Here is a 138,347-nt window from a genome sequence, read left to right as displayed (position 1 = left end):
CCGACTCGACGCCGCGATGAACAGGCCAACTGGAGACTGCGCTCTATGTCTTTTTTCCCCTCCCGTTCATCAAGCCATCGGAGTTCACTCGGAATTGTTGTCGGTCCCTCCTTTTGTGCACCTGATAAATTAGACGAACCGGAGCGTAGAAATTGCTTCTAGAGAAGGACAGGAAAAAAGCGATGAAGGGTGGTAGCCTGTCTGTGCTGTTTCTCTTCGCGGCGCTCGAACGACTCCAACCGAGCTCGGCGGGAAATCAGTATTTGATGGCTCCCATTGAGGATCTTTCCAGACAGAACTCTGGTCTAAATCTCGTCTGGGCACTCGACTCCGACTTGCTTCTTTGTCGAACGTTCGCCTCTCGTCCAATCTACCGTGGTCTGCTCCTCTGGAAAACATACGCGGAGCAACTCGCTCCTAGAGTTCGTTGCTCAACGACATCGTTTCCGTGAGAGCGATAGCCCGACTTGGGTTGGAGCAGGGACTGCGCGGACTTCGGCGAAGCAGCGGGTCCTCGACCCGGGTGCCGGTCTGTCGGTGCGTGACTCGATTCGATAAGATGTTTCGTTTTCACTCCGGACACTGAGTTTGCATCTGAAACCGCTCCTAACAAATCGCTTTCTATGTGTGCCCGGTCATTTGTGTGGTGTAGGCAGGCAAGGGCCCCGTAGCGAGCGAGCGCGCGAGTCTCGCAGCCGAATCACCAGAGCAGGACATAAACAAGCCTGGAGCGAGCTTATCGCATCTCCGGAGAATTCGCTTCGAGCACAGGCAGCTATTGCATTGCCGTTGTCGTCGTGGGCACGGCGATGCTCCAGCTAACGCTCTTGGTCGCCTGCCATGGAATGAACTTTTGCCTCGCTCCTATAGATAAGGGGGAATTTTTCAATCTTCCCCCATGGGACCGCAAGGATATTGACACCTCTTTATGGGATCATTCATCCACGATAATATCGCCACTATCGGCGTCACGGGTGACCGACGTACCGAGGCGGAAACCGTTCCACCGAAACGGTCACTTGTAGCGCGGAGAATGGAATCCGCTCCGAGCCCCATCCGGAAAATGAACTCCGTCTCGATCCGCGCACCCAGCAATAATAATAATGATTGGCATTTGATCAGTCGACGCTGGGCTATTTATCAGTCGTTCCGTTGTCGTGACGGAGTTGCGCGACCTCTGAGATGGGCTCGAGTCTCCAACCTATTGACGGCGAGGTCTACGGCCAATATGACGTCGATCGATCGAACAAGAAGTGCCCAGGAGCCAGGGCATACGAGAGCGGAAATATGAAGCAGGGAAAGTAAGAGGAAGAAGGAGCTGCTTTAGTATGCAATCACAAGGGATAATGGCCTCTGCGAACGATCATAGTTTGCGGCTTCCTCTTTTCGTTTATGAATACGCTTGCTGGCGTTGCCGGAACTCGGTTTTCGTGTCTTTCCAAGCAGAGGACCCTCAGGCCAAGTTGAGAACCGTGAACGAGAGGATTGCTTTGAGATCGCGTGACCTTTAGTCCGTGCCGTCGTCGACTCCGGCGTCCGCCATCGTAAGTACCCGTCGAGTGTTCACTCTTGCGGCTGGCGACTCGGTTCAAGTTCTCATGTCTCGACTCCTCATGGCACTGAGCTCGCTGGACAGATGACCGTTCCGCTTGTTTTCGATCCGACCGAGGATTCGCACGGGACCGTCTCCCCCTCCAAGTTCATTATTAGCCCTGGAATTGATTGCAAGACATTAAGACGAGCGATAAATAGCTTCATGCTCGACGGGCTAGCGCGTCGAGTTCGGGTACTGCACGAATAATTATTTTCCATGGAGCGAAGTTTCGCCTGTAGGGCTTCTCGAAAAATGCCCCCGGAATGAAGGTCCCTGACGGCTCCGTCTACTTCAATGAATTTCTTTATTGAGTAGGCTCCGAAACAGCTGCAAATAATCACACAATTCAGATGAGACAGGATTCGGTACATAAGACAGCGCCACCACGCACATCGATTACACCTTCGGCAGGCTCAGGCAAATCGCGCGGATCCTGTTCCGGAAAAGGACTTGTCCCTCACTCGTGCACACATCGCGAGCCAGCCCAAGAGACGAACGCCCGCCGGGACAGCAGCTGCGGGGTTCGATGGGTGAATGTGTTGGCCGGGTGGAGAGCTATTTCGGGACGATGAATTCGCCCAGGCGGAAACCCTGGACGATTGTCACATGCGTTTCAGTCGTCGGGCCGCATTCCGGTCTTGTGCTACTCTTTTGTTGCGGGCCTACAAGCAGAGCCTCGTCGACGTCGTCCTTGCCGCCACCGCCGCCATCCACGCGGCCCGCATCGACTTCTACATAAAGACATTCATACATGGTACATGAGTTGATGTTCTTGCCAGGAAATCAGCTGTCACTGGCAGCGTTCAAAGCGATTCTAGAACTCGGATCACGATAACGAACGATATACCTCAAAGAATAAAGGCCAGCTCGGAGCGATTCGAAGTTCGTCGCGGTTCCCACCAGGTGAGAGCTCTCGTCCCGGACGCTCACCCTCGCGTCGGTGCTTGACGCTCGTTGACGTTCGGATCTCTGTCCAATGGAAAGTTCACTTCGAGAGAAGGCAGCGTCGATTTGTCGAGCGAGACTCAAATTTCATGTATTGTATCGACGACCCGGGGAAATGTCGGACCGCCGAGGAATAAAGCGGATTCCGGAAAGCAAGGGGGACCCTCGAGCAGAGAAAAGAGGATTGCAGCTCCCCGAAAATCTGTGCGGGGAGCTTTTCCCTGGATTCCTGTCTCTTACCGGCCCGAAATTACATCTGTCGTCTGCTTCAACGACATCGGCCCGCGGAAGACGGGGAGACTCACTCTTCATTGTCGAGAAGCTCGACGAGTTGATCTCTATTTTTAAGCTTAGACGATCGACCAGCCGACCGCCTGCTCAGCTGATGCGGCACTGAGTAACGTTGCAGTTGTCGTAGCCGCTCCCGGGTGCTCCTAATGGAGCTCTAATGTCGTGGAAAGGCGAGACTGGCTCACTGGAACACCTGCATCGCTCACCAACTGTTGTTGCGTCGAACGCATCCCGCGCCCAGAGTCCCGGGCCAAGTGGCCCTGGAGCAGAGGGACTCGATAATAGGCACGAGCCTCTCGCCAACCAATTAAAATTCAAAAAGTCCGCAAACATTTAGCCTTGAGCGCGGGCAACTCCCGCCAACTATTCCCAAAAATCTCTGACTACTGGGAGCTCTGGTTCAAGCTCCGGGACTGTTTCAAAATTCTATTGATCAGCTTTGCGGCGATAGGACAAAGTCGAGCGTCGTCCGTCGAGCGTATGATGAAGCAGTGCGATGTTTCCATGAGGATTTGCGATAAAGTTTACCTGTTCAGGCTAACAGCTCGCATCGATCCTCACTCGAAAAGTCTGCGAGCTTCCGAGTCTAGCCTTTTAACCGGCCTCTTCGACTAATTGAGACTTTCTCCAAAAGGAAGAAGTCACTTACAGCCGGCCGTCGTAGGCTAACTCGCAGCATGTCCATTCGCGAGAGCTCTTAGACGGAGTGACAAGTTCCTCGTCGGGGTCTCACTCAGACGGCTTGGGAGCGCGGGCAGCTCAGCGTCGCTATCGGTGTGTACGCTACGCAATCGATCCGTTGATCTATAACTAATATTAAGGAGTGCTATAATCCGAAAACCGATTTTCTCGATGCGGCGGAATTCCCCGCTGATGTCGACATACCCGGGTCGCAATTTTCTGTGCGATACCCACCATGAGTCGGCGACAACTCGCGCGTGGAGCGGCTCCCGCGAAGCATTGTACATACACAGCTCGGCCCTCTCGCAAATGGACGGACCTCTGTCTAAGCTCCCGGCCGCGCGCGGCTGGCGTGTAGGCCGATAAAGTGCGCCCGGATTTTCAGGCTCGGTGGTAGCTGTCGACTGTGCTGCTGCTACACGGAGTCGAAGCATGATCGCTTCCTTCCAAAGTCGTGCATTGTCTGGCTGGCAGGCGAACGATGCCGCCAGCAGACCGGCTTTATCGCCCGAAGTCTCATTTACCTTCGATTGACGATGCCGGCGACAACACGCTTCGCATACTGAGTTTCTCCCGGAGTTTACGTCCGGAGCTGAGACCGACGGAAAGCTTCGATTCCTTCCGGATGAACGAGACGTCGTCGCTGTCTCGACGTCCCGGATGAAGACAACCCAGTGAATGTTCAAATGGGCGCCGCCACCCGGGGAATTGCGACATGGTCGCGACAATCAGACAAAACGATCTAGGAAGCCGGTCTTCGGTCTTGAGGACGGAGGTTATTTTTCTCCGAGCCAACTCGACCGCCACAACTTCTGTCCGATATACCAGCGAGCTGACCATTGACTGATGCTCTGGAACAGCGCGGAGACTGGCGTCGGGAGTCGAAGCGATTGGGAAGGAGTCGATGTTTCTGAGCGACCCCCTGTTCGGAAATAGAATCATTAGTTCAGTGGATCCTCGCAGTCGGCCAGAGCAAACGTTGCGAATCCGAACGCCTTCACGCTTGGAATTCCCATTCTCCCCGAAGAGGAGGCGCTTTGAACACAATGTCTGCGTCTCTATCCAATACGGGCAATGGGTCCAAGCCCGGATCGCCGCACCGGTCAGCGTCGCGGCCGAGCACTCCCCTCGGGAGACGTAGTCGTGATGTCCCGAAAGAGAAACTTAAATAGAAACCATTCTCATCAGGTTCCATATTTTCCCTCCGATCACTATTATTGTCTATGGCTGGCTCGGCGAACTCATTCCCTCACGATACGCTTGATCGACGGAAGCACAGATTATTATCATTCATCGGATCCTCCCACCGTGTGGTCGTATGAAGTCTCTCCAGTGGCTCCTCCACTGATCGGGATGTCTTCCCTCCAGACACCGATTGCCGGCCGAAGGCATGAGACCGGAGCGTAAATTCCCGACTGAAGGTCGGCTCTGTTGCGTCAACTTTATCCTTCGCAGACGACGCGGAATCCAAAAGCCGAGGCGATGCAATTCTCTTCCGTGCTGTGCGGCGGTGTAGGCTTCGTGTCGTGCTCACAGCGTATGCGGCAGCTGTCGCAGCTGTCGTTGGTGTCTGTGGCGAAACTCGAGCAGATCGGCAGAACGCGATGTTTCTACCGTTGGTGAGAGGATTTGTGATTTTTTTTCCCATGGTTCCTCTCTCTGGCTTCGTTCGACGGGTCTGCTGCCCTGAATTCTCCTCGTGACTCCTTTTCGCTCCGGAACTTTAATGAATTCCGACACAAAGTTCCGAGTCAACAAAGTGACATCGTTTGATTACACGTTCCGCGTCAGCATGGATGGTCGAGCCCGCCCGAACACATTCAGACCACGGTCGGAGCCGAGGTGGTCAGCTGGGCTGTCAGAGTTTATAAAGCAGACGCTGTTTGAAGAGAGCGTTTCGAGTGCGAATCAAGTCAGGACCTTCCGAGCATTCATTATGAATACCGGTTCGCTGTTGTTTTGATACTCGCCGCTTCCTCTTCCGTTGCATACGACCTTGAGCAATTCCGCTGTTCCGGAGGCGAGCTATTGCGCTCAGGATAAATAATCACCGAGTCAGACCCTCTTCCATGTCGTGACTTCCGATCGTGGGATCCCTCCTGGGATCGTCACTGATAGTGCTGGGGCGTTTAGGCTCACGGACTCCTGGATTTCACTCAGTCAGTTCCTTTCTTCCAGGTCTTGCGACGTCCTTCGTTCTGCCGCCTGAGTTCATCATGTCCTTCAATCCCAAATCATCTGGTCCATCCTCCAAATTCCGCCTCAGCCAGCGGCTCGAATATGAACAGTGCTCAACGCGGGCCGCAGAGCTCAACGGCACAGGAAGATTCCCGGTTAATGGTGAGGAAATTTCATGGTATAACTATGAATCATTTCTGGATTGCTATGCGATCACTCGAACAAGCCAACAGAGGCTAACCAGGGTTTCCTTGGGGGTGCGGTCGATATCCGTCGGGACCTTTGACGGGTTCCAGCTCCCTGATTACGAGCACGGGGCCCAAGACAGGGACGAAATCGAGACATTGAAGTCCGGCGGAAAGAATATTCCTCGCATTGTGACGATCTGATTCAACCGAGCGACAACTCGCGTTATCGGCCTGGGGAACTCCATTCCGGAGGTGTCGATGGAGCGACGTCCTTTGTCGGGGCCACGGGGGCTCGAAAAGGCGTTCGACTGGAGCTGCAGGGAAACGCTAACTCGTGTCTAGCCATTGCTGAGCACAATTGTTTCTCTCGCAGGTAAACTCGAAAACATCGTCTGTGTCTAGTTCGGCACTGGACGCGGTGGCGAGACGGGCGTCGCCGGCGGAGGACGATGAGGACGCCATCAACGTCAAAATTCTTGTCAACGACATCACTCCGGCGAGTTCTCAGGTGAGCTGTCGTACGCACAGATCGTTTCTCGATTATGGAGAGGAATGACCGACCTAGCAAAGGCAAGAGCCAGAGGATTCCTATGCTAGGTGCTAGCGTGGCGCTCCCCGAGAGAGTGTTCTCCGATACTTCGGAGGAACCGTTGACGGATCGACATCCGTTTCCGGACCGAGAGCAGAACTCCTCAGTTTCCAAACAACTTCCTTCGACTGTGCTCGGCAAACCTCGAGCGGAGTTCTGTCGAGCTCTCGACACGGTCGCCACCTCTGCTTCACCGCTAAGGACCTTTGTTGCGGCAGATCTCTCCACGGGTTTCAGGAGGAATTTCCATCCGAACCCGCTCCGGCTACCGCTGTGCGCGGAGAGCGTACGGCTCTCCGAGCGAATTCGTTCTCATAAACATCGCCTCCTCACGTGGAAGTGAAAAGTACGACGACGACGAGGACGACTACGACCAACTTTTCGATCGGAAAATGGATTCCAGCTTCCGATGGGATCTCTAGCCTCGTCTGTGCCTCCCTCCGAGGAGGATCTAAGGGGATACGTCCAGAAATCGTCAAGGACCAGAGGAACTGTCCTCCAGATCTCGCGGGGAGGGGAGGTAGGAAACCGAACTCCCGCCGGCGCAGAATAAATGCGTCCCGCTGGAAGCCCCTTCCTCCGATCGAGTTGAAGTCGAGATCCCCACGCATTTAGATGAGGTGCTCGCTCGTTCATCCGGGAAATGTTGCTCCGAGTAGTTGTGTCATTGTAAAAACGCCGTCGGTTCGACTGCCTCGCTGGCAGGAGCAAAGCAGGCGAGCCGCTCAGAGACGAGCTCTCAAGTAGGCTAGCTGGCGCTTGTCGGCTTGCACGGGTCACCTCGGCTGAGCTCTCACGGGAGTTCTTTACGTTCGTTCTGATAGGAAACACTCGCTGCTTCGCCAGACTGGTGGAAAGTAGCGGCTCTTGGGATCCGGACGATTACGTCGCCATCGTCTGGTCCGTCCGTTCCAGATCGCGGTTTCGTTCGCGCACCGGATGTCTCCAGGAATTCTCTTCTTTTCGAATGTAGCCTCTCAATGTGATCCTTCTTGCGTTGCAGGAGTTCCTCCAAGCGTCAAACCCATCATCACGAAGGTCCTCGGCCAGCGACGTTCGGCACAGCCCTTCCGGAAATTCAATCGGAGGCAACACAGCCCAGCGTCTTGCGAAAAAACATCTCCAACAGAGTCCGGAAAGTCAGCGTCGGCAGAGTTGGAGTGACTTAACGAAGGCCGGAGTCGCCGCCAGTTCAGCTGCGACTGGCGGCAGCAGCAGCATATCCAGCAGCGGCAGCCCGAAGGGTAAAAGGTCGCACCGGTCACCCATAAAACTGCAACGAAGGTGAGCACCGAGCGAAGAAAAAAAATCAGCTGTTTATCTCACCCGAGCCCGGCGGAGAAGAAATCTGGCAGAAAGGCTCGAGAGGGGAGCGCAATCGGCTGGGCCGCGATGCGACGTCGGCAACTCGCACTGTCTCGAGACTCGCATTCCTCCGCTCGGTATTCCGAACGTAAACAAAGGGACGTGCGTATTTAGGAATCCAAAGGGGGGAATTCTAGACATCGATGCCGATTTCGTTTCGCATCTGAGGTCGTCGTGTGGTCGTGTGGGCAATTGACCGGATATCATTACGACGATTGCCCGATGCTTTTTCCCAATGAAACTCCGACAGCTTATTGAACGAAGCAAAGGATAGCAGAATGTTGCTATCAAACGTACCGGCCTCCTTGACCGTGAGTCAGCTGAATTCATATGTCGTCCCCCGCCCCCACTGAAAGAGGGGGGAACCTACCGTCCGTGAACAGTTCCCCAATAGGAGAAAGTTTCGCGAGAAAAACGATCGATGAGGTTTCAAATAAGACGAGAATCTCTGTTTATTTGATGTGAGAGGAGACAAACTTTTGGCCTTCCACCGACGGCGTCGTTCCCCGGAACGGGGAAATTCCTCTCGATTCCTCCGAATGACGAGCCGATGACGAGGTTTCGGTTGTTCCGAGCTCGAGCGGTTCCGAGAGACGGCATCCTCCTGTTTGAGTTGCCTTTTCCGGACAGGGATTGGCCACCGCAAAGCGCGCTGACTTGGAAAAGAACGACGAGTCGAACTACTCGCGCAAGAAATTCCTGTTGTCAGCTGGATTCGAGCTCGGCAGCACTACCGTCGATGAGGATGGCGCGTCCTGCCTTTGTTCTTGCTCCAGGGGATAGACTCCTATTTCAGCTCGTTTCCGACGATTTTCCAGCTCTCGAATCAATTTGAATCGCTCCGCGGCCAGGTTAACGAAGGGGAGTGGCTTTCGGCGCATCGTCGTCATTGTCGTCGCCGTCGTCACGAAGACAAAGCGAAACAGCGAATATGGAACCGACCGGGAGAAGGGCTCTCGAGACAATCCTCTCGAGGATCCTCCTCGTTGTCATTCATTGTATTTACCTCCCGATCTCTGGATCAGGATCTCAGATTTCATTCCTCTGACCCCGTTTCTTCTCTTTGGAGGTCAGCCGCTCTCTTTCGTTCTATGTTCGGATCCTCGGAAGCGATCTCGTTCTTCCGCCGCGCCGGTCAGCGAGGGCTCTCGCTCTGCGCTCCGGCAGAACGAATTTCCGTGGTAGTGGGGTATATTCCATTAAGGGTCAGAGCCGTAGCTCCCGTTCGCCTCACGGGCTCCGCAGCGATGGCGGCGGCGGCGGCTGCCATGGCCTCGAGCATTTGGCTTGTTGAAGACGATGGCGCTCATCGCCGTCCTGCGCAACGTCATGAACCGAATATCTCCCGACGTCAAGCGGTCGAGAACCCCGTGCATTTTGCCTCCGTCGCCGTATCTTTGGGAAGAAGCCTATTCCCTCTATCTCGCGAGCTCCACTCGATCTTCCAGGCGTAGAGCTCGCTGTTCGTTCGGGGTCTCCTCAGAGCTCGTTCATTCGGTTTTCGGAAGGGAAATTAGCCCAGTTTCTGACTTTTGAAGTAGTTCCTTCGCGCACGCTTCTCGACACTGTATTGCGGGAAGCTACGGAGCGCGAGGCGATTCGGTTCGGATGGAGAAAAACGTCGGCGAAGAGCAAATCGAGCAGAGTGTTCTCGAACTTTCTTAGGGCGACGACGACGTCGACTTCCACGATGCTCCGAATGGACTACGAGCCACGGGACGCAGTAGTTCTCGACTCGACAAAAGTCGAAACATTCGAACGTGCGGCCGTTTCACGGCTCAGTCAGCAGGAAGACGAGATACTTACTATTATGATTGTGTTGTAGATGTTGGGGAAGACTCGGGGAGGTCGGTCGCTTCTATAGAGCAGCAGCCGCGGGAGTAGTAGTAGTCGTCGTATTTTAGACCACGCTAGGGCGGCTCCGTTTCGACGCGCAAGCAATAGCTCTACATTGTTCGTTTCAGTGTGAGTCTGAACAGTTTAGAGACAGCAGGCGAAAGCGGAGGACCTGAAATCGCCGAGAAGTCAGATGTTCACACCTCGGGTACCGAGCAGCAGGGGATCAACGCCAAACAGCAGTCTCCGGGAGGCAATGCGGCGAAACCCCCGAGTGGGGCGAGTCAACAGGTTCCGCAACCGAGAGGCGTCCCGACACAATTACCACTTTCTGGTGAACACAATTACTCTATGCAACCCCCTCCTTCCCCTAGAACGCATCGGTCGGCGAGCAGTGGCGAGGTAAGAGGAAAAGTTTTACTGAATGCCTTATCGGAGCAGAGCTTGAAGTTGATATTCACGAGTCACGTTCGCGAATTATATTATCGGATTCGAAATGAAGAAAACCTCCTGAGCTGTCCGATGATATTGCGGTGTAGCCTGAACTCTTACTGGAATTCGAAATCATGAAGCATGAATTTGATGCCGCATCCAGTATTGGGTAATCCCGGGTTCCGATCTAGCTCGCTCGAACATTTAAGCGGAGAATGGTCACACGGGCGAGACCGGAAGTCTGAACTAGCCTCCAGAAGCAAAGGTGTAAGGAGTGTGTGAGGAGTTGGGAACTCAACTCTCTCCATCCGTTCCAGGCCATGTTGCTCCTCAATCGCCGCGAGGATTTGCAATCAGGGGCCACTTCGATTCTGGGCGGGGCAGCAGCGCCCTTGGCCCCGAAGATGGTGAAACCCCTTCCACCGGGAGTGCAAAGCAAGAAAGATCATTCATTGCAAAAAAGTATCTCCACGCCATCCATTGTTGTTGCGCAAGAAACTCTCATCCAGCACTCCCAATCGGACAGGTAACTACATATCAGCAAACTTTCCTTGCCAACCCATTTTGCCTCGATTCGAGTTGGCAAAAGTGTAAGACTCGAGGCTTAGAGCTCTCATTATGATTGTTGAAAGAGATGTTCCCGTAGAGATCAGCCGCCTTTCTACCCGCCGCATGTAGATAGCTACAGTCTGTGATGGTAGAAATTATTATGTGCTCGAAAGTCGGCTGATACCTCGGGTGGGAGTAGCATGGTTTCAGTCAACGTGTTCTGTTCATGCCCCGCGGCCTTGTTCGGCTCACTCTGAGCCAACTCTATGCTTCGAAGTCTTAGCGAAACTGGTCAAATCGTTTTGGGAGGAGTCCATGTCCAAATTAATTTGTGTTATCGTCATGTCATTAGTTGTCGGTAGTCTAAACATGCTTGTGGATGTTTGCATAAATTGTGAGTTCTAACAGCCGCGTGGAGGAACACCCGCTCCTCGTTCACCAGCTGAGCGTCGGGAATCAAATCCACCTGAGGGTCGGGGCGCCGCATAAGAACCTCCTGCTGCACAGCCAGAGGTCTAAAGTCCATCTCCTCGAGGAGGAGGACGAGTTTGACGATTCATCCCCCGTTCACGACTATGTGGCTTCGGTGTACCGTTCGCAGTAAGTAGAGAAATTTTGCCGTTTAACTTAGGTTTATTCAGAAAGACTCGATTTGCATAATCGGCTAGTCACCAACTGAAGCAGTTCCGCCGCGCCGTTCCACCACGACCGACGAGGCCGCTTGTTGCGAATAGACTCGCTTCTCGATGATCGACGACGCATCGCTCGTATACGACGAATTCGATCCGAGGTAGTGACGTAGAGGCTGCGAGATCCGATGCGATCGAGCCCCGGGAATCCTCTCTGTGAGGCTCCCGACTCCAGAGCTCAAATACGAGCGGAGCAACTCCTCTTTGGTAGGAGCGTTCATCTTCCGAATTTCTTTTCCTCGGAGCTCGATATGTGTCCCTTACCCGCGGGTCCGCTGGTGCTCATTGATTTCTGTCGTTGATTTTCCAACATGAAGCTCACGAGAGCAGCTCCATTCATAAGAGAACACGGACGCTGTCTGGCGGTCGGGGCCGTTCGGGTTCGAGTTCACCTCCTCTTCGTGCGAAATGACTTGTCGGCGTTATGATGAGTGTTTACGCCTGGATGATTTGCAAGTTGGGAAGGGCTTCAAGTGGTTCCCAGAGACTCATTCGAATTCGCACGTCACCGGCTCCCAGCCGCTCTATCCCTATCTACATGCGCACCGGCTTCCTTTGCTTCTTTTTTATCGCGACGAGAGCGTAATGAGGTCATCAAGGACCTCGGTGAAATTCGCCGTGCACGTGAAACACCACGACCGATGAGCGGCGACTCGGGCCCAGAGGTCCCTGCTGCACAAACGAAATCGAACCTCCCACAGAGCTCGGTGGCTTCGGGAGACTTCCTGATGACGCAACCGCCTCTTCGCTTCGGGTCCCGACCCGGGAAGTGGGTCTCATCGCAGGAAATGCAGTTCTGCTTCTCGGTGCGGTCGAGACTCTCCCGTGTGGACCCGCAATGATTTACGTTGTCCTCCGGGAGTTGTCAGCGACGTCGAAGCGGAAGAACGAGTGAGCGATTCTCTAGGACTCTAGGCTGCTTCCAGCTTTCCCTACTTCGCTAATGAGGGTTTTCCATGTTTGGAAATCGAGCCGGAACCGTTTGCATTACGGATGTAGAGACCCTCTCGGTGGATGAGGCTCCGAGGAGCTGCCGACAACAATCAGAGCTTATTCACGTTTCCCACTTTTTCCCGCATTTCTGGATAGACGATCGGAGCTTTGCCGCAGCCGCTGCTGGTGGAGAATCCGCGGAACGGTAGACGTCTAGCAACTTATTCAGCGTTGCTTTCCGACGGAACGGAATTTCACCGAGACGAATTCCGTTTGTGAGTGAGTCGTCCAGATGTTATGGCGCTGACAAAACATTGGAACAGCCGGAAACTCGCAGAAAATCCACACTCTGATTCTCCTCACCAGACGGAATCGGAAGTTTCCCAAAATGCTATCCCTGGCTGAGCCTGCTATTTCCGCATCGTACTGCATCTCTGCTGCGAGCTTATCGAATCGGATATCCCTCGTGGAATTCGAGTGTCGAGAGATAGCACAACGTAGCAGGTTCCGTAACGGGATCTCTCATATGGCTCTGCAGCCGACTCGGAACAACTCCTCGATCGGGTTTTCATTGGAAGCGACAGTCTCGGCGGGTCGAGTCCGTGACCCCTCCAATTTTGATTTGTATGGGTATTGTCTGCAAGAGTTTCGTTCGCTCTACCCGATGCGATTTCTTGACATTCGAAGACCAGGACGAGTGAATCCATCGATCAGGGTTAGCGGCGGACACCTAATTGCCGAGGACGATCCTTTTCGTACCCGCGATAAATCCAATTGAGGGAGATATTTCTCGAGGCTCTTATTACAGGGAGTGCTCACGCGAACTCGAAAGCAACCCGCGAAAGTAAGCAGTCGAGCGAGCTAGCGAGCAAGCCGACCGGAAGGCGCACGATCGGCTGGAAGAGTTTCTTATCAGTGATTGAGTGGATTTTCCTGGAGGAGCCGGTTTTCTCTTCTTTTTTCCGGTCCAGAGTAGACTCACTCGGATCTGCTGAGACTCTTCCCGCCATGACCATCTTGTCCCAGGCGAAGCGGATACTCGAAGGAGCATGCATCCAAGCGCGAGAGGAGCCTTCAGAGTTCCATCGCTGTCTCTCGTGTGTCGTTTTCTGCGAGGAGTCAGATCATACGGGGCTATCCGCTGATATATGAAACACTCGAATACATCGGGACACCCGTACAAATGCTGCTCTATACTAGTCCGGTCGAGGATTCGTGAGGCCGACGCCAGCTGTGGAAAGAGGTCTCCCTGCATTCTATACCGGACACCGCAGTGCGCGTATTCGGTGCTGTCTGCGGAGGCGGTTCTGTATTGAAATTGCAGAAATTCCATTTCATCCCAGCAGCCAAGTGTCGTGCCTTGTCTCTCACCGCGGAATTCGACCGCTCGATCATTTCAAATGCAAGAATGTAGAAGTCTCGTTTCCACGACGGAGCCTTCTGAACGACGGAGGATAAAGTTAGCGGAGCGCTCCTTGGATTCGCGGTTTTATTATTTGCGTTCACTCATTCGGGAGGACTTCATTCTGGGAGCGGCTTTCTCATCTGGATGTCCGCACCTCGGATTAAATACAGCTCGACAATCTCGGCCTGCGCTTTTTCCGCTCAACCGTCGTCTTTCCCGGCACTGCCCCCGGCTATTGTCTTCTCGCGGAGGGCTTGCCCTACCGGCTCCGCCTTCCGCTGATGAACTTCGACGCTCAGCTGTCGATTAATGAATACGAAGGCATATTTTATCCTTTCCATCGAGTCGAGGTCTTCAGATTTTACCCGTATTAATTCCCACGGATGCCGATGGAATTAACGGACGGAGATTGATGATCGATGCCTGAACTTTGAAGCTCTGCCGATGAGAGGATAGCTCCTCGCCCTCCCTCCTCCCAAATGCACATTCCCACGCAACACGCAACGCTGCGGTTTGATTCTCGTCATCGATACCCTAACCCCTGTCTCGGGTATTTGATCGTATCGTCTTCCAGAGAGAAAGTTCTCGAAATCAGAGGGTTCTACAGCAGACCTCGAGAAGCGTCTCCTATAGCTGGAGAGAAGCAGCCATGATAAGAACGGGATCGGAGCAGATTCCGCTTGGAGCGACGTTGTCAGTTGTATCGGATCTTGAAATACTCGGGCCGCTCCGTTTTTTTGGCTAGACGATCTGGCATTGATCGCAATCCTTTCTCCTGCAGACTCTCGGGGCCTCGATTCAGAGCCCTCGCAGTCGTAGTCGTCGTAAAGTCTAACTCGGAGCTTACCTTCCAGCAAAACATAAAACCGCTGGGGTCAAGTGTTGCACGATTTCTTCGAGGCTAGACGTTGCATAGAGGAGATGATTATTAGACGTCGTCTTTTTGCACGCCGCGCCGTCCGTAGATCTGTTCGGAGCCTGGTCGCTAATCGTTTTGCATGTTAGCACAGGCGTCTGGCGAATTCGCTATTCCTCCGGTGGTCAAGTGGTCAGATTTTTGTCTAGGTCTAGTCGTCTCGTCGTCGCTCGAGTTGATCTAGGAATGGGTTTTCCGTTTTTGTCAGCCGCCTTCGTCGTCGGGAAAACTTCTACGACTGATTGCCTTCTCCTCGATACAGGAGTGCCACTGGTCGCCCGGTGGCTGCGTCCGGTCTCCTCAACAGCAACGCAACCTCTGCTTCCGCTGCCGACTCAGACGATGAGAAGTTTATTGGCAAACGAACCAAGAAACGAGGGAGTCTTTTCTTCAGGAGGAAAAAGGTGAGCTGGAGTCGCGGGTAACAACTTCTCCGGAGAGTACAGGAGGGAAAATCGCATCGCCATTTGTCGAAGGGCGAAAACAACACGAAAGGCGGGAGACGCACCGATGGAGTTGGTGATATCGGTCGAGTCCACCGCGGTGATACCATCATCGAGTTGCTGCACTACATCGTACACGTTCGTTCATTCGTACGGAAAGGCTAGCCCCTACGGAACAGGATCCTCAATTTTCCTGTCATTTCCTCTTTCCTCTCACTGTCTCTTTCCCTATCTCGAGCACAAACCGCCACCACATGGGCTCGAATCTCTGGGCGACGATGAATCTCCCGGGGGAGGGGGATGAACATGACCGTCATGGAATATACTGTCTATTGAAACTGAGTGAATCATTGATTGCTCGACCTGTCTGCTCCGTGTAACGTTCGAGCGACCGGATCATCATTATCGATATATTTCTGCGATTTGGTTTGTCGGCGCGGTGATAAGCAATGTTTCAGGCTAAGGACTCGAAAACGGGATCACCGACGCCGTCCGGGGGAACGCCATCGCCCCCACCCGCGAGGGCATTGGGTCATCAATTCGTGGCGGTTCCGTTCAACAGCGCTTCCGTTCAATGTCACGTGTGCTCCAAGTCTCTTACCAGCAAGGCTGTCTTGCGTTGTGAGCTTTGCCTTGTCGCGGTACATGAACACTCGTGCCGGGACCAGATCGCCGACTGCACCAAGTTCAAATCGTTGCTCCCTAAGGTTGGTGGCACGCCCCTTGCCACCTGCACTTCTCTCCCCCGCTCTCTCGATGTGGCTCATATCGTCCTGATTCCTCATGCTCATTCTCTCTCTCGCTCACTCACTTATTCGTTCGTTCGTTCGTTCGTTTGCTCTTTTCCCCTCTCCCTACCATCAAGAGCTATGCTGTAACCGTCATACAGAGTAACACGTCCGCAGCAACACTGTCGGCACTCGAGAGCGTCAACCCTAAACTGCGCTGTCATTCCCCCAACCACCACCGCTGCCGCTGTTGCTGTTACTACAGCTGTTCACGCAAAGGAACGAATCACCATAACGTTAATGCACGAAGTACACATGCCGATGAAACTGCTGCGACTCGAATCCTCAGTCGCCCGCTCCGCGCCATCCACGGCCATTATCTTCCTCTCTGCCATTTCCATGGTCACCACGGCCAGCCTCCCCACAGGCATTACCTCTTCTTCAATTAGTTCCACATAATCACATGTTCAACATGCTCTAGTAAATTCTCGGGGAACCCTCATCCGAATCGTTGATTCGGTCGACTCGATTACGTGGGCATACAACGAAACAGACAACCGTGCCCGGAGTCGACGTTGCTGCCGTCGTCTTCGATTCGAGAGACCGGCCGGGATATTCAGGCGGCAGACTTGCGACGGCGAACGGACTGTAGACCGAACCACACGCGAGCACCAGCAGGCGAAGCACGGCAGATCTCCGTTGTGACTACCGCTGCTGAATGGCGACGTTCTAAGCTCTCCATTCCACGGTCTCCGCCGAGCAAAACAGGCCGAGATATGCCGTCAGTCCGTCAACCAGTCAGTCGGTGTGCCTGCCTGCCAGCAAGCAAGCCCGCCCGCTCGCCAAGCAACCTGTCAGCCGTTCCCTCTCTAATCGTCGACGGCGGACGCAACGAGGCTCTTGCAGAATTTGAATAGCTCCGACATTGAAGCAAGCGACCGGGCGACTGACCGACCGACCGAACGATCACCAATACTAGACACGCACGAGTCCGCGTCGTCCGCTGTCAGGCCGTTTCCCAAATGTTGTACCCTGCCTAAAAATAACAATTGCTTGCTGTTGACTACCTGACAATTCTCGCAATTCTGGCGGAGTGTAAAACCAGTGCTGAACGTGTGAACTAGTGGATGTGAAACTTGTGGACATGGTGGTCTTTGGTGACTACAAGCCTCGAACATCGAGCTCGCTGGATCGTCGTTCAACGAAGCGACACTTCAGCAGTCCCTCCTGGGATCGCAATTTGACTCTCTCATCCTCCTTGCAGAGTATGCTGATCAATAAGTCTGCAAGTCAGCTAACCGGAAAAGATAGATCCACCGCTAATCTTGCATCAGGTGAGCAACATTCATAAGGAATTATTTTCACGGTCGAGGTCAAACGTGTAGTTCGCTCCCCATTATTGTTCCGAATTCGAGCGGAAGCTGCGTCGATGCTCATGCGGGTCCGTTGCGGAGTGAAGAGCGTCTGGACACGCAAAACAGCGGTGAGATTAATCCGACCACAGGCCGTAGTTGCGGACCGTGAGCGATCCGTTTTTCTCCTGCGCGCATCGTTCCCCAGTGCTCTATCCCCGGCTCGCTGTATTTTCTTCGACCTCATAAATTAGATCTGCGCCTGGAAACCATCAAAAACAATACCCTCGTCATAATTTCATGCGGATGTCATTTATTTTTCTTGTCGCCCTACTACTGCGGGTTGTATTTCACCATCAGAGGTAGATCTGTGGCAGCAAGGAAGCAGAGGTCCGGTGGGTTTCTCCAAATTTCGATCGATGTTGGGCGCCACAGCTTGTTCGCATGCGCGGATGCGAGCTCGCATCCAGCTGTCTCCGAAATGTTTTCTTCAGCCATGGCTCGATAGCCGAAGTCAGATACGTGCTAACATGCTCACTCTGGCAGACTCGCTCTCGCACGCTGCGTGAAGAGCTGAGTGAGTTACTGACTGAGTCGATACTACGGCGTTTGTGGAATTCCCGCATTCAGCGCAGCCTACTGTGGGCTAGCAAATGGGCAGAAGCACGGGTGGTAAAGCTGGCAGACAGCAAATGGTAGGTGAAACCTCCCAAGGTTGGTACCACCGACGACACGGCAGCTTCTTACAAATATTGCTGCTCGCGGTGTGACTTATGGCGATGGAATGTCCGCGCCCGTCGCCACGATTGTTGGACAGCTGTTTCTCGAGCATCTGGCACTCGACTCCCTCCCAATACCTTCGGAGAGCAAGGCAAACACAAATCACGTGCGAATTCGGTATGACTGCCATCGGATTCGGATATGGACCCCCTCTGTAGAGCACCTTCCGGGCTGGCGGGACGGAATTCCATGGCCCCTCCTCATGAGCGTTCACCGGGGAGTCCCCTTGAATTAGAACGGGCGCGAGATCATGCTCGATGATCTCATTCGAAAAACAGCTCGCTTTCCTCGAGCAGTGCGAAATCATCGAAATCAAATGGTATCTTTGCGTGGGCATCCGAGAGATCTATGGTACCGGTTCTTTGAGCTCGCGATTCCCATCGACGGGATCTAAAGTCGTCGGAGCCACTATCTCCTTGCTGTGATCAGCGTTTTTTTTGTGAGACGTTCCTTGAGCTCAGAGCCCCCTATGATTGGCAAGGCCTTCGCTTTGAGCAACACTCACTAAGAAGCTTCCGCCAGAATTAATGCCGTATACGTAATTTGCATCTCTTGCATTTTAGCTTTGAAGTCCAGCGCGTCAAGTCTCAGCAGCAAAGACCGAAAACAGGGCACCAGCTCTCGAAGCAACTTGCAAAATGCACCTCTGCAGGTACGAACCTCGTCCCTTTCTATTCGACGTTCAGCTCGGCCTGGAACCTCCACTGCATCACCATGAGGCTCTTACGGAGTATTCGCCGGAATTCAATTAGTGTCGATCGCGATCAAACTTTGGAGGAGGTCGGGATCGACACACTTTGAATAGATCATTCCAGTCCCCTCGAGAGAGAATCTAACGGAGATGCCGTAGGCTGGCTTGGCGCCCCAGTGTTCCTCCGGTGTTAGTCGAGAAGGATTCCTGGTTTATAACTCCGTTCCTCTGCTTCTGATTCCGTAAGCCCATAATCACTCTTCATTTTTACAGAACGACACCACAGGCGGTTCCAGCAAGGAGTCGTCGCCAAGGTAAGAAATGTCACCGCTATGATGAAGATACGGGGGGAATGAAATTCCTTCGACGGGGGGATTCGAACCGTGAAGCTCATTGTTGAGAGCACTGGTGTGGGGTGAGAGGAACGGTGCGGATGAAACTCGCTTCCCTGGGAGAATTATTTGGCACCTCTCGCCAATCCCAAATATTGATTTTCCCCCGCCATTCGGCTCGACTGAGGGAGCGCTTGAATCTGACTGTGTCTGAGCAGCAGGCAAGACAACGAAGAAACTGAATACGCTGCGGTCATGCCTGTCAAGGGAAATCCACCTCTCGTCCGCTGAGAAGTCTTTGAAGAGCTTCGAGAAGGGACACAAAGGTTTTGCTATATAGGGGAATAAGTTGAGCTGGCTCGGCGACTGCCCGGCTGAGTGGGGGTTTCGTCGACTGACAGACCTCTTCGTAGATCGCTTCGGTCTGCTGCCGTCTCGCGGGCTACTTGGAGGTCGATGATGATGGAAAAAAAGAGAGAGCCGGGCTCATAGAATGAGATGGGGCTGGACGAAGTGAAATTTAATATGACCCGTCTTGTCGTCCGGCTCTCATTTGTCGGTCGGCTGGTTGGTGGGTAGGCAGGTTGGTCACTCGTTTGTTCACTCGGTCGACGAAGGACCGCTGGCCGCCCCTTTTTTCATTCCTCGCAGCGACCGCGAGCACTCGCTGCGGGCTCCGCCATGTGTGATGAGTATTCGGAGCAAAGACAAAGCGATGAGCTCTCAGCAACCGATCGGTACTGAACGAAGCGGGATCGTCACCCTTGAAGTCGCGAGCCAGCTCCGGGGAAAGAGCGGTTTCGAGTCATGCCGCGAAAAAAAACGATATTCTATCCTCGACGAAAGGCACGGCGGCAGCGGCCTTTCGGGGGTAGGCCGTCCAGAGGAATGCACGCCCTCTTGGCTGCTCGGCAGCCAAACTAAGTCGTGGCGAGATAAGCCTGTCATCGCCAACTTTTAGCCGTAGTCGTAGTTGCGGAGTGCGTTTACTTGAACGAGTCATGACGCTAGATTAACACTTAGAATTCCTTGAGTTGGGTTTGAAAAACGCTCAGATTACATAAATACGTATTTGGAAGACGGTCATGGCCATGTAACCGAAGAAATAGCGGGAGGAGCCTCCGTCTGTATCTGCTGCAGACGCTTGACTCGATGTTGCTGTTATCGACGTCGTCATAGGTGTTTCTGTTGTCGAAGATGATTGATTATGGTGATTGATGATTGTCATTCTCAACTGATTGGGTCGGTTTTAGTTCGACTCGAAAGCCCCACGTCCCCAGTGGGGGTTACTCTCAGTGGAGACGGGTGGCCACAAAACTTGGGGTCAAGTAAGTAGAGCCGATCGGAGCCGATTCGAAACGTCGTTCTATACTTCTTCGTTTTGAGTCTACGGACGATCGATGAATGATGCATTCGAGACCGGTATCTCTGTCCTGTCTGATTTTCCCCCGACGATCCACATGTCCAAAGCCCGCCCCAGTGTCCCACCAAACCTTCGGACCTGCCGCTCAACCGATCACGCGCACATTTTTCCGAATATTACTTGCCTCCTTCCTAATCCTTCTTTGCCGTGGAATCCACGTCACCTGGCGACCCGGAAAGCCTCGGGCCGGAAAAATTCCATCAAGATCAGCACGAGTTCGCAGCCTCACGGTTATTCGTCTGAAAGGAACAGCCAGAGAAATTATCGCGACCGAACATATTCGCTCGATGAATACTCCCGCTCGGCCGGTGATTCCTCGATTGAATTCTCCGGCACAGCGAGACGGCTGCGATTTCGCGAGGAATCCCCATCTTCAACTGTCATATGATTCACGTGATTGGCGCCTCACGCTGGCAATTTCAATGTTCAGCTGTCTATTCGACAAAAAAAATCGAATGATTTGAGGCCGGGCCCCCCGGAGGATTCCCGCCTGAGGATGGAGAGAAAGGCGGTCGGGCTCGTCCGTCCCCGTGTGCGATGAGCCCCGCTGGATCAGCTGAGCAGCGACCGAAAATTCCCTGATCACCACTAATCATCTTCACCAAACGACCTCCACCCAGAGCAAGCTCCTCGCCACCTGTTGTGCCCCTCGAACCGAGTCTCTCCTGTCATCATCGAGCCTTTACCCGATACCGATTGAACACCCGAAAGTTTTCTGCCACCTTGTTATCTTCATGAATGACATTTCATGCAGCTGTGTCTGTACCGTCGCACCGAACCCTTTACGTGCCATTTTTCAGAACCTTTTGAAAGGTTCGCCGAAACGACACCTCGTTTTGCGATCAATCAGCGGACCATTTGCTTTTTTGTTCATTCGAAACAGCTTCCCTCGTCTCCGGCGACGCCTGTCCCGAAAATATTTTTTCCCGGGCGACGACGTCCCGAGACGTTCTTGTTGTCCGCCGAGAGTGAGAGAGATTTTTGCGGCCTGTTCGCGGCGATTTTACGTCGCCTGTCCCGATACCCGACCGGAAACCGTCATCGATGTCATCACCATGGTCTTATAGCGAGTAGCGGCATGAACGATATCACCGTTATGCATGGAAAAGGGACTAAAAGCAAACATAGGATTAGCCTCGATAGACGAAATACCGTAGCGAATGGATTAGGCTTGGATTAGGTTTTCCAAGAGAATGAACGTTTGGATGATTCAGTTAGTTGGGAATTGTGGTTTGCCCTTGAACCCCCGATGCGGGGTCGAGGTCTGGAGCACAATGCTTGCCGACGGCGATCGCGGTCAAAATGAATTATCATCGATCGGATGATAAGGAGCTATCGGAATAATCTCCGAGCCGAAACCTCACGATCTAACATGATGATGATTGAACTGTTCCCAGTTCTGCAGCCAAGGGCACCACGGATGAACTTGACTCGCCGTATGGACTGCACTGTGAGATGAGCGACTACTACGCTCAGAACCTCAACATGCAAGATGTCAATTCGGCCTCGATGGAATCTTTGGATAGCGGAGCGTCCGTCGAAGAACTCGCCGAGATCGACGATCCATATCTGCGACTTCTCGACGACGAGCCACAGCAATGGAGTGCGACTGTTGATAAAAAGGTAACAATTAGTGTAGTACACATGTTAGAAAAGTCTAGCCACCGATTTTTAGCCGATTCGCGCGAAAGTGTCCTCGGATCGTAGGACCCCAGAGCCATTTGTGCGTTCCGTGTCCCAAGTATATTTCAGTTCGATACGCGGTTCTTTCGAGACGCATTCGCAAAGCATACAATCCAGTTCATTGTATCGATTCCCCGCACGGTTTCGTACGGTGCTATCCCTGCATTCTGTTTCTTCTCATCGGAATCGGCAATCACCCCGGAATACAAAAAACCTAGGAGGTCTGTGAGAAGCACGTGGGGCTCTGTACCTCGTTCATCAAAGAGGACTCCTCAGAGACGTATTAAGCACAGACGTCGGAGAGTTTACGACACAAACAATTACGTCAACGAGTTCCACGGATCTGGCTCCGTGTAGACCTTGATCGGGGCGGCCGAGCAAAATATCAGTTGAGATACTGGAAATCCAAGCGAAAAATGTATTCGCATTGCCTCGAGCAATCGCTTCTCCTTTTCCTCCGGCGATGCTCGCATCACTCAGGAACTCCGGAAATACTCCGATCCACTTCGTCGGCATTCCTCCCTGATCTCTGACGTCGGGTATATGTAGCTCTCCGAAGACGCGTAAATATTCGATTGCGATTATCCGCAATCCCTCGGGCGCGACGCGCTCGCCAAGACGTCTCGCTTCTCTTCTCAGTCGATCAAACAAGACGGTCATTTTTTTCAGGTCATCAAAAAACTCAAAGAGCGTGATGTTAAGCGTCAGGAGGCAATTTACGGTAAGCATTCGTAGGGTCCTTCTACCAGGAAATCTCGCAGGTGGGCGTCACCGCGAGGCGCGCTCTCTGGAGTACACGGCCGTTTCTCAACGACGAGAGCACGAGTTGCAGAAGTTTCGCTCAGGTTCAACTCGTGAAAATTAACATGCAACGACTCCCCCTAGAACTCATCTTAACGGAGAAGCATCATTATCTCACGCTCAGGATAATGGAGAAGGTGAGTTTGCGGAGGCAGCACGCGAAGTATTCGCGTGACTCTCCGCCCTACGCTACGCGGAACAGACACGGTTGGCGTCGATCCGGTTCTTCAATCGTACCCACCTCTGCTTTCAGCTGTACTACGACGGAATGCTATCGGAGCTGCAGTTGGCTCCTGAAGTGGTCAATAAAATGTTCCCCCGCCTGGGGGAGCTCCTCGCATTCCATGGTGATTTCTTGAAGTCACTGCGAACCAGACAAAGCCAAGCCAATCCGGACAACCAGACCATTGACAGTGTCGCCGACGTTCTCATTCACATGGTAATGCTCTACGAGGCTTAGGCCATCCTCGCACTAATTGAAGCTATTTCCTCGGCACCTTCGCCCCCGTCATCGCCCACGCGATCAATAGCTCGGATTCCTTCACGATCGATTGCGTCCACTCGAGTGAAGGCCGATATTAGCCTTGCCCTGTGGCATTAAAAATCATGTATCGTAGTACAAGCGATTACCCTTCCTGGGAAGGGCTCTGACTCGATGGGAAATCGCGTCAGGTGCTCGTATTGCGCCGAAAAACTGCTCAGCCAGTCAACGACATGAATCGGATCCGGAACGTGGCTTATTGTTTTTGTCGGACAGTTCCAGGCAGAGAATGCGACAAAGATGCTCAACGCATACGGCGACTTTTGTTCGAAACACAAAGACGCCGTTGCGGTCTACAAGGAAATCCTCAAAGCCGACAAGAAATTCACCATCTACGTCGCTGTAAGCTCTTTACGAATTTCCCGTCTAATTTGTCACCTATCACCGAAGCACACGATGAGGTCGAGAGTCGGAGATTCCAATGAATTGCCTAAAATGGCCACATCTTTCAGAAACGAAGCCGTCTCGCCTTGTGCAAGGGACGAGGCATTCCAGAATGCATTCTCCTGGTAACGCAACGACTCACCAAATATCCTTTGCTCATTGACGCTCTCATAAAAAGTTCCAAAGATCATCCGGAAGAGATCGAACGACTGAAGACCGCTCAAATACTCATAAAGGTACGCGCTTCGCTGCTTCGTGCGAGAAGTTCTCACATTCTCGCTAGACTGCGACAAGCTTGTTAGAAGACAAACGGACAGGGGAATATCAGCGTATTAATAAGTGCTAGCCCAGCACTCGGGGAGAGGAGCATTCGCTACAATATGCATCAGCAGTGAATGATGGAACAGGATAGCTACGTTCGGTGCTGAAACACCTGCAGGCGACTGCTAGGGATCTCCGTGGGACTATACCGCTGTCCGGACGAAGATCAGGGTTTCCAGGGACGACTGAGGAGTTTGCATCGCTAGATGCTCCTGTGCGCCTATCTCGTTTCCGAGAAGCCTCGCCTCCCCAGCGAGCTGTTTGTACGACTTTGATATCGCAACACGGGGAGACACGACGATGAAGCTCCTACGCCTTTCTGGCTCTTGCAGGACGTCATCAACGGAGTTAACGCCCAGGTCGCTGAAGCTGAACGTGACGCACGACTTCTCGAAATTTATCATAAGATCGATGCGAAGTCTAGCGCGTACTTGAAAGACCACAAATTCAAGAAATCCGATCTGCTGTCAAGTAATAGGAAGCTCAGATACGAGGGGACGATTTCTCTGAGGAATGCCCGCGGGAAACAAATAGGTTGGTTTGTGGTTGACGTCGGCCTTCCAAAAGAAGAAAATCCGCCTGATAATCTAATCTGTGGATTATGTTGAATAACGAACTTTCATGCGGAATTATTTTCCCATAGATGTGACTGCAGTAATGTTGTCAGATGTCATATTCTTCTTGCAAGAGAACAACCAAAAATATATTTTCGCTGCTTTTGATAACAAGGTAAGTCACCTGGTCAACGAAGTCTATCCGAATGATCTCTCGTCACGTCCGTTATCCCGGCCCGGGGGCGGATTTTCGTATTCAGGTCCGAAGTTCGAGCCCCTCAATAAATCACATCGACGGTGCTCTTTGCCGACACTTCTCTCCCTTCCTCGGCTCTCGGAGAAGTGCGCCATTGAATCAAGTGTCCGTACCATTACTTTTGCAGCCAAGTGTTATATCTCTGCATAAGCTCTTGGTTCGCGAAAGAGCGGGCCAGGACGCCAGGGCTCTATATCTCATCTCATCGAATGCAGAGGTTCCCGAAATGTTCGAGTTCATCTGCGGGAGCCCTAAGGAAAAAGGCGTATGGCTCGAGGCTATCCGCAAAGCCATCGAGACGTGTCCAGCAGAGACCGATGATTCCCAAGAGAAAGGTACGTTCGACGAGCAACCTAGGAACAGACTAAGAGACGGGAAGAGATTCCGGGGGCGCCCGGATATCGCATCAGCGATCGCAAGCGACGGTTGCACAGCCGCGGTTTCTGTTTCCATGCGCGAGGGATAGGAACACTCAGCCACCGGAATTTCAGGATATTTTTCAGACCAGGAGTCCCCATCGAGTCCGCTACCACTTGCACACACACCGTAAGTTGGACGCCAGCTTGGATTGATTCATCATCAATCCCCTGTTCGGTAGATCTTCCTGCCTGATCTTGAGTGGCGTCGTCTTTCGGCCGTGGACAAAGACACTCCATACTTCTCGCTGTCTCTTTTTGCTGATTGAGCAGCGCTCGGAAGAGCTCTTTTTTTCGGGTAGAAAAGCCCCGGATTTTTCGAAGTTCCTCGGTCTTGCCCTACACGTGGCCCGTAGCTTGTGCGTGGGGCAAAAGGGCTGCCGTGCCAACATACGGTGTGTGTGGCAAAAATCTACGCGAGAGCGCTTTGAATGTTGATCACCGGCACTTTACCTCGAGCTTAACCCGCCATGATTTAATGGACGAATTGAATCCTCGAGATCCTGGAGAGACAAAACTCGAGTTGGAAAACTACGTCGCTAAAAACTCAATCACTGAGCCTCTGTCTCAACGGCAATGCCCCTTTTGCCCGAGCGGCACAACCGTATGTCATTGCCGCACCTGACCCGGACTCACGAGAGCACAAAAGCGTCTGTTGCACTCATTCACACAGCTGCTTGCGTGGGACCTGTCCGAACAGTGGAGGAAGAAGAGTAACACCTCAGATTCCAGCGTCACACAATCACGAGAATGCACGACCGATATCGAATCACTTGAATTTTGCCGTTTCCAGACTAGAGGCAATAATTTCACTCCCTCGAGGAATCGAAGCAACGTGGCGTTCGTTACACTATGTTAGATTCAAGCTGGTTGGACTTCCCCCTTTCAAGAGATATGACCGAGTCGGACTGAATGATCTCTCCATTACAGATGCCGAAGAAGTGGCTCGCAGCGATCGACTGCGTCGCTTGCAGATTTCCCTTCATGATGGGGACCGACAGATCGCCCAGATATGCCAAGAGAAGCTGGCTATCCTCTCCGAGATGTTGGAAACGATCGGAGTGGATCAGGAGACCATTGATAAGGTTCGGTCGCCGATTTCGATTACTACTCGGAATGACTCGAAACTCTATCGAATTTGCCAGCGCCGCCTGCATATCGTACTGCGAATCGCGACTCTGAAGATCGCGCTTGAACACGGAAACCACAGCCGATCAGAAACAAGTGTTTTCTTTTTATTTTGCAGCTTAACCCCCGAGACTTCAAGTACACCGACCTTCTTCAAAAGTTGTCGCCGGAGGAGACTAATCAGATGTTGCTCACGGCAGCTAGTCAAGTACATCAAATATTCGCGCAAATTCCAATACCACAACTGTTCTCCACTGCTAATGCGGCCGAGGGGAACAGTCGCAAGGACAGCACCGATGGAGCGCACCAGAGCCTAGGCCGGAGTGTTAGCAGTGCAGGTGAACATCAGAGCATACAATGTGCCGATTTTAGCGTAGGATCTACCAACACTGCGGCTGTTGCTGCTGTACTACCAAAACGAGCGGAGACTTTTGGAGGCTTTGACGCAACTGCAATGAAAGGTAAGGATCCTAGTCTGAGCTTGCTTGACCGAGGTAGCGCAACTCGACGAAGAAATTTCGCTGTAGGATAGAGCTTCCCTTTTTAGGCTCGTAGTGATAGATTCTCGCCGTGGTGGTTGCGATTTCTGAATCAAGTCGCCGTCAAGGGAGACTTTTTTTTTGACGTAGAGATGCAATTTTTCGGTTTCACCCAGCGTGCTCTGAGAAAAGATTTTTGAAACATTTTAAACACCAGGTGGTGCTCCGTCAGGACTGCCTCCATATCTGACTGGTAAGAAGAAGACGACGTCGACGACGAGATGATTTTGTGTGGGCTTGCTCGAGTGTGGGTTTGCTTTTGTAGTGAGCTTTAAGCTACTCAGTGTTTGGCAACAGTGATCACACCTGTTACTTCACGAGTGGAGAGAGAGCGACCTCGTTTCCGGTTTTTGTCTTTTGCGCCCTTTTCTTTTTGTCATCACGTGTGCTTCTCCGTTGCAATGAAGATGCAGTCGCTTTCAAGGCAGAAGTTGCCTCCGCGGCGTTGCCATAACTGTGAATGATGATCGACTCCATGTACGGGGGCAGGTGTCCTCGCGTAGAAACCGACTCAGACTTTACAATTGCACGGCAATTTGAAAGTTGTAAATTCTGGATTTCCGCTTTAGACGTTCCGTCAATGTTTATCCGTAGCAAAGTAGGGAGGTGGAAGCTTGCCATCTTCCCGAGTAGTGAGGGCGTTCCGGAGTATAGAGGATAGTGTCTGCGAAAATCACTCGAGGCAAATCGTGCGTTCCAACATTGAGGAAAGGCACTGCTTTAGCGTTGGAGGTGGGAGTATTTGCAGGAGTGGTTCGCAGAGAGGTGGATCCTCCGTATACGAGAATGAAAATGCGGAAGTTCCACCTGAAGCAATCGTCGCGTTAGTGTTCCCGGTCGAACATTCAGAAGTACTCTTAGAGATTGACTTTGGCCTCACCACCACTAGTGAATGTCATGTAGGGATAACCGCCGGTAGGCCTGGAATCCTTTGCCAAATATGGCGCTAACGTATACTTTCTATCCATGCGCAGCGATAAAGAAAAAGCTCTTCCTAATCGGCGCCGAAAGTGCAGCAGCAAAAGAACGGACCAAAAAGGATACTTCGAGGGAATTCCCAGAATGTCACTTGCAGGTCAAGGTCAGTATCAAGCTCCCCACAGGGGACTCTCTGCGATTCTCCCTCGGCGAGAGCGTCAGAGACGTGATTGAGGAGGGACAGACCCTCCTCAATGGACGTTCTAAGGATCTATCACTGCTTCAGAATTCTAGAATCTTGAAATCAGGATTTAGATTACCTCGCTAGGTCTCCTCGAGGATACTTCTGGAAAATAAAAATTCTAATCTGGGAAATTTCTCCCTTGCTGCGCCTACGCCGGATGTTCAGGGCCTGGAGACGCGTCGATTGAGCGCTCCACTACCCTTTAATTCTGAAAGTCTTCTCCCCACTGTAAGCTGTACTCTGTAGCTGTCTGACCTTAACCTTGCATCCCGTGGCTAACTGTTTTCGTTTCCGAGTAATGATTTCGTTCTGAACTCGCTCCCATCCTCAGTTTTGGCTTCAATCAGGGAAACTTTCCTTTCACTTCGCGCCAACGATTCCTCGTTCCACACGTCATTTGATTTGCCGAGACGAGCACTCCCAATGGCCTCCGCGTGGCACCACCGTCGAAGTTTCATTCTCCCGCGAATTCACGTTTTTCCCCTACTCGTGGGTCGAAGTAGTGAGTTCTCCCGTCTAACTCCCCTCAATCCTCAGGACAAGTCACTCCAGCGACGCAGCGTAACCGGCCTGGACAACCCAGGCTTATCCGATTCGACCCAGGATGCTCCTCCCGCCCCGTTGCCGCTACATCAACTCGAGGGACTCTCGCCGACGCCCTTGTTCTTCACGAACGATCCACGAGAAAAACTAGAGATCATCTCCGATCTAACTCATAATCTTTCGATTGTAATGGTGAGGCAGAATTACGAGAGCCGAAAATCGGGGCTGGGCGATAAGAACAAGGCTGGGTCTAACAATCGGGTTCGACGTATTTCTCCCGCAGTGCCTCTACTGTCAGAGCGCCTCTTCGATGGAAAGTTTACGCTTGCAAACCACGGAGATGAGTGAGCAGTTGCAGTGCCGCAACCCTCGGAAACAGTCTTACCGACCGGACCTTCAGCTCGAAGAGCTACGGAATCTCCAAGAACAGCTCACCCAGGAACGAACCGAATGGCACAAGCAGTGCCAAGCAGAACGTCAGCAACTCGCGCGTCAGAGGGAAGAAATCGAAAAGCTTCAGGTGAGCCCTTGACGTCTCGAGCCAGCGACGCTCGCCCGAAAGCAGGTGTGGAAGCTTCTAACAGGTGTCTTCGTTGAGAATCGAAGAAATGTTCCCAGGCTAACCGTGCCGTGTGCCGTTTGTTTCCTTCCCTATATTCGCTCGACGTCGTACAGGAAAGGATTATGGAACAACAAGCCGAGCTACAGGCTCAAACTCAGAACCCCAAGAACCAAGCTCACTGTCAGGTGACAGGGTCAGTCTTCATCTGTCTGTCTGTCGTCTTTCTATCGTTCTTCCCCCTCTATCTCGACCCTTGGCTTTTCCATAACCCAGTCTCGATTGTTGCCTTCCTTCTCCTTCTCCTCCTCGAAGTTTCGAACTCTATTCCGAACTTCCCCGATCCTGAGTATCTACATAGACGACGTGAATAATACTCATACAATAATGACTACCTACTTATCATTATTTTTGTTGCTCCCGATGTCGTGACGTAATCCCCCTCTTCCTTCCCCGCCCACCAGGAACTTAAACGAGTTACTGCCCCTATGACCTTTTTCCTTAATTTAATTGCGATGCTACAATTTACTAAAATTGAATGGACGACCGAGCTCGAGGCAACGAAAGTGTGACCTTGAAGAGGTCTACCTTGCCACGGGTGGGAGGAGGGGTGGGGGATATCTTCTCTCCATCAATGCAGCTATCCAGTCGAAAATCTTCGTCTACAAGAATGGACTGCCTGCGAAGGGAGTTTTCTGCAAGTCTCGACCGGACCGGCTGCTTGTTGACTGTGACGAATCCTTGCGAGCTTCGACATAGGAGCATGGCTTCCAGTTCTTCTTTGTTTTGTTCTTCCCTCATTACGATGCTCGCATCGCCGTGCTCTTGGGTAATGATGCGTATACTTGACTTTCTAGGAGCAAATAAGACGAGATCAAGAAGATATAGAACAACAGAGGGACTGGTTATTCAGGAGATTGGAGAAATTAGATAAAACCAGAGAGATCGGTCAGCTGCCTATCTCATCATCAACCGTGTCGCAACAGGGATCTCCTCTGCATTCCACACAGCATTCGCAACAAACGATCCTACAGACTACACATGTTTCATCTCCTCCGAGCGTTGAGAATTCACCAAGGTAGGCTCTCCGGCAAGTCCAGCGATGTCGATTGGAATACAATCTAATCGAGTCGCTCCCCTGACAAATCGGGCGGATTGTTGGCTAGGGCACTAATCCTTCCCCTGCTCTTTCCTCCTCCTCCCTTCAAATGGTTCATCCCTTATCTGATACTATGAGTGGGAAATTGTCCCGACTAGCTCTTCACAAGAGACTGAATTCACTAACCGGTTTGTTGCTGGTTGTTCTCTTCGTTCAGGGGCTCTCTTCAGGGACGCGCAGTGTCTTCTGTAGACCTGATGGCTCCCGCGATGCTGTCAGTCATGCCTTTCGACATGCGCTCTTCTCAATCCACGACTTCATTATTGCCCTTCCATCTCAGCAGCCTGGGTGGACCACAATCTGGGTCGGTGTCTCCGAGCGCTTCGTCCGTTGCATCGACGGGGAGTTCGAGGATCCGCCGCGGATCACCTCCCGCACCGCAGCTGAAAGAGAAAGAAAGTCATTCATCGAATTCGCTTCCGGCCGCCCTTACGGGTCTGTCGCATTTCTTACCTGGACATCATCATCACCACCATCATCATCATCATTCGAAACAGCCGCCGCAGCAGCAACAGCAACAACAGTTGAAAGACCTCCAGTTGCCTCAGCTGCAGCCTCAGAATTCTCCCCCGAAACAGGTACTTCCGCTGCATTTGGCGAAGAGGGGTCCTCCGCAGCGCTCCCACAGTGCGTCTTCCCAGGCCGCTCCGTCGCCCGTCCACGTAAGGGCAGGCTCCAGTCCCGCAAAGGTTCACTATGCGCAACCTCCGATTTCTGCACACAACCATCTGCAACAGCAGCATCTCCATCAACAACAGACAGCAATACAAGGCACAGCAGGGTCCTGTACGGTGCCTGATTCCTGCTCACCAAGTTCAATGCTCATGCGGGCCAACACGGTCGACGATTCCACAGCTATGAATGCACGTCGTGATCTTGAAGAAGAAAAAGAAATCTTCTGTTGATCGGATACTTCTCGATTCTCACACCGGTAGCAGCGGCAGCAGCGGCTGAATCGACGATTGTTCATCACAACGACAGCGAAATCAGCGAAAAACACAGAAGCTGCAGCAACGACTAGTGGTCCGTGTGTTGTTATCAAATACTTCGATTTCCAAATCCTTTACTGTATATTTCACTGTGATATAGCCGCTCTTACCAGCCACCGTATAGAAAGGAAAGACACCGTTCATGTCACATGAACATCGAGAGACACACCTATACACATTCAAGCGAGGCCATCATCTTCCACACACTGATCTGTCTGGATCGGGACGAGGAGCGAACATATTTATAGTACACGTAATTTTGAATGAATTCCCTAGCGTAGACACGGAGAGAAACAACGACGATGGAGACTATGATAGTTATTGTAGAAGTCTGACGGGAATGACGATGATGTAGCCCGATCGCCAAGGTTGTTCTTCACTGATTCATCCCCCTTTTCTTTGGCACCCCCGACAGCCGGCCATATATAGTGCATATAGAGCCGCGATACTTTATTTCTGCTATGTTTTCTAATGTTCGGGAGGAAATGCGAGCAGGGAGAAGCATCGAGAAGTCCCTTCGAGACTCCGCGTCATCGACACGGTTGCACCAAAAAAAGAAAGAGTGAGCAAAACTCTCCTTCGCGAGCTCCTTTCTTCCAGGGGCGCGTACCGCCGGGAAGCCTTCCGTTCAGGGAGTTCCGATAGCGGAATGAGCTCGGGAGGGTTTTAGGAGAGCTTCTCCCCTCGTGATCTGACTCTACCAATCTGGGTTGAGCACATGGAGCAAGGGAGTATAACTCGGAATATATTTCATTAAAAGTCCCAGCAGAGCTCTTAGGGCTCGTTCAGAGATTCGGACTTCCCTTAAACCCTCTCCTGATCTTCTTGATTCGATCTCCGGTTCCCAGCTCCCATTTATAAGCAATCTGAACGAAGAGTATCATTGTTCCTATGCCTTGTGCTTCTCTTCTCGGTGTTCCTTCTTGGTGACTCGAATTTGAAAACGTTCTCAAGACCGCTGTGGTAATCCTCGGATATTGGTCCGATCAGGGAAACAGGAATGTGCCATATAAAAACTTCAATGAGTCTGTTCAATGTTTTTTTTCCCTTATCGCCAACCCGATTCGTCCTCGGTCGCCCGATGACGATTGATCAACTTCTTGGTACCAATGATCATTTCCCCCGCGACTCGCGACGCTTGCCACGAAAAAACGGAGGTCAACTGGATGGATGATTTTCGTCACTGGTCAAGTTATGTCTTTTAGTTCATCACTTACTTATCGATGATCCACACATGATTCATACTATTCTATCTCAATAAGCAAGCAAAGGCACCTGACTAAGTGAACAAATAGATATCCGATCGAACTTAGGCACTCGACTCTGGCTATTCGGCAGAGCTTCGAGGTTCGCCGTTCGATTGTCGCCGAAGACGTGACGTCGCGGTTCACTGACACCGCGAGTTTATTCCCAATTTCTTCCCTTTCCCCGTTTGGTTGCTTCAGATGAGTATTGGACACGTGATCTCGTTGATCCGCAGATCAGTGCTACAGTGCTCGTATCTCACTCACAAGTCGAGACGGGATCGACAGGAAGACTAGACGATTGAATGATCATCATGCGCGAGCGAACGAGCGAATGTCTATGTTGCTTCGACTTCATGTTGCCACATATTTCGAGGGAAGCATGCTCTTTGTCAAGCGATGGCCTGAGCTCCTTGATCGTTTCCTCAATTCTATATTTGTTCGAATCGTTCATTGATTGATGATATTTTTTTTTCCCTGAGGAGTCCAACACAAAATCACTCATTTCCAAGTCACCCCCAGCATCCCCTGGTCGAACAGCTTATCTATGAAACAATGTTATTTGTTGCCACACATGGTGGGGTCTTGTAAACAGTGTTGAATGGGCATGCTACGACGAATCGACGGGAAATAGAGAGCGGTCTCCCAACGCAACTCAATCAATCGGATTGCGATAGGCAAAACTCAGACGACGGATACGACAATAGGACACGTTGCGCGTGAGGAAGGTGGATCAGTCCGTGAGAAACCGTAAGGAAAAAGAATAGGAACGCGAGGGAGAAAACTCGTTCAGCGATCGTTGGGAGTCCCGGGACTCCTTTGTATTCTGTTGATTCATCCAAGAGAGCGAAAGAGAATAATAGTTTCGAGGAAGGAACTTCCGAGCGTCGAGGAGGTTCGCGTTGGTTGTCGTTATGTTAGGGTCATGAAGAATCAGAATATGAATAATGTTCGTGAGAGGTTGCCGTGATGCTTCATTTATCGATGGAGGAACCCGGCAATATGTTTATGTAAATATCACAGCTCTTCATATCTTCTCATTGCAATTGAAGGCCGCCAGGCGACGGCCCCCATTGGAGTCTGAATCAAAAATCAAAAGTATCCTCGTCGTGATGCACACTAGTGGATTATTGCCGCGATCAACGAGTGCGGCAACGGAGGGAAACCAAAATGCATCGATATTGATGACATATTGAGAGAGGACATGACATTGACTTTCAGCGAGGCACGGACGTGGAGAATTTGAAGAATCGTGTTCCTACACATGATCGGTTCATTTATGAATTCCATTTTGAAATCTATATCAGGGCGGAGCTCTTATGGATACCGATACGTTTTCTCTGACCGGCTGAATCTTCTGTTGGCGGGTGAGCGTTCTTTTATACCGATTCAAACTCCGTTCATTCTCGGATGCAAATCCTCTGTTTAGATGATCATCTCACATGAAGACGGCTGGAATTAGTTGTGTGCTCTCTCAGAAAAATCTCGAACATAGGCAACATTGAAGGGAGCGTGGATTTAGGGAAGATACATTATCCAATAAATATCATGAGATATTTCTGTGTCGTTAATAGCCTTGTCTTCCCTCCAACCTCGCTTGGTCAAGCTCTCCGGGGGCAGCCGGGGCGGATATTGAAGGCCTTCAGAAGGGAACCTGATTCCGAGTCATGCTCCATGAGTTCACTTACTTCGCGCACCTTTTTCTCATTCGGTGCTTTGTCTAGGACGTCTAGGATATTCCCGCAAGAACCAAAGATGCGTGCTTGTGTGGGATGGTTCCCTCAAATCATGAAATTCGGGGTCAAGCGAGACGAGACATATGCTGTCAGAGTCCGTTATCGGCTCAAGACACGCATGCAGGAGAAGACCCTGCGATCTCTTCTCGCGAGCCTCGTAGCTTGTGATAAGTATGGGGAACCGCGCTCCTACGAACCCCAATCCAGGGACTCTTCAGCGCACACAGATCCAAGAATCCAGCGTTCCCCCGCGGCAAACTGCGGGGGGTGCGGGTTTCCAGCGCCCATGCACTTCTCGGAATCGATCTCGAGCCATCCCCCATACTAACATCGCTTCTAAGCTCCTCATCGATGGAGTCGAAGCTTGGTCGAGCGTATCTCGTGAATAGTCCCTTCCGAATCCCGCAATTTTCCCCGAGACCACTCTTTTCGCCACTTCGTGGTCTGATTCGGTTGAACTTCATTCCTAAGAAGCCCCGTTCTGGTGCCCGAAGACTCCGGCGCTCAAGTCCCACGAGAAGTTTGAGGGAGTACATGCTGTTCTATGCGACCGATCAAATAGGGTTTGCGTTGACTTTCCGTTGTAAGTAAGGGCATGATTCCCAATGGGCCTTTCTGAGCCCGGGAATACACTGCAGTTCGCGGCTCCGATAGAATTTATTCGTATGGAGAATCGTTTCGGGGTTCAATCTTCATTCCGAGGCCTGTGACGAGACTCGAGCCCTACTCATATGATCATTAATCCTGTATTATTATTCATCCTCTCGAAGTTCTCGACATGGTTCTCCAACGGTCGAAATCTATACAATCATCAGTCTTCCATATCTTCACACGTGTCGGTGGGGATTCGATAGGATAGTTCAGAAGTGAGCGATGGCGGAGTGGGAAGAATCTATCACGGGGAATTTTCCCGGTATAAGGTATCTGCCTCATCGACGCGCCGTGGTCGCCATACAGGACCTAGTCCTTGAATGCCGAGCACAAGACTTGAATAATGGAGTCCGGGATGATCATCGGGATTGCGTAATGGATATGCATATGTGTAGATGGGCTCGATCGGCAACGCGGAGACTTTCCACGCTACGCGATAGTGTCCCAGACGCTAGCTACAGGTGGTTTTCGGAGAACCTTGCGCGAATGACGATGTCTATTCGCACGGCAATCTCGAAGACGTTTCCCGGTCAGGATAAGGAAGATCTTATCAAGCTATCTGTCAATGATTCCGCTTGAAATTCGAGACGAGCTCGAGTAGATCGGGATCCCGCTAAACCGAATCAATTCAACCTTCACTCCTCTTTAGGGAGAGAGATATTTGTTCCTCTTCCGCATCCATCTCTAGCTTCCTGTATAATTATAGCTGTTCATGACGTGTGATATTTACATCGTTTATTCAAAGAACTGAATGCTAGCGTTCATCGTGCGGTTTTTATGCAGTTGCAGGTAGTCCGATCACGGCCACTGCAGTAGCCTCCTTTACGATTTTTGACCGAATCGCAGTGCTTCCGGCATTCAGACTGCTTGTATGGACACCCGTAAGCCGCGAATACCACCACTGGAAATGGATCGGAACAGGAAACGATTGTCCGCTCAGGTTAAGTCGGAGCGCGTCTTGCAGCTGGTGGACCAGCCAAAAAAACGGGTTTCATTCATTCAACCGAAACTTCGGGACTCACCTATCAGGACGGACAAGAGCACAATCATCAGAAAGAACTTCATCTTCGAGGAGGCTGGAGGAGATTGTTGGTTCCTCTCAAAGGATGCGGCTAGTCTAGAGGGTGCGAATCAGGTGAGCTGGACAGGGATCGCGCGCAGCAGTCGCTACCCGTACTCGACAAGTCGGTCGAACCGCTCGGTTGCACACCGCGCCGATATATTCCGAGAGCAAGTGATCGTTCCGGAAGATTCCGAAAAAGCGAAAACTGCAAATTCAGTCGAGCCCATGGAGTTCTTCCTGACCGATCAGGTAAGCGCGTTGACGTCATCTCATCACGAGTTTGGGAGCACATTGCTTCATATCGCAGACTTGAAGTGGGAACAATCTCATTGCAGACCGAGTGACTCCTCATCAGAGTGAGGGCCAGAATGTGCCCGAGGAAATGATACACTGATTTTTGAGGGTACAAATGGAAATTATCACATCATACGACCGGAACCCTCAGCGATCAGGAAGGTTCCAAGACTACTCGAGAATGTCATGCGGTTCCCTTCATTGGAAGGGGGACCTGTCTTCGTTATTCGCCGGAAGCACCGGTGTACGATTCTGTAGGACTGCCGGAGTACCATGATTAGGTACTGTCGATCCCTGATTCGAGGTGATCGCCGATCCAGTCGGGTGACGGTCACGGTGTCCGGTCGGGATCGCTCTGAGAATCGCGAGTTCTCGGAGCGTGAGGGGGAATCAGAGCTGCTTGTGGCAGAAGACAGAGGTGGATTTCTCGAGCCTGATATCGCCCGCGGGCCGACCTTCGAGTAGCCTCGTCGCCAATCGAGGGGTGGTGCACATGAAACTTCAAGCGGGTGAAAGTGGTCGGACTTTGCTTCGAGCGGCTTGATTCGGCGAGGTTATCGTCTGAGCCTCGCGATCAAGAGCAGAGGAAGGTCTGCGGAGACATTCTCCGGGAACTCAGTGTGGGTCCATTAGAGCGACAAAGTTGCGTCAGGAAGAAGAAGATCGACCGCGGGGGAAGTTCCTCGCGTAAACTAGAGCTGTCGTGTCGAGAGTCGAAAGGGAACCGGGCGGCGGGGATTGCTAAGATATAATCGCTCAATCATCTCTCGGGCTCTATTCGATATGAAGCAAGCGACGAGGGCTGTAGCAGCTGTAAGTAAGCAGCCTCCCGAAGAATTAGCGTCCCTTCAGAGAAACTCCGATCAAGGTCGATCTTCTGTCGTCAGCGTCGGGAGACGCATACAGTCCGCGCCGAATGGTCGGACATTATGAGCGGGGTGCTCACATCTAACCCCGGCTCATTTTTAGCTCCTCAGAGTGAATCGTCCGATCCGGACTCTTCCAATGGAACGAGAGAATCGAAGGATCGGCGAATCATGCTGGGGATCCAGAACTCCCCTTCATTGCTCGGGAAGTTGCGAATCAACTGAATCGAAAGATATCAGGGGCGGGGTAGAAGAAAGCACCGGAGCGGGGCTGAGTTTAGCACTGAACTCCGCTGCTAAGCTAGAATCCGCCAGAGCCTGCCCGAGGCGTGTTGCTGTTAGAGACTACAGACGGAAACTCCGTGCCCCGAGAGTTTCTCCTCGAATGGTCCCATAGCAGTTTGCGGTGAGTGAGTGTGCATCCCTTCCGACAATACTGATAGAGGATCGAACAAAAGATTTGAAGCGAGGCTCTGATCAACTGAACGTTCAGGTCACAATTGTGACCATTGTGAAACTCCGCGGACGTCCTGTTTCGAGTACAAAACCGTGCTCCACAGCCCATTTTTCCGGATTCAATATTCGATGTTCCCGCCAAGTTCGGTCTGCGAATCGAGTGGCGAAGCTATGGAACCTTGCCCTCAACTCGATGGGGAGAACCTCGTATGCTCCCGCTTGATTTGGTCCCGAATCATGCGATTCGTCCTGACAATATGAAAAAGTTGCGAACATCCTAACCACAGGCGGGAATAAAAAGATGATCATTGCCGCTCAGAGCGCTTTTTTATTCAAACAATATTCCAGAGGTGGCGTGAACGCATAAGCCACGTATTCCTCGATGTGGTATTTGAACCAACCTCTCAAAACTTTCATAGTCGGAGCTCGATTCTCCCTCCGAATCTTGAATATTGAGTCTTTACAAGAGCTCATCGTGATCATCTTCTGCCACTCGTCATCCGACGGGAACTGAAGCATGATGCGGCATTTATATCACTTTATCAAATTAAGTGCTCGGTGTATGGACGTCTATGAAATGAGCGCAGCAGGAACTAACGCGGAAGCCTTTCACACGAGTCCTAATAGTCTTCCGTTCAGGAAGCGTCACATTGAAGCTAAAGACAAGCTTCTTCAATGTGCACTTGGCGGTGAATCCTTCGAAGGATTGGGGCTTGAACCATCCACTGTATATGATATCATTGATCGAAACGGAGGCGGATGCATACGACTCCGAGCCTGGAAGCCATGAGAGACTCTTCAGAATTCATTCCATGTTCTCATCTTCTTATACCAGGGCTACGGGTCGCTAGGACCGTAAGTTTGATGAGAACCATCTCTATCAGTCACGGCGCACCTTCCTCGTGAATATTGACAGGACCCTCGCGGTAGATATTGGTCAATTCTCGGAATCCAAAGTCCTTATAGCCGTAGCCACTCCAGGTTAATGCATCCATCGGATAAACTGGATTGTATCTGTTTTTGTCCGTCTTGTTGAGATGAGAAACAGTAAATCCCAAACACTGTGCTAAATTTCCGGTTGCGCTTCTTTTATCTGGAAATCAATGAGTGTTGTTCTTCGCTATTCTCCGTCGTCACGATGAAGCGAATCAGCTCTGATGAATTCCTCATCGGAAGACGTGAAAGTTGGTTGATAAAAATCTAGCTCTCCAAACCTTCGGCGACTCTAGTCGTCTCGGATGAAGTGGGCATTGTCGTTCTTTTCCCTGCAGAGAAAGAATCGGACTCGTGTCATCGCTGACTGATAATCTCATCGAGTAGTAAGACCCATTCGAGTTTGGACCAGAAGACGAGTGATCGCAGAAACTCGCCCACCGGCCGGTGGTCCCCTGCAGCACCTCCTCCATGGTAAGCTGTATCTCGACGATGTGCTAGTGTGAGCCGTGCCAAATACCTGCTGACGCTCTTCTCGAAATCAAATACAGCCAGAAAATCGATGCCAGAGCGAGGCAAACGAGACAGAGACCAATGATTGATTCATTGACAACTGACTCTTCCCAATCAGCCTCCGATGCGATTAGGTCGGAAGGGATCGTTGATCTCGATTCTGATCGACGGTCGCCGTCGGAAGTCCATCTTCCCGGAAATGAAACTCTAGAGGACACATTCTTCGGGAGCTCAGGAGATTTCGGATCTGGACGAAGAGAGGGACGCCCCCAGATGAGTTATTCATTCGAGATTGGTTCCGGCAACGCAGGCGCTCACGGGAATTCGGGGCCCAGACAACCGCGCCGCTCGGGCAGTCTTACCGCTCCTGTGCTCTTTTGCCGGTTCTATGGAAGTTGCGGATTCTGTCGGCAGCATTGAAGTTAGGGGGAGCCGACTCTCCGGGCATCGCAAATCGTCGTTTCGAGAAGATAATGAACTGGAGGACGAGGTCCGGCGGCTCCTAGTGATCTTCAGCAGCGCTATTCTCTTTCTTCGCGATCGCGTTCGGCTGCGGACCCTTGCGTCGGCAGAAGATTGGCGGAGTAAAGGGAACCGAAGTCCATCTGAATCCGTCTCCACGCTCCGAGTTCCGAGCTGTCCAAGTTTGGGCAGATTCGCGCACATAGAAGTTCGGCCGACCGCGACTCTCCCGTTCGGGAAGCGAATTAACGGTGCGCGGTAAGCGCTGCCTACAGTATCCGGTTTATTCAAAGTCGGAAAAACTGTGCCCCAATTAGTCAATAGATCGGCCAAAACATTAGGAGAGGCCTGTAGTCGGGGATTCGGTCAATAACTGAAAATATGCGTGCATAAGATGGCTGAATCGTTGCATCTCCTAAGTCCTCGGGACTCTGAGCATCATTCGAAGACGCTCCGGACAGCTATGAAGAAGAGTTGATCCAGTGGGCTTCATTGATTCCGGCTCCAGATAATCGGATCTTTTCGGATCGAGATGGCCCTTCCCAATGTGTTCTCACTGAGCGGAGTTTACTGTATATCATATCCGAGGAATTCCCATGTTGTATGCGTGTGTCTCTCGACGCGGCGTATCGACGGAGCATTCTACGGAGGCCATCAGCACAGTAGCGTTCCGATTCCATGCGAGGTCCACAATATTCACTCGACCCATAAGGAGGCGGAAATCCGCCCGGAGAGTCTGTTGCGAAGATTCTGAGTCCACAGATGCTCTTCATCGAGGTTCCGATTCTGTTTCTTGTATTGAGCTCTTATGGTCGTCTTAATCCGGGCTCGTTCGATTCCAACCCCGGGGTCTTTCTGGACCCCAGAGATCACAGAGCTCGCTCTTTTAATGGATGACCCGATGGAAGACCCGCAGTCTGGGACGCGAAACTTCTGTTCCGGCAGCTGTGCGCGGCAGAAGGTCGTTGATAGGGGAAGTATTGTGTCGGGGCGGCTCGAGAATAAATGTTGAGTGATTTTTCTTCACGGCTCCCTGGAATAGATTAGGGCAATTGCTAAAGAATTGCTCTGGATGCGAATGGGAAGATTCCAGAGAGTGCATTCGAATTCAGATGAAAGTTCGTGTAAAAGCTCGGAATCTTTCTGCCCGGAGCTAGATCGTCGAATTCGCGACCATCTAATAAATTAGAGTGTCGCTCTCTGTACATTTGCTGCTCTGGTCGCCTCGGATGCCGGACGCTCCATGTCTGTATGCTGAATGAGTCCAGTCAGAACGGGTGACGGGTGGCGAGAAGGTACGTGAGTGCTTCTCACTCACTGGCCACGCTCCTTTTGCACACGGCTCACTGAGGTTCTGCACACGGCACCAGTGACCATCCTCCCTACTGTCGCGTTATTAATGAGAGGATACGCAGATGTGCGCATCGGAGAGTGGTTCCTTTTTATACCGGATTGCGGAATTCCGTGAACGATTGAGCGAATCCACACGACCCTACGAAGCCGGTTCGAGCCGAATGCCACCGATCTAACATCATGCTCGTACCGTGCAGAGCGAATCGACGTCGGTAGTCATGTCGTAGGTCCCATGAGGAGTTCACTTCACAAAACCATCTTCTAAAGTCATCGGGTCACTCGGGTTCCGTGACACCAGCGAGAAACTCGATATCCGAACAGCGTAAGGAGTGTGCGAGAAACCTGATCCTTTGCGGATATTGAGGCTCAGCTGACGAGAGCTGATCCTCGATCGGTCTCCCGATCGATCTCTGCTCTCGCAGCAAAACATGGTGCAGAGGCAAAAGACACAAGACCCTGAACTGGATCATCTGAATCTCGAGAAACCTCTCATTTCCCATCGTACGCCGAAGTCCTTTAGTAGAACTCCCCGATGCTCCAGTCGAGACGCAAGTTGCGACCCGAGGTCGTGTTAGTGAAAGCGAAGCGGTGGAGAGCATGCCCCGTAGGCCTGATGACTGCAGTCAGGAATGTCGGAAGAATCGCCGTTTCAGGTCATTTCCCGGTGTCATACGTCATCGGAGAATGGAACACAATACTACAATCATCCCACGATGACGGCGCATGATCGAGCTCTGATATATAGATTGACTTGCGCGTCTCCGATATCGCGCTGAGTAGACAGCGATCGATTCTACCGGAGGTGCGCTCGGTGCCAGAGCTCCCTCGGCCCCGATCGGGAGGGATGCTCTCATGGACGAGTGAGCTCCCCGACCCCCGATCCGAATCGGCGGGGAGAGAAGTAGAAACAAACATTCGGAAATTGAGCCGGGTACGAGTCTATGGGGATGGCTATAGCGCTAAGGAGATGATGAGTCTGCAACCAGGCCAGTGGCATCTCCTTTTTTTGAACGAAGCTGGGAGGGGAGTCGACTCAGCTCGCACTCAGGGCAATCTAGAATCTAGAGCACCCTCCATTCCTCGGTCGTCGAGAGGGGAACTAGTTGGCTTCGCAGACCGGACTCTTGCCCGGATATCTGTCTGACCCTTTTCTCTATTGATTGCCGGGATCTCGGACTCCCGATAGAGCCCACAGTCAAGCTATCGGATGGGGACGGCGAAGTGCTGATCTCCCCGCAGAATCCAAAGGAGGTTTGAGGACGAGAAGACCCGGCATGGTCCCTCGGGTCACGCATGCGCCTCCCACGCGTGCCACCACAAACCGTCAACGTCTGACCCTCTCCCACCTAGCAAGACCTTCTTAAGCATCGCGCTCCGACTTATCCTCCGTCACAACAATCAACAAATCGAGCAGCTTTAGCCAGGTGAGCTCTCCGTATGTTTCGTCTCGACATAAGTGTTTTTTACTATCGAACAAAACTCACAAGGACCTGATCCGATCGGGAATCGAGTGACCCCTCGGTTTATCGATTCTCCGCGAAGCTCCATAACTTGAAGTTCCATTTCACTTACGCCGACAGAGTCGAGACCGAAGAAGCTCAACATGGACAAGAAGTGCGACTGTCAATCCGGAGGAAAATGTACTTGCAGCGGCAAGTGTGCTTGCACTGGCCAAACCCAGGGCAAAGGATGCGGCAATTCCAACTGCAAGTGCGGCAGCAGCTGCAAATGCGGTAGCAATTGCAAGTGTGGGAATGACTGCAAGTGTACTAAGTGATGCCATCAAACAGGAATGATAGAACCTTCCCCATCCCCCTTCTCCTGTCACCATGCGGGGAGCTACCATCAAAAGGCGGAGGAATCCTCGTAACTGAATAAAGAGCGCCATCTGATTCAACATATGCGACACTTGTTCTTGCACCGACTCCAACAGCTGGCGTCCTAGCAACAGGAGAAGCCTTCGATCATGATCAAACGAACTGAAGGTTGACCAAGTCCGGAGCAAAGCCGACTCCGATCAGAACATTCTCCCAAGTTCGAACTCGTCTGCGCAGACATTCATTCGGAAACGGCCTGATTGCGTAAAAAGAGGATGAGGGGAATCGACCTCAGCCCCGGAGTAGTGCAAGCAGCTCCCTCGGAGCACTCGTTTTCATTGTTGTTCTGTTGTTTCTTTGTTGTTGCATTTTGATTAGGGTTAGCAGCGAGCTTATAGTTAAGAGTAATGATGATTGATCAGCCATCGTGTTTGAACATGAGACACAGCGTTGCTCTTGACTGATGAATCATTGCTGGTGCCCGCCATTCTATTCCGCCGACTCTTTGTCGCCATCATTCACGCCGTACGGGGGAATGACATCCTGACATGTTGGAAATTTAGTGTCGCCACTTATAGACACAGTGACCGCTTGGAGAGTTTCGCTGACGCTTCGGAGGTCAGCCCTCCGTGGGAGTCGCTCTCTCGTCGATCAAATACATAGAACAGCGCTTAATTGGGCACTTCCATGGGAGCTGTTTGACGAACGGCGAGATATATTCGTTGTGCTAATTCACTGACTGTCTTTCGGATCCTCTTAACGACGAACAGTGACTGTTCCTATCAGCATAGGTCTGATGCCACTCAAGAGCTGACAAGCGGTACACGGAGCTCTGTTTCGGTCGCTAAACAATTTCGATGCACGATCCACCTTAGCAACGAGTCTGACGGACAGATTGTAAGTGATACTTGGTTTTGCGGTCGAGTTGCGGCCTCGCGAAAGGAACGATTTTCCGTATGATCGAGGAGAATTTTCTCACGTTTATGATCGCTTATATTGACACTTCATCGAATGCATAAGAAGCTCGGGAGACGAATCGTTCGTAGAACTCAATGCTCTGGAGCTGCAATCAGAGGCCAGAATGGCTTGGAAAGGCCGCACAGGATTTCCTGTCCGCGATGCTCATGTATAAGCCCTGAATGAATGAAATCATCGTTGGGGGAGCATCTGTAGCACTAGGTGCACAGTCGAACTCGCCAGACACGAACGCGCTCCGACTTGCGGACGTTCCGATCTTTATGAAAATCTTCCGAGTTGGGAACGTGGATTCGAATCGCGGAAGCCTCCGAGGTCTATAGAGGTCGAACAAAGTATTTCCTTGGAGAGAAAATACTTCGCATCCGCATTGAACGAGAACCAATTCAGAAGTATCACATTGTCGAACAGGAACACGAACTTTCCGACATACGAACGATCCTCCGGGACGGAGCCCGTAAATCAAAGGTTGAGCTTCGACTGTGCATGGGAATTCGAGAATCATTCTCAGCATTTCGACTCCAGATACGGATAATGTCTAGTCGCGATGTTCTGACAAAGAGGAAAGGAAAAATGGATGTCTCATCGAGCTCTGGGTCACAATCCACAATGGTTTCTCTCCTGCAGTACTCATATCGGGACAGCTTCATCCCGACATTAGGGAGAACGTCGAGATGCTGTTTCGTGCTGAGTGCTGGGGCAGCGGTACGCACATGCTGGTTGACAAAATTTGAAGTTCTAGCCCATCGTAGTATCGTCGAAAGATGTCAGACCGCCCGAGACAACGACGAAGTTCCTCCGAGTCCGAAGAGAGCTCGAGCGATGAATCATCCTCGTCGACCGAGGAGAGTGGTTTCAAACACTTTTGGCAGAAAGTCAAAGACACGGTGAAAAGCTTCTGCACAGGTGCACAGAATATGGCTTAGGAGACATACGATCCGTCATGAGAGACTCATTTATAAAAATTTGACTTCGGTCCAGAGAGTCATCCGGGGCGATACTTTTGGGCTCCTGACCGAAACTATCCTCCCGCAGACTGTAGAAAAATCGCATCGGGCAGCCCCGAGGTAAAGTTTCAACCGAAGTCTATTCTGCGAACGCCGAGAGAAAAGCGAATGTTCGGACGATTCTGGGAGACACAAGCTCAAGGGGTGAACTTCGATCTCGCTTCGAAGGAAATTAGGTCGTTCACTCCGAACTCCAGCACTTCCCCATGTTATGCGAAGCCTCCTCCGAAGAAGCAGCAGCGAATGCAGAAAATCGCCAGAGAGGTCACTCGGCTAATGGCTCCGGGGTCATCATCGACTTCGGTGAGCGTGGATAGCTGGGTGTGGGGCATGCCCGAGATGTTCGGTACCTACCTCTTCCAATCAAACGAGAGGATTTCAATCTTCGGCTATACCACTCTCTCTATATTCAGTGATTCGAGCCAAATTATTCCCATCAGAATTCGAGTGGCTTGTCGGGCTCTCGGGGAAGAATCCGCAGAGAAAACCGGAAGAAGGAACAAACCGAGAAGGCAATGAAGTTGAAGGCTCTGGAGGAGATGCTCCAGCGAATCGATGATGATTCCCCGAAGAGAGTTCGCATGAAGCCACGAATGAAGAAAATTCGACCACGAAGCTTAGGAACTGGGGAAAGCGTCTCTAGTCTGAAAAAGCCAACTGACGCATCTTAGAATCGAGACCGAGGAATGGATGAGGTGGAATTCCATACCAATGCATCAATGCATTCTCGTGCCGGAGACGCGCCTGGTGCCTCGATCGCTTCATCGAGCCGGCGGGACCTCAAACGCTCTTGTGTGAGATAAATTATAAAATCTTGCTTCTATTCCGGATGCAACTCGATCGCTAGGAATTAGTATTTCAAGTCTCTGACGCTTTTCCGATACCGACACCGGAGAATGAGTATCTAAGAAAGTCTCGAGTGAAATCATTTGTGTGAGAGTTCCCTCCCTCGAATGATTCCCAAAAGCTTTCCGAAATTACCGAATCTCAATCGGGGAGGAGGGATCGATAGGCTGCGATTCAGGCGAGTCGGTATTCCTTGCGCTCGCCTGTCTCACTCAGGTCTCGCGAAAAGTCGCCCTGCTCGCCCAAGTACTACGCCAAGTGCGCTTTACGAGAGGTTCTGGGTCGCTGCGAATACATTGATCGATGTACTAATCTTCTCTTCCGCGAGCGGTAGATTTTCTCGATACGGAGAGCAAATTACCATGAATACTCTCGTTTTCATTCGTCGAACGATTTTGGTTCCTGTGCGATTCTCTGTTTTGCGCGATCCCTCGACGCGATTCGTGCTCCCGCTCGATTCCAGGCTCGCGCGATCTCTGTAGTTTGAGCAATAACCACCGTGCATAGTTCCGTATCTCGCGCGAGTTAAGCTCGCTCCCGATCCCAGCACATCAATACGCAAGAGGCGCCCTGCTATTTGAACCTGACATTGCGTAGCCGTCGACCAACACGCCGTCGTCACATACCCCATCCAAGCACAGTGGATGCCAACCCAAAACAGCTGACTCAGAAACCCTTGTTCGAGAAAACCCCACATTGTTCTAAAGCCAGATACATTCGCCGATTCTTCCGGGAGTTGACTCATTGGCCAGCTCCGGAGCCAGGGGAAGCATGGAGTTCCCACATTTGGGCGAACACTGCTCCGTAACGAGTTGCAAAATCCTCGGTATGTTGACATCGATCATATGATTCATTCGAATGACTACAGTTGTTCGAGATTCGGGAGAGACTTGGTCGACTCCTCATCTCACTACGGTATCCTTTCGGAAAACGGAGTTCATCTCTGAGAGCTCATCGATAGTTTATCGTTCGACGGTTGTGACTTCCACAAAACCTTCGTTCGCTGTAGATCGAATAGGTGAAATAATTCTACGATACCGACTAAAGCTGTTTGTTGACGGATTATCCATCGGGCAGAGCTCTCATCGTAATAAACTTTCCAGATTTCCTCCCCATCAAGTGTGATGCGTGCTCAAAAACTTTCTGGTGAGTGAAAACTCTCGACTTCATAGTTCTTTTATGAGGCGCACCATTCGACGCGCGACGCCCTCCTAGCAGCCAGTTTCCGGAGAACTGTCATGTGGTCCCCTATGTAAGGAGAAATGTTCGGCAGGAGAGTTCAGTGAATTTTTTTCTCATGCCCTTAGCGGGGATCACTTCAGCTATCAATCGCACGGCTGTGCCATTCGGCATGTGGACGACGTGCAAGTTCCCGTATGCCCAATGTGCAGTTGTCCCGTGACGGGTTTCAGAAGAGGAGATCCACCGGACATCGCCGTATCTCAACACCTGGGTGAGTGACCGAGCCCTACGGTACTCCACGGATACGCGGCGCCACAACTCTGAGCGCGCATCACTTGCGAAATTCATTCTCACGGGATATCTAAGGGAGTCTCCCTTCGATTTTGTTTCAGACAACATGTGCAAGAATCCAGGGAAGAAAGTCTACACTAACAGATGCTCAGCGCGGACCTGCAAAAACAAAGAGATAGTCCCTATCCGTTGCGCTCAGTGTCGACGGAATTTCTGCCTCAAACACCGTCACCCAACGGATCACGAGTGTCATACCGAGAAGCAGGCGGGTCGACCCGACGCTGCTTTCAGCGCGACGAGACAGCAGGATAGGGCCAGCATAGAGCGACAAACGGTGAGTTCCCCAGCCGTAAGCTCCCCTCTGATGGTCACATGGGAGAGCGGGGTGGATTCATGACGGGGGCAGGCTTCGAATGACGCCATGCTCATGTATTCTTTCAGCGTGAAGACGAGGAATTGGCGAGAGCCATCCAAGCCTCCTTGAATGAAAGCAGTCCGAGACCGACCGGAGTGCGAGCATCTGGATCGCGAAGCTCCAGAAACCCTCCTCTCCGTGTGCCGCCCCCCACTGTGGATCAGCCTAGCTGTTGCATTAGCTGAGGAGAGAGCTCCGGTTCATCCTTATCTTCGTAATTCGGCGGCACTCGTTTAAAGAGCTGTTACCTCGTGAGGCTTTCGGCTCGCCAGCTGTTTGTGATGTTGTGATCCGCGAGGACGCTACCGAGCTCCTTAGGATGTTTCCAAGAGTGTCACCAGCTCTCTTTTTCTCTTCAGAAATGAGGAAACGCATGACCTCTTCTGTCTATAGTTACGGAACGTATCCCCGCTTTCAACAGCACGTATATGACTCACTGCCCACATGATCGGACATGTCTTTGTACACTTTGTAATCTTGGCAAAAGGATATAGAAAATATTCCGGTAGCGTTCAATCAGAGTCTGGGAAATTCCGGATTCAGCCACCCGGTAATAGTTCTCACATTCTTAGAAGGAAAAGATTTCCCCGGGCGAGACGGACACCCTGGAATAAATGAGGGACTTGCTTTCGCGGTCTCAACTCGGCGCGTTTATTAAGGTTCCCACTCTCCACTTTTAGGGATAAATTGAATATCTCGATGAGAGCCTTTTTCATAATGCTGCGAGAAATCGCTCCATCATATCATAAATATATATTCCACCATAAGTAAATGTGTATGTATAGATGTATGTGTGTTGCGGGTTCCCGATTGCTTGTAGAATTGGCGTGGATTCCTGGCTCCATCGAGCTTGCATCCCTCGGCGTCTGGATGGTCGCGGCGAGCAGCATTCATTCAATACTCACGATCGTTGTCTACGGCGCGCGCTGGCGCCTGGATCCGGAGCCCTCCCACACGAATCTGAATCTCGGCCACGCTTAATCGCGGAGCATCCGGAACAGCTCACAAATGTACAAATCATCATCGTCTCACTTTCGAGCATAACAAAACAGCGAGGACGCTGAGGTGATTCTCCCACGACTCGTGACGGCTTGTCCTATAGTGGTGATACACGTACATGGTAACGAACAATGCGGCAGACGGGTCAATGGTGTTGTTCAAAAATGGATTTCACGCGCGTCGTTCGGATTTTGTTCGATGGGACAGTAGGGACACTTCAGCCTGCGGAGAGAAAACCGAGAAATTGAAACCCCTCCTTCATCACTTGCGACCGGCACCTCATGCCCGCCGCTGAGATACAAAAAGAAAAAAAGAAAAATGAACCAAATTATTCTGAGGGAGCTTACTTTGTAGAATTAGCGAGCTTATGCAATGCGTCCCGAGAAATGACATGACCACAGACGAGTCTCATCGGGGGATTGTGATCGGAACTCTGTTGACGTAGGATGGGACACGCGAATATCGAATGGAATTGGCACTTCCGGCCCAGGTGGATCTCGATCTGCAATTGAATAAGCCGTATTGGCTTCACCGAAGGTTTCGCCCATCGAGATACGGCCAGAATGGGTCACAAAGCGTCGGGGCAGTCTCGGCCCTCGACGCGCCAAGGAACTTCCGTACACACGATGCGCTATCCCGCATCATCATGGATCCTCGTGATCCAAGGCCGATCGACGGTGACCGAGAACGCACTAACCGGTAGTTCATCCATGGTGCACCACATGTTCACCTGTCGTTGTTGCATGACCTGCTTGATGCTCAACAAGGACGGAAGAGCTGTGCATCCGGCGTTAACACAAACAGTTAGCGGACTTTCGACGGAGAGACCCAAGAGTGCACAAGCGTCTCGAGCAAACACCTGCAAACGAGAAGCAGACGGAGGTCAGGATGATAGCGCGCGGAACCCCGAGCTGAGCCAGCGTCGGGAAGCTGTTCGCGCGTCGTGAGCTTCTCCTAGAAAAGCTGGACGATGATCTCACCTGATATATATCAGTCCAGAGACTATTGTCTAGGAATCTTGCATAAGGACTTTGTTGGAGCCCGCCGTTATTTATGTAAAGGAGACATCCCATGAGGGCCTGAACTTCTTTCTGGTGACGTTCGGCGAGATGTTGGAAGTGTTGCCGAGCGTACTCGACAGCCTCGGCGAGCGTGGCCCCATTCGAGAGGAGATTAAGGAATTGCAGCCTATGTAATTTCAGTTCCAACTGAGATCTTTGTGCGCTCAGTTTGGTGCGATTCTCAGCGGCCCACTGGAGCGCGGGCTGGACGTTCCGTTGTCGCAACGACTCCAAAATAGTGTTCAATTCTGAAAAAAAAGCATGATTGCAGTCTGCGTCGTCAGTCGGGTCTGCGGGGCTCATCGGCACGAGCGACTGGGCTCCCATTCGGCTCCTGGCGCCGATCGTCCAGAACAAGGGGATTCCATACCTGAGAAGGGTTCCTTGTAGTTTTCGGGAATTTTAAGGTTCGCTTCGGACATGAGCTCTTCGGCGATATCGAGGTAGCCCTTCCGGAGGAAGTGCTCGCAGACCACTTGATTCACCATACCGAGGGACTTCTCGTCCTCGAAGAGGCCTTCCTTCGATGCTGCGGCGAAGTCTGGCGAGAAGTTCTGGAATTTAAAGTCTCGTTAGGATCCCCAGGAGTATCTCAGCCCAAGTATCGATCCGGTCCGATGACCGATGTGGAGCCACGTTCAACGATGATTGCTGAGAGGAAGTTTCGCGTTCCATCAGGCTTGGGGACAGGATGAGAACCCGAGAGTCTCGATCAACTCCGGTTCCGAGGGGAGACAATCGAAGACGAAACCCATCGCCAACCACCTCGAACCTCGCTCCAGATGCGACCCCGCTCCCTAAGCTTTATGCTATGATGGACTTCCGAGTTTCCAGCCTAAGTAAGCGATTTCTGCAGTTTACTCTCATCGTCAACTCACCTTGTCAATGGCTTTCCCAACTCTGGAAACGGTTCCATGAAGTTCCCTGTGTTGACTTGTGAGCGCTGTAGTCACGTCTTTGATTTTCTGAATACTCGATTTAAGAACTAATGTGTGACCTTCCGTCATCTCAACATCGCTACCTGCTTGGAATTGTTTTCGTTAGTCTCGGTCGAGACGACGGAAGAGACGCTCGACGCTGAGCCGAGAACTCGACCAGTGATCCCGTGAACAGCTGTAATTGCTACTGCGATTCGGGGCATTCATAAAAACCTGGCAGTGGACCCTACTCGAATACATGTCGCTCCGGTCACACAATTCCGAGAGCCCGTCCCGACAATAGTACTGCAGCGAAGGAATTCCGAAATCAAATCGAGCTACGCACCAGATTCGAAATCCTGCTCCATTTGAGACATGGTATCGATGAGCTCTTGTATAGTTGTGTTGGAGTATTTCTTAAAACTCTGGAGTTTCGATACGACTTTATCGACCTCCTTCTCGACGGCATTGCAGGATTCCATCGCGGAGTCAAGATGGAACTTTCTGCAACAGCGGCTCACTCAACAGTAGCACAGGTATTTTTTTGACCTCTTCTGCGTTTAGGAGCTTGCTGGGGATGTTGGGCTGTAGCCCACGGAATGGAAGCTTCGCAAGAATCCGACAGTCCGTCGTTTAGTGCTCGTAAACGACTGAGTGAAAACTCTTCGCGAAACATCGTGTATGGACGATCTTCTGACGCTAATCGATTGAGCGCGTTCGCCGAGAGAATCTTAACGAGGATACGAGTGGCTATCGAGCTAGTGCGCGGGCCCAGAACACAGAGGCTGGAATCTTGATGGGCGAAGCCCTCCGTCAGTGTCCGTTGCTTAACGTTCATAAAACAGATGAGAATTTTGGCGCCTGTTTAGGACGGACATTGTAGGATGCGCCGTGAGCCTAGGGTTCATAGCAACTGTCTAAGTGCTCAAACGCCAGTGACAGAGCCACCATGTCGGGAGTTCAAGGTTCAGACCCGGCGGCCACGACTGGAAACGCCGAGCAGAGCGCGGAGCAAGCCACAGAGGAGAGCGTCACACTTCAAGAGCTGCTCGATGAAGAAGAATCGCTCCAAGCTGACGCTGCGGCTGTTTTAGGGGGATCCGACGAAAAAAATTGTAGCTATCCTCATGTACGAAATTCTGCTTCTCTCTTAATAGATCGATTCCGTCGTCCGACGTCTAACTGAAAGTCCTCTCGGCCATTGTGGGAGACTCTTGTTCCCTGCCTTTTGTCTCCACACTGACCAGCTCTTGCGTACTGTTTCGCATACGACCGAGATCTCACAGCTATTATAGATTCTGAATGTCTCAGCTCCTCGTTTCTCACAGAGATCTCTCATGGCTCAATTTCGCTTCAATTTCTTTTTCTAGGGATATGTCGACCGTCAAGCTCTGTATGCCTGCTCGACGTGCACCCCTCCAGGAAAGGATCCAGCTGGGATTTGCCTCGCCTGTTCGTACGCTTGTCACGAAGGGCACGATTTGTACGAACTCTATACGAAGAGAAACTTCCGTTGCGATTGTGGCAACGACCGCTTCGGTGACTTCAAATGCTCCTTGTTTCCCGTGAGTGTAGTTTAATTTTTTAAGTTGTCTCTGAGAAAACTGCGATCGGATGTCAGCTCTCACGACCTTATGAACGGAACTTCCAGGCGAAGTCTGCCGGGAACCGCGATAATCTCTACAATCACAATTTCTCCGGGAAATACTGCCGTTGCGCTAGACCATATCCGGATCCTGAACGGACGGAACCCGAAGAAATGGTGCAGTGCGTCGTGTGTGAAGATTGGTGAGCGATGCGGAGCGGCCGAGGATTCTCTATGTTATTTTTTTATCTCAATCTTGGAATCAGCTCATCTTTCTAAAAAGGAACGTGAAATGAACGAGGTCTTTCTTCTTCCAGGTTTCATCTTAACCACGTTGGTCTGAAGGGAGTCGCCATCGACTCGATCGATGAGTTGATATGCGATGAGTGTATGAAGGCTCATCCGTTTTTGTGGAAGTACAAATTAAACATTGGGTCTCTGAGCTCATCCGTGTCTCTAGGTTCGGCCGTCGATGTCGAGACTGAGAGCATAGCCAAACGACCGCGAATAGAAATTTGTGATCCAGCTGATAAGTCGTCCGTCGAGAAGGTTCGTTCTTCCCATCTCGGCTCATCGGATTCCGATGCTCGAGAACTCGATCTATGTTCCCCCCCTACCGCGAAAGTTCCCTCTCCTATTTTCGTGCCAATGGACAGGCGACGAATTCATCCGAATGCTTTTATAAGCTTTTACCAACCGCATATTCTCAATTTGTAGGATGAAGCACATTGCATTTTCTCGAGGCTACCCGAGCCGGAGTCGGTGCCCGAAACCGGAGCAGTCTGGCCTACGTCATGGCGACGAATCTTATGCCGCTGTGAAGGTTGCACATCGTTGTATGAGACAGAGAAGCTTTCGTTCCTCCCATCGCCTGACGACACCATGAGGGCGTATGAAAAACGGGGCGAGAAGAAGCGTGAAGGAGCTCCCGATCCTCTAATGAACGCCTTGAACGGCCTTGGGCACGTGCAGAAGATCGAGATGATTGATGGTTACAACAATTTGAAGAATTGCCTCGGCGACTTCCTCCGGGAACGGGCTGAAGCGAACGCTGTTGTCACCACTGAAGACGTGCACAACTTCTTCAAAGGAATGAAGGAGATGCAGTCCAAGAAAGCAGCTGCGGTTCCCGGTTTCTTCTGTCGATGAAACCCCAGGAGGGAGTTCTGATTGACGGTTCCCGGACCCCGGCCTCTCAGACGACTTCCCAAGTGTTCTGGCAGATTTGGGAGATCTGCCCGTCTTCCTCGATTCAAGGTTGAGCAGAAGCCGATGAGATTGATTCGATCATGAAAATCAATTTGTTCTGTTGTAATTTGTTCTCGTCGGCGAGACGTTTCAACTCCGAGTGAGATCGATGGCCGGGTCAGACAACCTCCGGACTCTGCGGACTTGCTCCGGGAGACTGACGATAATTCTCTCCCCTTGGTCTATCTCAATATGAACAGTACTGTACATTACCCCCAATAAACTCGTTCCTTCGACTAGATGTCTTCAGTCGCTACGCTATGCGATCTTGGAGTATCCCGCAGCGCCTGACCGCTGAGATACCGTTGACGCGTTCCAGCTGATGGGCCGGGATCGACGATCAGCTTTCCAAGACGCCGGAGTTCGAGAGCGGCGGTCCTGTAATCCTGAGGCCTCCGAGTAGCCATTTCCAGATCCACGTTCTCCTTCTCGGCCCGAGGACCATCGACGGATCCCGGCGAGCCTTCCCCCATGAAATATTCCCGGGTCATCTTCCCAATTTCGTAAGATGGTCGCGATCCCGCGTATAAGCCGCGTATGAGTGATGAAATGGGACTCATGACCAGATACAGGGCACCCCATTCTTAAATGACAAGAACTCTGAATTCCCGCGTCAAATGCGACGAGCGAAGGTTTATTTACATTTCTCAGTTGAAAACACAATTTTTCTCGATCAATTTACATGCTAATTACAAAGTTCGGTTAGGAGCAGACCTCCGAGTAAGATTGTGCCGAAAGTCGCAGATCGCGAACGGTGAGGGACTAAGAAACTTGGAGAACGAAAGTTCTCCAACGAGTCTTCCCTTCACGGAACGAAGGAGCTGGGGAACGTGGTTCCTTAAAGATAGCGATAATTTAATTCGGGATCCGTGTAACGCGCTGTGTAGACGTAAAATGCCGTTGGCAGAGGAATGAGTAAGAGACTATAGAACGAGTCTAGACCATAGTCATTTATGAGGGAAGCTATCAATCCAAAACCGTGAATCAACCAATGTGAGACGATGATGACTAAATTACGGAGCTCCAAGGAGTCCGATATCAGCTTCCGGGCTGTTTGATTGGGTCTCGCCGCCATGTGGCATGCTACCGAAAACACCGACAGCAGAATCACCAAGTACGAAAACGTGTAGTAGAAGAGCCCAGCGAAAATAGCATGTCCCACCGCTATTATCGGTATGGCATACAGCGTCAGATAGATGGTCTTCCGTATGGCCTCGATACTGAACGACGAGAACATCCTCGGGAGGAGGAAACCTCGAATCAGCACGAGCAGAACGAGACTATAGCCGAGGAACACGAATACGATGGAATAGAACGGATACACCGCCTCCTGCGAACAGTGTAGTGTCTGCTTATAGTACGGCGATGGATTGTGCAATAGGGTGTACCAGTCCGAAAGTCTCTTCACGGGGCACGTCGTCAATAGCAGTGAACCGGTTGGTGGTACCGAAAGCAACGACAGAACCGCCGCCAACAGATTTTCGAGCAGACAGCAAACTTGCAGAACTAGCGCGCGGTACTTAATCCTGAAATAGAATGAGCAATTAGCATCGATTCAGGGTCCGCAACTATCGGGATGAGGAAGAGTGCCCATTTGGTCTGAATTCCATCTCGTAGGATCTTTATCCCATTCCGAACGCCCGAAAAAAAGCACTTCAGTGCTTCGAGCAGCCCAGACTTGGCCGGCGTGTTTCACGCGAGACGTGCTTTGGAGTCGAGAAGTGTGACCGCGTGCACAGAACTACCACGAAATGCAAAAGAATCGAACTGTGATCGCTGGCGTGACAGTGCTCTTGAGATCGTGACTCCTCACGGAGAAGTCGTTCGGAACATCAACTCCATAGAGAGCATTAATCGGCACGACGAATCCACTCGTTCATCTGATTACTCACACTCTGGGCGCTCTATCTATGATCCAGCCCTGTGCGTAGACACTGACAAGGACCATGAAACCGAGGTACAGCCAGTCATACACTTCGGGGGATGAAACGCATTCTTCGCAAACTGATGCTTCGACGCGAAATCCCCTCGGACAAGCCTGAAAGAAAGAGTCGTGATAATTTTGCAAAAAACAGCTCGAGCCTTTTCTTCTCGAGCTTTGTCCCCGCGACGAGTTCAATTATTGATGGATTCCCCGGTGGGCCGGAAAAGCAGATGGTGCTCGGATGGTCTAAGAATCGTTCCGGAGAATCTCTTAAACAGCAACCTCTATCAAGACTCACCCCGCAATCACTGAAGTTGCCGGAATCTGCGAATCTCACGCGGCCGCAGTACATTCCGGGACAGTGCAGGCTCGCGGCCATACCCACGCCATGGGATATCAGGTACCGTGTCATACTGTTGACATGGTAGGCTCAGCTCTATGGGGATCCGCGAAAGCTCCACCAGTCGATCCCAATCGATTCATTTAGACGCCGGGACTCGAACGTCACATCCATCGCATCCCTCAACTGCGATGCCGAACTCGTCTGACTATCGAACACCGGAGTAGATGGGTGCTCGACTTTTAAGTTTAACTGGCGTTATTCTACACAGGACAATAGACGGTGAGGATATCGTCCGAAACACCGTGACCCACTACGTTGAGGGAGCCTCTAGGATGAGCAAAGGTGAGAACTCCATGAAGATTTAATTTATCCCCGGGACTCAGAATGTGACAATAATGATGACAATGATCCGTGCGCTCCGTCGAAACCGAGTCGGGCGATCCCGCCCCGTTCGCTAAGGGTTCAATCCTTCAACCTTCATAGTGTTACCGCAGCCAATTTTTCCTTTGTCCGGTCCTGATTCAGAAGCCAATCATCGCCTAGCCCTCGGAAAGGCAGATGGTACCAGGCAGACCTCCACCAGATGATGACCCTGACCGTCCGTACCTGAATGCCCGAACAACCTACTGCGAATCGCTTGGTCCCTCAGCTTCGGCAAGAGTATCAGCAGCGTCGATCGATGTGTGGTTCGGAATGAGCAGGAGGAAATTCCCAACGGGAATGCGACATGATGGGGAACAATGATCCACCAGAGAGCTTCGATATTTGTTCCTGGAGCTGCAGCTCTCCGTGATCTTTTCAGGCTGGAACACAGTTCACCTCGATCGTCCCTCATGACGTGGAAGGAGTCGGAGGGCGCAGAGGCGCATCATTAGCTCCGAAAAGAGATTAAGATGACCTCTCTGAATAGAGAAAGATCTGTGATCGATTCCCGAAAAGTTTCCAGTCACCGAATCTTGAGCAAACGGGCCGGCGTAGAGCCGGAGAGAAGCCTCGGATGACGAGCCCCTTCTCTGTCTGGCAATCGCGTGGCGCGCTTACCGACTTCTGTCAGAGCTTTGCGCGGAATATCTGAGCACCAGCGATGATCCCAACCATAAGGCACGGTCTCCCGAATCCTAAATCGTCCCGGGCTCGATTTTGCTAAACTCTGAGCCACGTCTAGGGTGAGGAACGTTCGCCGGAACATCCCGTTGTGAAGCCCTCGAGAATTGGAGCTCTCGTCAATGTGGAGAATCTCAAAATCTTCCGGTCCCTGACTCGCTGCAGTGAGACTTCGGTCAAGAAGCTGAATCGGTTCCACAACGCCGTTTGCTGGCTGAGCGAAAAGTTCGTTTTCTGATACGGTTCATTCCCACTCCATGGTACAGTTCCGCTGCTTTTTCCCGAACGTAGAGTCCGTCCGTCTGATTGGGAGTTCCATGAGATGGGATCGAACTCCGTCTCCCGAAAAAAATATGTTCCGGAGAGAAGTCGGAACTCGTACCTTACATGGTGGGTAATCCAAGGCAGATCTTCTAGAGGGAAGAGTCCGTTGTCCGAAATGTTCGTTGGAGGAGGTTTTATTTCTATCGACCTCTTGAGAAGGACGCGCCTCGATGGACACGGATCTTCTTCGGCCGGGCTTGTGTCTTCTCAGATCGTCGGCTAGAAAGACACACGGAGCCACCACGATAGCCCCTAGATGCGTTCATTCGTCTCCGCAGCGCGCAGCCCTGACAAGAAATTCTCCGGCGGCAGCTGTAGCGTAGCGACAGCAACCGGTGAATGATCTGCACATGAATTCTGTCAACGAGTCAAGTCGGATTAAATTTTCTCTGCAGAGAGCTGGAACACTCTCCGCTTTTTCCTTAGGATGAGCTGTTTGTGAAGTGCCGCCGATCTAAGTTCGATATGCGTTTCTCATGTTTTTTCATCAGTAAGTATAGAATGGATACGGACCCCTGACACAAGGATGCACTTGGTAGTCATCGAGATGAATGCTTGCCGTACTGATGGGTCGAAGCCCCGGCTTACCGACCCGATAAGTCGAAAGATTCCATAGGGTGAGAGCGAGCAGAAAATCTTTTTCCATATCCGTCTGGGATAGATATCGCTCCTTGAAGTTTCTCTGAAAGCTCAGTACTCCTGTCAGCTGATTCCCCCGAGGGCGAGCAATGCTCCAACGTGGGAATGATGCATTGCCTTTCCATCGAAAGTTCGGACATACTCCTCAATGTCTCCCGAGTCTAGTGAAGTCTTCGGAAGCCTGGAGATCCTCAGCTACTCCTCAGCGGAGTTTCCTGCAGTATGTCTCTGTCAGAGACAGGAACGTGTCTAGGTCCGGGATATCCCTGTGAACCGTAATCCAGTCTCAATTTTTCCTATTCAAGTCGTCTCCGTATCGTGCGAGGCTGCCGCCGCCAGCGACTGTGGCTGCTCGGAGAGTCGTTCCGCTACTCGCGAGTCTCCAAACGATCAAGGTAAACTCTCATATCAAATATCGCAAGGCGTATAAGATTCGGAAAGTCACATCGGCGTCACTGAGTCATTGGCGAGTCGGAAATATTGTTCCTCTCATCGTCCGTCGATCCGTCGTGAAACGGAAGCGATTCCCGATTAAGGAGGTCGGGATCCCGATTTCAGGTTCTAGATCGGGTAAGAACTTCGTGGAAGAAAGTCCAAGCATACCCATCGACTCGGTATGTCGGGCGGCGCTTCACGAAAAAATGGTTCTCGTGAAAGGTGGCGAGTTCATAATGGGGACCAACAGACCGGTTATTCTCGCTGACGGTGAGAGACTTTGATTCTCACAGCGATGGACGTCTCGAGCTCCTTCTATCAGTATGCTTTTAGATGCAGTCGCTCGAACCCAACCATTCCGACGAGCGTGAGGATTTTCTCCTTCTAGGTGAACATCCTGCCCGAGTGAAGAACATCAGCTCGTTTTGGTTGGATGCCACTGAAGTTTCCAATGAGGCGTTCGAAAAGTTTGTCCACGAAACGGGTCACTTGACAGACGCAGAAACTATTGGTGACTCCTACGTTCTAGGCTCGACTATAACCGAGTCGAAAGCCATTCAAGGGGCCGTCCAAGCCGCTCCGTGGTGGTTCAGCGTTTTTGGGGCATCGTGGCGGAATCCCGAGGGACCAGGTAGATCGAAATAGGTAAATCTGCCAACCTCAATTTTCGATTTTTGTGCGTCGTCGTACTGCGGAACGGGCTGCGAGCTCGAATTCCTGCGATTTACCAAATGCCCTCAGAGCAGGGGGGAGCATTAGTTTGATTAAAATCCTCGATTGTTCGAACTCTTCACAGGCTCAAACATTATTAAACGCATGAAGCATCCTGTGGTTCACGTTTCATGGAGAGACGCTGAACGATACTGCGAGCATTATGGAAAACGTCTGCCGAATGAAGCAGAATGGGAGATGGCTTGCAAAAGATCTCTCGGCGGCAAGCGGTTCCCGTGGAACGATGAAGTGGTAAGAGGTGTCTCAATTCTTCAAAGGGTTGAGCCGAAAGTTCTGTGATCAGTTCGGGAAACCCTCCTATTTCCGACCTCCCGTTTTGCAGACTGATGCCGAAAACCAGAGGTCTGCAAACATTTGGCAGGGACAGTTTCCAAATACGAATACGAAAAAGGATGGGTACGAAGGTACAGCTCCGGTGGACACGTACGATCCATACCCTGGACTCCCCCTCAAAAACATGATCGGTGAGCCATACCAGCTTCGAACATTTTTATTTTACGTCGAGGGCAGTTGGCGTCGCGGCGTCGTCGTGGCCCTCGTGAGGTAGGCCCTTAATAAGAGCTAGGTCATCCAATGCTCAGGAAATGTCTGGGAATGGACTGCCGATGCGTGGACCACAGATCACGGGACGAAACCCGACGGAGAAGAGACACGGCGCGTCAAGAAAGGAGGGTCATTTATGTGTCATGCCTCGTATTGCTTCCGATACCGTTGTGAAGCTCGAAGTGAGAATACCTTGGACACCTCATCGGTCAACGTGGGATTCCGTTGCGCAGCAGACGCACTCGACAGCCGAACTCTGTGATAATGATCTATGCGCCAACAGCGAGACCCTTTGAGACTCTCTGCGAATGTCTCATCATTAGACCTCCCATTTAAGAGGACATTTCTTCGGTGAAAAGAGGACCTTTGCGATGGAGGAAATCGCGCACTTGAAGACTTCTGAATGCTGCTCCGTCATTTTGTACGTATGATCTGAATTCTTGGGGGTCTTTATCCACGATTTCCTCCAGCAAAATCGAACTTGGGCATGATCAGGGAGAACACTTTTGATCTTCCCATTTCGAGCGACTCTGTCACTCGAGTCATTCTGACTCTCAACTTCACGAATGCGGGCATCGTATGCCGCTAGAGGATGCTTTATTGCAGTCAGACGCGCAATAACTTCCATGGTCAGAATATATCGGCTGGCAGACGTTCAAAAGACGCCTGATGCTTTAATGAATGTATGTTTCTTCAGAGCGCGACGAGCAGCGCGTTGTGATAGCGTATCGTGGAGCTGAGAGATGTATCAAATCTTTCCTAGAATAAACAACCTGAAAGAAACTGAGCTCCTCCGAAAGCTCCTCCTGCTTATATTCTACGATTCCGCAACGAGGATCGGCATGCATCCGCCAAAGAAGAAGACGAGCGTCCTCGCTCCCGATTCTTCTTCCCGAGAGCCAAGATCGAGAGATTGATCTCCCTCATTAGCCTTTATTTCGTCGATCTCCTAGCGTCCTAGCCGGTGAGAGCTTTCGCGGGGAGGGCGAATTCCAGAACAGGCAAGTATATGGGCTTGGACTTGGACGACAGCGCGGGGAAGTGGATCGTTATGCCTGCAATCGAGAAAAAACGTCTGAATCATTGTTCACCGCCCCCACTGAAGCCACATTGACAGGTGATGAGTCCGGTTCGGATTAATGAGCAGAGAATAATGCGCAAGTAGCAAAGCAACATGCAAAATATCATCCGACCGCCTTCTCGTCAAAAAATATCCCAAAGGGGTGAAAAATCGGTCTTCGATTCCAATCGACTAATTCCAGGGTCATATCTGGTGGGAAATCTCGATCAGCGTGCATGACAGCACTTTCATATGCATTGCTATGTAAATCTTGGCTTGTTTTATGTTCTATCTCGTTTTTCGTAAGTCTTGGCTCCTACGATGAGCTAGCCACTAACCATCGGCCTCCCGTGAGACCAAGAGGGGTTCGTCGTAGCCTATGATCGTGACGGTCGCGTGCTCGTCGAAGGAAGTTGAGTTGAAGGAGCCGAGCTTCAGAACTTGGGGCCATGACGTGACGATGCCGTAAACGTTCCCGTTGTTCTGGGTGTACCTGGACCGAGACGCTCTTTTAACCGTCACTGCGCTCTGACTTGAGGTACCGTCCGTTTTTCGAAGAACTCCGTCGAGCTTACCAGACATTCTCGTCAGCTGCATCCCTCTGGTCCTTCCACGGTCTAGATCCGTAAACTGCTTCACCATTCAATTGGAGCCACTCGCCGAGCTGTGTCAGTCGCTCTTCGAAGAGGGGGTCAATCGTACCATCGCTACGAGGTCCAACATTGATTAAGATGTTGCCATGGCAGCTGCAATCCAAGTTCTTTTTCTAGAGTTTTCATGATACTTTCGTAAAGAATACTGCCGGGGCCGACCACTGCTCGTGAACGGGGAGGAAAATCTTCGCTTTTCCATCATGCTCGTGGCGTTGTAAGATGGCATCCAAATGCAGGCTGGAATCTACATAGAGAAGCGTCTCATATCCTTTTCCTCGGTATGAGGTCGACTCACTCAGAGGCGGGTGAGACCGTGCTACTTTGCGCGATACACATTCATCGCATAATTGTGAAATTCGATTCCGCTACCGAGAGGGATCTATCAGGTCTTCAAGCCTGCGAAAAATCACCTTATTGTTTCAGCCAACGTCTTCAACAGCTCCTCGATAGTTAGAACGTCGTCCAACGTCATTGTCCTCCGGTAGCCCCAGGACGACCGATCGAGTGACATACAGTTCTCCCATTTATGCTCCTGGAGTGTTCCAGGGTTGAATCGGTCGTCGCAGTTATAGAAATCGCCATGCTTGCAGCGGGTTTCTTTTCCCCATCGATCGTTGACGACGATGACATCTTTGACGGGACTGTCGGAATAGTTTCCATTCGTACATGAGCTGGATCCATTCTCGGTTGTTCTGTGGGATCTTCACGTCACGAATGGATTTCCGAATCTCTATTTCCTTGTCGGCTTCCCCGTGGGGATCCCTCCTGATCCGAACCTTTCGTTGTACAGCCAAGCGAGGAAATTCGTGGAGTTCCAATAGCGCGACGGAGCCTCCCATTCTCCGTCTGACCAGAGGATGTCCGGCTCGTATTGATTGACGAGCTCATACAATTCATTGTTGCACTTCGCCTGCGAAAAACCATAATCAGGCCACCTTCATCTCGGTTCCTTCTCACTTATTGTCGGGGCCGGGAATTAGGACGTTCTCGTGAGCGAGCAAGCTGATCAGTCGAAGCGGTCGTCATATCGCTTATTACAGACCCGCGCTGGCACATGAATCGCTCCTTCCGCGATCGGATCGGGCAGCCAGTTCTACTTCCCGAGAACTGAGAATGACTCCAAGGATTCCCTCTGTTGCCGTTCCCCCTTGGAGGGGATGTCGGGCTAATGGTCTCCGTCAGTCCACGATCTCATGCTTACGTTCGAGATGAAGAAACTTCATATCCCCTGGTGGAGGACTTCTTAATCAATTCGCTTATCGTGTACCTCCACGAAGTGTTGAGTCTTCCAATTGTTCTGTTTGTCCTTGAGGTAGAGCTGATGATACCAATCCATCATGGAGTGATAGACACCGAAACGCAGGCTCCTCTTCCTGACAGCTGTCCTCAGGTCGCCGACGAGGTCCCTGCCGGGCCCGATGTCCCGAGAGTTCCAATTGAATGCCGTCGATGATGGCCAATTTGTGAACCCCTCATGATGTTTCGAAGTCAGAACGACGTATCTGGAATCGGACATTTTTTCTACATACAATCGGTAAGCTCGGGACTCGGTCACAGATGGGAAATATGGTGCTAGGAGCTAGTGCTAGCCTTCCTACTTGGCACCCGATTTTTCGAAGAGCGCAGCCCAACGGTCCGGATCGAAGAATTCGGCACGGAATTGCGGGGCAAAATCCGCATAGGTCCATCCCGGCGGGTAGTTTTTCTTGAGAAATTCGATCACCTGCTGGACGAGGAAGAATGTATGATCCAAGATGATTTCGAATATCTATTGATGGGCCACTCTGAACGCATAAAGGGAGCGCGCCCTTCGGATTCTCCCTCCGCTCGCACGAAAACTCACTTCGAAGTCATCGTTCTGCCAGAGGTTCCAGAACCATTCACTTTTGAAAGAAGGCACGGAGAAAACTCCCCAGTGAAGAAAAATCCCAATTTTCGCCTCATCGTACCAAGACGGCGAGGGTCGGGTGTCTAGAGAGCTCCAGTCCGGGAAATATTCACCACCAGCGCTGGAATCGAAAATTGAATCTTTCGCGTGATCCGAGCGTTTAATGCTCAAACACAGTCATCAAATCACGAAGATCGCGAGGTCGTCATCACCATTTACCAAAGAGTCACTGCAGCGAGCACAACAAGAACGCTCACGCCTCTCATATCTGTATTGGTTAGAATGCTTCGTGAGCCGGTTCTACTCGGTCGATGGATCTTTGAGAGTACTTGCTCTGTTATCTGGTCCATTCAAACAACACTCCTCGAACGAACGTCCCCCGTTTCGTTATCGATAGCCGCAATCCCGAAAAGGATCACGCTTGGCGACGATGAATTTGAATAAGAAACTCCCTTTGGAGCAATATAGAGTATTTCTTACAAGCAAGGCTCGGTACCCGATCTCTGAGTTACGAGGCTTCTCGACCGAGGGAGATAATTCACGTCACATGAAGTACGGACCGCCACCGTGCGTGCGACTCAACCCGACGGCGGCTGGTCAAGGAAACTTCAGCGGCGCGGAGCTCACCATACGGCAGCGACACATCAGTTGTCCTTCGCTTTTCGATCCCGGATCGACAAATACAGCAATACCTCGCAAGATTGAGTAAGACGGGGTGAGGGAGGAAAACCCTACTTTTGGAGAACTTCAGCAGCGCATTTCACAGGAAAGTTTATTTCAGTCGAGCGGAGATTTTCCCTCAATTAGCAGTCTTATCAGTCATCACCAACGCGGTGGGGAAGTCTTCTTAACACTTATCTCGTGCGTAGAAAGTCCTCGACATGGACATCGAGACCGTGCAGCATTTTTTTCCCCGCGAGTCACTCGCGGTGGAGAAGCTCCTGCGGGCCCGGAGGATGACACATTTAAACTTCGACTTATTCGGCACGACCTTAGGGCCTCAGCCTAGGGCCAGAGCCTAATACTCTGAAGCGCTCCGCCGTCCTCTGTAAATCTCACCGATCGTTCACGGATAACATCTTCTCTCTGCTTCAGATCAGCAAACACATGCTCTTCAACGAGATTCGAGCGCATTCGTGGGTATGAATCAGTCCCATAAGAATTCGCGAGCCGGACCCTTTTGCAATGCAAGCTGTATTTCGAGCGACCCTTAGCAAAGGATGGAAATCTTCGGGATCGTCGAATCTCGGAGGGCAGGATCCAGGTTATTCAGGTTCCCCTGGAGTTTCCGAAAACCGGGGCCTCGAGCATTTCCGGACGGGAAATTATCCGCTGTACGAGAATTTCTCCCTTGACGAATATTCAATCCGATCCGTGGAGGTTCTCAGGAATTGGAATTCCTTTCTTGTCCTCTCAGTCCAGAGTAGCCTGCTTGGAATCCGAGCGGACATATTGGGCGCGCCGCAGAGCGGAATCCCTAGCGGCGAGTCGGCGGTGCGGCGCGGAAAGTCTGCGGCTGACCGCTCCGCAGCTCGGCGCGCCGGCAGTTTCCATGTCGCGGCACACAGCTCCGATCGCCCCTCAGAGAGAGGGAACTCGTGGCCTTACGAGCTTGTTCGAGTGAACGCATTGAGGAGGGAATATACAATTCACCCACAGAAATTCCGAGAATCGGATACGGTCTTGTGCGACGGTCACTCCGATAATACGGGAGCCCTTCCCGTTCATCGCTTTCGAGGTATGAACCCCCGGAGTTCGAAATTCTCGAACTCATTTGTCATTGATATTCTCACATTCATAAGAGCAGGGTGTTGGACCTCACTGACTGAGCGGCTATGCGACACCTGAATGAAAATTGTTCGAGGAAATCTGGATCAGACCTTATCAGACAATTACCTACGCTGAACATTCACCCAGGTACAGGTGTATGAGTCTGGAGAAGCCAGGGAGCGAGATCTTCCCAAAGTTTGAATCACAGTTCCCTCATTTTTATTCACCAGATGTCGGGAGCTATCAGTCAAATACAAGCGTCCAAAACGTCCGTTCAGGAATTTGTAAATAAGCATCAAAATCTCGGAACTCCACAATCACGAGCTCGCTATCCATTGCACCTACGAATCATCTGGGGACCCCACGATCAATCTGTACCACCGAGGACCCCACCTCCTTTCCGAGGATCAACGCAGGCTACGAGCTTGTCCCCTTCTCGAGCGATTCCCACAATCACACTGCCGCGTTTTGTCGGTGGTTTCTCTCGCGTTTTATGCCCGTATTTGGCTAGGTCTGCTATGATCTCCTAGAAGCAGTAATGTCCTCTTTCAGTATTCATCCGCGTCCAACAACCGCGTCCAATCTGGAGGACATTAGACTCTCACCGAATCAAAGCCGTCCTCGTAGAGGATATGCTCCGGAAAGTATTGATGATGGATCCGCTTATGCTTTATCGCGTCTTCGAGCTTTGTCCCTCTGTAGAAGTAATGGAAAATCACTTGTGCGGCCGCAGTCGTAATCTGAGATCCGCCGGCACCTCCAATCGCCATTACGGCTTCTCGGTCTTTGACGATGACCGCCGGAACCATAGATGACATTGGTCGTTTCCGAGGCTGCGAGAAGCAGAATGATGAGGCGTTACGATTTTTAAATGATTTCATTTTTAAATGATTGCGGGTTTGAGGTCATTGTATACCACTCTGTCGAAGTCTTTCGAATATCGAATATTACCTCGATATAATTCGATTTCGAGGGCATCAAATCGAATCCATTGTCCTCGTTGGGCGTCGAGAAATCATCCATTTCGTTGTTGAACACTATGCCATCGATTTGGACCCCGCTTCCGAAACTGCAAACGTGATTCCGAAGAATGGGCGCTCGATTTTCTCAGCTGCCTGATAGCGCATCCTTTCAGCTCGCTCCGAATACTCATCGAGAGAGGTCGTTTTCGTCGGCGGCACTTCAGACAGAGAATCACATGCTCGCAAAGCTTTGTGGAATGTTTTCCAACTCACTAGTAATTCACCGTCGAGGTGATAGCTATCACATCCCCGTCAGGTCCGAAAAAACTCGCGTGTGACGTTCCATGGTCTCGCGGTACATTCAGAGCGCCGCCGTATTTCTCCAGAGACAGTGTTCCCGTCTCGTTAATTTTGCCCCTGATCTCTTCGGCGAAAGCCTTGCTCTCCATCTGATCAACCAGCTTTTTACGGGAGAACGAAAAATTAGTTATCTGTCTCTCGCAAAGTCTGGCCCTTGTCGCGAAGAAGAACACCGTAGAGGGAGAAGGTTTCGATATAGCCCACGAGCTCAACCCACCTCTTTCACGTCGATGAAGTTTGGATCTCCGAGCAGAGACCTTTTCGCATACGCGAACTTGAAAATCTCTGCCAATCTCTGATAGGATCTAGAGTCGTCCTCGAATCGGGAGATGTTATAAGCATCGAGCGTGTTCAGCATCAGAGCAAGGATCGGTCCGCTGCCGGGAAGACCTAGAATCCATCGGGGCTGCATGGGCGGCGCGGCGTACAGATCGCTATCGTTTCCGAATGCCGAAATTCATGTTTTGCTCTGAGCTTCCCTGAGGATTTCTCTCCCAAAGCTACAGGAATAAAGAATGGAAACTCACTCGCAGAGTAGACATCATAAGTATTCTGCATCCTCCAATGGGTGGGGGTCTTCCATTTGGGCTGGTACTCTTTGAGATCCGCCATCGAGAGAATTCCGCCAAGACTTGTGATCTTTTTGACGAGTCCCAGACCCGTCGGGCCCTCGTAGAACTCGTGCATGAAGTCCGATGATCTGGACAGTCTCTCCAAAGTATCCGCGAGCTCGTGGTTGACAATGACGTCTCCTTCTCTCCAGGTGTCGTTGGTTTCAGGGTCGATGTAAACTTTTCTGCGGCAGAGATAGACTCTTTCATCCAGAGTTCGCCGTTCCACTCTATAAGTACCGCGCTATGAAGCTACCTAACTCCAGAAATCGATACGGAGTCGCACCTCAAACCGGGATCGGCAAGGATGAGATTTCTTTTCGCGCGCATAGCCTCGGCAAGATGCTGACCGGATTTGAATCCCTTCCTCGCGATAGCGATCGCAGGCTCAAACAGCTCCGTTTGTGACACGTTGGTTCCAACAAGCCTGAGAAGTTCCCTGTAGCCTTTCAATTCACCAGGGACCGCGATCACTCGTGCTCCTGTGAAGCCATAAAAGAAGAGTACTGCGCCGCAGATACAAATTGTCGACTCGACTCCGCTTTCGGTCAAAGAACATGGCAATGATCCGTTTCGATTACGATCGGCGGGAAATTCTGCTGCGCGCGAGGCCGACTCAATTCACGATTCCGTCAGGGCCAAAGTTCCGGACTCCTCTTTTTGTCTCGTTGGACAGGAGATTGTCTCGATATTGACTCGAGGATGCTGGAGGGCGCCACTCACCGGTACGGCTGTTGCCTCCGACGAACATGTTCTGATTCGCGGCGAGAGGTGCCATTTCGCGAGCATCCAAGTAATGCACCTTCCCGGTTTTCCTGCGAAAGAGGAGCCGTCGAGTTCAGGGGGAAAATTAGGGTCTTCAAACTTCTGCGACTCGAGCTCATCTTGGAAGAATGAGGACGAGGGTCCGACGATGGCTTACTTGTTGAAATATACAGCGAAAAATCCTCCACCGATTCCGAGCGATTCTGGTAGAACAACACCGAGACAGAGTAAAGAGGCGACTGTTGCATCGGCCACGGTCCCTCCTAGCGCATAGATTTCTCTCGAGACATGGGCGCATTGCGGCTCATCGAGGGCGGTTGCCCAGGTTCTGAACGTGCCGGCGTATTTCGATTTATCCTCCTCCCACACAGAGCTCATCAGAAAGTATGCAGTGACACCGACTGAGGCCAGCAGGATGATTACCCCGGCGATGAAGCATTTCGTTTTTGAAGATGATGTTCTCGTGAACTCAGCTGTAATCGGAAATTCTTTATGAGTCTGTCTTCCTCCAGAGCTCGAATCGGAACCTGACCGGAACTCGAATCCTATTCACAGTTATTGCCTCCAGTTATCGCTACGATCTTGCCCCGATAGTCCCATGCGTCGGTAACTCCTTCGATAGCTGACGCTTTCAAGAGGGCCGAGGGAGTCTCGAAGCCGTATGAGAATTCCGTGTTGAGGATTCATCTAGTATACCTATGTACGTTCAAGTGACGTTGACCCTTGTAAATTGATTGGAGCCTGATTCCAAATTATTCACGTTCTGGGATTGTTCCGTAGCACGATTTCAGCAGTGAGAATCTTCATCATGGATGGTCAGATGCCGACGGACGCCGAGAAAGAGGGAACCTTCCTCCATTCCATGAGAGGATGACCTCTTTCCGAAATATCGAATGAAGACGCAATTAATTCCGCTCAGAGCATGGCACGAGGACACGACTTATTCGAAACGTTGCGTTGCTGATCGATTTTCTTGGAAGCGCCGTTTTTCACACTGGAAGTCCGCGGCCGCGTTCGGGCTCGCTCCGGGACGGGCAGACGGGCTTTCCGAATTTCGATTCGAAGGCGATCGCCCATTCGAGGCGATTGAAGTCTACATCGTCGATATCGGAAGTTTTGCCCACAATGAGTGACGACAATCCTCATCTGTCGTCACGGGTATGTGAATTCTAGGCCGTGAATGTTTAAAAAAACAGAGGACATGGTCAAATGATCACCAATGCGTCTCGGGAATGGGCGGATGAAATGAAGACGTAAATTCAACAGACTCTGCTTACTTTCGACAGCGGATCGATTCTCCAAGTTCTCGCGCTGAATTATAACGACCGATTCCCGAATAAATAACTCCCGAAAATCAGTGGACCGTCATCCGATTAGAGCTGGGTACTTGCAGCCCGCAGCAGCGATGTAGATTCTTCATTTTGATCTTTCGACTCCTCGAATTTCATGTCTCGTGTCCAAATTTCAAATTTGAATCATTCCACGAGCTCGTTCGTCATAGCCATGACATTGAGCATTGACTTTATGTGACAGTTCCAATCTCTCCATCGTCGAACATCAAGATCATATCGTACCGCCGACGAGAGGACGATTGTCATCAATTCACACATGCTAAACCCTCAGGAACTCTCACACAGCTGGATCCAACAAATGACTCAAGCGGAAAGTTGATTGCGGACACAATGACGAGTTATTTGTACCGCCATCTCGAGCCGTTGGATATTGATATGAAGTTGATGCAGTTTTCGCGAGAGCTACCTGCGAGACAATGATTACGGAACAGGAGATCGACCAATGAAGAGTAATGGAGAAGTCGACGGGTACTCACACCGAGGAGGCATTGGGGAGGAAGACGCTGTATCGACCGCTTGATAATCCGTATTGTCGGGGGCCCCGGACTTCCGCTTCCAAGACTTGTTCCAGAGCAAGGATCGCCGGCCTTGATCCGAAAGGATCTGTCACACTTCGATGTCCGAGAATCTGATCGGAGAGCAATCACACACTAGGACCGCGCACCTATCGCGCACAAGTATCCCACTGATCTAGTCGAGAGCGAAACAGCTGATGGTCATCCGCGAGAGCACCGACAATGCCGCGGCCTATGCGTCCAGAGAAAGCGCAGCGTCTCCGAGGGTGAGCGGCCGGCTGGCTTGAGACGGTGTCAATGTGTTTAGACGAATCGGTGTACGTTGCGTTCGAACGATCTTCAACTATTGAAAGACAGTCTCTCCCGTCCGAGTCAGCGAAGACGACGACGACAGCGGCCTCGAGAGCGTCGATCGTAAGCGCAATTTCTCGGCATCTGGCGAGTCCCGAAGAACACTGCAAACTCTACGGTGGTTCCGCGGCGGACGCGGCCGCCGCGCTAAGAGCGGCAGAGGGTCGGCAGCGTTGGAAAGGGTGGGTTCGAAAGCGATCCGATCAACAGCGGTAATCCGTGTCAGAAGTCATTTATTCCACAACGTGACTATAATCACTCGATCGAAGGATCCCAATTCAAATTACCAGATGACCGCGTCTTCCGTTCAGAAGTGCTCAGGTGTTAGAGGTCGATAATTCCACTGCGAAGCCGATCGTGTTCCTGAAAGTTGATGAGAGCTCACTTCCCTAGCCCAATGGTTTCCGGAGCGTGAGGGAGCATGCTCGCGTTCTGAGCTATCGGAAAGGGAGTTAATCTCAGGATATGTGTGCTCGAAAGATTTTTCTTTCCCGCAATGGAGACTCGTGGAAACCACGAGGCCCTATTTTCGGAATGTCCGCAATTTTTGCCACCGAGATAGTCTCTGGCTTTCGGAAGCGGAAAGCGTGCAAGAACTAGCGGGATCAGTCTCTCTCCATGACCTGGATGAATCGTGTGAACGTTGGCCGCTTCGGAGAAGCTCTCTGCAGCAGCAAAGACTATCGACGAAAGACATAGGGTCGGGAAAATTGACGTCACTTCATCCGAATCAACGACCGGCCGCGTGACAATTGATGGACTGTCATCAGCTCCCATAACAGATCGTTTGTTGAGTTCTGCTTGACTCGACACACGACTTGGTTTTTGTGATATTTCGGAAACATGGTCCTCTTCTCCGCAGCATCCCGCTCCGACAACCTTTGTCGACTTCATCTCTCGAGTTCATATTTGCAAAGGATAGAATTTCTCTTCCGGGAAAGTTCCTGTCGACCACAACTATGAGAGAAGAGGCTCGTCTCCTCCGAGCTTGTCCAGATAACTATGTCCCGTGTCCTCTGCCGCTCCCCCGCGGGCTTTCAATTGAAGCTCCCACACATCTGTCCCAGCGTCTGTTCCATCAGATCTGTTGCCAAAAAATGACTAACACATAAAATAATCAATAATCACATTGGTACGACAGTCGCGTACTCATAGGCTGTTTATTCGTAGCCTGGAGAACTAGACCATGCTTCGTCCATTCGCAGATCTCCCCGCAGTTCCGCCGCTAGGTCAAGCGACGAACGTCTTCGAGCACGTACCGGCCGCGTCGATTCTGTCGTCCAACCTTTGGCTTCTCTTGAGAAGAGTAGAATCTCAAGGCCCAGACACCAGAAAAATAGTGTTCACCCCAAGAAGTAGCTGTCATGACTCGAACATGTTTAGCGACAGAGACATCCGGGCCTCGCGGTTGGAATCGACGGTCTGAATTCTCATGAGGGGTATAGAGGCATCCCGCTAACTATAGTCTATCTCCGGAGAATTTGATGATCGTTGCTCGTTTCCATCTTGCTCTCATTATTGTCCATCCCGACGAGATTCCCTCGCTCGTCCAAGTGGAAGGTTCCGGCAATTTTATACCGGGTTCCGTAGGGGTCGTTGCTTTCGCGCCTCAGAAGATGACTGATTCGCGAGGACTCCTCTTGGGACTCAGATGCCGAAGTTGTCGAAATTCTTCCTCGTTTGGATGTCTTCGGTCGTTTTCGGATTATGATTCTGGAATGCGAGCAAAGAAAAGAGAGAATGAGACGGAGTACCAATCGTGATAGCTCTGTCCCCCGATGTTTATTCAATTTCCCTTTTATTTCTCGGGAGATTTCTAGAAGGAAACATCGTCTCTCTGTCGAAATATAAACATACGGTCTCTCGGAGCTGTCATCAGGCTCCTCCATTATGATCACGGGTCTTTTCCTGCGCATCCTGATGACAACTGGTCTGTCGTACGTGGGCTGGCCGTGTAACACCACTGGGTACGGCTGTGGAGGTGTCCCGTAGACCAACCGAGGCTGTCTGAAGGGGGGCAAAGGGAACGGAGGAGACACGAGACCCGCGGGTGTCCGATGAATTATATAAGTCGGAGGTGGAGGATACGGTGAGTTCCGGTATCGAGCAGGATGATACGGAGATGCATGCCCGCAGCAGAATGTCCACAAGAGGATGGGTACAATGACCCGGAAGATCTTGGAAATGATCGAAGAAAAAAGGAACACGTGAAAGCCAATGGCTCTGACACTTATGACAGCGCTGCGACAAGTTCCCGTCACGGGTCCTTGAGCAGACGACGACCGAAATTTGACGAAACACCTTTTTGGTGACTGCGGACCGCACAATTTTGGACTGGATTTGTCGAAAAGGGTTCAAGAGCATTGGTTCCTTGAATTCTCGCCGAGCAGGCCGATCAGATCCAATCGCACTGTGGACACGGAATCGGTACGGACGCACAATCGTAGATATTCGTCGGTCATCGAGTGCTGAGCTCGATCAAGCATGGCACGGATTTTCTGAGAGATTGCACTCCTCAAGTTCCGGTCTTTGACACCTCGATTGACCGGTACATGCAGAAAAAGACGAGGGGCAGCGAGACGCCATATTGACGGATAAAGTTATCATTGATAACCGATAGAGGGACCGAATTTTGTGGTATCCAGAACTGCCGATGCATCAATGGGTTACCGAAGGAAGAGCCATCACTCGATAGGGCGCCAGCAGAAAAAGACAATTGATCGGCCTAGAGCAAGTCGATCTCGGAATCGGAGGGCGCCTCATGGTCCCTTTCCGACCATGCGGAATTCCACGCAGAACACAGAAGGCGTTGCGGGGTGGAAGACGATCGATTGATGGAATCCTTCGTGGTATCGAACTCGGTAGTTGGTCTTTGTCCATCTCATCTCATCTCACCAGATCTCATCTCATCTCTACTCACCAGATTTTTTATCTCATCTCTACTCACCAGATTCGAACTTGAGTCCATAGCCGACTTTGTTTGAATAAGCTTCACTTCGACGACGAGTCGCTGCCTGTCTCTCCTTCCTCTCTTTCTCTCCCACGTTTTGCAACGGGAGCCGAAATCCTTCGTATTTTTAGATGTGTATCGCTGGGGAGATGCGGCGCGATGGCGCTCACCCTTTTTTCCCGCGTATTTTTTCGTTCCTCCGCTTTTTTCGGTACCTACATCGAGGTGAGCATGCGAGAAGTTCCTGAGTCAATGCCGTTCTCCGCGATCGGGTGAGCTAGTCAACAGTCAGAGGCGATATTTCCATTTCGAGATGAAAGATTCTCAAAGGAATCTCGACATTCATGCAGCGTTTTTGAGACTCAAAGAGGAAACCCAACGACTTAAGCGAGTTTAAGCGGCGACTTCTCGCGTACAGGCGCGAATTCGACCACCATAATCTTGATATGGTCATGAATAGACTTCCCATTTAAGAGCAAATTTTTTCGGCGAAAAGAGGACACTTGACCGGCGGACAGCTCGACAAAAAGCGGACATGGCTGAAGTTATCTTGAAATAAGTTCAGCATAAAAGCATTCGAATGAGGAAGTTTTCCCGATAGAGGAAGTCTTGTTTTCGTCGAAGAACATGTTAGAAATGAATTGGATCGACTTGAATCTGATCATTTCTTGTGACACGCGATGTCGCTTGTCGGACAACAGATTTTTGTACAGCGAGAAAGATCCATTTACCTTTGCGGTTGAAGGAATCGCGCACTTGAAGACTTCGAAATGCTGCTCCGTCATTTTGTACGTACGATCATCCAAGATTTCCTCCACCAAAATCGAATTTCGGCATGATTAGTGAGAGCTTTTTTGATCTTCCCATTTCGAGCGACTCTGTCACTCGAGTCACTCTGACTCTCAACTTCACAAATGCGGGCATCGTATGCCGCCAGAGGGCGGTAGCTCGATTCCGGAATCGGCACCCTTCAGGGAGCTCAGAGAGGATGACAGAAGAGCCGAGGGAAGTATCGTGGGGATTTTCTAGAGGATGGATCCCCGACTTTCTCATAATGAATTGATGAGATTACCCAAGCAACGTTTGACAGAGAATCGAGACCATTGAATACTATGGAGACACAGTACTTCCATAAACATCAGCGGCCTACGGCCATCTCACAAAGAGATTCGAGGGCCGTGATCATAGAAACACCGTTCCATTCTTAGCGATCAGTCGTGTCTCTTTACTCTGCCTCGACCAGAGGGCGCGACTTCACGTTGCTCTCTCTGAGGAGCCGCGGGACTCTGGATGCTGGAAACCACTGCTCGAAGCCATTCTCCGGTCTGCTACCCAAAAATATCAACTTTTATGCGGGGAATGCATTTCAAGACATGATTGACTAGTTCGAAGGGCAAAAGCGGACCTTTTTCCTCGCGAAAAGCGGAAAAGTACGTGTCCTCTAAAATGGGAAGTCTAGTCATGAATGCTCATTTCACCCTTTTCGACTGTCCATTTCTCGCTCCGGAAGCTTTGCGCTTCTAGTTTCGGAGTGCGAGCCGGATTCCCGAGGCTGAAAAAATGCTCTCGATGTGGACGCTCTGCTCGGCCAGTCGCATGACGCTGAGCAATGATAGCCTTTGAGAGGTTCCAGGGGTGGGCCCACGACTCCTTCCAGACAACAGAAGCTAAAACAAGGCGCGAGCAGCCGGTCCGCCCGAGAGTACAGTAAAGCAGCGAGCGGACAGCGATACGACGCATGACTCCAAGTTCGCGCGACGCTCCCTCTGCTTCCCCAATGTGCTATGGCGTCTTACTCAGAGATCTGAAAGATGCATCCCCTTGAGTAGACACGGACTGGAATTCAGACTCCTTACGATGATTATTAGTCATATCGAGGTGCCACAACAGTAAAACAATAAGGCCCCCGATAGTCCTCGAGAAACCAATAGACATAATTCACGGGGGGAAGGGCTGCAGGAGAGCTCAATCTAGGGATTTCTGGGGGTTCACAAGTTTCCAATTCAAGGATTGCAGAGCGTATCGACGCTCTTGGTGCTCACTACTCACAGAATGCATCCAGAATAGCGATGGTGCATGCACCCTCGCATGGACCCGATTCTTGACAGGCTCCCTAGAGAGACTATCGCGTATCGAGGTCGGATACTACCTTTGTTCCATGATCGGCACTATGCGGGCGACATGAGCACACTTCTCGGACGACAAAATCTAAGTAGCATTTTCGCCAAATCATGTCATTTCGGAGAAATCTCGATATTTCGACAACCGAACACGGAATATTCCTCTAAATTCTCTGAATAGATTGATTCTTGGTTTTGGCTCGATTTCGATGCGTGAATTCTCCGAAGAGCGAAGCGCTGTGCTGCATGCGGAGAAATATTATCATCCGGCTCCTTTCTTATTCGAAACGAGCGGCGCCCGTCGCCTCTTCGCGGCGACCGAGGTCCCTGTCCCTTGGTCACTAATGGTCACAGACTTTTACAGAAATGCGCTCGAAATAACGGGGTTCATTTTTCGTTTATTTCTAAGCAAAATTAGAGTTGGAGGGCTCTGATTCGAATCACGGTGTATTCTCCTACACGGAAACGGGAGAACGTCTTCACTCATTTGGTCCGTGTACTTCTCCCAAAGATCTTGGGTATCTGATGAGAAACATTTGTGAGAATAATCGCGAATAATGTACGAATCTGCTGTGGTGATGCGTTCAGAGATGCCTCTGTAAGCACTGTTCCCCAATGCATGTCATCCTCGAGAAGTTTCAGTGCTTGACATGCGTCTCTGTATGATGGAAATACTTCCCCATTCACCGTCCTCAAGTCCTCGAATGATTACGGTCCGCGACGATTAATTAACAACAATCGCAGAAAAAGACATTCGTGATTCGTCGGGTGAATCGTGTAAATTCGACCTAGCGCGTCTGTGGAGAAAATATTCGGATGTCCGTCCACGGGTTTGCCTTGTTCCCGGCGCACGAATTTCTCAGCGGCTACGTTCCATGTATAGAATTTGGGCACTTCTGGATAGAATAGGGTTCGTGCGAATCGATCTTCTGAACACTATGTGAAGAAGGCTGTCAATGATGTTGCGGTGGTGATAAGGCTCTCGAAAACGCGTCATTCGCTATAAAGTACACACGTTGGCAATTCTCCAGGTGCACTGCCAGATGTACGACTGTCGGATGCCTTTCATGAATCGGAGAAGATAGGATCCGCCGTGTGGCTTCGTTACTGCTTATGTAACGCCCTGACTGGAAGCGTTCTATCTCATCGAGTGTCGCCGTTGCTTCTCGTACGCCAAAAACAGCCATGTCGTGACCCTTATTGATATACTTACAAACATACTCGATGGATTTCACCGAATTACAATACTCAACATTGATGTGTGCATTGAACGTTTCCGAGAGGAATGGTGAATGCGGAACTATCCAGCGATCATCAACATCAATATTTCGAACACGGATCGCAGTGCTCTTACCACCATCGTGTTTAGATCTGCGGCGATAACTTGGATAACCATCTGTTCCAGTGATAGTCTTCGCCTGTAAGATTCTCGGATACCGCTTCGAGCATTTACCGTCTTTCATACATGGGAATTTATTATTAGGTAATCGTACCGCAAGGGCCATGAATCATGTTCTTAGTGATGATTTCGGATCAATATTTCTATCTGGTACCTCCGCAGGAATGATTCCGTCGATTTCATTGGGCTCGATTTTAAGCACGAAGCAAACCAAAATGTGCGCGTGAGGTGATCCCCTTTTCTGCCATTCGATAGAGTACATCCAACACCTTGACTCTCCGAAAATATGGTACATCGTGATGCAATCCATCATTATTCTCAGTCTCCGTCCGTGATATCATGACGGACAATGATATCATGACGATTTACGGGTATTTGCCCTAGTGCCAGGAGGAGACGAATTTCTTCCCCTTGCAGGGTTAAACGTTATCGTGGTGAATAAATCCGGACGATCATAGTATCGCACATAAGTCATTGCATCCTGAGCATACTCATGCATATGTCTCGGGCTTTCAGTGGACCTTGCAGACAAAATAACAATGCTGCCTAACTCATTAGGGTTCAGGTTTGCATCTGTACTTATTGCATCGCGTAAATGAATGTATTCTTCGGCACGCAGTGTTGTTTGGTTCAGGCGAATGAACAGAAGACGTTACCTTTGGATTTTGGCATACATATCGACTATGTATCGGTGGAATAACTGCCGGCAATTGAGGAGATGATCTGAAGAATTGTTTCGAATCGATACGAATAGAACTTCATAGCGCTAACTTTTTTATCGCTTCCCGTATCGGAATACGGCACACTTATGCGGATGTTGAGATGATAACCATCTTCTCCCTGCCAGAAAAGGATGGGATACTGTGGGGCATCATAGGACCAATGTGTTTCGGATATTCGCTGGAGTTTTCCGCTCCTACGATGCAGGACAATGTCTCGCGAATTAAATTCTCCGCCAACAATGACGATGACTACCTCGTCAATCGAAAGGCATTGTACCGTCCTCGATGCTGACAACTCGGAACTTCGTCAGCGCTAATGCCAATAACGTATTCATCCGACAGTATAAGTTCGAGAGCCGTCCTGGAGAGCCAAACCGAAGCGTTACGTTGATCAAACAGCCCTTGTAGAGCAGCCTTAGTCTCTCGCCGGGTGAGAGGGTCAATACGGCAACGCTGTTCGACCTGATCGTCCGCGCTTCCCATGAAATACGGTTGAGGAAGTTTATGATCAGGGTCGGGCAAGGGAAGAAGGGATCTCGCGAGATGATTTTGACCTTGGACTTCGAAAGTCGGCATGAAAGTGCCGTGACAGATTTCAGTAGCGCCGAAATACGTCATCAGGAAACAGGAATTGAACCTCCGAATATTCGGTAGGAAGTGCTTGGCCTCAGCTGTTTCTGAGATCTGTGTCGATAACGGTTTGGGCGTTGGATGCAAATCCGGCAACCTTACTTTACCTCCAGAACAACACATTCCGGGCGCTTCGTTTCTGAATCTCAGAGCACGACAATGCTCGCATATTTTGTCCGTTCGTCCGATCATGACCCTGGGATGTTTGCTATAATCAATATCCGACGTATACCGGAATGCTGCAAACTCTAAAGAAGCGCTCGCATTTGGCCGCGATCGGAAACGCTCAACACTCACTCTCGCGTCTCTTTGATCATCGGTCTCGTTTTCACGATTCCGGTAATTATTTTCGCGATCAGCTCACATCGACTGGCTGCTCGGCTCGTCATCGGTCGTAGACGCTCTTCATTCGCTACGCTCCTCCTTGTAGAGATCGCTCTGACGTCGCGAGCCCCTTCAGTGTGGGGTTTTGGCAAACGCTCCCGGCGCGGAAGAATCATCGCTCTTTCGACAGGCCCTCGAGAGGGCAGCATATAAGTGCGCTGCCGCCTGGGTCCACGGAAGCATCCGTCCAAACACGCCCTGACCGCATCAGGGCAGGCACACGGCGCTGCGCGCGCGGTCATTGTTTTCGCTGTCTCCACCACTTCCAGGCGCGCCGATTGCTCAGCTCCAGCTGGTTTTCAATCGCCCCCGTGTTCATTCCACGCTGGAAGCCTCTGCTACCAGGAATGTGGGCTACGGCAGCCATTGTTGTTTCACGATCGACGTATATATATCCCGATAAAAGAATGTCGCTCCCGAGAGAGTATGTGTGTGCGGAGCTGCTGTCGACTGCCTTCTGAGCCAAACTTGCCAAAATCACTACCTGCGATTGACAATAGCGTGGCATGTCACGTCTCCCGTCAGCCGTCAATTCAACTAGCCCACGAGAGCGTTCCTCTCGAAAAACCATCAAGCAACGCGCGTTAATATGAACGCAAATCCTCGGTAGAAGGTGGTCGACCCTCGGGTCCTCATCGTCGATAGCCCAAAGTCTGGCCCAATGTTCCGATCGACGAATAATGGTCGTCTTCGTGACTCGAGAGATTCTCCGTCGACCCCTCTACCGAGCGCTACGCCATAGCTCTACATCAGTGAGAGCTCTAATATGTACGTGGCGTTCTACCTATCTTCGGGGAGCTGAAAGATCCCGGGGTTTCGAAACCTCTCCACTCGATCCATGATCGGGAGGGGGTTGCGGCCTGCCGATATTCCCGCCGACATCATCTTCATTATTTAAATAACCTACACAATAACCATACAAGATCGCGAGCCCCCGCTCAGGGAGCGTCGACGAGAGGCTGCCCATATTCCCACGGCGCCGCGACGACGTGGAAGCACCGAGCCATCCCGCATCACGCCGTGGGTCGGAGCTCAATCAGAAGACGTTCTTCTCTATCTCGTAGAAAGATCTAGATCTCGTAGTAGGTAGTGGTCGCTTCTACGACGGAACACCCGAGAACGAAACGCTTCCTAATTAACTAGGTATTCGACTCCATAACCGACATGCTAATGCTGCGCTTCGCGCCGCGGAGTAGGATGTCCAAACACCTTGAATGAGGACGTCGGTATCCCAAGCTCGACGCCCTCCCGCTGGAGTACCTTCCCTCTCTCCTTAACGATCCTTTTTTGGATTCGGACGAGTTCAATGGGGTCGGATTCAAAACGTATTAGTTCTGGCAAAGGTTCCGAGTGTCACCGTGAGCTTTGTGCGATCAAAAAAATATGTCTTAGAGTGGCGGCGCGGCAGCTGAGTCTCCCATTTTCGCGGACCATCGATCATCGAGCGGAGTCCGGGCCGTGCTAGATCGGAGAGCTCCTCACCCATGTTTTGCTGTACAGTTGATGCTCAATTAACGGACTCGATCCGCTCAAGAGGATCTCCCGTGAGTCGAGGATTCCGTAAGTCGATAATTCCCCATATTTGAAGCTCATGCGTTCCGTTAGGTCGCTCATTGAGAGATGCACCCTGGATCAGTGGCTCCCGAACTTTCGTCCTTTGGGAACCCTCCCCAGTCATACGTTGAATCCCCTGTGGACCGCTATGAATTTCTCATGTCTGTAGAATATGCTCCGAGCTCAAGAACACTTCCCCACTATACGGAAATGGGTGCATGAATGTCCTTACGGGGATAACACGGGATAGGACGTCATGAGTTGGATCGGATGCAAGTGTGAGTAATGGAACCTAGATGCGAGCCACAGAAATCCGACTATGGAGCCCCGCAAAGTCCTCGATTGAATCCCAGGCTTCTACGGAAGTCCGGGCGCGTGGATTCCCGAGAAATCGTCGATGGGACCCCGGGGTTCTTTGGGATCCGCTTCGGGAACCAGTGCCCTAGACGCACCAACTTGGATACGAGATACTGGCGCTGCTATCTAGCTCATCCTTGAGGCATCTAGCTAATGACGAGCCAGGCTCGAGGGTATCCTCCATAGCATCCGCGTGAAGAGATTGGATCTCCGTTTGCACTGGCACTGGAGCATAATCTGTGGCAGAAGCTGCTAAGTCTACGGAGCTCGGGAACTCTCCGTCTGGTGCTCCAAGACCCGAGCAACTTATTGTCGCTTGTTTGCCGAACTTCCGATCATTACATATGGGTGAAGCCAGCGGATCAGTCTCGCCGAGCTATATCAATCATCCGAGAAGCCCACCGATGGTTCAGAGCGGCGAAATCGGGATGATCATGATTCCAATTTTGCATGCATACTCCCGAGGAAAACGGTATAGACCCAGTAAGCCGAAACCTTCACGCCGAAACCCAGAAAGCCGAAACCTGGAACGCAGAAACCCAGAGCGCCGAAATTCGTCCACCCGAAACCCAGTACGCCGAAAGTTGAGGTAGCCGAAACCCAGTACGCCGAAAATTCCTTCTGGCGGAAATACCGATCACACGTTCCGAAGGAATACAAAAAGCTTTTTCTTCGAGATTCAGTTCTCTCTCCAAACTCATCTCCGTGATCGCGAGAGGTTCCGAAGGATACGACTACCTTCTTTTCACAATGTCCTCTTCGACTAGGCATTCCTTTAATCTTATCTTCACAACTGCGGGAGGTTCCGACAAATGAAAAACCTTCCTCGTACAATTACCTCCTCAAAACTCCTCCTCGAAAAGGTCTCCCTACAATTGCGGGAAGCTCTGTGCAACTTCATGTATGTAGTCGATAAGAGATATCTCTTCCGACTCGAATTCCGCCGTCAGTCTTATAAGCCTATCGTTCAGCACTCGATATTGCTTGGTGAGTGGAGGGGGGCGTTGTCCCATTCGTAATCGCATCATGTCCAGCCTGAACTTCTCCTCCTGTCCTTGGAGATGTTTGATCATCTCATAAAGATTGACATGGCTCTTCTTGATTATTCTATTTAGAGCTTGATGCCATCCTTCGAGATGGTTTGTTGTGCGCGCTCCAGAATTGTGGTAGTGGTTCCACATTCGGCGCCGGAAGACGGTCTCATTTTCCATCCACGTGTTTATGAAATAGAGTTTGAAATCTTCGAGCTGGGTTTGCCGATTCTTTCGAAGAGGAAGAACACTCAGCGGAATCAGGGTCGATTCGATCGACGACTTCCGGTGTCCTGGATATCGACGCTTTTAATTTTCGGCGTACTGGGTTTCGGCGTACTGGGTTTCGGCTCTTTTGATTTTCGGCGTACTGGGTTTCGGCTTTCTTGACTTTCGGCGTGATGGGTTTCGGCTTTCTGGGTTTCGGCGTGAAGGTTTCGGCTTACTGGGACCTAACCAGGAAAACTGGGCCCAGAAGCTACGTGGAATTACCGATCACATACTTCTAATTCACCTACTCGGATCGAGATGTTTACGAATGCATGCTCTCGGCCCGATATGCTTCAGGACCGACATAGATCTCTCGGAATTTCTGGCCGAATACGACATCGGAAGAATGTCTCCGGTGAACCGTCGAGAATCCGCGGTTCTGCATGAGGAATAGCTCTGATGTAGTTCATTCGATGATCCACTGTGTGCGATCGATCACAGGGATATTCATTACGGTGTCACGTGTCTCTGGCTTCGCTCAAAATCCATAAATTCAATTAGAGCGAATCCGACGTTCCGTGAACAGGGGTCGATTCAAGTGAGGGTATGGTTTTTGATCAGCATGCATTGAATTCCAGATTGGACAAAAGTCGCAGTTCTATCTCGAGCTGCTTCTCGAACAAGAGCCAGGTGACCCATCTGCGCACGAGGAAGCTTAGATCTTAGCTCGGGGTCGGAGTTGCCCGAGGTTAAAGCCTCGACGAGCTCTGACCATTCGACGTTGAACAGCATCTGTATTGCAGGCGTACAAATTCAATCGGAAGCTCGACCGCAGCCAGTTGAAATGACTTCTTTTGAAGGATATAGCTTGACGGGAAAAGTTGCCGTCGTTACCGGTGCGTAATTCTTTCGCTAAGGGATGATTTGCTCATTAATTCATGTCGTGGCGAAACTCCCTGAATCGTGTCTCCAGGATCGAGCTCCGGCATTGGAGCCGCTACTGCTCTTCTTATGGCTCAGCGGGGAGCGAACGTCACCATCCACGGGAGACGAACGGATAAATTAGAAGAGATCGCGAATCAGCTCGAGGAAGCTTCTGGTAACAGGGTGAGTGACATCTCGCTCGTTTTGGGCTCCCTGAGGCTCTTTCGGGACCTCCCAGGCATCTAGAAGCCAAACCCTTCCGAATCTAATCATCTATCAATCCGGAATACGGGATCATGCGAATAGCCCTACGTCGTGGTCGGAGATATCGAGGACTCTGATGTCAGAGCGGACTTGATCAACGGGACGATCAACCATTTCGGAAGGCTCGATGTTCTTTGCAACAACGCCGGTTGGATGAAGATCGGAGGAATGGATCAAACGGAGGTGGACGATCTCCGTACAATGCTTGAGGTGAGGATCTTTGTGTTACCCAGACTGTCCGCGATCAGTTCCGAACTCGAAGAAGAAATTCTGCCCTGATTCGGACCGATATTCTTCGGAAAATACCAGTCCGCGGAGGGGATGTTATAGGCAGAATCCATCTTCGAGCAGGTTCACATCGTGGCACCGTTCGAGCTCTGCAAGTTAGCTATGTCGGAACTCATCAAAAACAAGGGCAACATCATCATGACTTCGTCTATTTGTTCCCTGATCGGTTTTCCGTCGCTCGTAGCCTATTCGGCCGCCAAAGCTGGCTGCGACAATCTGATGAGGAGTCTCGCTGGAGAGTTTGCTGCGCAAGGAGTTCGCTTGAACTGCGTCAAGTAAATGACTAGACCAGTAAATGTTGAGAACTGCCGTACGATTTTTGCGAAACTGGTCGTGTGTGGCGATCGACTCTTGAATCCTTCCTGCTCGTCATTCGCCGGGTCGGCCCGACGATCGATACGCCACCGACGACTAAATGGTCCCCATCGTTTCAGCCCGGGTCCTGTCGCAACGGATCTGCTGCGGAACGAGGACGAGTTCCTCACGGCTGTGAGTAGAGATCCAGTTGTATGATTTCTCCTCTGCTCCAACGAGCTCCTCCAGTGTCCGTATAACTATGAATCGTTGGTCTATTTTTGTGGCATCAATCGGACGACTTCTACCCCATTCTCTCTCTCTGTCTTGAGTACAGTTTCGTTTAACACCGCCGGTAGTCACGGAGGAAAACATTCCCTCTCCAGCGGCCGATTGTTCGCATTCAATTCGCTCCGGGACTGAGAAAGAGATCTCGAGCTTAGGATGGAGATGAATCGTGTTTGCGATTCGGCCTTCCGATATATTCGGCTTTTCGTCATATCCGCGTTTCGAGGGGATTCGATACTCCGTGAGAGATTTCTGCCGGGATCGATATTCCTAATGATACAGTTTTTCTCATTCAGTTGAGCAGCTCCGATACTACGCCTCCAACTCCTTTGGGAAGGTTCGCATTGGCGCGAGAGGTCGCTGAGCTGATCTCGTTCCTGGCCTCCGACGCGGGAGCGATGATCCACGGGGGCACGCATGCTATCGACGGCGGTATTACCGCTTTCATCAAGATGCCGTCATGATCTCCGAATCTAAGATTCGTGTCCTGACGTGGATACGAGGAGTAATTATTAGTTGCGCCCACTCTTTGAGTGTGATCTGCGTCTGGGACTCGATGATTTTCGAAGCACAATATATGAACCGTCTTGTCTTCATCATTCGAATAAATGAGGCACTTCACTCCGCAGAATTAACCGAATCATGGTCTATTGATACCTGCCCTAAATTGATTCTCATATCGCTCTCGCATAGCTGACGTAGCGGATAATGAGGTACGGAGTAGCCTGTGACGGTCGGAATCGGCGAATCACCTAGATCGGGGGCTCGAGAATGCTCGCCGGCACGTTGCATCTAAATCCAATAATGGAGTTCGTTTTCTATCGTCCCGGGATTTAGCAAACGGAAGCTGGACAGGTTGGATACGAATAAAAGAGCCAGCGTTGCGATTTAAGATCTTAAGATTATTGGAGTTATTTATTTCTTATTGCAAGATGCCGTCCCAATTGAGATCACGTAACAGATTTGTGGGGAAGCGGGTCCACTGACCCCCACAAGGACAGTTCTCAGTCCAAAGAGACTCTTTCCCGAGAACAGTCTTGCCGCAACGTTCTCTCCTTATCAATCCTATCCTGAAACAGCGGGTACACCGCCGTACGTAAACGCCAATTCTCCCCACAAACACAATTCCTGTGGGCATCGACGGCGGTAGAACCGGCAAATAACCATCGATACTCCGTAATGAGATACACGAACCCGCCACGTAATCTGCAGGGGCACCGTATCTGACTTCGACTGGTGAGTTTCGCGAGAACAACTCCGGCCTGCAGAAGCCTTCGCAAGATATTTTCGAGAAGGTCATCATCGAATCATACATTGGCACATCCAAGTGCTCAGAATGCTCCCCTACGAGTACAGCAGAGTCTCGGATGACTTCCAGTCTCCATTGTAATTGATGCAGCAGGAGAGCCAAACTCATTTTTCGAAATGTCCATCCCATGATATCTTTATCAGCAGGCAACCTCATGTAGCGGGGCTGGCAGGCGGGGTTTTGCCGTTTACAGGTTTCGAAAATCACCAAGAGCTCTCGGATTTCTTGAATGCTCTCGACGTCCAAGACGAAGTCGAAAGGGGCTACGGTCTTCCCTGGATGTTCATGGTCCGGCGTCGAGATGGCGAAGTTCAGTGCGAGATCATTTACCCACTGAATATGGTATTGACAGGACACGAGAATAGCCTCATTCAAGCAGAAATCCTGCGAGCTCAACTGATCGGCACACACATCGAGTCTGTATTGATAATTCTTGACCATGTTTTTGATTTTTTCCAATTCCGGCATCACGGCTTTCCTGGTCGCCTTCAACAGATCTCTGATGTGCTCGCTTATCAGGTACAGCCTCATTTTCACGAAACAACTCGCCTCTAGCCTCAAGTCGAAAGTACGGAACACGTGGCCTTTCAAAGCCTGGTAGGAAGGGAGGAGGCGGCTCCTATCTGGCTGAATTTCGAAGTCGGTATCGAGTTTCTCGATCACCTCTCTGATGAAATCTGGAGGTGTGTTCAATAAAACGTCTAAGCAATCGTCGCCAGACACTAAACAGTACTCAAGCAGCGTAGTCGAGTACCAGACTCTGTTGGAAAAACGAGTGGGTAAATCTGGCAGGAGCCCCATTCTGAACATGGAAATCTGTCTCGAGTACGCATTCACGATCATTAAAATACTTCCAGTATTGCTGAGACACATTTCCATCTCAGCATACTTGGAAATGCTGTCTGCTGGCGGGGCCGGTAGAATAGAACAATTGCTGATGGCAGTGAGTCCTACCCGCGAAAAGCATCGTAGTGTTTGATCTTCAGAAGCCACGACTATGGGACAAGGATAGGGTGCCATTCTGAAAAGACTTCGCCTATAGGTCGCCACAGCCGTGATAAGGGAATCGCAGGAGGTCGTAGCGTGTACGCGCCATTTCGGAATGAGCCTAGGCTCCGCATCCCCAAGCACGCTGTGAACGTGGGTTGCTCCTTGTTTGTACTCCCATAATTCCACGAAGCTGCATTCGTTGTCGGACACGCAGACCATGAGCGCGACACCGACGAAATCCGCACGGAGAACTTCTTTGGTCAGGAAGCGTAAATGAGTCACGCGTGCCCGCGTTCTTTGATCCGCCGGAAAAACGGGATAGAAGCTTTTGAAAGGATAGCGGAGTAATCTGAATCTACTCCCTCGCAATTCCAAGGACAGTCGCGTGATATTCACTGCAGAAGAGGGCAGGCCATCGCTGCTTGCCGTCAATAAGGTTCCGGACGATCCATGACAGATATCAATTTGACGGATGGTGCACAGGGAGAGAGATAATCTTTCCTTCATCAGATTGTAGCCTCCTTTGATTAGGATAATCACAGAAACGACGCCCGTGGCACTGACGAGTACACAACCTTCGAGACAATTGCGATGATCTTCACACGGTACAGACGGGGAGAACTTCTCGCTCGCGTATTTGAGCTCATAGTGGGGACTTGCGACGCAGTCGTCGTCCTCGTCGGCGTGGATCGAAATTGTCCCCCCATTGTGGAACCAAGCCACAGTCAGAAATCGCTCTCCAGGGTTGTCGCATCTCAGGATCAGATTCCAACGATCGAGGAAGTGGTCTCGCATGCGGAAGATCAGAATTAAACCTGCTTCGTCACAAATCAGCAATCGGGTTCCTTTCCGGTCCCATTCGACGCACTTAATCGGCCTGTCGTGATCCGCCACCTTATGGTGTAGCGACGGCACATTGAGATCAAGCACATTGATCACAGACTTGAGAATAGCTCCCCGGTCATCGGCTTCAGTCACCGCGAACGCGAAAACGTTCCGGCAGGACAATGAACATCGAGACGATCGTTTCGCGGAGGACACACCTTCAATTCCTGGAGTGTCGGGTTTCGAGAAGAATACCTGTTCCATCACCCACGGGAATATCGGTGTTCGACGGAGACGATTCTGAGGGGATCATACGGAACCTCATGAAAACATCGAAAGCGAGAGTGGTCAAGAGTCTTTGTCGGAAGCTCCCTCTAGTGTCATCTGGCCCCGGATTCTCTTTTCGCCTCGAGACTCCCGCCTGCCGCCTCCCAGAGGACGGAATCGCGGCTTCCTCCTTGACAAAATCTCGGCGCATCTATGATTCATCTATGATCTATGTCAATTGGAGTAAGTCGGGATACCGCGTAGGAAATCTCTCGACCGACATGTTCGCGTCGCGACGGACACGTTATACTGTGCAGCATCTGCGAGCGGCAAGTAACAGCTGATCTGAGATATCAAGTCATCCACGTCCCCATGGCGCGAAACACAAATCGCTCCTGAAGTGGGAGGATCCGGCGACATCACCGGGTGAGGTCCAGATCGGCTCTTCTCTGGAAATTTCAGGGAAGCAATCACAATTCGATCTATATGTTTGCGAAGCACTGTTTTCCGCTGGCATTTCACGTCGAAAGAACGCAAAATTGAATGGTTTTCTCGTGACATGTCCTGGTGGGCGGATCAGCAACATCAGAGATCGAACTCAAAAATTGCATCCGAGTTCATCTAGCTCTTGAAAGGTTGCCATCCCTCGCGACTAGGACGCCTATACACTCGGGTCTTTTTGAGGGACACTTGGCTCCTTTCGTTGTTATCTAGCATTTTAATTCCTCGGTGAGTGGCCCTACCGAGTATTACGCGGAATGGCAGTCGCTCGGAGATTCTCGGTTCACGACAAGGCGTTTCAGGCAGATTTGAACAGCTCAATCATCTGTGGGATTCGGTGTCTGCAGTGGACGGCATGATCGCGGCCTGAACGATCTCGTACATCATTCTTTACCGAAAGCACGGCTTGTGTTCTTACGTGAGATTCCTCTCTGCTCCTCGCGCGGCGTATTTTTGAGCCCCCGACCTGGTGACCTCCGGATCGGAGGTCCGGTGCAATCGCCCACGACCGCCAATCCTGCGACGCCGCAATCGAATCCGTTCTTTTGCAGCGGAATGCTTTCGGGGTGAATGAGACGCCAGTCCTCGGAATCAAGGTAGCAGTTTGTTTTTGTGAGCCCCATCCTCAGCTAGATTTCAGCTGGAAATAGACGTCCGTGTGCTCGGAACCCTACCTCCAGCTGCCAAGGGTCCGACGTGAACCGGCAGTGAATTGTTTCAGTGCTCTCGCTGCTGAAACCCCTCTGCGGCCTTCGGTTTCCACGATATTCAATCCGAATCCTCTGTCCGCCGCTTGATATCGTGACGAAGAGGTTGAGTTTGGGAGACCCAATTCGATTTCCTCGGGCAGTTCGAGTCCGAACATCTGGACTTACATGCTTAGCGTCATCACGCAGCTCGAAGGCGGCCAGTGCACCCGCGGAGATTCTCAGGAGGGAGGCTCTCAGCCGCGAAATGACAGATATTTATTTATTTATTCCACTTACAACTATGATGAGAAAACCAATCGAAAATAGGCCTACCTAATGAACATCAATTCACTTCCTGCCGTGCTTACGCGTTTCCGGGGCTGTCTCCAAGGGCATTATGAAGGACAGCATCTCTGGTACTTGACGAGGATTCGTTTCCCCATACTCGAATTTTGACGACCGTTGAAATTGCAAAAATCTATCGAAATAGCTGTGCGAATCACGTAAACACGACGTGGGGATATACTTGATCGTGAAGTCTGACTTCGAGGAAAGCAAGCTGTAAATATCCTACGTTAGATAACCGGACTCTGCAGGAACCATCCGCATGACCGGAAACGCCTTCCTCTCTACCGGGGAACGCTCGGAAGGATCATGAGGTAACCCCTATTGTCGAGATATCAGACCGGAGCATGAGTCCACCTACATGTTGACCTGCTGCTCTGTGAGTCCTTTCAATGAATTGTTGTTGACCTCGAGCAAAATGTCACCATGGAAAAGCTGTATCGAATCAGGAGCGCTCCACAAGACAAAGATTTTCATCCAACACCGTGTACTTTGAAGGAAAAATCTCGACTGTCGCACTATGATCTCTCTCTGTTTCTGGAACCAATTTTGTCGTCTGCCACTGATTCTGCACGTCAGGGGTGGGATAGTGAAGAATTTCCTAATGTCCGCGCAGGACGCGAGGATTCTGAAAGTGGACGAGGAGAGCACCGTGACCGACAGCATTGCGTAGCGGTTCCAGGTCGATTTCGTCACGTTTTCGACCTCCTCCCCGTTGAGGTGGGAGATTAGATCCCCCACGATGAGGGACGACGTCACCTGGAGGGGAAAGTTTCCCTTGAAAACACTCGAGCGGAATCGACTGCAGAGTCTTAACATTATCCCGCTTCCCGCGAAAGACCATGAAATCTGGAGCGAAACTCCCAGAGTTCCCGGTTGCTCCCGACTGGGTGTACAATACGTCATCTCAAGCGCATGATACCAACCTCTGCCAGGGAACCGACTTCGATTTCGATGATTAGACAATATTTACGACCCGTCTCGCTGGTGACCTCTTTGCATGTCAGACCAATCGACTCGAAGCCCAAAATCGGGGGTCCTGAGTTTCCGATTAGAATATCTTGCGTGTGGAGTGATCTTGTTGGTGACATTTCGGTGATGCTAGGGAATCTGAAACCGACTCGGCGTAGAGAGGGCATTCCGTCGGTGATGTCGCCTTGCGCTCCAGCTGCAACGCGTCTGAACAGCGTGGACGTGTGAATCAGTATCCGAGAATCACACACTGCTTTCCCTGCGACGGTGGAGAACAGGGTGTTAGCATTGATCATGGACGGAGGAGTGAAACACGAGAGGAATTCTCAACTTCGAGGCGTCTATCCTCGCGAAAGCAAGTTCCGACGGAAAAGTCACATGCCATGCAATGATTCGACTCTCAGGAGATCTTCTCTCTGACGACTTTCACTAGAAGCCATCGGAGACAGGCCGTTCAGATCGGCTGGCAGCGGATCTGAAGCACTAGCTCTGCGATGAATTCGCTTCGTTCTCGAATAAACATCGAAGTACTTGTCGAGCGGGACCAAACTGTAGTTCCTACAGAGATCCTCCCACTTGACGTTGGCATAGAAGGGATGGGCGAGAACCTCACTGTAACTCAGGGAACCCAACCGGTTCCGTCGGTCTTTCTCGAGAAGTCTCTGGAGAAGGTTCACGACATAGTGTCTCAATCCTTCGTTCGCTTCCGTTTTATCGTAGATTCTCTTCTTCGAGAGATTGAGTTTGGCTGCGCATACTTCTCTCTGGAAAGTCCCTTGCGAATAATCAGCCATTCGTCCAAAAAACTCAACCTCGATAAGGATTGGGAATTTTCAGGAAAGTGCAAGACACACCTTCAGCTTGTCGTCATCAGCAGATCGGAATGGTGTTTGCCCGACAACGAGTTTATGCAGGGTTATCCCGAAAGCCCAGAGATCGACGAGACGGCCATAGGATAGTCCACAGAAAACCTCGGGTGGCATGTAGGAAAGCGTGCCAGCTTTCTCGCCGTCTTTGAATTCGTCCGTCGTTCGTTTGAAGAACTCTCTGCAAGGAGAACCTGGGCAGATCACTTCTGTGATGATCCTTCAACTCGAGCCTCCATCGTAGCGGAGGGAAAGAGCAGCTCATTCCAAATCAACTGGAGCTTGCAGATGCAAAGGATGAGGGGACTTACGTCACCACGCGGTTCGGGAAGTGTGCGAGACAAAGTTTGCTCGTGTCAAAATCTATGAGCTTCAAACGTCCGCTCCGAGTGACCAGCGCATTACTGGCTTTGATATCTCGATGGATGACACCTTGGAGATGGAGGTGCGTGATTGCAGCGATGAGTTGGGCCGATATCGCAACCGTTTCCTGCAGCCCGAGGCCACGTGTAGAATCGACGACTGAAACCCCCACTATTACAGATCAGGAACGCACAAGCGAAGATAGAACTATTTCAGTCCTGCGGCAGAAGACAGAGCCGGCAACTCGAGTTCCTCGGAAATAGTGATTAGTAGAGCTCGGAAGTTCAGGCAATTCGCCATAAATGCTTATGGTCGCCTTTTCCGACGCTTTCCCCTCGTAGAAACCTATTTAGCTTTTCCGCGCCTAAAGTGCCTTTTTGAGCCACCGAGTCGCTGAATTATGGGAACTTCTAGGAAATTTGGGGTCTACCAACGGATTCGGCGATCAATAGGGTCGGCGAGCCATTCTCCACGAACAAATTTCGCTCCCGATAGAATCCGATGATCCGCCTAGATGTCAATTTTTCCCCGATGATGTGAAATGCTACCTATCAGACCGGCCTCGATTACTGACCGATGGGACTTCAGAAGATCACGTGAATTTCTCATCAAACGGCACGAACGGTTCAATGCAGCGTCTCCGCTGCCTATCACGCCTGTTTTGCCTACTTTTGGTGCCTATTCTCAGGTATTCCAGTGCCGTTTTGCCTAGTTTTGGTGCCTATTCTCAAGTATTCCAGTGCCTTTTTGCCTGCCATTTTCGGCACTTTTCAGTGTCTGAACTCCCGAGCTCAAGTGATTAGCAATAAGCGTCGAAGGGCAGAGATAGTATCTTCCCGGAACCTTTTTGTAGATCCAAGCCTTTGATGTATTCCATTATCTCGACGGTCGCTGTATCCAGAGAATAAACACACCAGTACTGGACAATGCACGGATGACACAAAACTGAAGACACCACTCGCGTGACCACAGCGTGTTCGATGCGACTGAAAGTCGACGACGCTACGAGTTTCACCGTACACGGCACAGGTGGAGCGTCTCTTTTGAAAATAGGTGAGTAAAACGCTTTGTATACCGCGCCGAAGCCTCCCGCGCCGATGAGGTGCTTCACGTTGAGATCTTCTAATTTTGGCAACGTCATGATATCGACTTCTTTGCTTACATTGACATTGGGTAGCGCCAAGACCAGAATCGCGTCCGCGATCGAGATGTAGTCTATAGCAGCGTAATTACTGCACGCATTCAGGTTACTGGCGAAATTAGAAATTCCGACGATGACGTTCCTCACCAGATGACCGAACTGCTGAGCGATGTAACGGTCTTGATTCCAGATGAAGACTTCGATTTCATAGAGACAAGAGGCGCACTCTTCCACGACGACGCATGTAAGCTTCCGGTTCGATAGTCCCCGGCGTATGGTTTTGATCCACATTCTCAGCTGTGAGCACGCGAATTGGAAAAGCGGAAATCGATCCTCGGAAAACTCCGGGACTTGGGCGAGGACGCAATCCAGTACAACCTCCGTAGATCGTAGAAGTCGAGGGAATATTTTGTCAATGTCTCGACATGCCGTCTGGATCTGCCGGAGGTTCCTTACGTCATTTGCGGCCTGGATTCCACAACGGAACGCCAACGCCAAATACGCATGAGATCTGCAGATTCGAGCAATGTGGTGTCGAGAAAAGATTTGTGGACCGGACACTCTGAATTGATGAACTAGCGATCGGCCAGTATCGAATGGGACAAACTCACGAAATTTTCCCCGTCGATTGCACCGCCGGCACGGCATCGTCAGTAGCCAGGCAATACTCATTGATGATTTGCTCGGTGATGAATTCCTCCCGGATCAATGGAGAAAAAATGTCTTCTTCTGTTCTCCTCTTGATTTTCCAGTCTGCCACCAGATGGCACACACTGTCGACGGATGGGACGATTCTCCGAAGCTGTCTTCTGGTCAATTTACTGGGTACAAGAAGCTTGCTCGTTACTAGGACACTCTTCACCGGCACTCCGTCTTTGCCCAGAGAACTGAATTCGCTTCCCGAGTTCTCCGAGGGAGCGTCCCAACGCCGCGATCTCCGCGCGCTCAGGAACGTCGCTCCCGTCGCTTCAAGGTCTACTTTCGTCGCTCCGACTGTAAGGTCTGGGAGGATCGCTTTCCGCGCTACCGTGTCACAAATTCGTGAGGGCATCTCCGACACTCCCGGATATCCAGTAGATCGCAATGAGGGTCTTGCGCTCGCTTGAATTCGAGTTTCCGATGATTGAAGTTTTTTTCCGACGCGAAGGTCGCATCTTCCGGGTATTCGGGATTAGGGAGGCCGGGATTCCCATCACTCTCCGGCGGAAGCATCACCGAGATCAAGGGATTCGTTTTTATCGACTAATTGATGAATTATGGACGAATTATTGATCATTGGGAAAGGTCGTCTTCCAATGACGAATCACGAGTCCCTCCGTGCTCATACCTAGGTTAAGAGTCTGGGTGATCTCATACGGTCCCTCCGGTGAAGATTTTCGGAGCTCTTCCTCGGTGATTGAAACGGCGGCGTTCGTCCGTGTTCGACAATGTCTGAGCCCAGCCCAATCGACAGTAGCTGCTCCTCAGTATTCCAGTATCCGAAAGCCGTGAGCGAACGGGGAAGGGTCGGTCAAGAGACCCCGCTAGGCTGACTCAGTCATCTGAGGAAAAAACAGCATCGAAGCTGTGACAAAGAAGCTGACAATCACAAGACGGACAAGCATCGCTATGACGCGAAGAATTCCGCAACACCTTGTTCCTTGAATATTCGCCCATGCAGATCGCAGAAGCGGCATGATACGACAGAAGCTGTTTTCCACGAGCGCAAAGATGCCCAGAATGCAATTCCGTCTCGGTAAGAATTCATTTCAGGTGGTCCACGCTCCGGTATATATGATGAAATTCATTAGCGGCAAAATCATCAGTCACGCAGAAACGACCCAGTGCTCGCGTGCGAGACCTTCAACGCATGCTGGCGAATTCTTCTTCTTCCTCTGGGAGTTTTCTGCCGAGTCAAATCGAGTTCCGTTGTCAGCTTTCATTCAGCAGCTATTTGATCATGGCTAGACTCGCTGTTACGCAAGCGTTCGTGCCCAGTTACGTGGAAGTGCGTGGACTGTCCCAGCAAATTCACAGAACACGTCATCCCGCCAGCCACCCTCTCGAGGAATTACCATCGGCGTCACTTCCGAAAACTTTCAACCGCCGCTCCACTGACTGGATACCGGGCCTATTGGGTGGCTGATTGTCGATCCGACGGGCCGACTCCCCGTCGACTGGATCGTATTGGGAGTCCCAGGGGGAGCCGCACGCGTGTTCGCCCCTCGTGGGTGTCCCCGTATTTAACGAACGCTATCGTTCGGCTCGGTGAAGACATGTCCGAGAAGACCTTGGCAAGAGTCACTTTCCTCTGATTGTTGAGTAGAAGCTTTTTAGGGGGAACCATTCAGTGAAGTCTCATTCACGATGTTCTTTCTGAGCTGTTCGTTCCTTCTCGTGGCTGTGCCGACAACACTCGTCCATGGCGGAGGCCAAGAGTACTATGGACCCGGTCTCGGAGGAATGTCCTATCACCCTTATCCATCGAGAAGTGCCTACATCCCAACGCGGGGAGCCTCTCCGTTAGGACCCCTTCCAGTGAGAGAGCCACCCTACTCGAAGCATTTCCAGCCACTTCTGCACGACTTCCACACTCCAGTACAGAAAACTCTCGGGGTCCCTCAGCAGTTCCCGGTCAAGGAAACCGGCCTCACCGGTGCCTACCCAGGTCATCTGAACCCAGCAGCAGGTCGGGTGCACCCATTGAGCGGAGGCTTAATCGGAATACACGATGCCGCACGTGGCTTCGTACCCCAAGGTGCTTTCAACGGCCTGCACGATCCAATCAGAAGCCTGGGTCCTCACGGCGCGTACCCTGGAGGGCATCAGGAACCGATCAGGAATGTCGCACCCCACGGTGCCCTCGGTGGGGTACCCCTCAAGGATGTGGGGGCCCACGGCGCTTTCGATGGTCTCGCGCGGCCGCTACCACCGCAAGTGAAGGATATCGACATCAGCACCGCTTCTGTGCCAAACGCTCTCGCGAACAAGAACATCGCACTTCCCAATCCAGCCGCGGGGACCCTGACCAAGGATACGCTGCACAGCTCTGGCTTCGGTGCTTATCCGAGTCAGATCAACCAGGACATTGGATACCCGGGCCACGGTGCTTTCAATGGACCGTACTATCCTAAGGAAGCTCTCGGACATTTCACTGATCAGGGCTTCACTCACGGTTTCGGGAATGAGGGATTCGGTGCTCACGGGATATCAGAACCTTTCCTCACGCCTATCGGTCGCTTCAGCGGCGGCTACGAGTACCAAAGAGTGCCCCTAGCGCTAGGTAAAAAAATATTCTCGTTCATTTACCTAGGATAATGTCCTCTCGTAGCTATCCCCTGGATTACTACCTGAGGGATTCGGAACGGATTACCTCAAAGTATTAATGATGCATGGCAATGGCTGACGTCTGATTTTTTTTTAGTGCAAGGCAGATTCGTAGGACATCGTTTCGGTACTCCAGTTGTTCACGGGATCGTGAAAGCTGGTGTTCCGGTATCTCTAGCCAGAGGATGGTGAAATCGAGTTTTTTGACGAACTGGAGCTCGGAAATGTATTGGCGCTCTCCTGCCCCTGAGAAGATTAAGGTGTACATACTCAAACTATGCTTGTTGTATTTAATAAAGATGGCGTTCAGTACTTCCGAGATCCCCTCAAGTCACTCACTAAGGATCAATCGCAATGTGAGCAAGCCGGAATATGGAGGAGCAGCGGCTCGCTCGTGACGCGTCTCTGTGCTCGGGAGGCTCCCTCGAGGCGTATGAGACTACGAGAGAGATCAAGTCTCGTTCTTCCGATCCGCGCCGAAGGAGGGAAGCCTGACAACAGAGTCCGATTCGCCAAAAGAAATACAAAACTGTCCCGGGGTCGTGAGGCGCTTCCCAGGCATCAGGATGACGATTGATCTGAGGGGGCGCCCAGATGTGCACGGACAAGAGTATCCGGAATTTTTCACTGCCATTCCTTCATCCAGGAGGTCGCCACGCGTCCCTCACCGTCATGGCTCACCCACTTTCAGATAGAGCCGGCATGCATGCCAAAATCGTGAAGAGTCCTTCCACTGCCCTCTCGAGGGACGTGAAGTATCATCGTATCACAACAGAGATCGCTGGGCAAGCCATAGATTATCCCGCGGGGGTCGATTGAGGTCTCTGAAGCACTGGACGGCTCCGTTATGACGGTTGGAATTGAATCTGCGGCTGCAGCTGGCAAGCATTGTAATCCCATTTCTCAGGGCGATTGCGCGAGAGAAACATCGAGAAAAACTTGGATTCCGCCCCAAGACTAGCCAAGATCAGTGGAGCGTGACCCCTAGTTGACACAAACTTGTTTGTATCGCTTCGCAAAAATGTCGCCCGCAGTTTGTCCCATTCAGGCAGTATTCGGCAGCAATAAATCTCTTGGTTGGCCATCATGATCCAATGGCTCCATTAGGAAGCGGTCCGAGCGATGCCATGCTTCGACGCTAGGCTTATCAGACTGCTAGCATCGAATAGACTACAGAGCCGAAGGCTTCGCGCATTCACTTTCAGAACAGGCTATCTAAACTCGCTAACCTTTAGAATGTTATATTTCCGCTTCATTTTCTCGTATACAGGCGTGTTCAGCATAACGGAAGCTGTGGGCGATCGAATGGTGTATCGTGACATCTTCTCGATGCCGACAAAATAGAACCGAAGACAACGAACCCTAGACCGTGGGTGGCGGCAGCCGCTGCGCTGTTGATAATTACGTGAGCGTTACGGAGAAATGCGAAAATCTGACGCCAAACCTCTCCATCGGCTTGACGAAGATGTTCCAAAGTCCGTCTTTTCCAATCATTGACGCTCCGGGGGACTGCCCATAGAGGCTACTGTCGGCAACCCAGAAATACTATGACTATCATTACCGTTATTTGCGAACACTGTTCGCAGTCTCTGAAGATCCTCGACAGACACGCTCACTCGACTGCGAGGATCTACTGCTCGGCTTATTTTTTTGAAGATTTCTCGGAAATTCAGGCAGAGTTCCAGGGTTGTCGTCATCGCGCTCCAAGGAGATGGACCCTTACCGAAAAGAATTCATGAGAATGAGGAGAGTTTTTTCCAGAGACACACGCAATACGAGTTCGAGGGACGGAAAGGAATGTGCCTCTACGCCTCATCGTCAGTCAGAGGAAGCCTCGAACGACTCGGTTGGGGATTTCTGGGCAGAATCCTCGCGATATGCGTCACTGAACCTCCGGTGAGAACTATGATCCCTCAACCGACTCCATAAACACTCATACGTTCAAAAAATCTCATAAGCAAACACACATTATGTATGAGTGCATAGTATGCAGCTCAGATACATAAGCTTGTCTATCGGCAGCAGAGCGAAAATATACGGATCGTAGATTGCGCCAGGCCGTGTCGGCGCGCCTATCTGGTTACGCTGTGTCCACCATAATAATTATTAGAACATGATATATTTGACTCACTTTATTTTCTCTCCTTCATGCAACGGCGATAAACAATAAAGGTACTTCACAAAGATCAGCCGCGCGGGTTACCCTCACCTTCTCACCAATCGAGCTCCGGTCAAAACAGTGCGCGCTTCAGGAGCTTCCTACCCACAACAGTCAGTGAGCGCTTGAGGCTTGACGGTCATGTTGCTACCGCTGTTCTCAACGGTGAGATTCCCCATGCGGTGCTCTGCCTACACGGCGGGAAAAAAAAAACATTCAGGAGTAACACAGTGCTAGAGTTCGGGAGGATTTGTTCTGATAGTGTTCAATCTTGCGCCATCAAAATGGTGCATCACTTGCCCCCTGTGTTGTGAGAAAATGCGGTGGCTGCGCGCGGACTGGCTAATCACGCCCCATGGGACAATACTTCGGGAAACGCCGAGAAATATACCATGTCTCGGCGTCCGGAGTGGGCGCGGCCCAACAAGCGATATAGTCGCCGTGGATGAGTTTTCACTTTGGATTGCACCCCTTTCGGTGCAATCGATCGAATACGCGTGCTTCGGGGAGCTTTGGATTAACATGCGTTCGATATTCTCTCGCTACTTAGCAGCCGAGACAGAACCTGATACGAGTCCCACATTTACAGAGAGCTCTCTGCCCGCGTCTCTTAGAGCAACCTTTTCTAATTCAGGATGCCGTCTTGACATTGCAGTTAATGGGGACTTTCGCCGGTCTCGCTCACGCCGGAAAAGTGTACTTCCCGGACGAGTTGCTCCAAACTGCCTCCGTCATCGTGTCGTCGGGATTCGGGGTTATGAGTCCAATGCACGACACTTCATTCGAGCACTATCCCGCGATGGGAGGATACGGCAGGCATTCGTTCGATGATTACGATTCAGAACCGGGGCTATTCGCTCCCGCTATGAATAAGCCGTTCGAACGCGCACAAACGTTGACAGGGAAGTATTACATGCCAGAACTCGCCTACGAGAAAAGCTTGCACGATCGAGTCGCCCCTGTGCCTAGATCCACATCCCCACAACCGCTGAAATCCCTCCCGATATCCGTATCAGGGGCCTTGATACCTGTCGGGGTTCCAGTCTCGTTAGCCAACTATGATGAATACTGAGGAAATACCAGATGTGAGAAGGAGCGCGACGAATAATTATTCTGTGCAGGAGCGATGATACGCTCATCATAGGTGCGGACGGGCCACTCAGTGAATATTTCAAACGCATCTAAACAACTCATCATCGATGAAGGGGAATGAAATTAATTTATAACTAGAAATAAAATTATTTTTGAAAGGACCGAACTCGCTTCCTTTCCGTTCGAATTCGCCAAGCGTGAGAACCACGTTGACCTTAACCGGAAAGGTTCGCGGCATCCGTGCAGACTTGGAATGGATCCCGGACACACACTTCCAATTCATAGTTCACACCCTTACATCTTGGGGGTTTCGTTCCGTGAAGTAGCCGTGACAGCCTGGATGCCATCGCTCGAGCTTCTTCGAGCCCTTACAAAGGAGTCACGCCTTGGAGAGGAGTCCGTGTGGTCAAGTTGCGCGGCGTCATTCTCGTCATTGCAAACACCGAACACATGACTGACTTTTCCACAACAAGTCCATCGGACGAAACAACGTCCATCCGATTCCCGTCCTTCGGAGCATCGGCGGAATCTAAGAGAAATAACTTCCACAGACACGGCGGAAGCTCAACCATTGTTTGAGAACGCGGTATCGACATGAGTGAGTCAATTCTAAGCGCTTTTTTGTGAGCTATTCTCTGACGCATCCTGTGGCGGGCGAATGGAAGCTGAATAAGCTTATCACGTTCATCCCGAAGGAACTATCATCATCAACAAGTTGGTCAGCCTTGAAGTTGTCAGAAACAACCCGATGAGGGATTTCTATGCATTATTTTCCGGAGGCCATTTCCACAATGGAATCGGGTTTATCAGACGCCGCCGGCTGAGAATCCGACTGCCGAGCCGCGGACGGGCGCTGATGGGATGAGGCTCCGTTCATAAAGTTTCCATCATCCGTTCGCTCCCCATTCGACTAGACACCGGGCCGAACTCAGACTTCTGACGACGCCATCGAAGCGACGAAAAAGTCCCGCTTGAGAGCTTCTGACTGATGATGATTGGCGATGTCGACGACGGAGATAATTGCAAACGAATTTTATTACATAATCTATTCGGTTCAAGACAACACAATCAACAGTCTGGATAAGCTGTCGGCCGCGCAGTGATTTCCTTGGCGAGCCAGAATCGGCTTGTTCCCTTGGATCTATCGAACTGAGTGAGTTTTTCGACACGTCCAACAAAAATGCAACACGATCTTATTCCGTTCGGCGAGAATCGGCGACCCATGCTGCTCCGGAGGGAAGTCGCGTTCTGGTGAAGCAACAGTGTCAAATGTGTCAAAGCAGACCTCCAGCAAATTTTTCTAAACGGTGACAGAGCCCCCAACGTGAGACATTAAGGGAAACTAGACAAAGAGAAAACATCGGGAGGCTCCTCATGGGAGGGTTTCGGGACAATTCGTTGATTGGAGCCCCTGTCCGACTAGGGAACGGGACTGAATAATGGTATTTATGGGGATGGTATTTATAGACTTCCAGCTCCTCAGAAAAAAAATCCGGAGAACTGCCTCCAGAGAAAGAGTCGTTGGCGTTGGAGACAAAATTTGAACTTCATTTGATGTGAGAAAAAAACCTCCAGTCATGTCGCTGATCCTAGTGGAAACAGGATTCCGTTGTCCTAGGCTGCTCCATTGAGATCTCTCGCATTCCCGTCTGCTGTGGATGGGGATGGAGGTCGCCGAAAGACTGGAAGTCGTTTAGTCACCTCGAATTAATGGAAGACACAGCCGCGGACATTGTATGTACAAATGAATATATCTACATTCATTGTATAAACATTTGCTGGATTCCGAAGACTCATAGGTATTGGATGCTTATTGGCAGATCTCTGTGTGGATCCGTTCTTCGCGGTTCTTGAGTGACTAACAGTTCCTGAGCGCACGACTGTCCCGATCCCCACGTTGGAGTCGGAGCGCAGTCTGTTCGAGCATGAAGAGTTCTCGAGACGCCGTCATGTGTCAAGACGTCTTCTCGATGCAAGCGATTGTTAACCGCGGTATTTTCGGGGCCTTTGACGAAAAGCTCAACATCTTTCTACATAAACTCTCTGAAGGTCGTCTCTCGCTAGATCGGTACGTGTGTTGATTCGGGCCATGAAATCCTCTAGAGACACGACGGTTTCCTCGTCCTGAATAGCTGACATGGCGCGATCACGAGTTTCAAGAATGTCATTCGTGAGGGAACCGATCGCCAGTCGCATTAATGGGAAGCGGCTGAGTACCTGAAATCGAAGGCCGGGACATATTAGCCCGCTCGATGATCGGCGAGTTTTCTCGTACCGCTTATTATTTCTCTTCGGAATGCCATCTGCACGGAATACTGTGATAATTGGAGGGAATCGGCAATGCTGTTGAGCTCTGAATGGGAGACGGAATCGAGCCACATTGTCGAGCATATCGATTGGAGCTGTCGCTGAATTCGGAGCTGTCAGATTGTGAATAAGGCGAGTCGCCGATGCGCCGGTCCGACGAAAAACGGAATTCAATAAAGAACACTTACTTCGTGGAAGTCTTCGAAACCAAGCGTGAACACACTGCAGTGAACTTTCGCGCGAACTGTTGCGTTCCGTTTACACGTCATCAGCAGGGCGAGCTCGCCAAAGTAGGAACCATCCCCGAGGGTCGCGATCAAGTCACCGTTCTGATTTTCTACGGTCACTTTGCCCGACTGGAGGAAGAACATTTTCGTGCCTGCGACGAGAAATCGTTGCGAGTCTCACGTCCAGAAAAGCTCCTGCACTCCGTCATTTTCCCGGATACCTCCGCACATTCCCAGTCCCGGGAAGACTACGAGGAATCGACTAGGGGAAACGGAGCGAGTTCAGGGGGTGGGTAGGGTGAAATCAAATTGAAGACGGGAGTCGAGCGGAAAACAAGTCCATGAGCTGATGTGGAAACTGACCGATCGTTCCCTCGCTGACGATTACGTCATCCGGTTGATAGAAATCAAATCTAAGTCTTGTTACGAGCTCATTAATGAAAGCTGGCTCTGTATTGGCGAAGAACGGCACCATCCGGATCGTCGCTTGACAGTTGTGCAGCATCACCATCTGAAGTCGGTTATTCGAGCTTTGAAATATCGCGCGAGCGATGTCCGCCGCCCTATTCGAATCTGTCTGAGTACACAGCTGCCGCGCCGGTAAACTCCCGGGCGAGCGAGGAATTTCTCCTCATAGCGTACTTCTCTCAATGGTTCGGACATCGACTCAAGGATGTCGTCCTCGTTGAACACGTGTCCTCGGTAACGTCGTTCGAAATAGTCCCGAACTCGGAGACGGAGATCGCGCGGAAATCGTCGGAACGACATGTAGTCTTCGACTTCACGCATCTGTGATCCGAAAATCCAATTACTTCACGGAGCTTATTATTAGAGCTCTTGTGGATTTTTGCGTCGGCCTCATTTCAATATACTATAGCTGGTTGAATACCGGCCACGCCGTTATTGTAATAGCCGATTTCACTTCGTGTTAGTCATGGCGTCGACAGACATTATTAGGTAATAACGCCTTCTCCAGAAATGACTACGCTAACCTTCTGTCTATGGAGCTTCCTTGAAACGTCCGCGTGTTGCCACATCGTGGCTATATTTGCAAGAATGAGTGCGTAGCATGACGCCCCGGTGAGCATGCCTACCATAGTGAACCACATATCGACCAGTGTTTGAGGAGTGTACGTCCCGTACGAGATGCTGAACATTTGCGAAAATGCGTTGAAAAGCGACCATTGCCACTGTTCGAACCACGGGGCATGCTGGAAGGGTGAACATCGTGTCAGGGTGACTGAGCATTCGGTCGTGGTTGCTTCGTCGCACGAGCGGTCGACTGCACCTTCTATAGTCTACATAATCGAGTACACTGTATGCATGATTTTCGGATGAAGCACGAATACCGAGTAGCCAGGGGCGTGTGAATTGTTGGTTGCGATTAGAATGATCAGATTGCGATAAATCACATGTTCCATCGCGTGGTTACGACATACGAAGGAGTTCCGTTGTAAAACGTCTTGTAGTAGTAACATATACTCGGGACGACCGGATGCAATCGCCCCGCCGAAATTTTGGATGAATAATGCAATCATGCATCTCCTAAATTTTATGCATCACTCCGCGCGATGCTCGAGGTTTGAGGACGTTCGACATGTTAGAATATTTCTATAGTTCCAAAGGATGGCACAGAGTAATCTAGCTCGAGAGCATCCGAAATAAGATGAGACACTCACCCGCACACCGGTGATCGAAATCCAGCATTTCGGTGGGAAACCTAAGCACGAGTTGACGAGAAACTGGAGGCAGCCGTTCCAGTGAGCGACCAATGCCATAAAGAGGCTCAAATTGAGTATTCGAATGTATATCCATGTCGAAGAAGTGTAGAACGACTCCTGACATCTCGAAAGATAGCGCACGAGTCGGAAGATCCGGAGAAGTCTGAGCAAAGCCAGGAACTTGGTGATGTGGACCACTTGGGACATCGAGACGTAGTCCGTCACTGTAAGGAATCAGAGAAGGGAGAGATTCCTAAACTGAAGAGCGCGTGAAGTGTCTCACTCGATGAATCCCTCGAAGGTGAGGTTTTTGCTGCAACCATCGCGCAGGCCCTCGATGTCCGACCTACCATTCGAAGGTTTCAGAATGAGTAATATAAAATCGTCCGCCGGAAACGTGCTGATGAAATCCACAGCAAACCAAGTCTTCATGTAATGATTGCGGACGAGAATAGGGTCCATAGTGACCAAGGTCTGAGGGTTGTCCTTATCGACGAAGCCTGCGGAGATTTTCCAATCTTGAACGCGGAGCACGAGTGGTAAAATCGAGAAAATGCTCTGCATGGGACTCGTCCCCCTAGAGAGTCGATCCTTTCAGAGCGCCTGGAGTCGCGTACCCGTCCGTAATACGAGAGGGTATTTGTTTCTCAAGAAACGAGTTTTTTCCCTCTTTGTCGGGGATTCAAGCTCACCGGTGACGAAGTTGAGACTGATGTCGACTACGAAAATGAAATCCGAGATCAGGTTGAATACGATTACGTGGGGGGGCTCGAAACCACGGAGGTAAGCGACGCTTATCGGGATAACGATGAGGTTCACTATGGAAACGACGACAATAATCAACTCCCAGTATTTCCTGCAGCACGAGCAAATCATGAAATTATCATACTGTCACAGGAATACCATCGAAAAGACGTTTAGACGTGATATGTTCCGAGTTCGAGTTTCGAGACATACCTCAGTCGGCTTCGGGGGTGGATTATCCATTTGTGAGGTCTCCGCTTCTGCCATTCGAGCAAATCGAGTATCTGATGCGCTTTGAGGGAAGCTCTCCGGGTCTTCGCCGGCTGGAAGAAACTGCGTAACTGCTTCTGAATTAAGCGCTGCTTAATGACGTCTTCTTCGGAGATCAGCGACGCCTTTCTCGACCCGCTCTGCGATGGCGGGCTCGACTGGAACGAGCAGCTCTTGTCCATGTTGCCAGGACAGGAACAGCTGTGGTCTGAAATAGCAGCAGAAACCATGGTGTCAGCATGCTCGCATAAGTTCCACTTTTCCGGAACTCGCAGCCCGGGAGCTCGGGAATCGAATCTTTTCTACTCACTGAGTCCTTTTCGAGTGCATTCAGGAACTTCATCCTGAAGAGGCTGATCGATTCCGTATTTGCAAAAACTCTGCTGCGGCTCTAGGTGGGCCGGGAACCTCACGCTGGATTTCGGGTTCGATTCGGTCGAGCTGTCGGATCTGTAGAAGCGCATGTCCGAGCAGAGTCAACTACCACTACATACGTTCGATGCAGATTTCACCGCTCTGGATTGTCTTTTGAATGATATAGCGTTCGATGTCATCGCTGACACAGTTTAGAATCACGGGACGACAGCTCCAGGTGAGAGGAGTCTTGTGAGAGAATTACGCATTCCAAGTAAACTCACCGCAGAGAATCGTCTGAATGGATCTCGCTCGAACTCTGGTCGGGGTCTAGATTCATTTACGGTTCCAGTGGTCGATTTCCGTGCTTGGAGTGAAGGTGTGATGCCTGGAGCTGGACGTCAGTGAGGATCCTCAGTCGGCTAGTGTAAGGCGGGCGGCGTCGGTAGTCGCTGCTTCGGGCTAGGCCAGGTAGTAATCCGTCGCCCAAGCGCGGATAAAAATCTTTATCCGGAGAGGATTCTGGACCGGCTACCCATAAAGATTACGGGCAGTACAAACAAATGACCCTGCCTCTGAGTACTGTTCGAGCGCGATCGATCACGAGTACGAGCAACGAATTACATCGCTGCGAGGTGGAAATTTATCCACTTCATTCGGAACTCCTTCATTTCTCCGGTTGACAGGATATCACAAAGAAAAATTTTCTCATTGGAGGAAGAATATCATCAGATATTCCCGAGAGTTCAGAGTACGATTTTAAAGTGAATTTCGACCGGAAGCCAGGCACTACAATACTATAAAAGGCTTGCCGCTTAGGCTCGGCGCGATGGCCTGCTCAAGGCGCGACTCTATCGACCTATCTGTTCCACCGTGTGCCTGCAGGCCACTTATAGCCTTCAGATTCTCCTCCATTCCTTGTATTTTGTCGGACTGAGCATTCATGGAAAGTGGGCGGAGGGAGCATCTTCGGGCTCAGCGACGACCGTTGGCTATTCTCGATTCCGGAAGCATCTCGCTTGCAGGAATTCAGCGTGTTGACAAAATATAGCTATCGTGAGAGACACCTCTGAACAAGAAAAGCTCATAAAGATTGTTGTCCCTCATTAGTTCGGGTGCTTTCAGTGATACTGTCGAGTTCACTCAGCGGGCGTATTCTTTGGGGTTCGCGCTTTGTCTAGTCACGATTCGCAAGATTGGGATATAGGAGGAAGAACTCGGAGTCTTAGAGTCCAAAGGGATTCTCTCCGAGTGTTGGCCCGACAATCTCGAGCTCAAAAATGACTGCGATCATGATCCCGAAGAGTCCTCGACAGCTCGTTATACCAGAGCTGTAGTCAAGTGAAACTTATGTAAGAACCGAAGCAGAGGAGATCCGGATCGGAGTTTGAAGTCAGTGGCGAATTATCGAAGCCAAGAAACAATAGCATCCCGGAAATCAGTCCGACCTCGCGTCGGATGGAAGCGCCTGGTCGTAACGACCGCTACTACAAGTGCTGGACTCATCATAAGCGGACCGAAACCTTGCGGAGCAATGCAAGCCCCTGATAGAGTGCTCCTCTCCGACAGCCCGTGCAAAGAAATGAAGAATTCGTCGGACCTCACGGCCGCCATAAATTTAGGGATGGATCAGTACTGTTTATGGATATGCTTGGAAATCATTGGTTGACTCTCGCTCAAGCCTTTCTCTGCCTCATACGGCCTCGATGAGTTTTTCTGAGTATCGAGTTTTCACTGTTCAGAAGTGCAATGCCAGTCTCATGAGGGCGAGCTCTTGATTGGCTCTTGTATCGAAGTTATTGAATTCGAATTTGTCGACTTGATTCTTCGAGGGACCTACGAAGAGACTGGCAACGATAACTTCGGCAGCTCAAAGCTTCTTTTATTTCAGACTGCAGACGGAAACAATAGCTCGGGACATCTTCGCTCTCCTCCTGGGATCACAGCGAGAGTCCATCCAAAACCTGATGGAGACATACGGGCGGTCATCCGACAGATCCAGATACCGAACTCCTTTGTCTTGGCCAATTCTTATGGGAATCACGATTTGGAATTCTCCGTCGGGAAAGGAGTCGAGCTTTTCTGGAATTTGTGTTCTAAAGAGACCGGTGACGACTGTTTCCGCGATTCTTCGCCCGAAACGGAGGCTTAAAAGTCGACGACGGGGTCTCGATCCCTGATTGCAGACTCTAGTCTCAGGACGAGTCCGGGTCCAGACTACAATCGGACATCCCGGAGAATCGGCGCGGGACATCGATTCTCCAGCGGTGGCAGAGCGGATATGAATGTGCGAGGCTTGCACCGACAAATGTTTTCAGTAGGCGGGGTGAACCGGGGACGGGGAAGTCTACGCGCACAGAACTAGCGCGGAATACTTTCGTCATTCGTTTTCTCTGAGATAGGATCCACTCAAACCGATCGACATCGGCAAGCCTTCGCAGCCTGGAGCTCCAGCCGTTGGCCTAGATATAAGAATCGAATCCGAATAGCCCGAGAGGAGCATGCCGGAGGTTGATGGATACAATTTATTTTTTGTCGCTGGATTAGGACACATTAGGGCCGGAGGTTGGTTGAGACAGGGAGCTCTGCGAAGTCTCAGCGAAATGATTAGAAATCATTAGTCATGAGCTACATATGTACATAAACTAGAGACTGAGTGACTTTGGCAGAATCGAGGTCCAGTGCGGAGGGATGTCATTAGCCAGTCTCGTCGATCCCCGTCGAATCGTTGACCTTTCGCTCGGAACCACGCATCTCGCGCTCACAGCCATGCGAGATCGATTCGGTGGTCCGATCGGTTTCATAGGAACTGAGCACGCGGCTCAAAGACTCTTGAGCGAGTGAGTCATTGTTTCGGTACCTGGAATAGTAAGGTCCCTCGATGTATCAAGGTCGGCTGAAAATCTTCATCTCAACCGCTCGTGGCATTGTGTCTTCGTCAACACCGCTGACAGACGCCCACATGTCACTTCTGGTAGGCCCCAACACTTCACAGGTTGGGCGAAGGTGCGAGTCGACGAGGAGCGTGAATCACAAGTGAACATAAAAACCCTCAATGCGGAAGCTCTTCCCTACTAGAAGCGAAACACCGAACGCGATGTACGCTGGACCTCAGTTTTTGTGCGTGAGTGTGACGAGAGTTGAAAAGTGATATCGAATCTGTGCGAGAGAACACGATTTCCTGTGATTCTCAAGATGACATTAATCGGAATTCGCAGATTTTCATGAGTGCTGTCTGCCTTGCGCTCGGTCAACGGGAGAACTTCTGCCCGAGGAGATGCATCCGTGGCGTCCAACAGTTTCCCTTCGGCGAAGTTTGCATCTGTAAGCTCGCGTCAAAATCAGCGATAACATATACCAGTGGTCGGAATCTATGATAGAATTTCGTACTAACGGCCTAATGACTCCCAAGGTCCTGAGTATTGCCCTATGTTCTGCTGCGAGGGTTACTACTATTTCTCACCAGTGCCTGGAACTTGTCCAACAGCTTGCGGGATGAAAAGTCGACCGATCGAGACCGAGTGCTGCCTTCCGAGTGGTCAGTGAGAATTCCTCTGGACGTTTTTTTGTAACTCCCATTCCGGTTCCGTCCACACCGTTGAGTCTAGAATAGAATGAGTCGAACCATTCCATCGGATCACTTTCCAGTCCCGCCGATACGGCATTTGTAAGATGAGAGGCTTTGACCTTTTTGGCTATGAGAAAGGAAAATCCTTCAAATATTGGACCTATGGTAAACGAGAGGTTTTTTCTATGCGGGACTCTGGGGAATTTCAAGACCGCTGGGTTCGCCCGGAGTCCGAATCGTTTCCGAGGTGCATGTCAAGCCCGAGCTTGACCACTGAGCTCATATCGTCAGTATTCTTCTCGAACCTGAGTTGCACTGGATGGGGGAGGGGTAAACTCCTTAGAATACTTTATTTATGGAGGCGAGATTGAAATCATTGCTCTTTCAGGGTTCTCGAACTATCGATGCATACACGCTCAGAAACGATGGTTCGATTCGCACACGAATGGGATCTGGTGGTGGCCGTCTGTTTTCAATGAATCTACGACTAACGCTCAAGCGGATCCCCTAAGTTTGCAGACTCTGTCGCTGGTCAAATCCGCGAAGAGCCATCGAAAGGTGTTTGTCCAACAGTACTCAAGCACCGAGACACCCGTGACTCACGCCAACCTCTCAGTCACTAGCGCAACTACTTCTGCTTGAAGCAGTAGGCTCCGCCCCCTTTGTGGGGTCATGGGAGCTCCTCGCTGGAACAAAGGGCTACCTCGACAAGTACCGATGGTATCTGACAAGAAGTCTCACCCATGAAGCTCGCTGGGACTCGCCATGTTCGTAATGTGGAGAAGAGCCTCCACGCGGTCACGGTTTGGTTCGGATATCCATCTCGGGAGCGAAGTTGCCGGCGCGAACTTTCAGATCTCAGCCCGCTCACGTGCCGAGTCGCAGCGACTGACGTAGGCTGCGCGGTACTGAGTTTGATGTATAGAGGTCTAATTCTTGAAAGTCGAGGAGTCTGGCTCGCCGGTTTTGCATCCTTCTGATTGGCCCCGGAAGAAGAATTTCAAAACTATACTATACTCTGCCCTCCGGCTGACGGACAATGAGTGGACTCGTGTAGCGGGATGAATACTTGGAGCGGAATTATCGCATGTATGCTACCGTCGACCGTGCGTTCCACCCTCTCAGTTTGTAATGCGAGCTAAGGCATCTTCAGCAGTCTAAATACTCCCGTCGAGTTGATCAGCAGAAGGGAGTTGAATATCAGATACAATCTTGCTTCGAGTGGAGGGATTTGACTTCTGACCCCCGTGGTGTCATGGCAGGAGCAATCTCAGAATACAGCGAGGCACCTCCATATCTCACCAGCCTGACTAGGACTCAAATATTATGGAATATCATCATTACTGACGGGGATTCCGTGAGTCTGAATTAACGTTAGAGCACAGGAGCTCGTCGGCAAGGACGACGGTGGAGGATGTTTGGTGTCGGGCGACGGTTGATACATATGTATGACTCTTCCAGAGTAATAAAGGAACAGCACGATGTTATTTTTACACAAATAAATATAATTTATTGATTCGTCTCTCTGTTGTTTTTCGTTCGGAAGTTCGAATGTACATCGATTTTGTACAGCTATCTACATCTTATTTCATGCATGCGTTTCCACGCGTGTTTCAGAAACAGCTGAACTTGGTCTCAGATCAGATCTCGAGATTTAAGCAACGCTTTCTCACTGGGAAAAGCTTCCGCTAATATTCATCCGTGTCCTACTGCGTAGCTTTTTCTTTGCTTGGAATCATGTCCGTATGTACAGAGCTAGTCTAAGTTGAGAAGTAGCACGAGAGAAGCCCTTCACTTCGTAGAAGTAGGTTGCGGCAAAACAAAACTCTAGCAATCATCAATCATGTTTATCTGAGCCGGTGCTAATGCACCCGAATCATTTTTCTTAATATACCACCTGGTTTTCCCGCTCTAATTCCCATCTGTGCTTGCGCTGGTTCGGACCTCCTCGATCGGGCATCACAGAATTCAGCAATTGTGGATGGCTAGATTTTGGCAGAAGTTCAGCTCAAACTTTTTCCTAGTTCAGAAAACTCGGAAGGAGGAGCGCCGAAATCACCGATGGGCCGTCGCTCCTCGCCCCCATCGACGTGCGATAATTCGAATGCATCACGCGTAATTCTGTGAGGAGGCGTAATCGAGAGGGAGGCTGATCTGGCTAAATGTTCGCAACAGCTGGATCGAGACACCTACACGATGAAAAGTGTATGGGGACAATTTCGTCGGAGGATAATTTGGCTCAAAATCTACCTCATGTTAGACGGTGAGATGTGGAACTCAATCGAAATAGATCGCTCTTCCATCGAAATCTGAATCTGAATCGAAAAGTGTCGCAAATCGAGGACCGCGCGACTCATTAGAGATTCTTCACCTGGATGTTCGATTGCGAAAATGAAGGAAGGGACCTCTTTTTTCTACCAGGGGAACAAATGGCAAAGAAAAACGACACATCCCGAATACACGATTGGGGGTGAGGGAAGTCACGACGCGCATTAGGGGGCTCATTGCGGTACCGAAAAACTCCGCAAGACTCGCAGATACGAATAGGAGTCGTCGGAAGCAGTTCCTCAATCTTCGGGGTCTCTCAGAGCGATATCGTCCCGAGACCTCACAGCCATGGATCTGATGCGCGGCTCGGTCGGGAGGACCGAGAAGAGAATCAGAGTCATATACAATCAGTGTTTAGCTTTTTAGGACAATTTGCAGCTTCCAAGATCACAGCTCAGAGATTTCTGATTTCCATGGTAGGTAGATGAGAGAAATGAAGGAAAAAAACATCGGGAAAGCCGCTCCGTAACGAGCGAATTTGGACTATCTCCCCTTCGAGCCGACCATTCCTGAAGATCTTCCGTGCGCAATGTCCCCCGATATCCGTCGACACTGACGATATCCAGGGACGAGAGAAAACCCCGAAGTATCACAACACAAAGGAACCTGTATCCCGTTAGGCGTATGACCATAATGAGTTGGGGTCGAGGACTGCGTTCCATTGTTCTTTATGAAGATGATGATTGTTAAAAAAATTGATTCCACTTCTCGTGTTTCAACTGCATACCTGACGTTCTACATAGTAGTTACCTTACAAAAAAATGTAAAAAATATCACATGAGGCACTGCTGGCAGTATCATCGTGGGGCACGGCTGTTGTCACTTGCTTGGTTTGATCGGCGTTGATCGCTCCCCACGCTTGAGAAACGAACACAAGAAAAAATATCGTAAACAGCTCCGCATTTCCGGATGCCTTCAACGAATCCTCCACGGTTCGATCGATCGACCAACATCCAATCAATGGAGAAACAGCACGAGACGTCCACGTTCCGATGGTGATCTCACTTTCAGGTGTCACTCGAAAGACTGGCTATCTCCTGGTGCGCAGGCTAATCTCTAAAACGCCGTAGTTCGGTTGTTGATCGGTATACAGACCATTCGACCGTTGGGTTGAATGGTCCCGTTCGAAGCAACCTTGTTCCGCTTTTCTGCTTGACCAGCGGCTATCAATTCTTGTGGAAGCGCCGAGCTGATCGTAGTAGGAGATGAGGATGGCTGAGCAGCGTCGCTCTCCGAAGCGGTAGCAAGGGGCGAAGGATTCAACTCGTCGCCTGTCTCCAACAACAACGGTATGGGTGGACTTTTCCCACTGCCGTAATCACTGTTGTTGTGGTTGGGCATCGACGAGCCCGGCTGGTTGCGCCGATGGCTGCTCGGATTGGCCCAATTGTCTTGACCGCTGTCTTCAGCTTCACCGTCTGAGATCACATCATCGGAAATGTAAAGATTGCTCTCTTCGTCTAAATCTGCAGCTCCCATGTCAACCGCGTTTCGTGGGTTCTCTATTAACGACTGTAAGCCTGTTGTGGCGATGTGACTCGAAGGTCGTGGAAGTAACGGTAACGATTCGACCGAAGGAACTCTGGCTCGCCCGTCAGGGCCCTCATCTCGTTCCAGCGAACGCACCTTCGTCGAGTAATAGGAGAGCTCACGAAAACGGTCGTGCGTGTCGACTAGAAGCATTTCGACGATATCAGTGAATTTAGGTCGAAGTTTCGGGTTGTAGTGCCAGCAGCGCTTCATGATTTCGAATAATTTATCCGGACAGTTTTCCGGACGTTCCATTATGTGCCGAGAAATGACCCATCTGAGAACCTGTTCGTGCGATAAACCTTGATAGGGCATCGTTGCTAATGTGACAATCTCCCAAAGGACGACGCCGTAGCTCCACACGTCACCCTGAACTGTGAACACGCCGTCCTTGAGAGCCTCCGGACTCATCCAACGGACTGGTAGGAGGCCTTTGCCCCCCTTCTTATAGTAATCTGTTTCGTAAATATCTCGGGTCATACCGAAATCTCCGATTTTCACAGTGAGATCTTCAGCTACCATGCAGTTTCGGGCCGCCAAGTCTCGATGGACGAACTTTAATGAGCCTAAATAGGCCATTCCGTCAGCGATTTCAGCGGCCATCTGAAGGACCTGTTCTAGAGTAGGAGGATCTCCTTTTGGTGGTTCGTCCTGGTCGGGACGGTGAGAACGGAGATATCGTTTAAGGTCTCCGTTCGACATCAGTTCCATAATAACATACAGAGGTTGATCCTTGCTAACGACTCCAAGGAGTTTTACTACGTGATAAGAGTCGAAGCTCTTCATTGTTGAGGCTTCTTTGAGAAACTCTTGGCGCTCGTGGAACTTGGCTCCTTCTTTCACTGTCTTCACTGCGCAGTGGGTCCCATTCGGATCGCAAGGCTCCTTGAGATCGAACACAATACCCTGCCAAACCATGCCGAAGGATCCCTGACCCAATTCGTGCAATAGTTTGACTTTGTGTCTTGGGACTTCATATTCGTCCTGTTCGTAGATTTGGCTCATGTACTCGGGGTTGATGGACGCGTACTGAACCTTATCTGGGACCGGCTGGTTGACTCTGTTTTGGGGGAGAGAGAGAAACGAACGTTAGACTTCGAGCCGGACTCCGTGGTAGAGGAGGAGAGAAATTCCCCGAAATCATGATCAGAACGACGGGCTCGACTCGCGATAGCAAACGTACCGCTTCTTGATGTAGAAGTAGAGAGCGAGGCCAGCTGATATGACGAGCAGGAGCATGATGACGATGAGTGAAATGATAAGTGACATGTACTTTGCTCCCTTATCTTTGACGAAGAAGCTTTTTGGCTGGGTCCAGTTTCCTGGCCCGCCAACGCTTGTCGCACGAACTCTGAACGAGTAATTGCCTGGAGCTAGACCCTTAACAGGGCTTCCTCGTTGTATCTTATACACGGTCTGGTCCACGCATTTCGAGTGTTTGGAATTCTGCGAACATTGAAACAACGCTTGAGAATCATCGCTCCAGGTGAGTCGGGATTCGCGATGGGAATCTATTGGGCCTGTCGGTCTGTCTCTCTCTCTCTCTCTCTTTGTTTCTCCGTCTGAAGCTGAAATTATCAAGGAACGTTCAGTCTCCCCGGACTCGCTCACCACATTGTTTTCCATGTAGAATTCGATGTCGTATTTCTGGATGAATGCGTTTGGAGACGTTGGCGGATTCCATCTGATGAAGATGCCGCTCTGATGGAAGTCATCAGTGGAGTTGTTGACCTCGTCTTCTATCTGCACGCTTCTAAAATCTATGTCGTCTGCTTCGGCTAGTTTCAAAGTTCTCTTGAAAGCTACTTTAGCTGGACCGCAGCACATTGTAGTGACATTCGGACCTTCCCGGCGATTCTGTCTATCACAGATCGCGGCGTAGTTGTGTGCGACCCCCGATATCGGGTGGCAAGCTCGTACCTGCAGAGGAAGGGTGTCAATCACTGAATCTCTCGACCCGATTCAGATAAGCAATCTCTGAAGCTTCGCACTCGGGACAGCTCGGCGGCGCTCGCGATTCTCGGAGATCTCGGGATCGATTGCGCCTCAACTCACCGTAACGATGTACTGACTGAAGTGTCGAAGTCGGTTGATTGGAATCTGCGGCTCGGTAGCCCAACGGCAGAACTTCACAACACGACGGTGTTCGTCTTCGACCGAAGTGTCGGTGGGGCAAGCTTGCACCCTCTTATTGGAGGCATAATCTAATTTTGTCGCGTTCTCGCTCCCGTCGCGATTGCTCTTGCCGCTTGTGGCAGCAGAGGTTCCATTGTCGATTAAGTTCTCGTGTTCGTTTTCGTCGTTCTTCAGAACCGAAACGAGATCCCGCTTCGAAATGGTTCGCGACTCATTCAATCCTGCGCTCGCGTCTCTCTTCTGGAAAATCAGATCATGCACAAGGTCTTCGAAGTCGATTGCGTCGTGCCAGTTTTCTTTGGTGTACTTCTTCTTGGCCGCGACTCCCTCGTCGCATTTACATTTGGAACAATCGATATTCGCTTCAATTGTCGTATTTTTCGGTGATTCTTGGGTTGGGAATTTCACGGTGACGGCTTCGCTCGCTGAAAAAATACCGCAAAAGTCAGAGCGAAGCACAAGTGGATCTCGAGCTATCAGCCATCAGGACATCCCGATCCTCGAATCGTCGACAGGAGATGATCTGCGAACGCTATGGGGTCGAGAGAACTTACGAGTATCGCTCATGGAGCAGTAGTTCACATCGCTCATCGAATGAGCGGAGTCCAATTGAATTTCACCCGTGATGAGATAGAGGTTTGCGAGCCCCCGTGGACGAGCCGGGGGCTCCCAAGTAACTTTGAATGAGTCTGACCCGGTGGGTTCAAGGTTGAGATTCTGAGGTGCGCTTGGCATAGCCATGGCCGTTTTGAAATAGGTTATGTTAGATTTAGCCGTCTTCTCCGATTTGGTGATGACGTTCGTCTTCACGTAGATCGCGTAACGCTTGTAAGCCTGGAGGTCTTTCAACGTGAAGACCATGTGCTTGTCGCTGTGGCCTTCCGTAGACAACAGGGCGTCTTTCGCGATCCACGGATCGTTGCCGCATGCGTCACGGCCGTAAAACTCCGTGACGTTCGCTGTTTCATCCTCCCTGAAAGTTTGGCCGACATTAGGAAAAACTCCATGAATTCCATGACCGGTCTCCGGATAAACCGGGACATTATGACTCGGACTGATATGACGAGTGGAAACAGCAGTGGAGTCGTTAACGAATTCATGCGATAGAGATAACTCACATTTCCATGTAGAATACCGTATACGCCCAGAGATACCGATGGTCGTCCAACAAAGTCATCGTCTCTTCGGGCTTATCCCATTCGAGTGTGGCTTCGTCCGCCGTAATTTCAAAAACCCTCAACGTCAATGGGAAAACGTCGCAGGATACACGGTCTCCGTTGGTTGCGCGACTCACGTCATTATCGTACAGGGTGAGATTCTCGAGCCCGGCCTTGTTTTTCAACTCCACGATCTTCTGGTAGCAGAGCCGCTCATTGTGGTAGAAGTAGAGCATACCGGTCTTGATCGTGAACGACATCTTCTGTTCCTCTCTCTCGCCCCAGTTCCAGAACTCTTGTAAGTTCATGTTGTCGAGGACGACGAGCGAATATTTCTCGAGATGCAGAGTTTGGCCGTGGATGATTCTCAAATTCTTGAGGAAATTGAAGGACACAACCGCCGGAGTGCGGACGAGATTGAGGTAACCGGTGATTTCCTCGATGCTCGACAGGTATTTCTCCAAGAGAGCAGCGACATTATCGCCAGTTTTGATCTCGATCGTTAGACTCCCATTGATTATCGTGCAGCCCATCAGTTTCTTCGCCTCCGTTAGCGAGTCGACCGACCTCACTATTTCGCAGGTTTTCGGACATCTGGGCTCGCATCTCACGCATGAGGTCGGATCGTCGGGACTTTCCATGAAATTGGTCGGACAATTCGCTATGCACAAATTGACCGAGCTGTTCGACGAAGCCGGTACAGCTTTGTACCGGCGTGACCCGGTCGCTTTGGCATTTTTGCACTCTTCTTTCGAAACGCACCTCCTGCCATTGAGCTGAAGAAAATTCAGGCACCCTTGTTAGTTCATCATTCGTTTAGCGGTGGAACAAAATGAATTTTCCCGATATGAGCGATTATCCTCATCCGGACACATCGCCGCGTTGAGTAATTGCTAGCGGAACTCACGACATAGTGATCCGGAGGACATATATCCACACAGTTTTTCTTGAAAAGGAAGTCCCTGCAAACGTAGCAGCTATGAGAGCTGTCGGGCGACGAGCATCCCCCGATGCACAGATTGCTGCACGGAGTCATGTCCTTCATGCAGGTCTTGTTGGCAGGCAACGATCCGCAAGCTGAAATGGGCGAAAGTTAGAGATTGATCCCTAGACGAGTAGTGAGATCGGGAGAAATATGAGCCTTGACCACCGACGTTCAGCTGACTGTCACTTGCGGTGAGGAATGAGGAATCCCGCATTGCATAGCTTACTTTTCTGGCAGTCCTTGTAACTCCAACAGAGATGCCGATTCGCTACAGGATCCAAGGGACAGCTTTTGTCACAGCCAGGACAGAGGGTTTCATCCTGATTATGCTCCAAAAGGATTTTCGAGCGGCTCTGAACTATCCTATCCCATTTGATGCTGTGGACGTGGCACAGCCTTTGATTTTTCTCTATGCGAACCCCTCCGCGTTGGATAGTAGTCAGATTGGACAGTCCAAGCTATGGGAATGAATCTCAGTTAGCAACAACTCTTCGTCCTGGAATTTCCTTCTGTTGACAAAGGCAATTCATGTGAGAGATGGAAGCGACAATCCACGATCTGCTTCTTATTTGCTTCTTACCGTTGTCATCAGTGGATTCTCGTAAATGATCAGCGCGTATTGGTCGAAGAGTTCGAGGCCCCGAATGACCGCCAAATTCGGGAACAGCTTTGTCAAGTTCGTGAAGTGCGATCGGAACACGAGTAGGAAGCCTGTGATTTCACGCAGTTCGGGAAAAGACATGTTCAGAACATCTGGATCGTCAGGACGGCTTTCGTTGCGATACTGCATCACGGCTAGCGCCAGAGACCCCTCGATGACGCTGCAGTTCCTCAGGTGTTCCAATCGATCCAACTGAGTCTTGGCACGCAAGGTGGAACAAACTGAAAAGGAAATGCCTCCGTCAGAACTAGTTATGCCTAAAGCGATTCTATGCCTCGCGAAACGCGTCCTCGACCAATAGCTAGGCCGCAAATCAAGAGGAGTATTGCACTTTCACGTCGAGCTCCTTTGAACGACGCTGACTGTCCGCGACTCGGAACTTAATCAATCAATCACAGTCTACACTAGAACTATTAATTCAGGGTGTAAGTCCGGTTTGCTCGCTATGAAAGAGGATACCGTATCGAAAGAGATCGTAGAGCAACAAATACGTCAGGAATTCCGTCCGTTGCAACCCGTCGGCAGCCGAGTATCTCTCGTTTCCGAGGCTGCCCTGCCGAGCAGATGCGGACCTCGACCATCACGCGAAGATTCATGAGACCTACGATAAGACTGATTGTAACTCTATGAGCTCGAGGACTCGATACTCGTCGTTAGGTCTCCGTGTGCCTACTGCCTACACGGTCTCTATACACGGTAATTCCGGCATGTTCGATTGCTGTAGCTCAAACTCTGAGAGCAGTCTTCAGCTAACCGCGCTCCGCCGCTGGAACGGCCACTCGACACCCGACATTGCGGGATCCGAAACACGGAATCGCACGCAAAGCGAGCTCCACCCATTCTCGGAATATTCGAAGGAATCTATCGCTATCATTGCAACAGCTAGGTGGCCATGATCCGCGAAGTGCCGCCACCTGTGAGAAGAAGCCGGCCGGGTGGCCAACCGGCGAGCTCTGTGACTGTCTACCGCCTGAATACTGGATATGCGGCTCATAATTGTGGGTGATTCTCACTCCTCCATCGATGGGATTCCATCAGAGACGACGGCCCGCTAATGTAGGTCACTGGCCCGGAGACACTCTTCACTCTACGTTGGCGGCGTTGCGAACTTCGCCCGTATTCCCCAAATTCATCCACAGAGTACGACGAAAGAAGCTCTCCCGGCGCAAGGTCACACGACTCCGTATTCTGATCATTAAAATATATATGGATACAAATACGATGGATTGGGCGAGAAATTTCCGGAGCTCGACCGATGACGTCACAGCTGCGCTACCCTTCGGCAGCAGAGGCAGACGGACCTGTGGACAGCAGATCCGAATGCGTGAAAATGTGCCCCTCCTGTCGTGCTGTCGTCGAAGCTGGGGCGATGCTGACTCGGCGTCTGTGAGGGTTTTTAGAGAGCGCGATGACTGCTCGCTCTGCCTTCGAAACCAAACAACAAATAATTCCAGCTAGGAGCGGTTGAGAAGAAACCTTGCTCTCAGCCTCTTCCTTGCCCTCGTATTTCGTGACGTCACCGATGGCCTTCATTCTGTCCATCGGTTCCTTCCCCGCCGCGCAGCATTTGCTCGAAACGGATTTCAATTCGCATTTAAGGATGAGCGAGTCGCCGCCTCGGCTATTATCCTAGCCTGCTGACTCTTCGTGCTGATAACGCTCCGGTTCATTACGATAGAGAGTGGGAGAGTGAGCCAATGGTACGTATAGCAAGATTGAGCTCGTCTCTGACACGTAGGAGAAGGCTGCATTGGGTTCTAGGTGGAATCTGGATTCTGGCCCAGGCTCGGTAGACTGAGCTCTTCTCGTCGGGCACTCCTACCAAAGACCCTCGCACCCGGATTGGTGCCAGGGAACCTTCCGACGAGCTACGATTGAGAGTGAGTAGTCGAAGACGTTGACTATAGAGCAGCTTCGTCGGGTTCCGCCAGAACAGATCGGAACCGAGTGACTTCGTGTTTCACGAGCCACTGTCCCGGGAGTGCGCTCGAGAGCCCGGGGACGAATTTCATGACATTTCACGATGAAGCTGCGAGCATGAACTCCAAAATAAAAATCGGAAGAAGCCGTAGGATGAGCCAATTCATCGAGGAAATTCGCTAGTTGGCAAAAATTTCGGTCGAACGACCCTCCTCAATAGGCCTCGAGAGACTTTACGGTTTCCGCGATGCAGACGGGGAGAGAGGATATGGGTCGTCGGGTAGTCTTTGAAATCTCGTGGAGGCTCGCTGGAAAACTGAAGCTCAGCTTTCAGAGAATCGGTCGGCTCGTTTCATTCACGGACGACTCCTAGACGGCGCAGTTCGAGCGCTGGTCCTCTCAAGTTCGTTCGTCGAAAATATTCGTTGATGTCGGAAATCATGCGCGGGGAGAAATACCATTTCCGTTTGCCTTTTGTGGAGCGAAGCATGTCCGTCCAAAGTTCCGCTATCAAAACAGCACGGGGATGCACAGTATACTCGTTACGATTCCGCTTAGATTACTTCGCGTCCACAAGAATATTCTACCGCCGGTCGAGGGAATAGTCACAATCCATATCTAGCCAAGATATACCTCGAAATGGGGCGAAATAGAGACCATCTATTCTGATCCAATGCCACCTCTCTCATTTTCGTCTGCGCCATGACGGCCGTCCCAGGCCAGACGAAATATCTCATTCTCCTCAATCAGAGCAGAAGTTAAAATATCGAAGCCTTTGACTGAGAGATATATCATCGAGCAACGACGACGACAGGATCCGAACCAGAGCTGGCGCTGGCGGCGGAGAGTGACCTTCCCCTCCGTTTCTTATGGCTCGAGAGACGAAGCAGCATCAGCTAGAATTTATGACAACAGCCGCTCTCGAAAGAGAAAGCCACGTTGGATGGATGGCAGCAAACAAGAAACGAATGGACGCCGCGACGCAGTAACCGTGACCCAAAGATATTGAAGCTATCCTATTCGAGAGACCCGACCGAGAGCCTACCGACAAATTCCGAAAGCAGAGGGGGTTCCTCGCCCCCTCGAATCCGTGGAGTTTCGCAATCGCGTCAGCCTTCGCCGTACGGACCCGAAATACGGGCCGTACGATGTACGCGAGCTCGCGAAGCTAGCCCGACTCGCTAAAACGTTGTCCAGACTAAACAAGACCTTTCGAACATCAATCGCTTAGCCGAAGCCGTTCGTGATGGACTGGGACACGTCTGTTGGAGCGGGCTGGAAGTATTGCGCAGTTCGGAGAGGGTCCTTGACGTAGCCGGCAATTTCGAGGACCATGCAATAAAGGGAGGCTTCGAGAATGCCAGCCGCGAGCGGCTACGCTTATCGACTTCGATGGACGCGATCCGAATAAATCCAATGACCCAGCGAAGAACAATCATTCCGATCGAGGGAACAAACGTTACGGAGAACGCTTGCATCACGCTCCGCTGTTTGTGACTACGTGTCACCGCTACGACAGGGTCATAGGTCACTCCCTCGCTCTCGCTCGCCCGGGATCCTCCTGTATTGGCCGGCAGATCTTCTCGCCAGCATCGATATTGTCTGGGCGCCCTGAGCAAATGCTCGGCAAGACAATTCATTACCGCGAAAAAGAGTTGTGACATCATGAGATGCGCCGAGGAGACACCCGGCCCTGAATAGGGAATTCCGGGCGAATCAGCGGACCGCATCGTAAATCATGGATTTCCGAATTATTCACTTAGAGGTACGCAAGGAAGACGAGCCTGTTGTTGGGTACGCGACTCCTGCGTCGGATGACGCGAAGTGATTCTGTCGCTTCTCAGCTGGCGTCAAGTACTCGGATCGATCGCCTTCTCTATCGAGCTGTCGTTCGCGTCTTTCAACAGTTTCCGAAACAAAGAGCCTAGGATCAGAGAGAGCGTCATGTGCCTTGTGAGGGAGCTCTGCTATCTCAATCGGCACATCTGGGGTGATTCACCCTTATTTGTATCGGTGATCGAAATTACCGCCGAGAAAAAGTTCGACCGACGTTCTGGATTCTAAATGGAATTCGGAATGTGGGCATCAGCTTGGAGCTTCTGTTGAAGGAATTCTAGCTTCGAACACGCCCCACAATTAAGCGTGATGCTAATTCTCCCCATTCGGGGAGCTCGCATATTGTACGTATAATCCGCAGAACCTCCTACGAAAACGGGGACGAAGACCGCATAAATTTGGATTCTCTGCTGTATTCGGAATCCTGAATTCGGCTACACGCTGCGGTTTCCAATAGTTTGTAATTTCCCACTATAATGCGCGCATATTTCGTAAATTTGCTCTCGACAGGAAGTTTGCGAAGCGTTAGACGATGCATGGGCTCGAGCGTCTTCGACAATAATTATTGTGGAAACGCTCCATTCCGTGGCTTCCCTGGGAGACCGAGAGTTTTTCGACTTTTTCCTTGAGCAAAATGCTTCTCACGCGAAAACAATTTTCAATGGCTTTCGCTGAATTTCGTCTCGATGTCTTTCCGAGGTCGATATCGTCAAGCACACCAGAAGGGACCGGGAAGCATAATCGAGAGCTTATCCCTATCCGAACAGCGATCGGATTCATCACGACGTCCCAAAGTATCTCGATGCAAAAACTTTACCCTTAGGTAGACAGAGATTCGGAGGGACACAGACACCCTTATGGACTGACAAGATCGAGTACATCGTACAACGCTGAATCATCTTCAGGTGGCGATCAATGGCTACGTTCCCATTCCTGTGATGATGATAAGTGACAAGGATCGAGGGGATGAACGCATGTTGCTTGGAGGAATACCGGGAAGAGTCTTGTTTTCACAAAAATGGCCCGCATCTGCGCCGTGTAGGGTCGAAAACACTTCGATAGGAGCTCTCGTAGCGAAGATCACAGATACCTCTCTCTCCGCACCCAATCGCACCGCTCACGACGATGGAGAGCTATCTCTTACTAAGCCGACGGTTCTGAATGAATGAAGCTTCTCGGCCGTTTCGAATGAGTGATTATAGTCGATACCGACAACGTTTACTATGCCATTATTTGCGTCAGCATCAGCCGACTGGGGGATCCGTCATGGTCGACGGTTTACGGTAATTCGGAAGCAACGGCGCTCATAGCTCTCGCATAATGAATCCTGATGAGTGAATCTATTCGAGTGCGCATGAATGTCAAGACGATAAGCGACTTTCTGAAACGTCAGCGTTGAAGTCTGGCCACGTTCTAATCAGGCTGTCCGCGAAACAGCTCCTCGAATCGAGAGATGCCTGCCACGGCCGCCGCCGACGACGATAACCTGCCTATTCTCCCGTCCGCTCGCCCACCGGTTACGTTAGGTCACGCCAACACAAAGTAACAATCTCTTGGTAACACTGTGGCTGTTTTCGCTCGAAACTACCGGTGGCGAACCGCCGCGCCGTCGACGGCATCTCCGCCGCCGCCTCCACCACAACACCGCCGACGACGACAGCGGCGGCGGCGGCGTCTAAGAAGCGAGATAATCATGCTGCTCCGCAAACCAGAGCGACTCTAAACGATATTTTTGACAAGGGCGGAGATGATTAATATACTTTTGAGAGTGCAACTAGGAGGCGTTCTTTCGATCAGAAAATCGAATCCAGCGTCTTTGCGCTTCTCATCTACTCCGAGGGCTCCGAATCATCATCGAACGCCTGCGGGAAGACGTTCACGGTCGAGCACGGCATCGACGAAATTCGTCGTTTTCTGATGGGCTGACTGTTGATGACGATCGGGAAAAAATTAGTCCCCGTGAAGGATTCTCCCTCGGAGCGATTGCCGTCGCTGTCTAGCGGAGAACGTGCTTCGGATGGATCGGATCTCCTAGAATCGCGTTAACCGATGTTCGAGCGAGTTGAGAGGTTTCAATTTGATTCATTTTCTCTCAGTCAGTCCACGTCGCGTGTCGATCCGTCAAGGTCGGCAAACAGTGGTTTTAGAAGCATTCGAACGACGACGAAGGAAGCTACTGATCGTTATCTCTGCCACGAATCGCCGGAAACTCTTCACAGAGAAAAAGCCGAAGAGAAACATGGTATCAAAGTGCGCCTCGATTCTAAGCGTCGCGGCGTAATAGTTTTCTGTAATCGGAGAATTACGAAGGGTTCGCCGGTAGAGTGGCGAGCGGGAACGCTGGACGAGCGAAGCCCTTCTTCACAAGGCTTGCATGGGAAACTCCGCACTGGGAGTCTTGCATAGAGGAGGACGTAGCGGCGACGGCAGCAGCAGCAACGGCCTTGAACTCGGTCTCCAGCGAGCGTAAAGGTTAGTGACGCAGCCTTCTGAACATGGTAACTATGTATCAACACCGTCCTTTGACGAGCTCGCTTCGGGGCTTCTCTAACACGTTCCTGCTCCTCCTCCTCCTCCTCCTCCTCATCCCACGCTCGTCGTGGAGTCGAGGAAGGACGTCAGACGCACGGACCGACTGACCGACCGAGTGAGCGACTTGACTCCGGAAATCGGAATCACCCACACAGTGATCCAGGCGAGGCTTTCGAGTCACTGAAACCATTCTGGAGACTTCGACCCGCTCGGCTAGCCGTTCTGCTTCGACTTGGCTGGAAACTTCTCGAGCGCTGTTTACCGCAAAGGCATCTGTTTCGGCGGCCTTGTGGCAAACAGTTCGAACTCCTCCGGCGAGCGAGAGTGTCGAGAAGCATGCAACGTTCGAATCGAAGTGTCAGCGGTCGTCATGCGGCGGATCCTCTCAGCTCTCTGATCGTCGTCGACGTCGTCGATAGAAGCAATCTGGCCGGATACGGATCACGCATTTCCATGTGGCGACGGTGTGCGCTCTTCGTTAACACCGATATATATGTCGACTATCTTAAGCATCGACGGCGCGATAGACGGTGATCAGAGCTGGTAGCTCATGGCGACTCAAAACTCCACTGAGGTGAAATTCGTCCAATCATCGGCCTCCATCAGATCATCGTTTTTTTTCAATGGTCGTTTTCAGAGGTGTTCTGGAGTTTCTGCCATCGGTAACGTTCATTTCAGTAGAGTCCCGTCGGGAGTGATCGCGGGGTATCTATGCATGTACATGACAAGCCGTGAATTTCGAAGAGAGAAAAGGATTCCGGGTTCCTGAATGAGGGACTCGTCGACTGGTGTCACTATCCGATCTATTATTGGCTCTATTCTCAATGCGTAAACATAATATTGTGTGTCTGACATCTGAAACCCGTTTGAGGCGAGGGACTAATCGGAAGTCCCTGTGCTTATTAACGAGGAACGAGGGGGTGGAAGAAGCGCAACAGCGGAAGAGGCCTACAGCGACAGACGTCGACGAGCCCTCGAAACGGCAAGTCCGGACGGAATTCAACTTCATCGGAACAGCCTCGTCCGAGTCGTAGTTTCATCTGCGTCGTCCTCGGTGTCGTCAAGGCTCGGCCATGACGATCCTCGTAGCAGCGGCGGCAGCAGCAAGCAAAGAGTTCAATATTTGTCGGATACTCGCAGCGAGCACATCCATCTGTAAAATGAGACCCCGGCAACAGCGGCGGCGGCGGCCTACGGCTCGACATCCAGTCTGATAGCCCGATCGCTGAAGCAACGGGCGGATTCGAGGACAGACCGACCGACCGACCGCCCGCGCGAGCACTATTTCCTTGGGGAGCTCATCTGGTTAGCAGATACGTCACCGGCGACGACGACAATAACCGCCGTCCCCGAAAGACGGGGGAAAAAAACACATCACAATCCAGTTGGGACGTCAACAATATTCGGCCGACCGTGGGTCGCCCATCGGTCTGCCCATCCTACCCAATTAGAGAGCCAAAGCATTGCGGTCTGTGTTCTGGCTTGCGTCTCGAGTTACCTTTCCGAACACGACTGCCCCTCTTGGTCCGCCGGCGCGCTCTTCCCTTCTAAACTTCTCTGCTTGTCGAGTCTTCCTCGACGTCGTTCGTGATTCTTATCCTCTCAGGTAGGCTGATCGGTTGCTTTTCGAGCTGGTGGTATCTAGACTTCTTGCCCTGATTGATCATGTAACGAGAGACCGCACTCAAGGATTCAGTGAGCGTCGATTCCTCATTTGAAAGAAAAAAACGCTTACTGATCTCACCGCGACGACGAATTGTATATGTTCCGATTGAGGTCTCTCCGTCTAAATGCTTGTAGCGCCTGCTGAGATATCTTGAACATTCGGACATTCCTCAATGGTTTGGGAATCTCCCCGAAGCACGCTCAGTCAGTGTAGAGAGAGATCACGCTCATTTCAGTAACGCGCGGTCAGACGCGGTGTTCCAACCCGGAGCGCAGTTCACGTGAGTGTTCGAGCACATGGGTATTTTTATCCCGGTGTTGAAAGGGATAACGACGAGCGAGCGTCAACATAGACTCAAAGAAATATCAAAAATCACTCCCCGGAACGAAAGCATCGGACAACCACAGGAGTATTCCGTATTGCCGGGCAAGCAGCAGGGGGCTTACTTTTGACAAGCGAATTGCCCATGTTGTTTCCTCGATGTCGACCCCGTCTATATTCCCAGCTTGTCCTCTCGAGCTTCTAATCACCGCAATCGTCTTGAGTCTTCTCAGTAGGAGTGTTTGAAAACAACGCCGAACGCGACGAAAAAGGTATAGGAGAGAAGCCAAATGGACCTTCCAAGGGGAAGAAAATATTCCACATCCTCTTGCAGAACTCAGTCTTTGTAATTCTCGTCGGCTTCAGGACGGTCAGATGGTCTAAATCCAATGGATGCAGGATGCAGCTGATCCATTGATCTCCGGCGACCACCGAAAAGGACTCAGAACCAGACTCTTCGTCTACATTCCAGCTTTCCCTAGTATCATCCTCCCCCTTTGCCTTCCCCGCGGTCTGGTGGAAAGTTCTCCGACTCAAGGGTGGACACGATCCTGGAGAAGTGAATGCCGCATGCATTTTCGGAGGTCTCTAATTTTTCGTTTCTACGCTGTTGTCGGGCGCTGAGATTTGGGCTCTCCCTACGTGGAGCTCCGATTCTCCCGGATTTCACTGGGTATCTCGCTCGACAGCGCGGCGCTGCGACAAATGTTTCGAAAATGCGAAAGATTTTACTCGATCTAATATGCGATGATATTCATAGAATTTCATGTCATGTTGTAAACAGCTTCTAATTGAGAGAATCCAGTCGCCGAGCTCATTACTCCAATACGTCTATCCGCCCGATATCTGACAGATCGGCTGGCTGCCGTTGGCTCCGACGCGTCAGTCGACCGCCCTGTCGCTAGACCTATGGGTCTAAAGTTAAATGTCAATCCTCGCTATTCGGGACTATTTTCGGACGGTCGGCGCTGTTGTTCAAATACGCGAAAAAACTCAATTCGTGTACGATGAGTCAGTCGCGACTCGGAACAGGACTATCCGGGACGGGGATTTCCCCAGCGATCTCTGACGAAAATTCCCGAATCCCGGAAGTCCGGACGACTGTTGCTCCGAAGCCAGAAATTCCGGAGTCCCGGGAAGCCGGACTTCCGATTCGTGTGTGAATTCTGTTCCAGGCTCTCTCACCTAACTTACGGCTAGATACGTCATAGGCAGAGCTGCGTTGTCCACTTGAGGTTTCTCTCACGATTGACGCGTGAAGCGACTGCGGGCCATTCTCGAGGAGTTGCTGGAGATTCTCGGCTTGTTTTTCGGAGGGTCGAAGTCGAGAGCAGAAAACGGTCAACAAGCTATTTCGAGCGTCGTATTCTCACCGTCAGGTCGTCGGCTGAGAGAAACGTCGACCCGAGGTGAGCTTGTCCCACCTGTTGATACCTCTTCTCATGGCTTCTCTCGCGGGTTGCAGACTCTTTACTCGGGGAGAAACAACCATTGAAAAGCTTCGGTCTGAAATCCAGTCGGGATTCACCTTCTGCCCAACAGAAATGCTCCCCGAGCGGCATTTACGACAGGTCGATCTAGAGCCGCTCTTTCCAGCGGGTTCGTAGGACATGCTTCTCAAATAGAAATAAAAGAGAACAAGCAGTCGTATCATCACCTGCTCAGGGCTCTAAGTGCTCGTTAATGACTGGGAGGATTTTTCTCCGGACGGTAAGCATAGAACGGGAAGCGGGAAGAAATGTCAATTTTTTTCACTGAGGACTCACGCGGAACTCGAGCCAGTGCTGACGTATTCCCGAGAATTCCTACCCGACGAGTCATCCATAAGAAATCGTCGAGATGACGATCTTCTCGAAGCTTCCCCTGCCTCTTCCACTTTAAGGACTCTCTAAGACAGACGGCCGTTGCTGTAGATTCGAAATTAACCACGTCCTCCGAGAGTATCTCATTCTTCCCGTGAAGCATCCGGTGGCGACGACGAGGAAAGCACGTCGAAAACAAGATCAACAACAACCTACGAGTGTTACTCCAAGCGCACTCGAATAAACGATCACAGTATCAACTATCTCAACGAATGTAGCTGGCGACGAATGGGATCACACCGCTCGGAGAAACAACTCGACGGTATGCATAAATTCATCAAGCCTATAAAGATTCACTACAACGGGAATCGAAAGGCGAGAAGCAGTGGGGCTGTCCGCGAGGGTGTTCGGGACCAGCAGCCAAAGATTCGGCGAGCACCCGTGGCATCTCAGAGTCCGAAAAGGCAATTTACGACAACACCCGATATTTCCGCCAGCCAGCCGGCTGGTCGGACAGGCGGTCCGTCTGCCTTCTCGCGACGCGCCATGGCGTCGTCAGTTCCACTCGTGGCGAATTCGAGTGCGCCTGTCACTCAGCGTAGACCACAGCATTCTCACAAGTCTCGTTTTCACTCGCGATAGAGAGCGAGCTTTCATTCACTGATTCAACGGCGCGGCGCCGGCTCAACGTCTGACATAGAAAACGGCTTGCAATATGATGAAGCTGGCTGAAATCCATCGGAGCGATCGACATCGAAAGCGACGCGTAGGAGAATAGGGAAGACGGAGAACGATGACGTGATGCTCTAATGAGATCGAGAACAGTGCTCGGAGGAGCACTGCTCGCTGACTAGACAAATACGAAGACGAGAGACTCCTGGCAAGAAGCGGTCTGGAGGGAGCTCTCACTAAATCGTATCATGCTCTGAACTTACTCCGAGATTCCCCGCTGCCGATTATAGAGAATTCCGAGTTGACTCCGGTGCCGACAACGCACATGATGAGGAACAACATTGCCAGCGAGGATGCGTCCATCCGACTCCGGCGCCTGTACCAGAACATTGTCGCTAAGCCAGTTTCTTTCCGTTCAGCTGGCTCAGACGCCGTGACGCCCAGTCACGTCGTATCGGCGTTCGCGATACGGCGAGCGTCGACAGAACTCTGTGTACGGCTGCGTCCGCCCCAGCTGATTGGGCGACCTCTGACGCAGGGTCTTCTGTCGTCGATGGCGATCCCCGGATACTGACGTCGGTGATGATGATGGCAAAAACCAGACTCCGGAGCACTCCGACGCAGCTGCGATCAGAGTTTAAAGCTGCCGATGAGGGGAGGCTCGCTGAATCCTGCGACAGCAGCACTCGGGTGGCTTGTTGTAAGTGCTGCTGCTTGGACGGCCGCTGAGATGCTGGCTGTTATTATTTTTATTATTGTAGAGATGATGGCTCCTGAGGTTTTGGATGTCTGTGATTTCACATTGTAGTCGTCTCGTATGCAGCAACTCGGGTCTCCCGCCGCTGGACACAACGGACATTTTTCTCAGAAGAGCCTATCTGAGAGCATCACCTGGAAAAAGGAGAAAACGCACATCAGACATCGATCTTTCCTGAGCGGTCAACCACGACTTCGGAAAGAGAAAATCTGAGGAGTTGAACGCATAGAGTCGGAGGAAAGGTAAATGAACGAGTTTTCAGGAAGGAGCGTCGCTTGTTCTTGAACGTATCGTGATTATCATACTGTTTTACGACTTTCGCCGCGAGAGCTGTTTTCTTTTCCGCTTGATATGTGCATCGTCAACAGTAGGAGTCCGCGTCCTATCGTGACTTTCTGATGTTATCCGAATCCGGCCGTCGCTCGGTCGTTCGGTTCGTTCATTCCTACCCCGATACTATCGAACGACGGTAGGATGAATAAACGGATACAAACGAATCGTTACAAATGTTTACCAATAAACGGTCATCCAAGTCCGACCGTTGATCAACTCTCGTAGCAGAAGCGGAAAACGAGTAGTCCATTCGAGCAGTGGACAGAGCTGACGAAAGAGGCTACGAAAATAATACCTGAGAGCATCACGCCCTCCCTCCCACCAACGAAGACATCGGTTAGAGCCTGTCTCTCGTAAGTAGGAGGTTCCTATTCGCTCGCTGCCCGCCGTACTGCTCATATGATTCAGTTCGACAGAGCCAGCCAGCCAGCAGGGCAATGAAAAAGACGCCCAGGTCTCAGCCCTCAATTAGGCGAAGCTAAGTAACGACGTCGGATCATCATCACCCCCTAGCGGTCCTCTCCTACCTCCGCGGAGGATGGAGTCCGGTTCGACAATTTGATTCCGACTAATAATGATCGGCGAGGGAGTTTCGTCGCGAAACTACGACAATTATTATGAACGATGTCATCGCACGTACTCTCACCCTGCGTCATCCGGAGAGAAATATTGTGAAATGCTGTCGAGGACTTGACCGCGGCGGGATGAGTTTCCGATCCGCTCGATTCAGATCCTTTCCGAGGAGTCGCTCGATTTTACATCGAGTATGTTTGATCGAGTCACAGAGCGGCATCGGTGAGGATACAGCCTCGGAGCTTGTACTTCGATGTTTCGTAGAGGCAAGCTCGGCGCATAGGGGAAAATGGAGAGGAGTCGGCGATCGCGGCACCGGAGTCGGGTCCTCCTGCTCGGGTTGTTTTCCGCCTCTCCCGCTAATTCCTTGGCTTGAGATAACGAAGTCGAAACCGGGGGCGACGTCGTAGAGCAAACAAGTTGAACGAAGGAGTAATTAAACTAAGCCGAGCACCATATCAAGTCTCAACATGCGCTTCGGGAAGGGTTTCCGAGTAATCGGGGGAGAATCACTCGACCGGACGCTTGTCCGATCCCGGCTCCGCTCGCTGCAGATAAAATGCCGAGATCTACTCTCTCGTGGTTGTATTCTTCTGCATGTTGACTCGAAGAGTTCCGGACACCGCAAGAGCTGTTGGGGTACAGCACGTCCGCTAGTTGCGTAAGCGAGGCGATCGATTCCACGAGCGGCTAGAACTCGACGAGGACTTGCAAATGCCTCCGGAGAAATGAGAGCGGCGGTGGTACACAACCACCGATGGCGTAACCACCGTGCCTCAACAATTGCCAGGTCCGACCCCGCACACGTAACGCGATACCCTGCTCTGTTCGATTGTTCGGTCGCCATTTTCCCGATCTGCCCCGATCTATGAAAAGTCGGTTCTATTCCGATGCATTTTACCCTTCTCCTCGAGAGTTTAAGGGGACGATAACTCATCCGATCCCTATTTCCCGGCGCTCGAATTTCTTAAGACTCTCGAACCCAGTGTTTTTCGGAATCAATGGTGCGATCCGCCTGCATTGTGATCGATGCGCTTGCCCCCGAACCTTCTGTAAGAATGGAGTCAGCTCGACCTCAGGGATTCTTACATTCTTCATCATGTCCCAACCCGACCCGCTCAGAGTATTTTGGGTGGCTTGGGGCTGATTCCGCAGCGCCCGAAAATTGGGCCCTCATGTCAGTTCAACCATAGACTTGACTTCCGAGGAGATGAGAAATAAGAATACATGGGTGCCCCCACACAGAGGGCATGCATGGAATCATATTTTCCCCATCGTGAGCTGGATCACTGTAGGGAGCTTATTTTCCAGCCATTCCCCTGGAGAAGAAACATTCGCCAGGTGGGGATTCGATCGGCGGAGTCCATAGACAGATTCGTGAGCAGAGACCCATCCAGAAATGTTGGGCATCAGATCTGAAAGATGGGGCTGACTCTCACCTCGCGAGAAATGAGTGCTGAATTTAACGCTCCATAGGAGTCTCTCATCACGCCCAAAATTTGCTGAAATTCTCCGATTTTCCGATTCGGAACGCCTTTGAGAAAACTAGGTATCGCGTGGATCAGGGACGCGGAAGAACATGACCAGGCCATCATTCTGACGCCGAGTGTACCCATTCAGTTGACAGCTCCGTGACAGGGTCGTCACGATCCGATGGCTGAGCTCGAAGCTGCTCGTTTTGATCAGAGGCTGATTATTGTCAAGCTATCCTGTCGAACTCAGAAGCAGCTTCAGTCAATGAACACTAGCTCATCCATTGAATTCGGCTCCGAGGAGGATTCGAGGGACATGTATCCTCTGTCTGTATGATTAATATAGCGCTCGTAAACTCTTAACGATGACTCCAAGGTTATGCAGCAATAATTCCCAACGACTGTCCCTGTCGCACGAGTATTTCTCGCCAATGGCCACTACTCCTCACTCCACGTCGATTTAGGTCGAGCTCGGAACCTATTTGAAAGTTCATTATTGCCTCAGTCTCTGACTCCCCTACCGAGGATCGGTGGGTACGTCGAATCGCTCAAAGAGAGCACCCCCTTTCATCCTCCAGCTAGTAGTTATCGCAAACGATGAGAAACGTCAATCCGATGCGGTAATCCGTAGTTGGTACGATTACCGGATCCGGACGATTTCATTGTTAGTGGAGTGGCTCGTCAACAACAACAATTCTCCACACCCAAGACAGAAACGAACTTTATCGATGCCTCTCGATGGAAAAGCGAGATCTCTGACCCGCGGATCCGGAGTCAGAGCGTCAACAAAGTTATCAAAAGAATGGAAGAAGCGGAGGTCCCAGATTGTTTCGATCCCCGATCCGAAGCTCAGGCAGCTGAGTTCGTTTCCTCCATTCGGAATTTCGAGCCAAAATCCGGATGGTAGCTCAGAGGGACAAGTGTGAAATTGCGATGTCAAGGAGAGACCGAGATGTCGAGACTGCATTATAGGTGTCACCCATGTATCGAGCGGGTCGGTCGGTCAGTCAGCGGGATCTGTCACAGGACAGCGAGTACATCGAAATCTGGAGAACGTAAACAAGCGTTCACATCGAAGACCTCGAGCGTTGTCTCCAATGGATGGCAGGCCGTCCACCAATCGCGGCCACATCCAGAGTCTCGAGCAAGCATGGAGATGAGAGGTTCACTTTCTTCTGGAAGCTTGAGCCCGGCCTTTGGGACTACACGCAGATCGAGCGCCGCTCGTAGAAAAAGAGCGAACCCGTGCGAGCGAACCACCTCCAGCAGGCGCGAGTAATAATGGAGTAAGAGAGCGTAGTAATGAGCGTGAATCGCATGTCGTTGTCAGATTGAACGAAAGCGGTGAGCCACATCAAACACGACCGGGCCGACCTCAAAGCTCGATCCAGAGTCGACAGAAGCTCAAAAGGTCGCTGCTTACGATTTAGCTGCGACAACAACAGAGTCGGCGACAAATAATAATAGCGACTCGATGGTGGGTCCATCGAAGGGCTACCGTTCGGCCTGTCGCTCCCACTGACGTCGATTAGGCCTCCCGACGCGACGTCAATACGAGCCTGCATATATGTTTGATACGGAAAGCTGTAGAAGAACGGTGAAAATTTCCATTACCAACTCAGCTCGACTCAGCTGTAGTATATCTCTTGACGAACTAGCAGCCACCCATTCTGGATTTTCGGAATCGCTTGCTTTCGACGCTGAATTCCCAGTAGAAGGCGGATTCGTCGATCTAGGCGACGGCGACCCAATTTCTCGAGAAGGCGAAGCCACGTGCACAAGCAATGCCCTTCGGGGTTTCTTGCCCCGGTCTTAGCGGCTCCTCGGGAGCCTTGCCAAAAGACATCTAGAATCTTTTCTATGACGAGTACCGTGATACTCGTAGTTGTTGTGGCTCACGGAAACTCTACGGAATTGTCCAATGACGGAATGAGCCTTTGTGCTGGCTGCTCATTCTCGTCACCTAGCTAGCTAGTTGCGGTGGTAGTCCTCGCTTCCGCCGTCGCCGCCGCCGCATCGACTGAATCTAGTTCAATGGACCAAGTCATCCACCAGAAGCGGCGACACAAACGGAAACACATCTCGGGCAACAGACTCAAATCACTAGATGATGCTGGCAGTGGTCAGCACAATTTTCTTATCTCGGTCTAGCAGAAGCGGCCACCTCCGTCGACAACAAGGGTGGAAGCGGCGGCCGCGGTGGCCGCAGCAGCGACAGCAGCGATACCGTGGACGACTACGGGATCGAGCGAGAGCAAAGAAGCCACCTCGCCATTTATCTCTGTATCTCTCAATCGCGGCAGACGAGAGGGGAAGCGGCATGACAACATCATAGAAGGTGCCACCACAAAACAAAGCTGAAGGAGCTTGAAACGGCGATGCCTTGCCAACATACTGGTCATGGATGATCGCTGCTCCGTAGATGTCCAACGCGACTTCTGACCGTTTCAGAGGCAGCTGATCCTGATCCCGAAGGGCCCACCGATGCCGAAGATGCATAGAGTTCAGAGCATCCCATCAATTTTTCCCTGTCCCCAGCAGCACATTCTTTTCTCCTGGTACTTCTCGTCGTTTGACCAGCTGAGAATCAATAGATCAGGATCAGGCTCCCGCTTGCGATTCTGCATCTGTGCGATGACACGCGCATCGCCGTCGAAGCCGTCTTCGCGGTCAAGAGGTGAACGAGCCACCTGACAATTCAATTAAACAGATGAGCAAACGAGCTTGGAGGAAAGCTCTCCGTGGGAGGCAGACCAACTCTCGGAAGCTCGAAATCGACCATTGAATTCAAGGACATCGATTGAGCTGAACAGCCCGACCGGAAGGTTCGAAACCGCATCAGCATGGAGTTTCTCTTTGTTTTTCGATTTTTTTTCGAATCAATGAACGGGCGATTAGAGAGATCGTCGATCGAGCCTATCGTAAGCTATATATGCCCACGAAATTCGTTTCCGCACCAGCGAGAGTCTACGGAACAGGTTCTGATCGGCAGCCTTCTCCGATTTTCATCGAATCTGCGTACGGAAGACCGAACTAAAAGCAGGGCGGCTGCGGCCGATCAGAATTTCGTCAGACGAGAGCTCGAGTCACTCGCTCGTACGCCAAGTGAACCCACCAGTTGATTCTGGCGCCGCCGGAGTTATGGAAATCGACAGGCACAAGGAGTCCAGCTCACCCATCAGCCGATCATCCACAAAGGTGGACGCTAGACTTCACGGCCCTGTCAACTCGACAAGGATCTCGATGACCTTTTAATCCATGGTTATGATGTGATTAAGCGGTCTCGTTTACCAGACATCGATCATTGGTCATGTTGGTATTTTTAGTAAGGCTACTCAGTCGGTCACGCTGACGCCTACTCGTCGAATCGGGTCGCAACGTGAATCACCGGATGCCATTTATTCACACATGAGCTTAGCCTCTACGGAGCGGAAATTTCACCGCATTCGAATGACATTATCTTCTTGGCTGCGAGTGTCTTAGAGCGCTCCGCCGACACGAGACTCGTTGAGCCCATCGGCTCTCGCCCAGAATAAAATCGACCCGCGACAATTCGGGCGAGCGTGAGAAAAACACCCATCAACGTCAGGTTAGGTTTTGATGGTTCCGCTTGTCCTGAGGCGTTCATCAAATAATTTCAGAACACTCGACAAGCTGACATGGTCTCCTACCGACGCGTCTCCGAGCGGCACATCAAGAAACAAAGGCAAGACGAGAAAGCTTTCGAACGATGCGATGGACTGGAAAACGAGACGATGATTAAACGCAGTGTTTTCCACAATCTGATCGGATGTCCCGTTGAAGTAACCCCAGGCGGCGCGGCGTCGACGTCGTTTACCTTAAACATTATATGTATCGTAAGGAGTGAGATTCCGACACACCTACTTCATTTCTGATTACGAACTACGAGGAATCGACACGAGTTTTCCCTTTTATCCGTGTAAGGTCTCCCGTGGCTAGATATTCTTTACGTGTGCTGTTGTTATTTTTGACTAAAGGAGAATGTCGATCGAAGAAATGCGAATTCAGATCGATGCCATCGACACGGTAACCGATGGAGTCGAGGAAGAGCTCGCGGATTTCGAGAGGAAAACAACGAGGAAAGTCATGAATCCAACGCCGAAGGTATATCAACAACGACAGCAAAACCTCAAGCAGAGGTGCGGCGGCAGCAACAACAGATACAGCCAAGACAACTCCGGGAGCATTGGCCGCTACGATACGAACATGCCAACAACGCCTGAGTTATCGATTCCCAGTTCGCTTCTAAATTCCGTTTTGGTTAAGGATTCGATGCCGATGTGACTACCACGTCTCGTCGTACACGTCGAAACGTGGGAAGAGAGGAGAGCCCGATGAAGACAAACGTATCTGAAGTCATTCTCAACCAATCGCGAACCGAGACCCATCAATCTTTCCTGGGGATGCTCAGTACACCGCAAGCGCATCGTCAACGTGTAACTTCAAAGAGCAGTTTCCTTTTCGTAACGAGTCCTCGACTGCCACGGGCCGAGTCTGGCGCCCGGAGTGGGGGTCGTATGGGAGAAGAAAAGTGTCGCATGGCGTAGAGTCCGAGGGAAAAGCAGAAGACGAACGAGCTCATGCGAGCGCGCATACAGCTGATAAACAGCTGATTTCTCTTTGATCCAGCTCGATCGGCCGCTTCGCTCCTTCGCGATGGCGAAGCCCACACGTCGGCCGTTAGCAGGCCGCGGATCCGTCATTTATTAGGCTCTACTATCCATTTCGTGAGGCCCTTGGTTACTAGGTAGTACAATGTTGCCATTCCATGGCAACATCATCAGAGGCTTTTTGCCAAGTTGGGTACGTACTTCAACAGCCGAACGAGCAGCCACCCCGCTCGACCGCAAGCCTCTCACGCGAGCTCTCAGTTCGACGTTGCATACTGCCCTCGTAGCGTTTCCTTTCCCCCCATGTAGGCAGGTACAAATACGCCAGTTGCACTAGTGCTGCCGCATACATGGAAACAGCGACGAACGCTATTTAGTCCAAGGGACGGACCTACCTACCGAGAGATGAACAGACCGACAGAGAGGCGGATAGAACAAGTCAACTTGTCCATCTGAGCATGAGCGAAGGTCTTTCTCACGCAGCAGCAGCAGGGACAACAACAACACCAACATTCCCACCGAGTAACAAATTAGTCGCTTCGGGAACACCTACCCCTTAGATCCCCACCGTATATCGCATGCTCGGACGTACGGACGTGAGCGCGCATTGGAAAGCTGCATGGCACCGAGCGAAAGAGAAACTAATAAACTCACAAATAAGCGAACGTACGAACGAACACATATTCGCTCAGATGAAAGCATGCATGTCGCTCGGTCTTGGTAGGCAGGCAGGCGGGCGGGCATGTCGACTCAAGGACAAGGCATCATCTGTCTCACACGCACAGCGTTTAAGAGCCTTCGGGGACGGATCGCGGGGCCCCTGCCTCAGAGGCAAGCGCAGGACAGCGAAACGGAAAATAACAAACTCACTCCGAACAACTTGACCCGCTGCATCTTCGAGAGTTTGTCGCCCTCCGACGACAGAGCATCCTCCCGAGTGCGCGACTCCTCGGAGAGGGGAACCCCGGCTCCTTGCGAGGTTCCGGCGCGGGACATGTGCCCCGAGAGATTTCGAATCCGAACGCGAGAAATCACTCGATCGGAGGAAAGCGAAAGTCTGTACGGTCGTCGCTGACGACGATTTGCCGGCCGCTCGTCCCTGACGACGGACACCCCACCCATCGCTCTCGAGTGACCTTGAGCCTAAACATATCGTTGAGCGTATTGTTCGGCTGCTTCCGCTGCAGCCATGACAACAGCCCGCCGCCAGACCACGACGCCGGCCGCCGCGGCCCGAGCGGGCAACCGACTGACGACGCAGACAGCTCGATGGAAACAAAAAGCGCTCGAAAGACGAATTTAAGTCAGCATGCTCACGAACACCCGTTCACCTTTGGGAACCGCTTTCCACTTGCTTTCTATTTCTGCTCCTCTCGAACGACATACTTAGAGGTCTTCAGAGTGATATGGGGAGCTACGAAGTGCCAACAGAATATGAAGAAAGTACTCTTCGATACGAGCTCGGAATTATTGTTGATCAGGAATCCGCAAATGTCTACCTCTCTCGTCGATCCTGGGACGGGAAGGAGGAGAATGATTTTTCTCTGGGAATTGAGGGAAACTCGGGAAACAGCATCGGAAAATCTCACCGATCGATCGTGAAGCACGACATGACGCGGAATGATGAACGCCGGCCTGAACCGGATCGATGCAGTGGCTTTTCGAGAAGTAAGCATAAACAAGTTTACGCATAGCGATTAGGCGCGATTATGTGTTAGCTGTATAGGGCAAATTCCACGTGGAGCATTACGACCGCTCAGAGGATTTAGCCATGTTCTTTTCTCGGTGACGATCATTCGCCCCTGAGGAATGCGGAGCCTTTTTGAGTTATTTTCTGAAGCGCCAAAGAAGGAATCGATGGAAAGTCAAATTCCGCATAACAGCTGCTCATTTCCTCCTGGAAAAAAAACAACGACGCAGACAGAGTAATCGGCTCCCGTGACCGTAATTGGTGGAACTGTCGAACAGGAAACCTTTCCTTCTCCTATCGTTCATCCGGCGGTGGAACACTTGTACCATCGAAAGGATAACAGGAAGAGTCGATGCCGACAGCAGAGCGGCTCCATTTTTTTTGAAATCGAGAATTTCTGCATCAAACAACATCGATTCAGATGGAACGTACGGAGTACGGAGTGTCGAGCAAGGTAGGATGAGGAGAGAAGTACATACTTAGAGCCGGACGAGCTTCCAGAATATAGGAGTCGGGAAGCAAGTGAACTCCTATAGCACCTTCGGCGCCTCAATAACACCTTGGGAGAAGTCTTGTTGAGCGCGAAGGCTAGACAGCTTTTCAAGGACAACACTACTTTCTGTCTGTCAGTAAATCAGAACTTTCACTGACCGAGAGTCTGTGAATCACTGAGCATCACTGACATAGTGAGTGACTTGTAAAGCGAGCTCTGGTCGACCCCAGCAGACCTAGGAGGCTCATCGAGCACACTCATTTGTCTTGGAGACACGGAGGAGGAGAATACTTGTTTTTGAAAACAGGAGCTCTCCCCTCGTCGGATATGATTCGTCGGAGCGCGATTGTTTCCGATGATCATCACAGATGCTTCCCAATAACAAATGAGCGGCGGCGGAAACCAGCGAAGCTTTCACGACCTCGATCGTCACCGCCTTACGAAACTTACAAACAGCGTCCAACACCGGCACAGGGAAAACTACCTAAGTCGGACGAAAGACGTGTTGACAGGTTTCAAAACATTCCCTGGCGTAGAACTCGTTCTCGGGTCGTTCTGTTGGTTAACGAACTGACTGGCTGTTCAGTTTGCCGACTAGGTCGACTTGGTAGCCGATATTCTGACCTCGAGAACGATACAATGTTAGGCAAGCGAGAGCGTGAACATTTGTTACAAACATCATTTTTCCCTATCTCGTTGACGAAGAGGCGAACTGGGAGGCTAACCAGTAGAGAGATACTCGTAGATTATTATCTTACGAACGAGACACGGGACGGAAATGTTGACTATTCTGTGATAAAAGACGACTTAGCTTTCCGCTTTGTCTACTCCGCGGCTCGTTTCGAGCTCGACAACCGACGTCGAGCAACGGGGCGCTCAGTTAATTCTTTTGATGCCCCTAGTCGAAGCCAATCGAAGCCGGTGACGTTCGGATAGCAGACAGAAACGAAGCTCCGGTTTTCCAGTCTTCTCCCACGAATCGAGCAACCAAGAATCGAACCGTAAATTCATGTTTTTATCGAAGCATGTTCGTCGCGGGAACGTGCTATAAGATATACGCGCGCTTAGCACGGCTCCTCGGTGAATGGAGATGCCTGAGGCCAGGGGAGCAAGCCTACTTTACAACTACTATTACACCGGAGATCAGCGAGAAGCCGAGCCTACAATCAACACCTGAGCTCGGTCAGCGAAAACCAACGGTTCGACACACACAGTGAATGCTTGTCTGACTGACTGACTAACCGACCCCTGCGCCTCCGGACCAACTGACAGAACGAAGCAACTAACGGACAAAGAACCGACTGGCGCACCGACAAGGAGACAAACCGACAAGCGACAAACAGACCGTCCGATCACCGAAGCGGCAAATCGACCGATAGACTGACGTCTGGACGACCTGTCCTCGAAGAGAAAACCTCGGCATCCGACGCGTCTGAGATGAAACTTCTCCTCTTCTCACCGCAATGATCGGATATTGGTACGTTGATCCATAACGGTCTCGAGCGATTGACGTTGCGATGGATTCTCGATCGAGAGCACTGATGAATGGATGAATCTACGGACGGATGTTTGGCCGGACTTTCGCATGGACGGCCCCGGCATGACAACAATCCGCTCGGATGAATGGATCCGACAATGAGACATACCCAGATACCGTACCTTTTGACCGTATGGGAGCTTGATCGCTCGGGAGCTCAAAGGACGGATCGGGGAGCAGCGGACAGCGCTTGATCGATAAGCTCGAAAACAACAACAAAGAGAATGCCTTGCCGTTGACAGCAAAAGCTGGAAATGCTCCTTTG

The 138,347-nt window shown here is 51.1% G+C and overlaps 12 protein-coding genes across 13 annotated transcripts; 5 read left to right on the top strand and 7 right to left on the bottom strand.

Annotated features, from left to right (window-relative positions):
- The first annotated feature begins 5,115 nt into the window (after positions 1–5,115).
- On the top strand, positions 5,116–32,916 carry cyst (rho guanine nucleotide exchange factor 18 cysts). The gene is made up of 28 exons (XM_029113306.1): positions 5,116–5,130; positions 6,251–6,385; positions 7,470–7,750; positions 9,796–10,069; positions 10,417–10,625; positions 11,057–11,248; positions 14,854–14,995; positions 15,493–15,741; positions 17,027–17,096; positions 18,458–18,546; positions 18,859–18,899; positions 21,738–21,963; positions 22,693–22,744; positions 22,909–22,961; positions 23,078–23,263; positions 23,582–23,707; positions 23,818–23,985; positions 24,403–24,604; positions 24,714–24,799; positions 25,008–25,215; positions 26,227–26,381; positions 26,543–26,762; positions 27,938–28,044; positions 28,663–28,860; positions 28,952–29,188; positions 30,085–30,305; positions 30,544–30,690; positions 32,856–32,916. Exons 1-28 carry the CDS (start codon positions 5,116–5,118, stop codon positions 32,914–32,916), a joined length of 4,350 nt encoding a protein of 1,449 aa, XP_028969139.1.
- Positions 32,917–46,362: 13,446 nt separating this feature from the next.
- LOC100897727 (AN1-type zinc finger protein 2A) lies at positions 46,363–48,109 on the top strand. Its single transcript, XM_018642140.1, has 5 exons — positions 46,363–46,417; positions 46,695–46,737; positions 46,899–47,044; positions 47,166–47,398; positions 47,506–48,109. The coding sequence occupies exons 1-5, from the start codon at positions 46,363–46,365 to the stop codon at positions 47,662–47,664; spliced, it is 636 nt and encodes a 211-aa protein (XP_018497656.1). The 3' UTR covers positions 47,665–48,109.
- Positions 48,110–48,170: 61 nt separating this feature from the next.
- Positions 48,171–51,052, bottom strand: Sou (required for meiotic nuclear division 5 protein souji). Of its 2 annotated transcripts, none has more exons than XM_003739491.2 (7): positions 50,803–51,052; positions 50,418–50,560; positions 49,910–50,093; positions 49,459–49,787; positions 49,176–49,337; positions 48,826–48,980; positions 48,171–48,700 (listed from the first exon to the last, which is right to left on the bottom strand). In XM_003739491.2, exons 1-7 carry the CDS (start codon positions 50,936–50,938, stop codon positions 48,637–48,639), a joined length of 1,173 nt encoding a protein of 390 aa, XP_003739539.1. In that variant the 5' UTR covers positions 50,939–51,052; the 3' UTR covers positions 48,171–48,636. The 2 variants fall into 2 exon arrangements, with proteins under 2 accessions (XP_003739539.1, XP_018497655.1); XM_018642139.1 differs by having other exon boundaries at positions 50,418–50,563; positions 50,803–50,956.
- A 97-nt stretch (positions 51,053–51,149) lies between these two features.
- Positions 51,150–53,516, top strand: LOC100906251 (putative E3 ubiquitin-protein ligase UBR7). The gene is made up of 5 exons (XM_003739550.2): positions 51,150–51,585; positions 51,827–52,021; positions 52,108–52,244; positions 52,359–52,590; positions 52,759–53,516. Exons 1-5 carry the CDS (start codon positions 51,406–51,408, stop codon positions 53,188–53,190), a joined length of 1,176 nt encoding a protein of 391 aa, XP_003739598.1. The 5' UTR covers positions 51,150–51,405; the 3' UTR covers positions 53,191–53,516.
- A 520-nt stretch (positions 53,517–54,036) lies between these two features.
- LOC100906105 (JNK1/MAPK8-associated membrane protein) lies at positions 54,037–55,808 on the bottom strand. Its single transcript, XM_003739549.2, has 3 exons — positions 55,512–55,808; positions 55,182–55,327; positions 54,037–54,815 (listed from the first exon to the last, which is right to left on the bottom strand). Exons 1-3 carry the CDS (start codon positions 55,623–55,625, stop codon positions 54,128–54,130), a joined length of 948 nt encoding a protein of 315 aa, XP_003739597.1. The 5' UTR covers positions 55,626–55,808; the 3' UTR covers positions 54,037–54,127.
- A 1,522-nt stretch (positions 55,809–57,330) lies between these two features.
- LOC100897430 (formylglycine-generating enzyme) lies at positions 57,331–59,767 on the top strand. The gene is made up of 7 exons (XM_003739490.2): positions 57,331–57,474; positions 57,929–58,018; positions 58,182–58,328; positions 58,447–58,689; positions 58,855–59,021; positions 59,113–59,254; positions 59,372–59,767. The coding sequence occupies exons 1-7, from the start codon at positions 57,450–57,452 to the stop codon at positions 59,593–59,595; spliced, it is 1,038 nt and encodes a 345-aa protein (XP_003739538.1). The 5' UTR covers positions 57,331–57,449; the 3' UTR covers positions 59,596–59,767.
- Positions 59,768–59,859: 92 nt separating this feature from the next.
- On the bottom strand, positions 59,860–63,214 carry LOC100897287 (alpha-L-fucosidase). The gene is made up of 9 exons (XM_003739489.2): positions 63,154–63,214; positions 62,890–63,055; positions 62,645–62,769; positions 62,314–62,548; positions 61,823–61,956; positions 61,457–61,687; positions 60,969–61,139; positions 60,732–60,886; positions 59,860–60,388 (listed from the first exon to the last, which is right to left on the bottom strand). The coding sequence occupies exons 1-9, from the start codon at positions 63,198–63,200 to the stop codon at positions 60,291–60,293; spliced, it is 1,362 nt and encodes a 453-aa protein (XP_003739537.1). The 5' UTR covers positions 63,201–63,214; the 3' UTR covers positions 59,860–60,290.
- A 1,785-nt stretch (positions 63,215–64,999) lies between these two features.
- On the bottom strand, positions 65,000–77,564 carry LOC100905957 (glutathione hydrolase 1 proenzyme). Its single transcript, XM_029113305.1, has 10 exons — positions 77,366–77,564; positions 67,560–67,875; positions 67,361–67,452; positions 66,924–67,119; positions 66,554–66,822; positions 66,244–66,416; positions 65,940–66,157; positions 65,656–65,773; positions 65,310–65,537; positions 65,000–65,230 (listed from the first exon to the last, which is right to left on the bottom strand). Exons 1-10 carry the CDS (start codon positions 77,562–77,564, stop codon positions 65,072–65,074), a joined length of 1,968 nt encoding a protein of 655 aa, XP_028969138.1. The 3' UTR covers positions 65,000–65,071.
- A 4,085-nt stretch (positions 77,565–81,649) lies between these two features.
- LOC100905809 (3-oxoacyl-[acyl-carrier-protein] reductase) lies at positions 81,650–83,499 on the top strand. The gene is made up of 7 exons (XM_003739547.1): positions 81,650–81,667; positions 81,781–81,873; positions 81,951–82,084; positions 82,208–82,375; positions 82,517–82,728; positions 82,888–82,942; positions 83,332–83,499. Exons 2-7 carry the CDS (start codon positions 81,822–81,824, stop codon positions 83,497–83,499), a joined length of 789 nt encoding a protein of 262 aa, XP_003739595.1. The 5' UTR covers positions 81,650–81,667; positions 81,781–81,821.
- A 458-nt stretch (positions 83,500–83,957) lies between these two features.
- On the bottom strand, positions 83,958–86,423 carry LOC100905661 (mediator of RNA polymerase II transcription subunit 16-like). The gene has a single exon (XM_003739546.1). It carries the CDS (start codon positions 86,421–86,423, stop codon positions 83,958–83,960), a length of 2,466 nt encoding a protein of 821 aa, XP_003739594.1.
- Positions 86,424–99,878: 13,455 nt separating this feature from the next.
- Positions 99,879–103,592, bottom strand: LOC100905370 (potassium/sodium hyperpolarization-activated cyclic nucleotide-gated channel 2). Its single transcript, XM_003739544.1, has 10 exons — positions 103,439–103,592; positions 103,072–103,336; positions 102,807–102,970; positions 102,465–102,614; positions 102,073–102,338; positions 101,386–101,604; positions 101,036–101,182; positions 100,757–100,904; positions 100,355–100,545; positions 99,879–100,076 (listed from the first exon to the last, which is right to left on the bottom strand). The coding sequence occupies exons 1-10, from the start codon at positions 103,590–103,592 to the stop codon at positions 99,879–99,881; spliced, it is 1,902 nt and encodes a 633-aa protein (XP_003739592.1).
- Positions 103,593–110,434: 6,842 nt separating this feature from the next.
- On the bottom strand, positions 110,435–117,380 carry LOC100905079 (insulin receptor). Its single transcript, XM_018642131.2, has 10 exons — positions 117,149–117,380; positions 115,767–116,068; positions 115,413–115,644; positions 115,109–115,278; positions 114,163–114,977; positions 113,599–114,017; positions 112,964–113,469; positions 112,520–112,828; positions 112,092–112,354; positions 110,435–111,968 (listed from the first exon to the last, which is right to left on the bottom strand). The coding sequence occupies exons 1-10, from the start codon at positions 117,378–117,380 to the stop codon at positions 110,435–110,437; spliced, it is 4,782 nt and encodes a 1,593-aa protein (XP_018497647.2).
- Between the last annotated feature and the right edge of the window lie 20,967 nt (positions 117,381–138,347).

Source organism: Galendromus occidentalis, unplaced genomic scaffold (assembly GCF_000255335.2).
Source record: "Galendromus occidentalis unplaced genomic scaffold, Mocc_1.1 scf7180000076543, whole genome shotgun sequence".
NCBI lineage: Eukaryota > Metazoa > Arthropoda > Arachnida > Mesostigmata > Phytoseiidae > Galendromus > Galendromus occidentalis.
Note: the sequence above shows the minus strand (reverse complement) of the source record. Positions and strands in the feature narration are given on the sequence as shown.

Bases quoted from the DNA above. Each gene is read 5' to 3' on its own strand.
- cyst (XM_029113306.1), top strand. The intron at 7,751-9,795 runs GTGAGCACCGAG...TGTTCGTTTCAG, and splicing joins CCCATAAAACTGCAACGAAG to TGTGAGTCTGAACAGTTTAG. The intron at 26,382-26,542 runs GTTCGGTCGCCG...TTTATTTTGCAG, and splicing joins ATCAGGAGACCATTGATAAG to CTTAACCCCCGAGACTTCAA.
- LOC100897727 (XM_018642140.1), top strand. From the start codon at position 46,363: ATGGAGTTCCCACATTTGGGCGAACACTGCTCCGTAACGAGTTGCAAA. The intron at 46,738-46,898 runs GTGAGTGAAAAC...TCATGCCCTTAG, and splicing joins GCGTGCTCAAAAACTTTCTG to CGGGGATCACTTCAGCTATC. The intron at 47,399-47,505 runs GTGAGTTCCCCA...GTATTCTTTCAG, and splicing joins CCAGCATAGAGCGACAAACG to CGTGAAGACGAGGAATTGGC.
- Sou (XM_018642139.1), bottom strand. From the start codon at position 50,938: ATGGAATCCTGCAATGCCGTCGAGAAGGAGGTCGATAAAGTCGTATCG. The intron at 48,981-49,175 runs GTTAGTGCGTTC...ATTCAATTGCAG, and splicing joins GCACCATGGATGAACTACCG to ATCGAGATCCACCTGGGCCG. The intron at 48,701-48,825 runs GTAAGCTCCCTC...TTCTCTCCGCAG, and splicing joins AAGCTCGCTAATTCTACAAA to GCTGAAGTGTCCCTACTGTC.
- LOC100906251 (XM_003739550.2), top strand. From the start codon at position 51,406: ATGTCGGGAGTTCAAGGTTCAGACCCGGCGGCCACGACTGGAAACGCC. The intron at 51,586-51,826 runs GTACGAAATTCT...TTCTTTTTCTAG, and splicing joins AAAATTGTAGCTATCCTCAT to GGATATGTCGACCGTCAAGC. The intron at 52,022-52,107 runs GTGAGTGTAGTT...CGGAACTTCCAG, and splicing joins TCAAATGCTCCTTGTTTCCC to GCGAAGTCTGCCGGGAACCG.
- LOC100906105 (XM_003739549.2), bottom strand. From the start codon at position 55,625: ATGACACGGTACCTGATATCCCATGGCGTGGGTATGGCCGCGAGCCTG. The intron at 55,328-55,511 runs GTGAGTCTTGAT...TCTTTCTTTCAG, and splicing joins GCAACTTCAGTGATTGCGGG to GCTTGTCCGAGGGGATTTCG. The intron at 54,816-55,181 runs GTGAGTAATCAG...ATTCTATTTCAG, and splicing joins ATAGATAGAGCGCCCAGAGT to GATTAAGTACCGCGCGCTAG.
- LOC100897430 (XM_003739490.2), top strand. From the start codon at position 57,450: ATGCGTTTCTCATGTTTTTTCATCA. The intron at 58,690-58,854 runs GTAGATCGAAAT...AACTCTTCACAG, and splicing joins GCGGAATCCCGAGGGACCAG to GCTCAAACATTATTAAACGC. The intron at 59,022-59,112 runs GTAAGAGGTGTC...CCCGTTTTGCAG, and splicing joins TCCCGTGGAACGATGAAGTG to ACTGATGCCGAAAACCAGAG.
- LOC100897287 (XM_003739489.2), bottom strand. From the start codon at position 63,200: ATGAGAGGCGTGAGCGTTCTTGTTGTGCTCGCTGCAGTGACTCTTTG. The intron at 62,770-62,889 runs GTGAGTTTTCGT...CTCGTCCAGCAG, and splicing joins GGCAGAACGATGACTTCGAA to GTGATCGAATTTCTCAAGAA. The intron at 60,887-60,968 runs GTAAGCTCGACG...GTCTCGGTCCAG, and splicing joins GCAGCTGACGAGAATGTCTG to GTACACCCAGAACAACGGGA.
- LOC100905957 (XM_029113305.1), bottom strand. From the start codon at position 77,564: ATGTGTTGTTCTGGAGGTAAAGTAAGGTTGCCGGATTTGCATCCAACG. The intron at 66,417-66,553 runs GTGAGTTTCCAT...GATGGATTCTAG, and splicing joins TTATGATGTCTACTCTGCGA to GTCTTCCCGGCAGCGGACCG. The intron at 65,538-65,655 runs GTAATATTCGAT...TGCTTCTCGCAG, and splicing joins CGAAATCGAATTATATCGAG to CCTCGGAAACGACCAATGTC.
- LOC100905809 (XM_003739547.1), top strand. From the start codon at position 81,822: ATGACTTCTTTTGAAGGATATAGCTTGACGGGAAAAGTTGCCGTCGTT. The intron at 82,085-82,207 runs GTGAGTGACATC...TCATGCGAATAG, and splicing joins AGGAAGCTTCTGGTAACAGG to CCCTACGTCGTGGTCGGAGA. The intron at 82,943-83,331 runs GTGAGTAGAGAT...TTTCTCATTCAG, and splicing joins AGGACGAGTTCCTCACGGCT to TTGAGCAGCTCCGATACTAC.
- LOC100905661 (XM_003739546.1), bottom strand. From the start codon at position 86,423: ATGGAACAGGTATTCTTCTCGAAACCCGACACTCCAGGAATTGAAGGT.
- LOC100905370 (XM_003739544.1), bottom strand. From the start codon at position 103,592: ATGCGCTTCTACAGATCCGACAGCTCGACCGAATCGAACCCGAAATCC. The intron at 102,615-102,806 runs GTGAGCTTGAAT...AAATCTCCGCAG, and splicing joins CAGTCTCAACTTCGTCACCG to GCTTCGTCGATAAGGACAAC. The intron at 101,183-101,385 runs GTTAGCGTAGTC...TTCGGATCACAG, and splicing joins GGAAGCTCCATAGACAGAAG to ATGCGTGAAGTCGAAGACTA.
- LOC100905079 (XM_018642131.2), bottom strand. From the start codon at position 117,380: ATGAAGGCCATCGGTGACGTCACGAAATACGAGGGCAAGGAAGAGGCT. The intron at 115,279-115,412 runs GTAAGCTATGCA...CGCCCATTTCAG, and splicing joins TTACAAGGACTGCCAGAAAA to CTTGCGGATCGTTGCCTGCC. The intron at 111,969-112,091 runs GTACGTTTGCTA...CCCCCAAAACAG, and splicing joins TACTTCTACATCAAGAAGCG to AGTCAACCAGCCGGTCCCAG.